At 35.6% G+C, this 144,179-nt stretch overlaps 4 protein-coding genes and 1 long non-coding RNA gene across 5 annotated transcripts; 2 read left to right on the top strand and 3 right to left on the bottom strand.

The window, feature by feature from the left end:
- Positions 1-40,891: 40,891 nt before the first annotated feature.
- Positions 40,892-43,402, bottom strand: LOC128223236 (uncharacterized). Its single transcript, XM_052932527.1, has one exon. The coding sequence runs from the start codon at positions 43,400-43,402 to the stop codon at positions 40,892-40,894; it is 2,511 nt and encodes an 836-aa protein (XP_052788487.1).
- Positions 43,403-53,780: 10,378 nt separating this feature from the next.
- Positions 53,781-131,545, bottom strand: LOC128224266 (uncharacterized). The gene is made up of 14 exons (XM_052934070.1): positions 131,496-131,545; positions 91,817-91,944; positions 81,750-81,859; positions 81,317-81,413; positions 80,350-80,471; positions 79,741-79,800; positions 77,398-77,665; positions 76,450-76,506; positions 72,700-72,820; positions 70,785-70,961; positions 70,313-70,481; positions 69,544-69,620; positions 65,044-65,134; positions 53,781-56,267 (listed from the first exon to the last, which is right to left on the bottom strand). Exons 2-13 carry the CDS (start codon positions 91,936-91,938, stop codon positions 65,066-65,068), a joined length of 1,449 nt encoding a protein of 482 aa, XP_052790030.1. The 5' UTR covers positions 91,939-91,944; positions 131,496-131,545; the 3' UTR covers positions 53,781-56,267; positions 65,044-65,065.
- Positions 105,675-106,862, top strand: LOC128224267 (uncharacterized). The gene is made up of 3 exons (XR_008259461.1): positions 105,675-105,789; positions 105,989-106,064; positions 106,777-106,862. It is a non-coding gene; the product is annotated as an uncharacterized LOC128224267 (long non-coding RNA).
- LOC128223234 (uncharacterized) lies at positions 125,226-127,545 on the top strand. The gene is made up of 2 exons (XM_052932526.1): positions 125,226-125,575; positions 126,022-127,545. The coding sequence occupies exons 1-2, from the start codon at positions 125,374-125,376 to the stop codon at positions 127,254-127,256; spliced, it is 1,437 nt and encodes a 478-aa protein (XP_052788486.1). The 5' UTR covers positions 125,226-125,373; the 3' UTR covers positions 127,257-127,545.
- On the bottom strand, positions 128,372-130,189 carry LOC128224265 (uncharacterized). The gene is made up of 2 exons (XM_052934069.1): positions 130,089-130,189; positions 128,372-129,830 (listed from the first exon to the last, which is right to left on the bottom strand). Exons 1-2 carry the CDS (start codon positions 130,187-130,189, stop codon positions 128,408-128,410), a joined length of 1,524 nt encoding a protein of 507 aa, XP_052790029.1. The 3' UTR covers positions 128,372-128,407.
- Positions 131,546-144,179: the final 12,634 nt, after the last annotated feature.

Below are 144,179 nucleotides of genomic sequence, written 5' to 3'. Positions count from 1 at the left end.
TTATAAAGATATATGGTCATTTGATAAACTACAGTGCTTTAGAACGTGTCCCCCAGCTTTGACTACCAGTATAAAGATATATGGTCATTTGATAAACTACAGTGCTTTAGAACGTGTCCCAAAGCTATTACTACCAGTATAAAAATATATGGTCATTTGATAAACTACAGTGCTTTAGAACGTGTCCCCTATTTATGACTACCAGTATGGAGATATATGGTCATTTGATAAACTACAGTGCTTTAGAACGTGTCCCAAAGCTATTACTACCAGTATAAAGATATATGGTCATCTGATAAACTACAGTGCTTTAGAACGTGTACCCGAGCTTTGACTACCTTTATAAAGATATATGTTCATTTGATAAACTACAGTGCTTTAGAACGTGTCCCCAAGCTATGACTACCTGTATAAAGATATATGGTCATTTGATAAACTACAGTGCTTTAGAACGTGTCCCCCAGCTATGATCACCAGTATAAAGATATATGGTCATTTGATAAACTACAGTGCCTTAGAACGTGTCCCCCAGCTATGATCACCAGAATAAAGATATATGGTCATTTGATAAACTACAGTGGTTTTAGAACGTGTACCCGAGCTATGACTACCTGTATAAAGATACATGGTCATTTGATAAACTACAGTGCTTTAGGGGCGAAAAATCTAGGATACGCACAGTCTAGGGGGGTTCCCCCGGAAAATTTTGAAATCCAACATCGCATTTGGTGCTATCTAGGGGCCTTTTGGCACGTATAAAAGCATACAAATAGATGAATATTTACCTTAATTAACATTGTTAGTCCCGATATTTTTTTATTATTTTTTCCAAAAATCAATACTTGTATTTGATTTAAATAAACAAAAAGATCTGGGGTGATGGGTGGCGTCTCTATTTAACATCCAATCCGCTGAATAATTGATATATTGCGTTGACCAGAAAGGCTTGCGCACCTCACCGGTATATTTAACCACATGCGGAGACTGAAACTGTCTCCATGCTATGCTTAACGTACAGTATCTAGATAAGTTAATAAAATATTTTAACTTAACACAAATAGATCTATACTTAATTATTTTACTTTTAAAATGTAGGGGAAAATATCTGTTCTTTCACGGGACTAAAATGATGATAACAATCAGCCTATCATCGAACTTGTATTCATGCACACCTGACGATTTGTAAACATGATAAATAAACGCACCTCTTAATGTGCTTTGCTGTGGCGTTTACATGCAATTTATCACTCAGGCATACAACTATCGTAATCGGATCAGTTATTTCTTACTCTTCTGATAAGCTCATATTCCAGTAGCTTCTTAAGATTATGTTTTTCTTAATTGTTAAGTATGAGTGTTTTGATTGGACTAAATTGGACTAAATTTAAAAGCAAAAAAAGTTAAAAAAATCTTAAACTGAAGAAGCGAATGCAATATATTACCTAGACTTCAACAACATGTTACATAATAGTTATCGGTAGGATATTAGGAAGAAATACAGTCAAACCAGTTTTAAGCGACCAGTCAAAACCAAAAACTAGGACAGTGTGGTCTTTGACAAAGGTGTTCAATTAATGCAGAACGCTTTTATAAGAGCGTTCTAGAATAGTTTCTTTTGACATTAAGCCACCAGCTGTCATTAATAATCTTCAATACTGTTTGTTAATGACCGTCTAAGAATAAGATACAGTCAACCTGTCTTTAGCGGATCTATTCCCTAAATATGGCACTGTGCATAACGGGTTATTAAATTCTGAATAAAAGAGCCAGGCGACGATCCTTTTTTCTTGCAAATATGTCAACGACATGTTCGGCGTTGATATTGCGTTCGCTGTAAATGTTCATCAAACCCAGGCCTGACATTCGCTCAGTTGTCATGGTACTCCTCAAATACGTTTTGACTCGACGCATTGTCGAAAATGAGCGCTCAGCCGTGGCCGTTGTTACTGGCATACACAACAGAACCATGAGGCAGATCCTTATGTTAGGATACGTTGCCTCAGTAGCTACGTCCAATGCTTTTTCCAGGGTTGAGTAGGGAGCAGGTGAAGTTACAGTCCACTTCGCTGTCCAACGTTGACACTCTCGCTCGAAAGTCGGCTCGTCATCTGGCAGGTCTAACTTGAACTCCTGGAATATTTCTATCGTTACGGCATGGGTGAGACCGTCGACCTGCAAATAAATCTTTATTGTATTTTCGCACTTATGCCATTTAAATATATGCGGCCAATGATCAGGTGCTTATTAGATGAAAGGGTTTCATTTGTTTCATTAGGATTTTCTTATTATTGTGGAAACGATAAATAATTATTTAATTTTAATATCTTTATATAAATGCTACACGATTATTTGGTAAAAACTCTCGTGATGAATCAGCTCACATACAGTATTAATGTATTCAGATATTAACCCGTTCACTGGCAGGCAAGTCGTGTACATGCGCGATATTTTTTCAGCTTCCGATTTTGTTTTCTCACACTCCCTCGACCTTTTGGTAATATCATTGTGAAAATGTCAAACAACTTGAATCCAAATGAGACGCTACTCGGCGTCTCATTCGGATCTAAGTTGTTTGAATATATAACGATACTCGGGGTAAGGCAGTGAACGGGTTAAAACCTACATGGTATTACCAATGTAGTTTTATGATTGGTGCATTGCAGCTTAAACTATTCGTTTTATTCCTTGATTACACTACCTTTGGAGGCAGCAGATGCTGTGCCTTGTACCGTCCATTGCCTTTCAACAGCCGTGCGTCTAGATCAACAAGCAAATGGTCTACGAACGGCAAGTACATGTTTGTCTTCCAGTACTGGGAAGGGGTCTCTGCTGGGGCGTTCGGTCTGTGAACTTGACGTCCAAATCGTTGGACCGACGTCTCTACATCGACGTCGTGTGCAGTTGATACTGACTTGTCGTAAAGCGCATCCCATACGTCGGCATCGTTACGATCAGTCTAAACAGGAATATATACAGGATGTACTACACAAAAACAACCGTAAACGCATATTTCATAGCTGTAGAAAATGGCAGCTCTGAATATCTACTAGATGAACAAAATGACACCTTGTGTCAAAAGCTGTGTAAATGCTTATTAAAACTATTTGAGAAATATACGATCCGTCATGGGTTTTCTTTGGAGATCAACATTTCTTAAATGGGTCTAGAAATTAACAGCTATTAACCGAGACAATTTGCGAGGTTAATAAATGTCTTTCTCGAGACGAACTTAAGAAATCTGGATCTCCAAAGAAAACGAGTGACGGATTATTGTTATTACCTAAACAGTTTTGTGTATGAAATGCGGTGCGTACGAATTCACTTCGTTTTTTGTTATCACACATGTTCCGTGAATTGTTCTCAAATCGAAGATAAGAGTAGTAGATTGAAGGTCTTGCAGGGCACACCACATGCAAAACAAACAGCCACCCAATCAGATCAAGACCAGACGACACAGAAAGGCGGTGCAACGTGAATACCCTGGTCGCACATAGCAAACGGTGGTTCCTGCTGCGCTGCGCATAAAACTATAACTGGTAGGCCTTTAAAAAGTATACAAGAAAGACCATTGATGCAAAGCATCAAAGGGCGCCGTTTAATAGTTTATGCATTTGTTATATGTTGAAAACAAGGAATGTCAAGGCCAACAAGCATATTACAATGCATCGAACCGCATCCATGAAATTCTCAAAATATTTGTAGTATTCTGCTTAACAACATAGGCTAAAGCATTGAAATTGTAGAGTTTCAAGTTGAACATTTCATTATGGGTGTGGTACATTAATGAACACGACAGAATCTGTGCGCTTCAATACCATGAGTATTTTGAAAGTAATGCTCTGGTCAAGAAAAAGAGGCAAAGGGCAATAATTCTGTAATTAGCTGAAATACAGCTATAGTCATTGTGCACTGCACTTCCTCTTGTTGTGCTTTACCATTGAATGATGTTTAATGAAATTCCAAAAAGTAGTTTTCTTGTTATGCTACGGACAGGAAAAGGAACAAAGGGAATAACTCCTGCAATTCGCTGAAATAGAGTTATTGTTATTGTACACTGCAGTTCTAATCATTTAGGGGGAGGGGGCAAAGTCACCATGCTGGAATGACAACTTGAAGGGAAGAATAAGTTTCTTGATTATATGGGGAATTCATCATGAAAAAGTGACATGAAATAACCATGTTTGTAGTACTTAAATAAACATTATCATTTCATATGAAAGTTACAAACATAAATAGAACATAATTATTGAACTGTTATATAAAAAGAGAACATTGTTTACTAGATGAAATGCATTTATAACATAACATGCCTTGTTTTTAGCTGTTTAATAATACTAAAATGTATGAAATTGGACAAATTGCATAAAAACTGGTCAATGGAGTTATTATGTTAACTTCTTCATTTACATGGTAAAGAAGAGTTGAAAATGGATGTTTTTAGTTCATACTGATATTAACACAAAAATAGCATGTGTCTTATAGGACAATGGCAAATTTTTAAAATATGATAAAAATAATGCATACAAACTGAATATGTATCAGACTATGCATGAAAGAAATAATACTGTTTCTATTTTTCACAAAGGTTTTGAAATACAACAATGCACATATAAGCATAAATAGGCCAAATATGCACAAAATAACAGTAAACAATGTGTGAAAGGGATACTGAACACTTAAAATAATTTCTTTGTGTATTAAATGAATATATACAAGAAAGGCAATACTAAATCAAGTCCAAAATGTATAATAACATGAAGAACACCCCTTTATGAATATCTTCATAACAAATCAGAGTACATGTAAACAATAATCATTTATATAATTAGTATCAAATGTGTCTACTTTAAAGTGTGTTTTCATTTGCATTAAATTAATATATACCAAAAAAGCAATTATAAAAATCCTTAAATGTATAAGAAACTGAAGACAACAAAGAATAACATACAATTATGAATATCTCCAAAACAAATCAGAGGTCACCTAAACAATAATCATTCATACAATTAGTATCAAATGTGTCTAGTTTTTGTGTGTCTGTTCATTATCTATAAATGAGCATCTTTAAAGTGAAACTCTTATTTGAAATCAATACATATAACAGGGCTTCCATTAAGAATTTGAAACTGGAAGTATAAACTTCCTGTCCATAAATTTTGGAAGTTTTACACTGAAATGTGGAAGTTAAAATCTCCCGAATACAATATATTTTTCCACTATTTTTCAATTAGAATGTTAAAAATCAAGTAATTTGTAACTTTAACTTGCCAAATTCAAAGACTTATATTATAATAAAATTTTATTTTATCATAAGACTGATTGAAATTGTGACCATAGAAGTAATATTGACACAAGGTTTGAATATTTTGAACTTCCAAGCTTTCTACCTTGGTGGTTTTCTTCAAAATTATGGAAGTTTTTGTACTTTCTAGAAATCAATTTTGAAAGTTTTAACCCATTTCTAAGGAGTAATATACTTCCTTTAATGGAAGCCCTGCATATAATTGTATTTATAACACACATCAAATTGACTGATAAAACAATAACTACTTACTAAATAATGTATTTACTGAAATATTGTTTACTGATTTAAAACAAGCTTGTGACTCTGTTTATAATAGCAGAAAGCATGACAAATATTAAATGATTGGTGATTGCTAAAAGATTTACTGTGGTCTTCTATAGTATCACAAGGCAGAAATACCATGTTTCATGTTCATTCTTATTAGCAAATTGAACTCAAAATCCTTCATTAGAAACATTGTTGTTGACATCTATCAACCCATTTTGAAAAATCAAAGCAATAATATTAATTAATAATAATTAAGTCTTGTTTGGGAGTAAGAGTGCATCTTTAAAAATAGTGTGTGTTTTTTCACTTTATATGAAATATGTACCAATTCAATTTGACAAATGAGACAAAAAATTTAAGTTAGGAAATAGATGTAGTAATTGTACATAATACAAAACAACAACAAAATTGACAAAGCTCAATATAACAGGAAATCTATTTGAAAACAAAAATTATTGAAGGCCATAATTATTTAAACTGAATTAAGGTATTTAAGTTATACACACTTTAATAAAAGCTTTCACCGACAATATAGTTATTATCAAGGTACACTATGGGACTTTTATCCAAATTTTAAAGATATTTTACCGTGAATTAAAGTTATTTAAGTTTCATTACACCCAACCCCAAACTCCAAGGGCTACAAAGAGCGAAATGTAAATATTTTGTCTATATTTGATGTTTGTTTCACATTATCAGAGCTTATGAAATAAACACAACAGTTTCTGGTGAAATAAACTTCAGTTAACAGAAAACATAAGTTCAACCGAACAGCATTATTGATACACATGCAAAAAAATCATTTTGATTGATCTTGTGAGTCTTCTGAACAGAGCAGTATTTCGATGTTTGAAAATATAAAGGAGTTTTATAAATTCATAAAAAATAACTAATAATAAGACAACCTGCTGAAATCATTTTAAATATTTTCTATGATGTCTCATGAACAATTTAAAAGACAATTTATGATAGTTTACCGTTCAATTTTGAAGAAAATATACATACTGTCATGTAACCATACATTTTTATAGCTAAAAAATGCTTAAAAATCAACCCTTTTCTTGTAAAAATTGATAAAGCTTTATTGGACTTATTCATAAAATGTAATCATTCAAATAAATGAATTTTACATATGATACTAACTCAGAATTCAGATTTAAAAACAATAAATGTACTTTCAAATTAAAATATGTAAAGAAACAAGAACACTATGTACATGTAGGCGGTAATGCCCCTCCAAAAATATCAGAGTGAAAGTTCTCAACTAATTTGTCTTTTTAATATTATAACATGTAAACAGTCTCTGTAGGTAATCGATGTCTATTTGTTTTATTTTGTCAATGGTATTCTTACATTTAGAATTTTTCACAATAAGTCTTCACTCTTCAACATTTGAAGTTTGGTCTGTTCCCATGCGTTTGTACTTGTAGTGTGTGCACAGATGATAAACACTCAATGCTGAGTCAATGCTGATTTGGTTTTTATGCCCCTTCAGGTTCTTTACCCATCTAGAATGTTTAGTGGTGTAAAGGAAAAAAAATGTAATTTAAAAGCTTTTCTAACTTATTAGTATAGATAATAATACTGCCATACATATACAAAATAAAATATAAACAGTTTAATATTTCTCGGCATTATTTAAAAAAACAACAACAAGCTGATACATACATGTAGATAATATATAAAGAAAATTACTAAATTTATCAATAAAATTCATCATCATCATCATCATCATCATCATCATCATCATCATCATTGTCATCACCACCACCATCACCACCACCACCACTTGATTATTGAATACAGTGAGTTTATAAAGCAACAAACACCAACTGAAATATGTTTTATATGAAATACTCACATCATCTCTATCAGATGTGACTGCCTTGTGGATGACATGGATGTCAAATCTGTCTCAATGATCTAACATAGTATTTGATGCAGGCTTGAATTCTTCATAACCCCAATTTGTTGACTTAGTAATATTCAGTCATTTTCCTACCTGAAAGAAACTAAACTTCTGATTATCAACCGGCAGAAACTACAACTGTGAAAGACAAATGCACATGTACCAATTATACATTCTGCACTAATATCCGTTTTAGCCAAGAGTAAATTGGTAAGCACAAATATGTAGTTGTGCATATGGTTGATAATGATTCACAACAGTACGGGGTTTTAACGAGACCTACACCAAGCAAATGAATGTCGCTAGTGTCAAAGCTGTCGTGGCTTCCAGCCCGAAACCATGTATGTCTTTTCTTACAGGTTTATTTTGAAAATATGCAGTTTGTAAGCAAATAATGGATATGTTCATGTATCATGGTATTTTAAAAATAGGTCACATACCAAAACACATCATTTTTAAACCAAATTTTAAGTCTAATATTTTTCTAAGATAAAACAATCAAATAAAAGATTACATACTCATATCATATACATAAATAATGTGCATAAGTTTAAAAATATGAAACATGTACATAATGCACCAGTCAATTGTAACCATGGCCCCCCAGGTCCGGGGATAGCCAGGGAAACGGGCTGTGTTTTTACCTTTCAGGTGGCCCTGCAGTGCCGGGTGAATGCGGTGGTTTTGTCTTCGAGCAAAATATAGCGGGGAATATGCCTTACCTAGGCTCCCTGGGGTGCGGGGGCATATGGCAGGGATTTGACCATCAGTTCGTCCTCGCAGGACGAGGATTTTACCTGGGGTTGGCTGGACCGAAAGTCAAAGTAACCATGCCCCACCACCGCATTCACCCGGCACTGTGGGGACACCTCGAAGGTAAAAACACGGTCCTTTTCCCCCGCTATCCCCGGTATACCCCCGACCTGGGGGGGGGCGTGGTTACAATTGACTGGTGCATAAGTAGATGTAACATGTATATTTATAATAATATATAATTATAGTACATGTATGTAAAATATAAACACGCTGTCTTAACATTTAGCAAATAAAAATGATTTAAGAATTCCAAAGATCCAATAAAAAACAAAAACATTTTTGAACACATCAACGTACAAAACTACTCAAAGATACTTACATACATAGCCCTTTGATACGAATATCCCAGTTCCATGCCGATTGTTGACATTCGTTTTTTCGACAGAAAATCTTTTCTTACGCGTATAATTCACTTATAATCCATGTTTTACTGCAATGACTCAAATTGTTAGGTGTATCGTAATCAACTGTCAATGTGCACTTTGAGTGTTTACTTATTTTAAACGTATATTCATGATAAAATCATCACCCGAGTTTCCAACTGCTACGATGTAGAAATTCCATTATTGACCTATGAATAGCGGGAAAATACCTTCTGGTTCTAAAAATAGCAACATCCGGTATGTGTTACAACTCGGGGACAATCGTAATAAAATTTTACTAATGTCACCTTCAACACATTAACAAATAAAGTTAGGTGAACATTTAATTCCAATATCGATTAGATTAAAGAAAAAAAGATTACCTCATGGTTAATCAATGCAGTAAACATAACAAAACAACATAAAACATAATTATTCCCATTCACATAATTACCGGTCCACACATTTTACATTTCCGGCACATGATATTTCAGATATTTCAGGTAACCAATCGGAAAACGTAAACGAATGGGGAACAGTTATAAAAACTTTTTTGTCGTTCTTCCGAAATAATGTTTTGAAGATAAATTGAAGACTATCTATTCAACCATAACAAGCATTTTTAACATCCATGCAATCGCCACGCATTTGCATTTTTTAATCATTATAAAATAACAGTAAAACCCAACTGTCAACCAACTTAAAAACCGCTCCTACCACTAACTAAAATAAATTCCCATTCCATAATAGGCGCGCACTTCAGTGCGGCGCCAATAATCGTTTAAACCCATTCACTAGAAGTTTGACGCCTTTGCCGTTTAGTTTGTTGTCGCCCTTTCTGCTAGATAGTTTTCCTTGTCTACCACAGTTCTGAAAAAAAAAGTTTTACCATAAACATATATTCACGATGTAGCTTGTGTTGAAACACTAATGTGGATATGGTTTCGTTTTTGGTTTCGCAGCTTTCAAAAATATTTCAGTTAATTGGTTGGTTAGTGATACTAGAAAATTTGATCTATAATTAAAAATGAACTATAATTGTATTGACTATTAAACATCTGTAGATGGCATAAACACAATAATGCGTATCCTGTTAAGCACGACTTTAAACGCAATAACAAGCCCTACGCTATGAAGACCGAGATCAGCCTGCTTAACCCTTTCGCCACCGAAGTTGCTGAAATGCGCATTTGGAAAGGTGCAGTCACAGACCAGACACCGCCATAAAAGGTGGCGTCTGATCTGGGACTGCACTAGTTTTCAACCACTTTTATTCCCGCGTTAACCATTTCGGAATGGTCAAGTTAATTTATTCCTCGACGTTTCTGAATAGTCAAAGTTTATTTATACATCCCATCATTTATTTTCGTTAAAATATTGTATCTAAAACTAGTCCCGACCGCAACCTTAAAATATGTCAGCGACAGAATAACCATGTAATTTATTCCTCATTGTTCCTTAATAACAGTTTTAAGAGATGAGCTCATACATTGGTAAGAGATAAGCAGCTATGATGACATATCTATTTTTAATTCAAAAGTATATATGGGTTATGTCATATGAAAAACTAATTTCGGAAATTTGCGAACAGTGAAGAAACAGATCAGTTGGCGGCTCAGCACAGTTTGAAAAATATCTCCCCTGTTCTTCATATAGATTTTAAATCGTAATTTACGAGTATTAAGAATGAGTGTGACCAACACTCAGCAATTACCTCACTAAGTGTGTGTGTTTGTTTAATGCGGCTAATAACAATATTAGCAAAGATTACCTGTAAGAACAGAGGAATGTATGCAAGGCGTCGGATCTGGCGGCCCACCTAGTCTCGCACAAGGACTGCAACTTCGTTCGCCTTTCCATTTCTTCACGGCACACGTTGTCATTGTTGAGGTTTTCTTTGAAATGAAGCAATCTCTTTGCCGACTAATTGAAGGCGAACGCCATCGTCTGTACTACGGACATCAAGTTTCTGGCAAAAACCTCCTCCGACGCATGTATGATGGCCAGGTTAAGGCTGTGTGCCTTGCAGTGAGTATATACTGCACCTGGAATACGGGCACTAATCCTGGCTTGAACCCCTTTGTGAATTCCGGATATGTTTGCCGCTCCATCATACCCTTGACCTCTCATTTTCTCAATCTGTACGTTTGCGCCAAGCAGATTGGCAATAAAGGCATCCGCCAGTGCTTCCCCTTTAATGGACTGACACTCTCCGAAACCAAGAAATTTTTCACAAAGCTCATGTTTTGACGAATCGTAAAACCTTAAAGCACCATCGTGCTGGCATCTGTGGCTTCGTCGGCGATAAACCCGAAACATTGGGACTTGTTGCAGGCAGACACGATTTCATCGGATATTTGTTTACCACAGATGCCTATTAACTCGTTCTGAATCTTTGGTGAAAGGTACACTGATCTTGGGTCCCCATGCTCAAGGTGTTCTCTTAGAACCGAGTCGTGTTTTGCTTGGAATTTGAGTAATGCAGTGAAGTTCCCCTTTTCGTTTTCATGTCCCCTCAGTGGAATGTTCTATTTGCCGCAGAAAATTATAGCCTCGACAATACTAACTAGAATTTGTCGATTTTTCTCAACAACGGAATTATATTGACTGGACAAACAGCGCTCTATATCTTTCTTCTGGCCACTCATGACTGCAATGAAGTTATCAGTCGCCTCACATTGAGAAAGGTGACCCTCTGACTTATCGTGGTTTCCAACTACTTTTACAACATTGCTCCAGTCCATCAGCTGATGTTTTACTAGAGCTTTACTACGTGGATCTGGCCCAGAAAAAACGTGGCATGGTGCACAGTAGAGCCCGTTGTCTTTTACGGGGTATCTCAGCCATTGGTATGTGGAAAAATACTTAGCCTGAAGAGAGCTGTATCTTCCTTGTGCATATCTAAAACACAAAAAGGGAATCCATATAGTTGAGCAAATTCGTTTTAAGTCTTAATTTACAGTAAAAGGTTCCAGTTTACTTAACTTCTTGAGCAGAGAGCTTGCTCAATCTGAACTTCTTAAAGTCAGAACATATAAAATGCACCGGTAGTCAATACTTTGACTAGAACAAACGGTAAATGAAATTCAGGGATTAATTCGATTTTTATTTTAGATTGAGCAAGAATCTTAGCTTGAGATGGGCAAAGTAAAAGTCAGACATGGTCCGACCTTTACAAAGTTACTCGAGTCGTAATCGTGTTGAAATCACCATGATCAGAGAAGTTATGATGAGCCCTGTCATCTTGATTTAGCTTTTTACATTACAATATTATGATTTGGGTTACCAGCAATGTATTTTATCACATGACGTCGCTTATCTCCGGGTTTATAGTATAACGAGTTCGTATTTCTTATACGTTCGTTTTTCTTATACGTAACACGTTTAATATAAGATGACGTTGACGTCATCGCGCATACATATTGACGTAGTTAAAGGTAGCATGCACGACGGCGCGTTTAGCTGTAATGATGACGATAGTTTATGTTGTATGTGTTTGTTTTGTCATGTGATAAAAAGAATTTTACACTCGTTGTCAATTGATATAAGTTTTATTAAAACTCGTTCTGGAAAATGTTATTAAACCCGCCAGATGCTCGTTTATTAACCTTTTCCCGAACTCGTTTCATATAACTTGATATCAATACTGGTTGACGGTACATTTCCGAACAGGGCACAAATCCCGAACACCGGCTAAAACACGCGTTTGATTACCGTGATCGATTATTCGATGATCTAGATCAATACAGAGGCTTGCCTTGGTCACACTTGCGAAGTTTCATCTTGTTTTGTTAAGTATTTTTCTAAAAAATGCCATTCAATGTTTATACGCTTAAAGATCAAAATGTAGCACATGGGGGAATGACGTCAGAGGGCGCACGTGCATCTTTAGGTTTTGCAGTTATGTTGACCTGCATTCAAGATATTTATAAATAGAAATCACGCTTTACATCTGAAGCGAATGTTTTGAAAACATTTCGGAAACAATAAATCACTTTGCAGCTAAATGTTTATTTAATATAGCATACTTTTTAATTATAATTGTATGACCATGTATTTTCGCTTTTCAAGTGTTCGGTATTTGTGCCCTCCATAGCATAATTTGAAGGGTGATTAACTGTCCATAAAATGAACGATTTTCGACATAAAATTGACGAGATCGTGAATCTGTACTTTGACAGCTGTTTTCACATGAACCAAAGATGTTTCATACGAAAGTTTAACTTACTACACCGATGAGTTACGAAGACAGACAATTATAGAATGACGCAAAAAAACAAAACCGAATTTGAGTGATCAACACGTAATTGAATATATGAATTTTAGAAATATATGACTTTTAGAAATAAGGGAGACGAACAATTGCGCATGCAAAAAATTGCTATGACGTGAACAGATCACATTTTCTCATTATATTAGACATATTGTGATCGTATATGAAACAAGGATTTAAACGGTGTCAGACATGACTATTGCATCTTATGCTAGGTTGATGACATTTCTTATTTAAATGTGTTGTATCTATTTTAATGGGGGGGGGGGGGGGGTAGCCTTGCCAATACATTATGCTTGCGTTTTCTTATAGTAAATTGAAAGCATCTCTTAAATACATACCAGTTCTAAAAACCACTCTGTTGATATAAATTGATGTAATATTAATAAACTATTACACTGAAAGCCCAGTTGTTTTTATTTATTATTTACATAATCATTGCATTGTTTCATAAAAATATCATACATATATGTGATCCTTGATTTTACATCAATTTATGTTTCCATGCAAATTATTGATAGAAGGAACCTTCCAATCTCACTGTCGACATTGGACTGCTATTCTATAACAATGAGTGTCGCGTCACTGTGGGCTTTCCCAGCTGTGATGTGAGTTAATGATATCAGTTAAATGACGTCATACTAAAAATGACTCTGCGATGACGAATCTACTCCTCGAGCCGAGATAGTAAATAAACGGTTGTGGATAAGCTAAGAGAAGAATTTCGATAAAGATGTTTTAATAAACCATGTAAAATATATCATAACATTATATAGTACTGACCTGGAAGGGAACTTATACTGGTGAACGTTGTTCCAAGTTGCGGTTAATAGCTCTTTCTTCTCACTGTCGTCTAGTTTTTGCCCGAAAATATCACCGTAAGGCGAATTAAATGTCTGTTCAATCATTTTTAAAAGTCCCGCCTTGTAAACACCAGGAGGTCAACAGGATCCACACCGATTTGGCAGGTTGTGGGAAAATAACGCGTGTATAACTTAAGTTGAGATCTACATCGTGATCACCTTTTTTGCGTAATTTAGGTATTACACTATTGCATTTTTGGAACTTTTATTTTTTCGCTTTTTTCTGACGAAGTGTACGCATTGGCGTACTGGCGTATGCCAGGGTACGCGTCTGCCAGCTATGACTACCAGTATAAAGCCAATCGTCATTTGTTTAATTACACTGCTTTAGAACCGGTCGAGCATCTATGGTCTCAAGTAATTATTCATTCTAAAATGCCGTCCAGGCTTTTTTTTGGGTTGCCTAGTCCAGGCTAACCAACATTAAAAAAAGGCTGGATGGCAATTTAGAACGACTACTCAAGTAATTAGACAATTATATGGTCATTTATTATTATATATCTATATACTGCTTTTGAAATGTTTTTAAAGCAAAAAAACAGTGTTTTAACCTGTCAGTGTACACCTTAATCAGTAAAATGAATGTGCTTTCCTGAAAAAATGATTTGCAAGCATCAATAGTTAAATAATGCATACAATTATTGAAATATTTAATACCGTCTTCCCAAAATTCGTACTAGAGTCAGGCACAAATTATCTTGCATTTCCAGCTCCTGGATTTTCCTTAAAGCCTCTTCCAAGGTTTTACAAACCAGCATTTTTGTTCGCTGTGTTTTACACAGATATCAATGACGTAATTGTGTAAACACGCACCTGCCTAAATCCGCACTGTCGTTTATCAAAATCCATACTGTATTTAATTTTTACGATATACTTAGCGCTGGGATCTGTCATTCTTGGCTAGGAAAACAACAAGTGGGATATGGACGCGTAGAGTCGCCAAATTGAAAAATCGTCAAAGACTCTGAAGTGGCTGTTTGAAGTGGACTACCCTGTGACCTGTCCTAGTTCAAGTAGTTGTGAAAGTCGCACGAAAGTGTAAATTCCACTAATTTTTAATCGTTAAGTATTCCCTATTATTGTATACCAAACCTAGCTTACCATTTAGTCTTAGGAATGAACACGTGAGATCTTTTATTTAGCAGTTTACAAGAACGTCTTTCTTCTTCAACAGCTGGTCGCGAACTCCCCGAGATCTGCGCGCGCACCAGTGGCGTCGCACTTCATGAGTAGACAGGCCAAAGAGTGCTATCGCACTACACTCTACACTATCACAGCAAATATCACCATATCGGGCCGATATGGGCATATTGACTGGAACATTATATGCGTAATGGTTCTATACGGTTTAGAATTGAATGTTTAAAAATAATTGCATAAACAATAGCTTTTATTTTTTATGGACGAAAATGTCTTATAAATATGTCAACATCGGGCCGTTATTGGCCCGATGTAAACGTAGTATTGCTTCAAGGGTGAGCAATGCATTTGTTGCAACTTTCACTAGCAGTTCATTCCCCTTGCGATTAATAAATATTTAAATTCATTATCATTACATAATAAAACCAATTTAAGTTTATAAGGTTATTTTTAATAAATTCTGTAATTAAAAGATTCAGTTCATGTTTATTTGATTATTATCAACGAAATTATTCAGTTTAATATTCACTGCGGTATTTGTGCCATTTCAAAGAGAAGTTGAAAGTCAAATCATATTTTTGGTTTTAATCAATGGTAAATACTGTTTGAATCGTTGTTGAGCGCGTGAATATAAAGCATGTATATAGTTCTATTCTTTTTATATTTAGTTTTATTCTCGAAAGTAATAAATACATTTATTTCGAGTAAATATGTTGAAAAGAAATTCGTGTAATATATTTTCGTGACTAGTTCTCTTTGTTGTTTTATCAGTTTGATTAAAATCAACATTAAGGTAGAATGCTAAGTCATGTGCACACAAAAGCAAAGTATTACATTGATGATTTAGTTGGGTTTGAACAATTAATTTATCTGCTTCCATTGTAGACAAATTTAAAATACAAACATTTTGTAATCAATTATTTTATTTTACAGTATCGTCTAATGTGGAAAGATAGAAGTTGCAGAGAGCCGACAACTGCAAATTGAGATTCTGAAAATGAGTAATAAAGGCGATCATAGGGGAGGTATGTATTTACGTCGCTATGTAACTAACCTTCAGTCTGTCAGGATGGTGTGTCTGCATTTATGTAATTTTTGTGAAGCAAATTAATTTATGATACATCATTCTGTTCATGAATTAAGAGTGGAAAAGTAGGTGATTTAGGCTATTTCACACTTAAGAAAAAGCAAGTTGACTATGCCAACCTTTAAATTTACCTAAAGGGGAGAAATGATTAGGATAACCGATTAATGCATTTGTTACTGTAACAAAATGTGATGCATTTTCAGAGGAAGAGTGTTTTAATCAAATGATGATGAATAAATGTCAGTGACAACATCACCAAGGCCTATTAATGTGGCAGTGGCAATGACAGGACTGTTCTGCAAGCATCACAACAGTAACTACAAGATCCCCCAACAGTTGCACCATATCTACAGGTATATACCGTTCTTAACCTTTGTTTTCAAGCATAGTTCCAGTATATGATTGCCCAGAAATATACGAAGGGATGAAGGCAAATTTTATACAAACAACAGAAAAAAATAATTCACATTTAACAAAAACCCAATTAAAAATGGAGAATATCCAATTCTTTGTAAATACCCATATCCTGAAAAAACTTATCTCTACCTCTGTATTAATAGTACAAGCACTTATTCCAGAGGCTGTCGTGAAATTCCGTCGTTTCTCACGCGAGAGGTACGAGAGACATATGCCGCCTGAATGAGGACAGCATCGGACGGAGATGGTGAAAAGGAAATAAAGAGGGATATGAGGCAGGCGCAGATGTCTGAGTGCATCTTTGGAACACCAGGATGAAAAGAACAATCTTATGTGAAAAACCCTTAATGTTTAATGCAGGAGCTTTACCTTAAGTATTGTTCAATGAAATAACTATTATTTCAAGTCTTATTTTGTTTGTTTATTTATACAGTGACAGTCTATGTTTATTATGGCATGTCTGTGTATCATAACTTGTACATTTCGATAAAACTGTTCAGGGGTTTAACCACATTCTGTGATAACCCAGTTGTTTGAATATTTAAAGCAATGATAATAAAAAATTGTAAGATCAAATAGTTTATTTTCTCATGTTGGAATTTGTGAGTATATAATATGCCTGTAGGTTTATGGTAGGTTTTCATCGCATTAATATGTTTCTTTCTAAAGACAAACCAAGATAAATCTTGTGTTTAACTATCATGTTCTGTTGTAATTGAGCATGACAATCCAGCTGTATGAGAATAGGGACGAAATAGGATCTCGGCATCATGCTGGCTCAATGTCGGCTATTTACAATATGCCGACATCGGCCCGATGTCGAGCCGTGTTGCACATCCGACATCGGCCCGATGTAAATGCCGATGTCGGGCCGATGTAGTGTTCCATATCGGCCCGACATCGGGCTGATATAAAATGTTTGCTGGGATATTTCTTTTGTTGGGACGGCACCGGGGTTGGTTGAAGGCTGATCAAGTCATCAAGATCTGACAAGATCACTGCTAGGACTGGTCCAACCAGGGAGTTGAACGAGCCACTGACGACTACACAAATATCTTCATCAGTAAATATTTACTTCCAGCACTTCTGGTTGAGGCTACTTGATGTAACCAACTGCAACTAGGTGTAATGGGCTCAATTTTGTAAACCCATCTTCTTCACCCCCCCCCCCCCACCTAATAGAAGAGGAAGGCAGCAAATCCTGTACTTCAGGATACTGCATACAGCCTCCTACCATTGGTATCGGCTGTCTTAAACACATCCTGCCATGGTGCCTATCTTGGACTTTTGAAAAGCACTGGTAATACTCCCCAGATGTCCAGGTGTGGCGTGGTTTGCCTTCACATTTCCGAAGTATGGAGAGTCAGTCTCCAGGAGGAAACGTGACTCATCCATGTTTCGCAGAGCTTGTATGACATTTTCCCCGGCGTTCAAGAATGAAGTAGTATACCCAAAGTGGATATCGGGAAAGTGACTAGTCCACTGGTCCACCGCATACTGGCTTCCGGCAAACTTCGCTGAAGGTGGATCCTCTGCTCAGTGGGGATGCAGCCTTTTAGCTGAATAAAAAGATGCAACATGTCATCACCAGCATTGCAATTGTCCCGCCTGTTATGGAGAACCAGGACATGATCTGGGCAAAGATACCCGAGGGCCCGATGGAGAACAGCATGTTGGTTCCCCCATGCGGATGACTGTGAAGTGTAGGCAATGCCTACTTTTCCCTAGGCGGAAACACCCGATAATGCCAATGCTGCCTCGAAAGCGGACCAACCCTCCTCCGTTAATTTTGCAGCATGTTTCGGGTGGATACCAACATCTACCACGACAACTTGCTGACGTAGTCGATCCAGCTCCAACTGAGTAGGGTAACTGTTCATATCACAGAAAACCGCTACTCCGCCGGTTACCTTGACCTTGAGTGAAGGGGTACAGGGTGCCGAGTCGACAAGGGCCTGTAAATCATCTACCCCCATCTGAGCCCTTTCCGCTGTACGGTCAGCATGGAAGTGGCTGTCCCATGCCACGGGGATTTCCAAGCACTCCATACCTGGAAAGGCCCTTCTCAAGTCCTTTGCTTTGGACTGGTTCAGTAGACTGCAGATGACAATCTGAGCTCTCCAGTGGAGCAATAAACCAGGGGTTGAAATAGGGGACAGAGAAAGTACCTCCGGGCAAGGCACTTCAAGGGCATTACAGAGAGCCTGTACCGAGGCCTTGCTCCTGTTGTTGATTTGGACCTCGTCTGCCCTAATTTGGCCCGCTAGGTCAATGAAATTAACCAGCGACTGCAGGTCTTTGGTGTGACTCAACTGCATGGCCTGCAGATTCAGGGCAGTAAGGCGCTGCTTGATCACCTTTTCAGTGAGGATCTGCTCTTCGTGAAGATCCCTGGAACATGAGCCTCAAAAGCATGGGCCCTTGAAGAGATTGCCCCGCATCCTGCCACACAGCACATGTTTCCAACGCACTGCTTCTTACTGACTGGCTGCTGAGCTGGACTCACGCGCCTTAGACTCCTAGTACCGGAATCGATAGGCCGTGATCTGGACTGTTAGGACCTTTGACGACCAGTCTGCCTCCGGCCTTCTGGTGATCTCCGATGCATTTCGGGCGTTCGCTGCCTCTTTGCAGGTTGCTGCCTGGATCGGGAATAGTCCCCAGAGGAACGGTGAGAACTCGAACCCGAGATACGACGCGAGTCCCTAGAAGAACGATGCCTTGTCTCAGGCTCTTTCAGCACTTTGTGCGGAGATTTCTTCTTTGGAGCAACCTTTGGGGCAACATTCGGTAGACTTGTAGCCGGGACATTTCTTACAGGCTTCCTGCGTGGACTTCGGCGCGGGGATGGCGGCAACGGCTCTTGAGCTTCCTCCGACGGCTCAGCCAACAAAGCTTCCTCCTCTGCCTCCGCCATCTCTATTGCTGCACTTTCTGGCTCAAGTGTAGCCTCTGCAAAGTTCACGAATATCCCTTGAGGGGCCAGCCGGCATCTCACTGACAGGCTTCTGTTTGTGGGGGACCTTTCAAATATTCTCATCTACCCACTGGTCTGACTGAAACTGCAGATCACAAGCTTCTACAGCCACGGTCCTCAACCACTGTCTTTGGTTCTGGCTCTTGGCAATGGCGACCTGCTGCTGCAACAGGGCCATTTGAAGCTCTGTTGATAGCCCAGAGAGACCTAGTTCCCTTATTAGGTTCCGACTAGCTACCAAGGTCTTATTTTCCCCTGCTTGCTCCAAACTTTCTCCAAAGTCAGTCATCTGAAAGCAGTGAAGATACCGATTGCCATCTATGTCTAGTGCCTCTGTTGCTGTAATGTTGACACAGGCACCATGAAACCACTCATCACACCCGTCACACTGGATCATGAATCTGCCTTGCAATGGTTGGCGGCAGAAACAATATGGTGAGGTATCTTCTGCTCTGTCATCTACATGAGGACTGGACTGCCATTGACGGACCCAATCTGGTAAGGATCGGTCACTGCATGGCTTTATCCGGTCATGATTAACCAATAAAAGTGATTTCCGCAAATTGACACGGTAAAGGGATGCTGAGATCTTCTTTATGATAACAGCCGGTCCCTTCCACGGTGGAGAGAGCTTTCGACATTTACCCTTGATAGACGCCGTGTCTAAGAGATAAACAACGTCACCAACCTCATATGCTCGCTGCAGAACGCGGACATCATAGTCTCGTTTCATACGTTTCAGTGACGTATTGAAGTTGCCACGAGCTGTCTCATGAGCTACCTCAATTTTCTTCATTAAGGTTGCCACATACTGGTCTGCTGGTACCCTAGCGGATGATGTATGTGGGAACATTAAATATGCAGGAGTGTTTACTTCTCGGCCAAGCATGAGCTTGTTTGCAGTAAACCCTGTACTACGGTTGACAGCACTACGTAGTGCACCTGCAATCTGTGGAGATGAATGTCCCATTGGTCTTTCGAATCCCCAATGTAACACCTTATTGCATCCATCAGGGTACGATTGTATCGCTCTACCTGACCTTTAGCAGAGGGGCGATAAGGTGTCGTTCTTGCCTTATGAATCTCAAGGACCTCGCAAAATGAAGTAAAAAGCTTGGAATCAAAATTACTTCCCTGATCAGAGAAAACCTGTAAAGGATACCCGAACCTAGAAAAGAATTGGTCAACTGCTGCTTTAGCTGTTACTGCCGCTGTTTGTGATGGCAATGGAACACATTCTGACCATTTAGTAAATTGATCTACCATCATAAGCACATACTGGTTTCCCCTGGGCGTCATTGGTAAAGGACCCATGATATCCAAGTGTACTCTTTCCATTGGAGCACTAGCTTGATACTCCCTCATAGGAGTATGACCATACGTTTCTGACTTTTTCTGCTAATTGCAAGCAGCACAAGTGGAAACATAATTGGTTATGTCTGCACCCATCCGGTACCAGAAGAACTTCTCTTTTTATACGGGACTTATATCGTGATACATCTTGATGACCTGCCGAAGGCAAGTCATGGTTCAAACGAATGGCCCCACTTTGAAGCGATTTTGGAACCACTAGTACCTTCTCTTCTCCCCCATCCTGTTGGCGATACAAGACTCCCCCAATCAACAGGAATTGCTCTTTAGTTATCCAGTATGATTTGGTACATGGACTAGACAGGAAAAGAACTCTTTAAGTTGGGCTAGATGAATTCACTAACCATTCAATTATGTAGCCAAGATCATTATCTGCACTCTGAGCCTCATGGAGATCACTCAGAGTAAATCCCCATATGGCTCTATCTTCAATGTCTGCACTCAGACCGCAAACATTAATACTGACAACATCATCCTTTTTCAGGATTTCGATCAAAACATCATGCCCCCCTGGATTGCATGTCCTGCTATCTGCAACACTAGGCACTGGCTTGGAAACCAATGAACTAGACTGCACTGTTGTCGGAGAAGCCTGAGTATCAAGCTCAGCTGAAACGGCTACTTCAGAGACAGCTACTTGCGGTCCACCGGCTTGCCACTGCTGTCACAGACATGGTGTTTTTGCTCTGTAATGTATTGAGCACTCGCTGATCCCCTGTGCACAATCTCACTCTGTATCATTGAGCCATCCGGCCACGAGATACTATGTGCCCGTTGTGTACTATCCAATGCGGCTGTAGCCCCCACTCCCTGACAGACGCTCCCGGATACTGGGTTCTCGAAGGCGGGACCTTCCCGAACCTCAGCCTTCTGCGCTGCCATCGGGACTACATCTACCTCCCGGGAAAATGAACCCCATTGGTTGTCAGCCGTCACACAATACTTACACCCCCCACAAGGCAGATCTTCAACTGCAACTCCTGCTACATATGAATAGCAGTGACCAGGGTGTGGCATACGAGAAAGTGCATCCGCATCCCCGTGTTTTTTTCTCCAAGATCATGTTGAACTGAGCCAATTCCTCAAACCAACGAGCTAGCTGACCTTGTGGTTCCTTGAAATTCAACAACCAAGTCAATCTTGAGTGGGCGGTCCGGACCTTAAAAGGTCTTCCAAGCAAATAATGTCTATACTGCCGAGTAAATCTTACAACTGCTAACAGCTCTTTTCTCGTGGTGCTGTACCTTCGCTGCTCTTTTGTTAGAGCATAACTACCGTAAGCAACAACATGTTCAGCGCCGTTCTGCATTTGCCAATAGCGTTGTTTGATGCGTCACAATCTAGAACAAACTCTCCAGTTTGTTTAGGGAGAGCAAGGACTAGAGGGTTTACAAATGCTTGCTTAAATAGATCAAACTCATTTTGCTGTTCTTCACCCCACTGGAACTTATGTTTTCCCACAACCGCGTAAAGTGGTTCACCTAACTTTGAGAAATTCTTGATAAAGCTCAGGTGATAGTTAGCTAAACCCATGAAGCGCTCAACGTCTTTTGAGCACTCTGAAACGGCCCATCTAGAAACTGCTTCAGTATCAGCAGAACCAGCAGAAGTCATAGCCAAGGTACCACCGCTAACTTTTCCGCCAATAAACTCCACATCCCGTTGGAGGAACTCACATTTCTTTGGTTTAAGTTTCAGACCATGAAGTCTAAAACACTGCAATGTATCACTCGGATTTACTAAGTGATCTTCAAAGGTATTCCCCAACACAAGGATGTCATCTAGGAAGGCGAGAACGGTTTTCCAGGTCAAACCGCGCAAAACCATGTTCATAACCCTAGCATACGTGGCTGGGACATTACAAAGGCCAAAGCCAATTTTAACATGCTCAAACAGGTCCCACTTTGTAAGAAAAGCGGTCTTTTTGCGGTCCACAGGCTTAATGGGCATTTGCCATTAGGCCGAATTAGCGTTTAGCTTTGAAAACCAAATGTTTCCGGCGAGTGTGTCTAGACAATCATCAACAAGAGGGAGGGGAAAGACATCCTTGACAGTCACATTATTAACATAATCAATGCATCACCTAACGCTGCCATCACGCTTGCAACATTTTTTTCAGATGCGCCTCCTCTTCCTCAGCAGATGCAGGGGGGTTCTACGAAGACGCTGCTTTATAGGCTTAGCATTACCAGTGTCAATACCATGTTCAATGTCGCTAAATGAACCAAGGTCGAATTCGTCTTTAGCAAACACGTCTTCATAGGTGGTTAAGAGCTACGCTAATGCAACTTGTTGTTCAGCTGTCAAGTGTCCGATATATTTGAACACTCGTGATATCCGAATGAGTGTCTTTATCTTTTGGGGCGACAGAGCAGATGGTATGCTCCATCAATTTATCGGGATAGGCCCTACCCACCTCTTTTCCTTTTCTAAGGAGTTGGTACCTGTCGCTTGCATTGACAATACACATAACCGGCTTAGTGCCAGCATTGCGCACTATCCTAGGACCAAAAACCTTACCATCTTCACAAAGCTCCACAAAGTAGTCTGGCATCTCAGTAGTTATGACACAATCTACTTTTGCTACTGAGTTAGGAGGGACGACACGGCGCTTTGCAACTGTCACACGAGCAACTATAGGTGCACCATCTATCTTATCAGAGTTAAAGTAATCTCGTAACCCTCATAATTGAGCGTGCCCTTACCCATGTTGAGTATAGCATTACCTTTCTTCATGAGGTCCACCCAAAGAGCATGTCTTGCTATTTTTTGCTTATATGTAAAACCACATGCTGTAGATTTTCTGCATACTCATAATTGTTGTCAGTGGGTCTATATACAGATCCAACAACTAGTGGCTTCTTCAAATTCTTACAAACAAATGTTGCAGCAACTATCTCTGTCTCTGTAGAAAGGTCCATCTCAACAGCATCAATATCTGACTTAGCAATGATCGCTACTCCTCCATGCGGGTGGCTCTTCCTGCCTTTCCGTGCAACAAATCTGTAGCTGTCAGGCAGTATTTCCCGTTCAATTATACCTGGATGGAGCCAAGTCTCGCCAGCAAAATTGAGATCCGGGTCAATATACTCTAACATACTCCAAAATTCTGCTTTCTTACATCGTATGCTCTGGAAGTTTATAAAAACTATGCATAGTTTATCTTGGTAAGAGGCTGGCGTTTTCTGGAAGTAGGAGATGATGACAGTCTTGGTTGTTCGATGCTGGATGTGTTCAGAACAGGACTCTCAGAAGATACTGAAGATCTTGTAGTGCTCATAATATCAGAGGATAGAGAAAGATAATTTTCAAACAAACTTGTGTAGAAATTTGATATGCCACTTCTACAGCAATACCAACTCACATTGCTACTCTCCAAGGGAGAAATAATGCAGTGAATGTTATTCGCTGACTACTAGCTGGTAGGAAGGGCTTATCAGACCATGCAGAGCATATCGTTAGTGTTGAGGATACGTTTTGATAATCGATAATCGTTCAACTCAAGTAACCGATTATCTATGGTACAATCTGTTTTTGACAATAACTTAATTGTTGTTTCATAATTCTTCAATAACTCCTCAAATATGCTTATTAATATATATATTTGAATGTGTCTAGTGATGTTGTTGCTTTCGGTTATATTGTAAACGATAACAACTTAAAACATCCAAATTGATACATGAACACAAAAGAGAAAATTGGCGGAAATTTATCGAACACAAATAACCAGAAGAACGAAAAGAGCACTGTTAAAGCGATGATCGAATATGAAACCAATACAATCGATTATTGCCGTTTTTAGGCCCAACCAATCGATCAACAGAACACCACTACCCATATACGACTATGGAACTCACTCACTTCTGCAGTAGGCCTACTTCTTTCATAGCACGATACCAATAAGGAAATCACTCCCAGACACAGTAGGCCTACTTCTTTCAAAGCACCATACCTCTATGGAACTCACTCTCAGATACAGTAGGCTCACTTCTTTCATAGCACCATGCTTCTATGGAACTCACTCCCAGATACAGTAGGCCTCCTTCTTGCATAGCACCATACCACTATGGAACTTACTCCCAGATACAGTAGACCTCATTCTTTCATAGCACAATGCCACTATGGAACTCACTTCAAGATACAGTAGGCCTCCTTCTTTCATAGAACCATATGACAATGGAACTCAGTCCCAGATATAGTAGGCCTTCTTCTTTAATAGCACCATACCACTATGGTTCTCACTCCAAGAAACAGTAGGCCTCCTTCTTTCATAGCACCATATCACTTTGGAAATCACTCCAAGATACCGTAGACCTTATTCTTTCATAGCACCATACCATTATGGCACTTTCTCCTAGATACAGTAGGCCTCCTTTTTTCATAGCACAATACCACTATGGAATTCAGTCCCAGATACAGTAGGCCTCCTTCTTTCATAGCACAATACCACTATGGAACTCAGATACAGTAGACCTTATTTCATAGCACAATACCACTATGGAACTCACTTCAAGATACCGTAGGCCTACTTTTTTCATAGCACCATACCACTATGGAACTCACTCCCAGATACAGTATGCCTCCTTCTTTCATAGCACATTACCACTATGGAACTCACTCCCGGATAAAGTAGGCCTCCTTCTTTCATAGCACGATACCACTGTGGAACTCACTTCCAGATACTGTAGGCCTTCTTCTATCATAGCACCATACTACTATTGACCTCACTCACAGATACAGTGTGCCTCCTTCTTTCATAGCACCATACCACTATGGAACTTACTCCCAGATACAGTAGGCCTTCTTCTTTCATAGCACCATACCACTATGGAACTCACTCCCAGATACAGTAGGCCTCTTTCTTTCATAGCACTATACTACTATGGTTCTCAATCCCAGATACAGTAGGCCTCCTTCTTTCATAGCACCATACCACTATGGAACTCACTCCCAGATACAGTAGGCCTACTTCTTTCATAGCACAATACCACTATGGAACTCACTCCCAGATACAGTAGGCCTCCTTCTTTCATAGCACAATACCACTGTGGAACTCACTCCCAGATACAGTAGGCCTACTTCTTTTATAGCACAATACCACTATGGAACTCACTCCCAGATACAGTAGGCCTCCATCTTTCATAGCACCATACCACTATGGAACTTACTCCCAGATACAGTAGGCCTCCTTCTTTCATAGCACAATACCACTGTGGATCTCACTCCCAGATACAGTAGGCCTACTTCTTTCAAAGCACCATAACACTATGGAATTCACTCCCTGACACAGTAGGCCTCCTTCTTTCATAGCACAATACCACTATGGAACTCACTCCCAGATACAGTAGGCCTCCTTCTTTCATAGCACCATACCACTATGGAACTTACTCCCAGATACAGTAGGCCTCTTTCTTTCATAGCACCATACCACTGTGGATCTCACTCCCAGATACAGTAGGCCTCCTTCTTTCATAGCACAATACCACTGTGGATCTCACTCCCAGATACAGTAGGCCTCCATCTTTCAAAGCACCATACCACTATGGATCTCACTCCCAGTCAAAGCACCATACCACTATGGAACTTACTCCCAGATACAGTAGGCCTCCTTCTTTCATAGCACCATACCACTATGGAACTTACTCCCAGATACAGTAGGCCTCCTTCTTTCATAGCACAATACCACTGTGGATCTCACTCCCAGATACAGTAGGCCTACTTCTTTTATAGCACAATACCACTATGGAACTCACTCCCAGATACAGCAGGCCTCCATCTTTCAAAGCACCATACCACTATGGAACTCACTCCCAGATACAGGAGGCCTTCTTCTTTCATGGGACCATACCAGTATGGTTCACACTCCCAGATACAGAACTTGGGCCTAAATCTTTCATAGCACCATACCACTATGGAACTCCTTCCCAGATACAGTAGGCCTCCTTTTATCATAGCAACAAACCACTATGGAACTCACTCCCAGATACAGCAGGCTCACTTCTTTCATAGCACAATACCACTATGGAACTCACTCCCAGATACAGTAGGCCTCCTTCCTCCATAGCACAATACCACTATGGAACTCACTCCCAGATACAGTAGGCTCACTTCTTTCATAGCACCATAACACTATGGAACTCACTCCCAGATACAGTAGGCCTCCTTCTTTCATAGCACATTACCACTATGGAACTCACTCCCGGATAAAGTAGGCCTCCTTCTTTCATAGCACAATACCACTGTGGAACTCACTTCCAGATACTGTAGGCCTTCTTCTATCATAGCACCATACTACTATTGACCTCACTCACAGATACAGTATGCCTCCTTCTTTCATAGCACCATACCACTATGGAACTTACTCCCAGATACAGTAGGCCTTCTTCTTTCATAGCACCATACCACTATGGAACTCACTCCCAGATACAGTAGGCCTCCTTCTTTCATAGCACAATACTACTATGGAACTCACTCACAGATACAGTAGGCCTCCTTCTTTCATAGCACCATACCACTATGGAACTCACTCCCAGATACAGTAGGCCTACTTCTTTCATAGCACAATACCACTATGGAACTCACTCCCAGATACAGTAGGCCTCCTTCTTTCATAGCACCATACCACTATGGAACTTACTCCCAGATACAGTAGGCCTCCTTCTTTCATAGCACAATACCACTGTGGATCTCACTCCCAGATACAGTAGGCCTACTTCTTTCATAGCACAATACCACTATGGAACTCACTCCCAGATACAGTAGGCCTCCTTCTTTCATAGCACCATACCACTATGGAACTTACTCCCAGATACAGTAGGCCTCCTTCTTTCATAGCACCATACCACTGTGGATCTCACTCCCAGATACAGTAGGCCTCCTTCTTTCATAGCACAATACCACTGTGGATCTCACTCCCAGATACAGTAGGCCTCCATCTTTCAAAGCACCATACCACTATGGATCTCACTCCCAGTCAAAGCACCATACCACTATGGAACTTACTCCCAGATACAGTAGGCCTCCTTCTTTCATAGCACCATACCACTATGGAACTTTTTCCTAGATACAGTAGGCCTCCTTCTTTCATAGCACAATACCACTGTGGATCTCACTCCCAGATACAGTAGGCCTACTTCTTTCATAGCACAATACCACTATGGAACTCACTCCCAGATACAGTAGGCCTCCATCTTTCAAAGCACCATACCACTATGGAACTCACTCCCAGATACAGGAGGCCTTCTTCTTTCATGGGACCATACCAGTATGGTTCACACTCCCAGATACAGAACTTGGGCCTAAATCTTTCATAGCACCATACCACTATGGAACTCCTTCCCAGATACAGTAGGCCTCCTTTTATCATAGCAACAAACCACTATGGAACTCACTCCCAGATACAGCAGGCTCACTTCTTTCATAGCACAATACCACTATGGAACTTACTCCAAGATGCAGTATGCCTCCTTCCTCCATAGCACAATACCACTATGGAACTTACTCCCAGATACAGTAGGCCTACTTCCTTCATAGCACAATACCACTATGGAACTTACTCCCAGATACAGTAGGCCTACTTCCTCCATAGCACAATACCACTATGGAACTTACTCCCAGATACAGTAGACCTGCTTCTTCCATAGCACAATACCACTATGGAAGTAACTCCAACATACAAAAGGCCTTCCTATTTCACAGTACAATACAACTATGGAACTTACTCCCAGATATAGTAGGCCCACTTCTTTCATAGCACAATACCACTATGGAACTCACTCCCAGATACAGTAGGCCTTCTTCTTTCATAGCACAATACCACTCTGGAACTAATTTCCAGATACAGTAGGCCTCCTTCTTTCATAGTACAATACCACTATGGAACTCATTTCCAGATATAGTAGGCCTTCTTATTTCATATCACTATACCACTATGGAACTTACTCCCAGATACAGAAGGCCTTTGTTCATAGCACAATACCACTATGGAACTCACTTCCAGATACAGTAGGCCTTCTTCTTTCATAGCACAATACCACTATTGAACTTATTCCCAGATACAGCAGGCTTCCTTCTTTCATAGCACAATACCACTGTGGAATTCACTCCCAGATACAGTAGGCCTCCTTCTTTCATAGCACAATACCACTATGGAACTTACTCCCAGATACAGTATGCCTCCTTCTTTCATAGCACAATACCACTATGGAACTTATTCCCAGATACAGTAGGCCTCCTTCTTTCATAGCACCATACCACTATGGAACTTACTCCCAGATACAGTATGCCTCCTTCTTTCATAGCACAATACCACTATGGAACTTACTCCCAGATACAGTAGGCCTCCTTCTTTCATAGCACAATACTACTATGGAACTCAGATACAGTAGGTTTCCTTCTTTCATAACACCATACGACTATGGAACTCACTCCCAGATACAGTGGGCCTTCTTTTTTCATAGCACAATACCACTATAGAACTCACTCCTAGACACAGTAGGCCTACTTCTTTCATAGCACCATATATAGCATTGTATATGGTTATATGCGTTTAGAGCTTGTTTAATTAGCATTTTACAGCATTTTTCAGTGGTAGAGCGTTTGCTTGAGGTGGGGAAGATTTTATGTTCAAACCCCGGCCGTGTCAATCTGATAGACTTTAAATATGGTACCAGTAATTCTTTTGCCGTGTGCTTGGCATTAAAAGAGAATTATTATAATTATTATTTTTTAACATTGTGGATTTAAAGCTTCGATACTCCAGGGGAACTATTATGATTATTATTTTTGCATAATATCTTGTTGCAAAATATTAAATAATAATGTTTAAAGTATAATAAATATTTTAACCTATACTATAACTTGATATTATAAACATTAATTATATAATATATTTTGTATTTTTGTCTTCATATTTGCAACATGCATAACTCCAGTAAATTGTTATTGTAACTCGCTCATGGTTTGTAAAATGCACCTTTTTAATTATGAAATAAGTGTGGCAAGTCATAACGAGTGTTAAAACAAAAATACCAAAAGCTGGAACCCTTCAGCAAATGTTGATATTCGCTAAAATATCGTCTTTAAAGACCACAATTTTTGAAAATTAATTGACATTCTCACGTGATGATATTAATGTATCCTGAATTGGTCAACATATCCATTTTTCTTGTTAAGGTTCCGGTAGCCGTGAGGGCTAACTGGCCAATATCTACTTTTTCTTGACTTTACCGGCGTGAAATCATATCCCACTAAAGCCAAAATACTTTTTTAGGCTATAACTGTATTATTTCTGCAATTTTGATATCATAGAGTAAAATTATGAGAAAATAGGTGTTTTCAGATGCATTACCAGGAAATTTTTGGTCCAAAAACATGAGCGAGTCACTTTAAACCAACGCTCAATTCTTACATTTGACTGTTGTCACTATATTTTAGCACCTATATTATTCTATGGTTTTGCTAATTATAAAAAAGGCTTAACACCTATACAGTAACAGACAAGTTGTGGTAGCTTTAAACTTGATCAAAAGAGACTATTTCATAAGAAACTCAAATTCCAGCCTAAGTAAAACTCTTAGATGACAATGTCAGTTGTTGGCAACTTCGCTGTGCCGAATCGGATCACATACTTTAACAACATAATAAAGGTACTGGGAAAATGATGTACTCAGTACTATTTAAACCCAGGTGAGTAAAGTCGCGGGTTCAAACCCCGGCTGCATCAAACCGAAAGACGTAAAAAAACATTGTACCAGTAGCTCACTTGCCTAGCGCGCCATTAAAAGGGTAGTACTGGGAAAATGATGTTCTTAGTGCTTTTTAAACCCAGGTGTGGAATGTCGCGGGTTTAAACCTGGCTGTGTTTATACGAAAGACGTTAACATATGGTAGTAGTAGCTCCCTTGCCTACCGCTCGGCATTGAAATGGTAGTACTGGGGAAAAGATGTACTCAGTACAGGTTAAACCCAGCAGAGTTTTATCCCACATATCTGTGCTTTAAACCGAACCGATGTTAAAGAACCAAGAGGTCTCTTCGTAAAAAGCTAGGGTATCGCACCCGGATCTCTTGTATCTCACTCTGTTTCTTCAAGTCTTCTAATATCTGAATTTGCCTTGGAATTGTAGTCACTTTTATCTCATGTCACTTATGGCATTTGAGCACTTATTAAGTCGTGATGGAGACACGGCGGGGTCAAGCCATAATGAAGCCAATATGCAGAGGCAGACCTTTATAAACTCAAATAAACAAGCGACTTTCTGTATTATTTTTTTCAAACACTGTGATTAAACATTCCTAAATAACAACTTCCTAATCTGACTAAAGGTCCTTAAATGGCATCGCCATAACAGATCCTGAAATTGGTAGGCAATATTTAAACCACAAACTTAATGTATTCTAAAACAGTATATACATGCTGTCCTTCATCTTTGCCTCAAAGTAGTATATTACCAGCAGAGAAATCCTGGTGCTTAGTGTCCCTTCTGTTTCTGGTTGTCTCTTTCACCTTCCTCATCTCGTGTGCTTTCACGTATACAACTATACATGAATAATTTAATTATTGTTTATGTGTATGGCGTTTTTAAAGGTTACTGGTATACATAATTAAACAAGTATTTGCCTGTTTTAGTGCACCGGTTGTGCCTCCAAGTGCTCAACATCGACTGTTCAGCAGATAAACGTGAACATCACATCCTTGTATGTGATCCCATTGTTCCCATATGATGTTGGGTTCCAGAAAGTAGCTGTTGGTGCCGATTTCAAGGGGAGCACGAATATATATGTTGCCACCGGTAAATTCATCAGGATATTATAATATTTCATATAATATGTAGAGGATATTATGAAGCTTCTCTGACGGCATTATCGTTTGGTGACAACGGATACATTTTTATACATCAAACGAGACGTGATGCAGGTTGTCAGAGATGCATCCTATTCCTTCAAATGTATTTAAATATTCCATACCTTAACACACTCTTCCTAGTTTTAACCAACAAAATAGCAATTTGTTTCAGTGTGAGTGACAACATATCCCGGAATTTCGACTCGCAGAAATAATTAAATGCATTTAATACAAATAAATCAGCAATTGATGGTTTCTTCAGAACTAACAGTATGTTATTGAGAAAAATACTTTATTCAAAACATTGCAAAAAAACCCTGAAAAGATGAAACTATATTATCATTTTCCTCAAGGTTACTTAATCCTTTGATTGTGTACAAATGATTTTGATTTAGCTTCAAATAAATAATCTCAAAATAATTGTAGAATAGGTAAGTGATTTTCCTTGTAGCTTCTTGCCTATGATCGATTTATTTACAATGAATTGCAAACTTTCCAAATCTACTGCTATGTCAATGATCTCTGTGAAATAACAGAAAGTTGCGCTTTCTTGGGTGAAACACAGCGTTGTAATTTAACTGCTTTTGTTAAGTTGCGACTCTTTTTGAATTGAACACTTATCAATTTTGCAAACCCTGTTAGCCGAGCTGTGTAGGAATTTACATGGAGAAAGGTTCACTTACTTTCTGCAAGCGTTCTAGCTCTATGTACGATCTAACTACGTCGATTAGGAAAGCAGAGCTTTCTCTGAAAGATCGTAGAAGTTGCAACTTACTATGCCTCACAGGATAGCTGAACTTTCCAGCAAAAGCATGGAACCGTAGGCTTTAAATCTTATATTTCAACAACAACCCGGTGCACTCGTAGTAGTATAAGGGCCTCTCCGTAGTCAAATTTGCATAATGACATCATCAGTTATAAATAGCCCTGCGTAGTCAATAAAGTAGGGGTCACGCCAGTCCAACTCTTTTGATCGGATGATATTGAATAGCAGCAATGAATGAAGAATCTTTACGGGGACTGATTTAATGTATCAATAAAGTAGGGGTCGCGCAAGTCCAGCTTTTTTATTAATGTTAATCATGTGAGTTGTAACACGACTGTGATCTTGATAACATCCTCATATTTGGCGGGAACCAATGAAAATGCAATGGTCAGTTAGTCTTTTCATTAAATAGTTTGCTATATTATTTTGCTGCTCTTCATCATGAAAGGGTGCATATCAGCTCACGTTACTCAAAAACATTTGGTGAAGAATACCGACGCCTCTGTCTTTTTGAATAAGGACATCATGATGTTTTGTATTCGACAATGTTTCAATGATCCAGATAGAGTAAAACTAACATCAAATAAATTCGTTTTAGAAAAAGACATGAAGTCTAACATTGGTGTTTTAGGGTTTGCCAAAACCCTTACAAACAAAGTCAGGGTGATATGCAATAAGAAAAAAGATTTTGTTGTTTCAGCGTATCCAATAAAGTAGACAAAGCAAGCCTCTCGTAGGCATTTACCCTTTTTAGGGATAAGGTCCCTCTATAGGGATCCATAACTATCAAATATATTTTTACCTGTGACGGTGGTGGAGCACATGTTTGAACAAACTATAAATAGAAGATGACTTAATTTTATATACAGACAACCAATCAGAAATAAAATATTAGACCAATGGGAGTGGGTTGCTGTGTATAAAACACAATGTTTCAACAGTCACAAAAGTGTTGCCTCTTGTACGACAAAATGAAATTTCAATTGGGAAACTGTCGATACATTGAAGTAAAAGAGTGGAAAGGGGAGCTCAGGGTTGATCTTCGAGAGTGGGAGAATGACCAACCGACAAAGAAGGGGATCAGTCTCACCTTGATGCGATGGAAGAATTTGGTCGATGCTATAGAGTATGTGGATCAGGGACTTCGAAACAACGACGGCTATAAAACTCATCTAGGAGGAAATGTGTACATATGTATAGGAGAGGGAAGCGTATGTGTGGACATCAGACAGTTTTGGAAACCCGAGAACGAAGTGGTCCCTACCAAGAAAGGTCTTTGTTTGAGACCTGGAGAGTACCAATGTTTAAAGGAACTGATTCCTGAAGTAGGCCGGACGCTACCAGAACTAGACGGGGTGGTCCCCTGTTACCTACAGAGTGACCACATGAACCAGTTGGGGGCTTTGAAATGTTCCGAGTGTAATCCTTGTGATTTTCACAACCATTAGTCCTGAGTAACAGATACATGGACAGGTTTGAACGTGTCTGTCTAAAAACAGAATTTACTTTCATACTCTATTAATAGACATCACGTGGCTTAAAATTCCTTGTATATAGGAGTGTGTCTCGATTAACAGTCTCATTTTGGAGTCGATCTTCACTTTGAAAACATGAACTCATCAGATTCATCGCTTGCCGGAGTTTTTGGAATGGAATATTACGAGAATAGATTACGAACCTTTGACACCTATCCGCCACAGATGGTTCCTGACAAGTACGAATTGGCTTAAGCCGGGTTTTATTATACCGGACTTTCGGATCGGGTGATTTGTTTTCGATGTGACATTAAATTGAAAGACTGGGATAAAAGCGACAACGCTTTAAACGAACATGAAAAATGGTCTCCAGACTGTCAATATTTGAAGATGGTGGGTGTTCCGAAACGGAGTTTGCTTGGTCAGTGTGGTTTTCGCTTTAAAAGTAAAATAACACCAAATATGTTTGTAAGACAGACAAACACAAGCCCAAGTAATAGTGCGGAAGACGTATGCTGTTGAACAATTGTAACACACTGGATATAAACACTGATTTGGACGATCACACGCTCATTATGTTCGGACTCTTGTGGATGGTATGCCGTTTAGTAGATGAAGTGGGCTGGTGGCTAACATTACATGAAAGACGACGGGAAGCTAGAGAAGCAGCGGAACAATTTGTACTCCTCTTTGATCATTATTTTTGCGATAAAACGAGATCTGAAGGAGGATGATTAACAACGTTGTTGTATGTGCCGACTTACAGTGTAACATCGATTTAAAAGACCTTACATTACGTAATTGTAATATGGTCTACAATCCAAGATTATTTTCCGGAGTTCAGTGGAAACACAAGAAAGTCGGTGGCCATTGTATGTTATTCCCCAACGGAAAAATAATAGTCAATGGAAAAGTCTCAACACTTCAAGAAGCTAAGCGACGTCTTAGACGTTATGCTCGACTTTTACAAAAGGCGGGCTGGTGTGTTAAGTTAACACATATTAAAGTCACCACCATATCTGCCTCGTTCAAACTGGAAGGCTCGTTAAATTTAACACAGATTGTGAACTACTATAGTGGAAGTTACGAATCTGAACGGTTTCCAGCTGTCATGTTTGTCAAAGGCTCTGTACATTTTACATGCTTCCATAGTGGTTCCGTCTTGATGACGGGGATTAAAACTGAGAAACAAATGTACAATGTTTGTATACCTGTTCTTATTGAACTACCATTATTGTAAAGTGCGTTCGGGGGACTACCCTAATCCCTGGCGTACTGTGTTGAGCGGGGTCAATAAAATATAAAACCAATTCTTCTTGTTGTGAAAAAGAAAACAAACCAATAAAAGTTTTACAATTTTATTTTAAAACACATTAGCATATATCATTTACAATTCGTTCATTATAGTTCAAGTTCACAAAGTCAAACGTATTAACAATCCGTCTCATACTCCATCCACGACATCTAAGAATGACATAATACAAACAAAAATGTCCACAGGTCCTTGTTCCGTACTGTTGAAGACGTTTATCATTGTAGATATAATTGTTTAGTAATACGTTTTTAAAACGTTTGTGATAAAAATCAGGAGGGCGTCCCATGGAATCAAAAAACTCAGCAGGTCCTCTCGAGGGAAAGTAGAAGGCGACCCAATGTCGACCTGGTTGATGACTTTTGTCCGTGTTCACAATATACGCTCTTGGTCTCCTCTTGATCTTACTTGGAAGTTTGACAGCCGATCTCACACCGCCAAACTGGTTCACGTGTCTTAAGCGATAATTTATCTCTGACGAGTTCATGATTCCAACGTAACGTTTCGACTGGCATCAATTTTCAAGAGTGCTAGAAACTTGGCGTAGACAATGACTGTACACGTTTCAGGTAGACCTTCGGAAAATTTAAGTTCTAAACGTGTATGAGCTCTCTGAGACGATCGATCATTCAAATCCCCCTCGGGGTTAAACACATATAAGCAGCTTCCTGACTTGAAATCTCTTCTAGTCAAGTGAGTAACACGTTGAATCCTATCGCTATACAGTCTCTTAAAAGCATCTACGTAGGTATCGCTGTTATAATTGGGTTGTAACGGCGAAGAAGGGGTTGACTGTCCATCAACAAAGAACCCCACATAGTTACAGTTAAAGTGTTGAAAGTTAAATGGATTCTTTGTGTACTTTCCGTGTATGGCCGAGGAAGACACTAATCCTACAATCAATTGTCTTGGAACCTCACCCTGAAATAGGTCATCGGTAATAAAGGAGTATTGTCCACTCGGCACCGCAAAGGTCTTGATGACGGATCTGGTATAGGGATATAGAGCCTCTGAGTTCTTAAGTGTTTTGGCTTGCCCGATAATCAATTCAGGGTCAACTTTTACCATTGCCACTTTTAAAGCAGCGTCACGAATTACTAATTTGTAAGCTTCGGTGTCCGAGGCAGCGGCAAAACGAAAGGGGTCCTTACTCTGCCATAATTTGACGTTGACTGGTGCTCCATTTAAGAGAAGACGGTCTTGTTGACACATGTCTACCTGTAGATGACCTATGACATCAACCGTTTTACTTTGTACCGTCCAAAAAGACCTCATATGCAATCCTGTATTTCTTCCCGAAGGATCAGTGTCATCGGGCCAATCATTATCGTCTTTGATGAATCCTATACAATCTAAGTCGTGTTTGGTATGCGTACCCAATAACGTATCCAAGTAAGCCTTGTAAGCATAATTATTACCCACTTCGCTGGTAGGGTGTTGTTGAATATGAAGATCGATTTGGGAAAACATAGAATGTAAAATGTTGTTGGTCACGCCCACTTTCTCGTTTACTTCTAAGACCTCACCATTGGCCTTAACAATGTTAAAGTTTACATGTAGCAAGGTATTAGCCAAATCTATATAGCTCGTGGATGTCCCCGGCACATTGAATTCGATAGCGGCACCTTCAGTCAGTTGATTTATAGGTCTATAGATAAGCCATTCCGTTTTTTGTGACCCCACATGGACCTCAGGGTTTTGAAATAAAGCTAAATTGTCACCGTGAATGTTTTCCATTAGGACAGTTGATCTTTAAAGTGTATCTTGGAACGTTTTTTAGTATTTTTTATCTTCGACATTACAGGACGTTTAGTTCCTGTCTTGATCTTCGTGTCTTGAGTTTTTTCTGACCTGCCCTTATAAACTTCTTTAAGTTCCGACTTGGCTAATTCTACCGCTTGGGCAATGGGTGTGACAAATTGTATTGTAGGTTCTTTTACAGTACCACCAGACTGTTCCTTTCCCACAATGTACTGTCCCTTATAATTAGGTCTAAGCTTTCCTTCAGCCATACTTTTGAAATGCTGTGTCCACTTGTTTACATCCATCGTCGTAAATGAAGAACACAACGCGTGATAGTATTGTTCGTGCCTATTCCTCCCCTTATAAAGATTCGAATTCGATCGACTTGTGTTTTCTTAACCTCTACATAGAAGGGTACAGAATATTCAAACTGTTTCTTTCCTTTTTTAATATTACTTAATCGTCGCAATATGGGAGCCATTGTGTTTTCTACATAAGATTCTTGACAAAGATCGGTACATACGTACAATGTGTCCGCATTGACGCCAGGGTCAATTTCTACCAAGGCACATTCCCAGCGTCCTTCCAAGTTATACACTTTAGGTAATTCTATAGTAAAATCGGTAGCAGTATTAGCCGGGTATTGTTCTTTAGAATCTTGACTAGACAGAAACAGGTAGTGACTTTCCATGGTGATTATCAGCTGTGTCAACCTAGCGCCCCTTATACGATTTCAGCGTTTTCCAATAGGTACGCGCTTCGGATATGGCTTCGTCGATGAGTGGAGTCAACTGTTTTAGTGCGAGCCATTGTTGTAATTCCAATTGAATTCCTATAGGTGTGGCAGTTCCGTTCAAAAAGCGTCGAATGTCCAGAAATATCAGTCCGTTTTGGTTACATAGGGTTCCGTATACATTCTCCTGAAGGTGGTATTGTTTTACATACAGACACGATGTATGGTTGAGATCGATGGGTTTGATTTCATAGTCTAGGGGGTGATGTGAGACAGACACACTTATCATCACAATACCCGGTATGACACATACTAAGGTAATCAGTACAATTCCTATTCCTTTCATGACATTAAAAGTGCCTTTTACCCTTTCCTCGCCTTCTTCCAAACAATCCATAATAAGAGCATTGGTCGTCATGATTATGGTATAAAAAATCAAGACCGTCCTCAACCCTTATAAACTATAATCTGTCACATCCTTTGCTAGAATCCACGAATCGTATTTCTTTGGCCAGTGTAACCAACGCACTAGAACTTCCTTTTGTTTGTAACGCGTTCGCTTTTTCAGCACTTTCTCGATATGATACTCAGTGGTTTCATTGATGTTTACCGCTTGTAACTCTGGTTCATAAAAAGTTCCATTTATACTCTCACCATCCCAAGCCTCGAGTGTATAAACAGGTATTCCCTCTCTGTTATATCGTGACTTGACTTTAAAGAGTTCCCCTGTCCACTTTTGGGAATATTCTCGATCAAACATTCCTCTGACGTGGGAAATACGTACCGTTTGACCTAATTTATACTTATATCCTATTTTTTTTTTTATCTTCTTCTTTACCTCTTTCATTACATTTTTCTTTTGACCTTTTTGTCTTAGTAGGTATTGTTGTAGTCTACTTTCACTTTCGTTGTCTTTACCAAGAGACGCTGGGTTTTTGCCCAGACTTCTATGCACGGTGTGATTGTAACTATAGACAAAGTCCTGTAACTTGTTCATATACTCCTTTTTTTCTTGTTTTTAACATGTATCTAAACAGTTTGTGCTTAATGGTTTTGATGACCCGTTCCGCGTAGTTGGCTTTGGTTTCATTTTGTGTCACAATATGGTTTATATTCAGTCCTTTTAAAAACTTAGATACTTGTGTGTTTTTAAACTCGCTCCCTTTGTCGGTCCGTATGGTATTTGGCTTTCTATCTCCATTTAATATTTTTTCTAAGGCTCGAATCACTTCCGTCCCTGTTTTCACTTTTAATGGTTGACACCAAGTGTACCTAGAAAAGATATCTATAACCACGAGTACGTACTTGAAATTATCGTTTTCTTTGGACAATGAAACCATATCCATTAAATCCATATCCCACATGCTATCTATCCCATTCACAATAACTCTTGATCTTTGAAAATGTCGTCTCGCCCCTCGAGTGAGTGAGTAAGCTTCTTGGTCTTGTAACCATTTTCGGATTTTGTAACGCCCAATTTTATATTTGGACTCTGATTTAACGACCTCATAGATTTTGTCTGGTCCCGAAAAACTGGCAGGATGGTTGGGGTTGAAGTAGATGGTGGCTAAATAGTCTTTCCAATTCATTATACATGTATCCACTTTTTTCTAGGTTGTCTTTCTTTCTTTTCAACTGGGCGTCCTGGGGGTCGCAATGTTATATCACGTTTAACAATGAGAGTGACAGGTATATGTAATTCTTTCAGTCCCTGGTAAAATTGTGTGGCACCGACGGGCGTGTAACTTTTGTGTTGATACTGTGTGTCTTTCAGCAAGTCGACTATATGAGATCCAAGAATTGTGGACCCTTTATAAATTTAAATTCAATAAGTTCTCCCTTTGAATTCCACCCTATTGTGTCATTTGGATCTCGTGACGTAAAGGTCAGTATCGCTTCTACCTTAGACCGATACCGTTTTGGTATCACTTCCAAGATTTCTGAAATGGTCAAGCCAGAGTCCTTTGATGTTTCTACATGTTCCATGGTTTCAATCTCAGCTACTCCTCCTGTCTGTGATGTAGGGGTTGTGATATGACGGTTCAGTAACCTTTGGTATTTGTCGTAACTTAAAAGCACTGATTTTTGTATATATTTCATTTTATAAGGTCCCGTAGTAAGTAGCTCCAATGTTTTTTGACAAGTCGACTCATCTTTAATGGTTAAGTGCTCTATTCCCCTTATAATAGTGTGTAGATTATAGATTTCTCGCGGGGGAACACCTTTGTTCTCATTCTATACTTATCTTGACCCATTGGCGTTAAGTCCAAAACTAAATAACCAAAGACGTCATTTGTTGCGTCTTGATAAGCTTCCAATAACGCATTGGCTTTACCTGGAAACAATTGACGTCCCAAGGTCATTATCCGAGACGTACCCAGTACATTTTTGAACAGCACAGTATACCAACTATTTAAAGCGATTGTTCTGGCTGATTTACCTTGTTGAAAAATATTTTGGGACAAGTAGATAACACTCAGACGGCGATGATGACACCCTTGCGTAAACAGCAACTGTGTCTCTTTACTTTCAACCACCTGATGCATGAGATCGTCTATGATAATCAAACAATGGTCTCCATTCGCAAACTCTTCCACTTCTGTTTGTGTCGGAAGTCCCGGATGAAGTTCGAAATGGGGTATAGTCTTGTCCATCTCATCGTAAAGAGACTGATACACTCCATAACACCACATGATCTTCTGGGGTGGCTCTGTTCCATACATCATATCAAGATGATGTAACAACCGGTTCACCCACCGAGTTTTTCCACTTCCGGTTGGCCCCACTACAGTCATACTAGAACACGGTTTGAACGGAAGTAAGGGTGTTTCACTGGACGCTGAGTGGGGGTGGATATTGTTGTTCTGTGGTGATGATGTTGGTAATGGTTGGAGTGGTGGTGTCGGTACTTCATGTGACAGGTCATGTTTACTGCTCATGGTTTATTCAAACACGTCTTATTTTGTCCACGATGGTCCTTGTACATTGTAACTGACCCTTATAATGTTTAATTTGAGTGACTAAAAAAACTGAGAAAAATCGTATATGTTCTTTTATTTCAAACAACACATGCAACAGTAAAACAATGTCAAATATGATATGTACAATCAGGTAATAAAATGGTTATTCAATAACAGTACAAAAACATGCCAAAATCATATAAAAACAAATAGTCACGTACATATCTTATTTACAATGTTAAACAAAGGTCAATCCAAAACTAATTACTTTCAGTAACCATAAGGTACCGTATCAAAGTTGTCTATTCTTCTACGCTTCGTGTATACCATTTGGTATGTTATTTCTTCTTTTCTATTGTAGAGCTTTCGTTTTCTTTTGTCCCTACATATTTTTCTCGGATTAACTACTGTTACTGCTGATAGCGCTTCTGGGCATGTAACTATCTGTTTCACACTGTCAAAGTTGATCATTTGACTGTTTGTAAAATGTAAAGTGAAATCTCTCACTTTGCAGGTTTCTTTGTTTTTGTTCGTTTTATATGCGTAGTTTTTTGGACCTGCAGACACAAACTCGACAATGTGTTCTCCTTCGCCTAATTCGTTCGTGAGCTTTCCAAGGTAGTCTCCTAGTTGTGGTTCCCATTGTCCGGGAATACTAGTGAAGACACACGAATCAGTATCCCAGTACAATATTCTTCTATCCAATGTCTTTAACACACTGTAGAGTTTAAGTCTGGCCCAACAGGTAGTAAATGTGGCCAGGTATACGTTGGTTTTGTTATCCACAGGTAGACAGTCATTCTTGTACGTCCATTCCATTTGAAGTGTGTCCTCCGAGACTATGTGAAAGTTCTGCGGTTGTTTCATGACATCAGTAAAAATCTTAAAGAATTGGTCAGCTTCCGTTGTGTGGAAAAACTGTGTTTGTCGCATGTTAAGACGTTGTCCGAATTTACCCCAGAAACTATTGAGGCACAACTTGGCCAACGCCCTCAATCCGGGATTTTTAAGGATCATATCACTCTGTAGCGAGACGCATTCCTTTTGAAAGTAGTCATTGATATATTTGAGGACATCCTCCTCAGTTTTGATCCAGTCGGGAGGGCCGCTTGCCTCCTGTTTGAACTTGAGGAAGGTGTTGATGTACTTGGCAAACAGACCCCCCTCTTGTGTAGAGGGATTGTATTTTGTCGTGTCAGACCAATGGTACACTTCGTAGATTTGAATGATTGTGTATCCTTGCTGTACAGCCGTTTGAAGTTCCGGTGTACACCAGGTTCCAATTATCGCCCTTTCTTCTTTCGAACAGATGCAATCATTTTGGTTTTCTGTATCGGCGCATGTTTTACATAGTGGGAACTTGAGTTTTCCATTTGAACGGTAAGGAAGTACTGGGTGATAGAGTCCTCTAGGCGGTAGTATTTTTACTTTGGCAATACCAAAGTAGTCATTGATTGTTTTGAAATTTGATGTTACTATTTCAGGGTGTCCTACAGGGTATTGACAGTATTTATTGACCCACGGATAGAGTGAAGTAAAATTGACGTACTTGATTTGTTCATCACCTGTAGTTTTATAGTAAAGCCGACTGGCATTGGTTCTACCACCAAAGAAACTATCTCGGGGATCCAGTCGGTCAGTAAAGTCCAAAGAGGTCACATATTGTTGAAGTTTCGGATCAGAATGGAGTTGATTTTGAAATTCGTGTTCCCAAATACATTTGTAGGTCATTCCTAGACGCTCAATATACGTCTTTTTCTTCTGGGTCACGACGTAGAGTTCTCGCATTGACCGGCTAGTTAATGGGTGAATTGTGTCCTCTGCGTAACAGACGGGACAACCATGAAAGACACAACCGTGGTACTCGTAAGCCGTATTGGTTTCGGCACAGTAGCCATCCAATTTGAACCGTGTTCCCTGTAATGTCTTTTCTCCGCCATTGAGAGCGTGTTGAATAGTGATACCATCTTGTTTGGACATCAACTCCAGCCACTGTAGAGACATCCGACTGAAACTGTCTTTTCTGACAGACGGAATTTGAGCAATAGGAGATTTTATAAACCGTTTAGTTTTGATAATGTCGTCTTCTAGATGCCCTTCTTTAATCCAAGTATCGTTCTTCAGAATTTCTAAGTTACCGTCAATGTATCGGGCAGGTGTCCACTCTTTGGCGTCATTGATTTTGACCTCCCATTCTTCTTCAAAAAACTTGGTTTTGAAGATACCCATACACATGGAAGCGATGGTTGAATAGTTAAAGGGGTCAACAGAGACGGGACACATCTCTTTAACAATCTTGCCCTTTTTTTTAATTAATAAGGCAGAAGTCTGCGTGGCGGTTTTCAACAAATCTTTTAAGGTTAAACAAGCTTTTCTTAAAATATCAACGTCACTACGACAATACTCAAGCATTTCTTTTCGGAAGTCAAAGGTCTCTTCTTTCTTAGAATTGAGCCAAGCCAACAATTCTTCTCGTTCTCTGGCACTCATGAAATCATATCCGTAATATTTAGCGTCTGGGTACGGTCCAATATAAGTCTGGTTTTCCCTAGTGTTGCATAAGTGAGGAAACCAACCATTTTTCATCTCTGTTAAGCCAAACGTCTTTGGCAGGGCAGCAAGCTTCATGGGGAGAAAATTCAAACTGTCCATAATTGTGATGTTAAGACCTTTTTCTATCGTCATATACATAATTTTTGAACCACTGTAAATGATTTTGTTCGGGCGTATGGACTGGTCAATGAGATACTCAAGTAGGAAATAGCCGTCATATCCTTTCATATTGTGAGCAATGGCTTTATAGTGTTTGTGTTGAGGTGAAAATAACCAGGTCCCAAAGGTTTCCAACGTCTCACAACCTTCAAAAATAAATTCACGCTGTCCGCAACTCGGCAAACAAGGTTCTTTTTCCTCTTTCTGACAGTTTTCGCAACGATCTCCACATTTTTTACACGGTGTGTCTGGCGCCTCGTCTTTAAATTCATCACATGCTGTTTGGGCGACAACAAAATTGGGTCGATGATTCGACTTTCCACACCAAGAAGACTTACAGTTCTGACATTTAAGGCAAGTATTGCAATCTGGTTGACTGTGTTCACACTCAACTGGACGGTATCCTTCTTGACATTCTAATACTTCATCTTGAGTACATTCAAAATCAAAAAAAGATAAATTTAGAATCGTTTTGTTTGTATGGTGTAGCTCTCAAGAAGCAGAGATGATCTTCGAGCACATATGTTTTACAAGAATTACATAAGTATTCTCCACATCTATGATCTTTTATATTACGCTTTGTCCTATTTATGACTTTATAACAGGTACGACATTTCCAGAATGTCTCACACTGCGACACCTCTTTACTTTGGTCGTCATCTCGCTGACGGTTAAGTCCCTCTGGTCCTTGACGGTGTCTATCGAAGCACTCTTGCGATCGGCATTTCATGTTACAGTCTTTACATATCACGGTGTTTTCTGACATGAGACAGTTGTCCTTCTTACATACAAGGCATTTGATCTCACATTCATGTCTTTCTAGATTGTTGTAGTGTTTGAGACATTTTTCACAAAAGTATCTTGCGCTGAAGAATCCGGTGATACTGGTTATGGCGTTAAAATGATTGTCGTCGACCAAATACAGATATATACACGGGTGTTCGCCAGTATTAGAGTTGGTGATAAATTTGTTACCTAATCGGGCGCTGATTATCATTATTTTCACACCAAGAACTTCTTCAAACGCTTCTATGTTACTGAGACTGGCTGGGCAATCCAGAGGTACATTCGCCATTCGACTGAGTATGAATGCAAGTTGTCTCTGCTCATTTCGTTTGTTTTTCAGCAAATTCGAAAAATAACTTTTTGGAACCTTGTTGTGTTTCAGAATCAGTTCCAAATTACTTTTCTTTTCTCTGTTTTTGACAATCTCTTTCCATTCTTCCGGTGAACATCTATTTAATTTTGCCCAGCTGACCCCTATAGCTCTGGCCATACACAGTTGATCTTCATTTTCTATAGTCACGATGGAAGTTTTGAGTTGTAAAGAATTATTTTTTCCTTTAAGTTTAATTATTCTTTGTCTAGTGCCTCCTTTGGGTCAATTGATCGATCCTATAGTTATTTCAAAACTTGAGTCAATAGCCAACTCCTGGTTACTATTAAGTACCTTTTCGATAGTAGACATGACCACATCGGCACAGAGTTCACTCCATTTCTGTAATGGAATAATGATCGGATCGTGGAGTCCCCCGTGATGAATGATGACCCTACCCAAATCATTTCCCGCTAAATTCCCCCGCGCCTGACCTAACAGATCGTCAAACATTTGGTGAAGACCAATTCGTACATCGTGGAGACGTTGACCGTGATACTCTTCATCTATCTTGACTTCACAGGTCGTATCCTTTGCCGCATTTTTGGCAAAGGTTCGCACACCTTTCTTTCTTATAGTATACTTTAGTTTAGGTGTATCCAATTCATGTGATGGGCCTTGTGGGAGATGGTCGGATCTATTGGACGGACACGGTTCGTCTCCTGCTCCGCATTGAACAGCTGTCACCGGACTCCATGGACCGTCTTCAACACAAACATGTGATGCCTCTTTCACTTCATCGTCAAACAAAGTAGCTTGAACAGCTGGCGTCGGACTCCAGGGGCCGTCTTCAACACAAGCATGTGATGCCTCTTCTATTTCATCGTCAAACAAAATAGCTTGAACGGCACCCTCCACTTCATCTTGTTCTTGAACATAATCAAATGTTAAGTCCAAATCGGCATTCATGGCAGAAGACATTTGTTGATCAGTTGATGTAGATGCTCCCCCAAAATGTTGAAGTATGAGGTCAAGTTCTTCATTGACAAAGGTGCCACCGTACTCAGGATTTCGTTTCTGTAAAAGTCGTAACCGTACAGTTGAAGATTCTTGAATACCCCATGTAGCGGCAAAATTCATCAGTTCATCTTCACTAGAAATTGTGTTCAGCATGAATTCGAGGGTTGAGGTCAGTAGATCCATGTTTCTGTAAAATGATTTCCAATGTTTACAGGACGCCCTTATGAAATGTAACACACTATATATAACACTACTATAATTAAACACAACACAATAGAAATGAACATGAGTAAATGTGGGTATATTTACTTACTCGAATAGTTAATTATAGTAACATGAATGAAGTCACTGGTCAATTTATAGACTTACATGTTTAACCATACATATAATTATTTCATAGCAATTGTGAAATACCTGGTAAGCCATTAAGGCAAATTAAATAATCACGTTAAACTAAGCTTAGCTTGGCTTTCAAACAAATGGCTTCTCATTTTTACACCACCAAAAAGTCTAACAATAAATTGTTTTCAACATTTTATTGTAAATAAGATTTAAAAAATTACTATTTCGACTAGATTAAATATGTATGAAGTCTTAGTTGACTTATGTAAATCTAGTTGTGATAAAAGAAGTAAGGTTTGATATTTTATCTTGTGGGGGTATTTCAAATAGTGGACACAAATTGACAGTGTGTACAATTTCGAATTGGAAATAAAGATTGATAAAATATACATAAAAAGATATTATAGACAAAATATTATTTCGAAATAGACAAATTCGAATTAGCGAATTTAGGTTTAAATATTTATTCTGACAGTAAATAAAGAATGAATAAGAGACGTCACAATGCGACAAAACCATGTTTTTAATATGGGCAATCAGGAATTATAGTCAATGAATTACATGTACGGAAATCATTGATCTACTTCTACAAATTTGGTAGCAAGTCCAATCAGCATTCTTTAATTCACACTATGATTCATCACTATTCATTAATTTTAACTAAAAGTTGTTGGGTAAAACAACAACTCTTTCTATTTTTGCTAAAGTGACATTGTTCGCTACCCTAATGCATACCAATTACAATCTAAGAATCCACATCTACACATCAACTATCATCATAATTCATCAAGCGAAGGAAAATGGTAAAAACTGGAAAAATTCAGTGTTCTTTTCAAGGAATATTTCAAGAATAGACCCAATTTAGATAAAAATTCAATTAACAGGTGAATCAGGGAGAATACTTTGTTAACCATGTCATGTTCAAAAACATTAAAGATTATTCCCCTGTACAGTAAGCTACTCAGGTCAAAATGAATGTAGCCAACCAGTATGTCGGTGTTTGATTGTATTGTTATACATAAACAAGTTAAACTGTGTTGAGAGTGCTGCTTTATATCTAAAATTCTTAACAGTCATTGTAGATAACTATTAGATGTTTTCAAAATTTATGTAATGAAGAGAAAAATTCCTTTTAATAACAACAAAAAGTGTATCATAATAAAGATAAAATATCATTCTTAAAATGTTACGAAAAAACTATAATTGAAATAAGATAAGTCTTTTTATCTACAATTCCCGTAACGAACATAGACAGGAACATATTTACATGGGGTTGCCTGTTAAATCATAAAATCGCTTGACCAGTTCTGTGAGATTAATGTGTCCTTAAAGGAACCAGCGGTTGGCAATTACTAAGTCTCTGGTCAATCTGACTGTTCGGGTGCAGTGAAGTTTAACATTGATTTAAACCATAGTAAATAATCAAACCGCTGGTTTTTAAACACAATTTATCATTGTTTTTTCTCTCTTTATTTGTGTGTGCGTGTGTGCGTGTGCGTGTGCGTGTGCGCGTGCGTTCGTGCGTGCGTGTGTGCGTGTGCGTGTGCGTGTGTGTGTGTGTGTGTGCGTGTGCGTGTGCGTGCTTGTTAACAAAACAATTTTAAATAGTGTTCTTTATTTTCAGGTGGCTAAAAAGTTCCAAATACCGGAGCTCTGTGACGTGACGGAGGGAATGTGTTTCCCAAGTGCTTATATGATGCTGCTAATGTTAATACAAACTGGATGTGGCCGTTATATTGTGCAAAAACTGAAAGTTATTAAAGAACTTCCAAATGGGAATGTGCGAACACACACTCGTAATTTACCTAGATTTAGTTTTCAATATCCTGACAATTTGTACGGCATCAGATATGGTTGTGAAGATAATGATGTCTATATTAGGCGGTCATTTACAGTTGACCAAGCCTTTTCCGCTATAGAAGTCGTTTTAAGTTTGTTTACCCATTTGATTGGTCAGCGTTCTACCGAATTCAATACTTAAGGTATCAAACTGATAAAAACACATGGCAATGCTCCCATAGGTATTACTATGAAGAGTGCTGGTTCGACCAAGGTTATGATTATACTCAATTTAAGTGGCATTTCTTGTATTGACCATTTGATAGTTGTTTTCCTACATGAATTGAATCATGTACTCGAAGGATTTCATGGAGAATCTCACCGTTTAGAGTTTTTCTCTCTGTTTATCGCACTGAAAACTCTTTTTTTACACCATATGCCTGAAGAGTACAACACTGATATCATTCAAAAGTCTAAAGTTTCAACGTATGCCCCGTGTCCCGTTGGACCTTCTAATACACAGCCCATCATTGACTTAACGGATGACAACTAAATACTTAATAACGGGACTAGTCACATTTTATGTGATTGTAACATGTATTCTGTTTTACCAGTTTGATACTTTTAAATATGTTTGCATTGAAACAAAACTATGGGGTGTTTCAAACCTCAGACCTTTCAGGATCAGAGTTAATCACTCAAAAGTAAACGCGCGATAGACCACTGACCTTGGGATAATGCATTGTTCATAATTAATCAGAAAGCTAGTTTGTATTTACTAAAAGGGGGTAAACCATACTTGTTTGAATATTTGACCTTTTTTCTTTCTTATGGCGTGTAGTCTCCCAAGATTAACAATTTCAAGTGATTATCTGAAATTTTGTTTGAAATACGTTTTATAAAACCATACAGTAGAAATGTAACAAAGACTTTTGTAAATGGTCGCCTAGATAACGTTTTATTGCTTCAAACATTTAACCAACATTATTACTTATGAATTTACATTACTCTTATCAATGTTTTTTTTAAAAACTATCAAGTACATACTCATATTTATAACATACATCTTAGTGAATTTCCTTGAGAAAATGATTATTGAAAATTGTGTACAAGGTTTTGTTCATTTATTTTCAAATTGGTATGTACAATAAATGTAGTTACCTCTGAAGTTGACTTCTTTGTGTGTGTTAATGACTGATCTCACTACAATGATAGGCGCGAAGGGTCAATACTTTATATAAAGGAGCTCTTAACATAATTGCTGATTTCATGCGAACGTTTTTAAGTGATCATTGACAGTTCAAGTGTTTGATTAATGAAGACGGACCGTCCCCTTAAAGTACAAGCTTTGTGATTCTTCAGCCGTTGCTGCTATTCAATCAAACTCACATGATTAACATGTCATCCGCTGTTTATTAAAAAAGCTGGACTGGCGAGACACCTACTTCACCTTTATTAATGTAAATAGATTAAATCTTAATTATACAAAACGCTAGGTCGAAACCAAATTTATTTGATGTTAGTTTTACTCTATCTGGATCATTGAAACATTGTCGAATACAAAACATCATGATGTCCTTATTCAAAAAGACAGAGGCGTTGGTATTCTTCACCAAATGTTTTTGAGTAACGTGAGCTGATATGCACCCTTTCATGATGAAGAGCAGCAAAATAATATAGCAAACTATTTAATGAAAAGACTAACTGACCATTGCATTTTCATTGGTTCCCGCCAAATATGAGGATGTTATCAAGATCACAGTCGTGTTACAACTCACATGATTAACATTAATAAAAAAGCTGGACTTGCGCGACCCCTACTTTATTGATACATTAAATCAGTCCCCGTAAAGATTCTTCATTCATTGCTGCTATTCAATATCATCCGATCAAAAGAGTTGGACTGGCGTGACCCCTACTTTATTGACTACGCAGGGCTATTTATAACTGATGATGTCATTATGCAAATTTGACTACGGAGAGGCCCTTATACTATTACTCGTAAAATATAAACTAAACAGTACGTCAAAGCTAAGCTTTTCAGTGAAGATAGTTAATGATTTAGGTGAGCAACTACAAAGTTCAAGTCGATGAATACCAAATATTTCTTAATGTTCACTGGTTGGTAACTGCAGCTAGAATGACAATATGTTTTGTTTGTTTATTTGTGTTCTTCAAGATCTGCCCGCGCCCATTGGCTGCGTTATGGCTCGAATTGTGTTTTAAATGAAGTGACATGAGATAGAAATGACAGGATTTCGCAGTCAAATCTAGACATTTGATGACTTGAAGAAACAGAGTGAGATATTAGATCCGGGTGCGATACCCTAGCTCTTTGCGAAGAGTTCTCTTGGTTCTTTTACGTGCTCGATGTAAAGCACCGATACACGGGATTCAACTTTCCTGGGTTAAACCAATATTGAGTACACCACTTTTCCAAGCACTACCTTTTAAATGCCGAGCGCCAGGAAAGGGAGCTACTTGTACCAACATGTAAAGTCTTTCGGTATGACGCGGCCCGGGATCGAGCCCACGACCTCTAGCTCCGTAGGCGGACGCCTTAACCTCTAGGCCACGGAGACGGTAGAGTGACAATATGGTGGTGTGTAAGCTAATTTATACCAGCACTCGGGCCTCGCCCATTCGGCGAGTGCTCCGTTTAGATTGATAGTCAGTTTAGGTTTTTGGAGCATAGTGCACAGACATAATGTATACCTGGTTAGAGCTACCCTGGTTCTTTAACGTTATAGCACTGCCACAAGGGACCCCCATTTAACGTACCCCCGGAAGACGATTAGTATTTTTTTGTATTGCGACGGGGAATTGAGCCTGCGACCCCTGGATTGATAGTTAAGTGTGTTAGCACTAGACCACGGATCAGCCACAATGGCAATATTATGAAAACTCGGCATTATATATTCCGCGAGCAACGCGATGCTTTCAATGGTCATTTAAACTAATCATAGATTGGTTGAAAAACAAGCATTTTGATTGGTCGCTATCAACCGCAATCAGCTTTCTGATTGGTCAAAACTATTCTTATATAAATAACTGCGATATTCTTTATATACATTGTTGTGATAATATTCGTAGCAATTGGATAACATTAAAAAAATCAATATTAATCCTCAGGTTGATTTGGTAGTTTCATATCTCAATCAAATATTATTTAAACATTATACACTGAAATTGCAGCATCTGTTAATTTTCAGATAAAGGACAGATATATGAAATATTCATGATTAAGTTTGACAATCGGAATCCTCTTGTTGTTTGGAACAAAATTTAAAAACCTTTTGACAAGGAAATACCTACCCAGTCCATGAAACCAGGGGTAGACTGCCGCTGTATGCTTAGTGTCGTATGGCTGGTAAGTTTGAGGCCTTCCTAAACCAATAATTACAGCAAAATACCTTGGTTTAGACATTTATTAATCTTCCAGTTTAATTTCACATTGTCAGCTAGATTTATGTATCTCAAAAGAAGAGGTTAAATTGAGAAATTTATTCTTGTTGAAATTATTTTTTATTCTTCCTGCCTTGCAGAAATTTTATTGATTGAAACCTGATCCTAAACAAGGCATCACTTTGGTGTGGCCCATTTTATGGTTAAACATGGGTTATAGATAATTCGTTCATATTTTGATTTTTTTCTTAAGGTTGTTCCATTCATCGGATCCAATATTCAAAATTGGTATTTTTATATCAAAAGAATGGCTTTAGTGAGTCCAAATAGGCCAATCCAATACTCTGATTTTTGTCTTAAACTAAAGTTTAATCTATGTTGGTCAAAATGGTTATTGATCCTATACCTGCTCATTTCATTTAAGAAATAAACCTTTTACGTTTAAAGGGACTGGACACCAGATGATACAATTGCAAGAAAAAAGGAAAATTGTCAAACACTTACATAAAATTAATATCTTGCATTATATCACATCGCTTACGACACATGCTGTTTTACAGTTTTGTTGGTATATTTATCTGTACTCATTACGTGACTTTCAAATGCATAATATACACACTTTATAGCTACCCGGAAAACGGACATTGCAAGGAAGCGGAATGCTGCTGCGAAACAACGTATACACAGAGCACAGCAGATCAACATCGGTGAAGAAATTGATCGATGGAAACATTTGAAAAAGTTTAAATCTGCTGCTGAAAATGACAGCGAGTTGGAAACACGGATATTGACAGAAATGACTTGCAAGGTGTTCGTAAAAACATTAAGTGCTTTTTAAACTGGGAAATATTATGCGCTTTTTCTAGACGGAGAACTCCAGCTGAGACAGCAACATGCTCATTGCTTATTTACTTCCAATCATGTATAATGATGTATTATCGGCCCCTTACTAGCTCGCGTTGAGAATTATAGGCTTGATTTGAGGAAAATGCCTTTTTTGCCGATTTAATGAACATCTGGTGTCTAGTCCCTTTAAAAAGGAAACAGAAGAAAAGGCACTTTTAAATATTGACATTGTTTGACCAAATATACTTTGCCATCACTGGTTTATCCTTAAAAACCTCAGCACTGCAATTCAAAAAGAACATCTGATCTGACTAACAAACGAACTTTTATAAGATCACATTTTAGTAACTGTTTAATTTAAGCTTTCGGTTTTGTTTTCTATCATTTAATCAATATATTGATCAATCGATTGCACTGTCCATACTCTCTTAACCAGCTGCATGTCATCAAAATCAAAAGTTATGTGCTAGTGACACTGAAGCTGTTTTGCCTTTAGATAGAGGGACTTAAATCGCTGCATGTCATAAAATGAACCCTCTTCTGCAAGGCCTTAGAGGTTCAGTTGACATCAATTCGCGAATATTCAAACATGCCTAACATGTGAAAATTAATGACCTTTTTATTTGATTTTGATTGTGTTTGAATATGAAAAAAAATATATTGAGAAAAATATTGTTTTGTTTAATGCCACGTAGCCACATCTTCCCCAGTTTAAAAAAGCCAATTTATCGCCAAATGTTCAAATGACATTTGTAGAGTAGCTTAAAAAGTGTGTCGCGCGTAAAATGTTAGCTCATTTCTCAAAGGTCAATGTCAACATTATACAATATGACAATCATAGCAATTGTTTGTGTGTCACGCATACAATTGTGCTTTTATCTCAAAGGTTAATGTCAAAATTTGTTGTCAGTGTAGTGCTGTAGAGATTTTAGTAATAACTGTGTCGCAGCTGTAACCATATCATTTTTGGGTTTCGATAAAACATTACAAAATGGTTTGTATGTTACGCATGAGAAAGGATGTTTTGCACTTGAGCTTTAATGTCGAATCCAATGTGCTTTTCAGACTATCACTCAATTTATAACCAGGGTAAATTGTATGTTTTGCAAACACGAGCTCTAACTGAGATGACTAATTAGCCAAGGGACTTAACCTGATATAAATTATAAGGTTCATTAGGCTATAGGACTTTTCACATATGGCCACTAAAAATGAGAACTTTAAACCGGGGGTGAGTTCAGTAGCATACACTAGGTTTTGCAAAGGTTGATTGTTCAGTGGTCAATGTTTTGTCCGCATCATAATTAAATACCATTTTTACCTCGGACCATGCCATATCTGTGATAGGTTACCCAGACAACCGCTTTTGTTTTGATGTCAGAAAGTCAAGTTCAACTGTCTGATTTTGTCATACAATAACTTTTCAACAGTTTGACCTATGACCATAACACTTCAGGTCACAGTCTTATCAAAATGCCCGCAGTTCAAAAGTGTATCTTCACTGACATCTTACAGCAACAATTTATGATCATTCCATTTAATAATATTGATAAATAAAAACTAGACCAGTAGTCAAAAGTTTACACATAAGCCCCGTTCAATGGCACAATATCAACGCCAATGACATAGAAAAAAAACAAAGAATCGCAAAACAAAAATATGGAAAAACTTCACAAAACTCTAATATTAAAATAGGGGTGTTTACTAAGGATTGTTATGTACTATTATTCTTAGATATCCTGCAAAAAGTAAATGGCAAGTCTTATCGAAGTATTGTAAGCACCCTAGGTCGGTCTTAAACAATGTAAGGATTGCCGTTCGTTGTTCGAGTGTTTGACAATTTAATATACAGGCCTACATGCCATAGGTCTAGTCTTCGTTTCTATAGTGTTGATGTGTTTTTTTTATTTTGATGGTGATGGGCGTTAGTGATTAGGAACGGGATTAAAACTCGTTACCTTATTAGTTAAAACTTTATTGATTCGATATATATGTAGCATATTGACACATAAGAAATTGCGTAAGAGGAACTGTATTGTTTATTTACTCGTTTATATCGAGTTCAACATCTATAAATACGCTGCATAAATGGCATGCGCGCGCACCAGCTACGACAAGTTGCTTACATTTAAGGTTAATATTAAATCATGTTTATTATTTAATATTTAGAAGACTAATAATTTACTTGGAATATACACTTCGTATTAATAGCTTTTGCTTATTAAATACGTTCGATGACCTTTCGGAACTTTGTTTAAAGGAATAAAGTTCATGAATGTATATTTTTAGATTCAAAATGTCGCAGTTGTTGAACTTGGCAACTGGTACAGAGACTGATTCGCTCTCACTTATATACTGATGCGCTCTCACTTATATACTGATTGATCGCTGGCAATTATGATAGCTTGCTTGCAACCAATCAATAGCCTACTTTCAGGAAAAACTGAATGCGTAATGGTCAGCGCCAGCATTCCTGACATGACAACAGACTCGCGAAAGCGTTAAAACAAAATGCTTATTGCATATAATACAAGACGCATTTACAACAATTACTCAAAAGCTATAAAAACATTAAACGTTACACGCACCAGTATTAACAATATCAAAAATATTCTGCGTAAACACTTCAAATGAAGTATGTATTTTTATCAGTGACATAAACAAGCAATTCATGACATTTAAAACAATTCATTCAACTTTGGTCAGAAAAAAACATCCATATTCATACACTGAAATAAGTCCGCTGTGCATAACCAGCTGTAAAAATTGCGGGCGCTATCAAAATAATATACTTTCGTCAGCAATGTTTTCTTTTGAAAATCTGGCTTAGTGATAAAATAGAAGTCCCGGATTAATATACCAATTTAATAACGAGCATTGTGTACCGTGTTATATAAAAGAAAGTGCAGTGAAAAGTAATATACAATGAACGGTAAGCCACTGATTATATGTGAATAGTTTCGGACAACATTAGTATGCATTGATTTGAGGATATTAAAGGATAAAACAAATAATAATAAAACAAATAGGTTATAGTTTGTAATTATAAAAAAGCCCACAAAGTCTGCCTTAGCAAATAAAAGTTTTGAGCCTGTGTTATCATAAATTTTCATTATGAAAAGCATCACTGAACTTACTCTCGGAATAAACAAGGAAAAAGTTATTAAAAACACTCTATTTTACACTACACATGTACCTTAAATAGCGGCACTCACGGGGCATAATCTTTGACAAATATGATCCCATGATATCTGGAATAGCTTTTGAATTATTAGATTTAGTGTTTGGAATGAATCTAATAAGAGTTGCAAATAAATCAAAACATACCTGTTCTACAACTTCAATTGATGTTCAATATTCAATCAATAACTTTAATAAACAAAAAGACAATAACATATGATTATAAATACAACTCAGTTTGTCTTTGTAACCACATAATTATATAAACACAAACATGGTAGATAAATAGGTAATACAAAGTTTTAAATATGACATATGAATATAAGTAATATGAACGAGTAGTGCGAGTATGAACAGAAATAACTTTTAACGTCCAAACACAAAAGTGATCACCTAAACCACAAAGCTTCTTTAACAAACAAAGATAATTTTATAATTTCTTGTCTATTTGTTTCGTTCAAGTACAAAATATATAGTGAAACACCCGCTCAAGAATCCAAATTGAGCGTTTTATATATTACAGTAGGTTTCGATGCTCAGATTTAGTACAGTAGTACAAAAGTTTGACACACAACTAAGAATAACCATTTTTTGTCATTCCATACTGTCAATCGTTTAGCATTTAGTGGTCGACATAATATTTTGTTAACTACCATTAACTTGGTTAGTCTCTGCTGATAAATACCGCTTTACCTGATTACAATTAATAACAGCTGACTGCTGATTTTTTTAAAATTAATATATTGGGGAGAAATCACGTTGACAACTAAAAGAGTTATACTATGTAATGGAAAACATCTGTATGAACAATTTAAGATGACACCTTTTCTGTTATGTCGACCCGACATGTCATGGATCTAAAAAAAATGACCCTGATTGTTTGCCGTCAATCGGAAAACGCTGACAGAGATTATCATCGTTTAAAAAAATGAAATAAGATTGGTTTCATCAGTAAATGGTTAAAAAATAAATACATATTTACTACATGTAACACATTATATTTATTTGAATCCTATTGATCAGACTGTGAAATAAAGTGGGTACTTAAAAATGATCGACTGATAAATCTTACACAAAAAGGTAAATAGTTTGAGCTCCAATCTATTCATTATGTCATAAAAGTTTATACAAGCTATTTAAATTGTCCGACAGTGTGTGATTGTGAATTAGTCTGTTCAGGTGACATCGGTAGGATGTCTTTCACTTCAATAGTCGCACCCACTTCTCTGTGTGTGTCAGTTTCCGGCCATGAGTAGGCAGACGCGTCTGGAAATACAAGAAAACAAATTGTAATTTGCTAAAACACTTACGGCATTGTGCACAATTGACCCTCAACTGATTTAGATTCAAATAGTTATGCACACGGTCTAGAGTCATGCAATAGGATTAGTAATTGACAGACAATATTAATATGTGTTCCTGTTCCTCCACAGGAGGTTTAAAGGATATATGTTTCCCCATCTCACCCAAAAGACAATCAGTTTAAAACCCACCCATGGGTTAACAAAATTAGAGACCAATACTGAATTCTACTAGGCTTAATACTAGAAAATGAGCCGATGATGTGTCCTTGTTACTTGATGTTTCAACTTAATGTGCGAATACAACATCTGAGATAGCTATTACTTTTTATTCAGAATTAAATCCTCTTTTTATGTTGCAAGTTCTGGCCTTCTAAGGGAACAGGCCACAATAATTTATTATTTTTGCTTGGGTTTATACTTTCAAAAAACAATGAAGTTACTTTGGGAAACAAAAAGAGTAGTGTCGATGAGATATTGAGCGGAGCCGAAATCTCTGACTGAAACTTTTGACCTTAACCTGTGATCATTAGCCTTAGCGTCAAAGTCTTCACTTTGACCAATGCTTCATGTGACTCCTTCCAGGGGTTTAGGGGATACGGAGCAGACTTCTTTTTTTTTAAATTTTGCAACTGAGCTTGTTTCCGTAGTTCTTGCACACATATTCAAATATGACATTGACCTTTGACGTGGCACGTCTGCAATGTGGGTTCTTCACGATGGGGTTAAAATTAGACCAAGTGTCATGAATATATTTCAAAGGGTTAAGAAGAAACAAATAAGACAAAGAATCTTTGGCGCCAACCTTTTTGATCCGAGTTTTATAACAATCTTCCATGGGTGTAATGTTGTGAGCATAGAAGCTCCGCCAATATATAAAAAAACAGCCACCGCCCTGCTAAGGCACCAAGCTAAAATGCCTCTGCTGTGTAAGTAATTAGTTTGACTGATAATACACCAAACAATGCCAGAGGGACTAATAATATTTTCACCATTCAATGTCACTGAATGCTTAGGTCGACTGGAAATCAAACTAGTCGGCATGTCAATGACGCTAAACGTAAATGAGCGTTATTTTTGCACTACGCTGACGAATATGTTTATGACCTTTAGACAACACTTTGCATCCAAGAAAAGTACTGAATTCGAAGTATACAAGTTTCGACAGGCAAAGCAAGAACATTTCATAAATCTCCCAGACTCAGAAAGCTTGGTGAACACTGCGACTTTGCAAATGCAGACAAATAAATTAAGCCACAAATTATACAAGGCTGTATGTAAACAAGACTAAAGTGCAAGACGCTTAGATCAGAAAAGTCTTTAGACGAAATAATTAAACAAAGGCGGTCTCTTAAACTGTCTGACAAAAACGCTTCCGAGACAATCAGCCAACAACAATGACAACCTATGCAACCAGGCAAAAGCAAACACCAAAGCATGGTCAATATCGACGGTCCGCCAACACTTACCGTCAGTCGCAACAGATAAAAAACAAGTCGCTGCAGAAACCGTGGTAAGGATCATTCGCACAAAGAAGGCCAATGCTATGCTGCCCGTAAACTATGTAACTTTTTCAATTAAAAAAACATGTTGCCATTTAAAACGAAAACAATCAATGCTCAAGGTACCGATACATGTTCAGACAGTGTAATATCAAACAATGAAAAGAGCAGTAACGGTTTTGCATTTGGACATGCAATTATTCAAACAAGCCAGACATATCCTGCAAGCGACCTACAATCAAAATGAACGTCGAAGGTCATGCCCTTAAATGCTCGTAAACACAGGTAATCGATGGATCTCATTGATGAGTAAGCATAAAAGCCATGAAACCAAGGCCAAAATTAAACGAAAAGGATACGAAAGTATACGCATATGTCCATCTGAAGCTGTCAAAATTATGGGCTAGTTTTAAGCAATGATAGAAGCCCAAATCAAGTCCACGACTGCATATGTTATCAAACGCTACATAAGAATCACTGCAAGTCGTTCCAGAAATAAGTTCAATGGCAAGCAAAAGTGAAGTTTATGACATATTGCCGAAGGTATTCACAGGTATTGGGAAATGAAAGACACAAATTAAACTATTTGTAGACAAAACAGTTCAACCTCTCGTTCAACCGCATAGCAGAATACCATTCACCTTCAAAAACAGGAGAAAATTGAACTTTGGGGACAGGTGCCTTCCTAACGAAGCCGTTACAAGAATTTGACATAATATACCAACAGTTGATGATCTAATTGAGGGCTTAAACGGTTCAAAAATATTCTCAAAATTACATTTGAATCAAGGATACCATCAACATGAAATTTCGTATATATCACGCAACACTACTCAGAAGTCTTCCAAAACGAACCTATTGAGGGTGTACAAAACGTCAGCGATGACATAATCGTGTATGACGATTCGCAGGAGTTGACTGGCAGCCGACGTCTACAGGACAAATGCCTCACACTCAACAAAAAAAGATGTAAATTTAACAATAAAGCGCTTGAATTATTCAGCTAAATGTTAAGTAAAAAACGGATTTTCTGACGACAAGAAAAAGTGTGAAAGAATTAAAACCACACCTGCTACACAGAACGCATCAGTAGAACGAAGCTTCCTCACAAAGACGAACTATGTATCCATACTCATACCAGACAACTTAACACCTGCATAACCTTTGCTTATGCTGGTGAAGATAGATGTCAAATTCCTTTGAAAAGAAAGAAGCAAAAGGCTTTTGACATGCTCAAATCGGATCTTAGCAATGAAACTGAACTGACATATTCCGATCCAAATCTGAAAACACAAATTGTTGCAGATGCAAGCCCCGTAGGCATTGCAGCTATCATGCTGAAAGGAATTAACGTTGTAAGCAATGCAATCAAATCAGTGACCGATACCGAAGGTGAACTCTCATACCAAAAATGAAAACTTATCTATCATATAGGCTATTGAACACCGGCAGATGTACCTCTTTGGACACAAGTTCACCGTCGTGACAGACACAAAAGAGATTGAACTCATATACAAAAACACGAAATTAAAACCGAAAGACTCGAACAGTTGCGGATGAAAATGCAAGCCTATGAATTTTATGTCATATACAAGCCGGTTGAATCAAACATGTCATACTCCCTTAGTAGGCACCTTTGATGTCACAAAGACTAAAGCTCGCAGAAGAATACCTGTCATTTATTGCGTACCATGATATTCCAAAAGCAATGACGTTGCACGACATCATCAATGAGACAAGCCGTGATAACTACCAACAGGTGATACAATACGTCTGTCCTCGTGGAAATCAAATTACAAGACCAATACGATACCAGATATACTTGCACGTGCGAAGAATGAACTGACAGTTATAACGTTCGAAATGTTCTCTTGTTTGGAATTAGAATGGTGCTACCTAAACACTTTCAACAATAAGCTATTTCAATAGCACACGAAAGACACCCAGGACCTGTTCGGACAAAACAGGTACTAGTATTGCATGAAAAGGTGTACTTTACAAAATTGGACAAAATAGTTGAATATTATGTTAACAGTTTTATTCCCTCGCAGCAACTGAAAACAACAGGGAACCACTTCAATAGTCTTGGGATGCAGTCAGCATGGATTTCTGTTGACTTTTTCCTGTTGTTGTTTTTTTTTCTTGTTTTATTGATTAATTTTCGAGATTCCCAATTGATAAAAAAAGAACATCTCTAAATGTTAAATCAGTTATTGTGAAGCTTACCTAAATATACTCAGAATATGGAACACCTGAAAAATTGAGAACTTACAATCGACCGACAGAATAGTGCGAGTTTCAAAAACTTTTAAAACAATTTCGTTTCAAACACAGAAAAAAATCATTTCGAACGTTAAGCAAACAAAAAATGCAAGCGCTTTATGAATACTATAGGAATAGAAAAGATTGAAAATGCAGTTTGGCGCACAGACATGTATGCATATATCGAATTACAGTGATATCAACTACAAAATGCAGTCCAGCAGAACTGCTATGGAAGACATATTAGAATAAAACAAGACGAATGTTGATGCTAGGCATCAAAGACGCGGCTGAATGCGTTTTATTGAATATTAATATATATCTATTGATGTTCATGAAACATTCTGATTAAGTTTCATGAATATTAGACCAAACATAATGCCTCTAAGTGTGTTCCAGATTGGACCTACATATAGTCACCTAGTTTTTGACCCCATGTGAGCAACTTTTACAAGCGGTCGATCATAAAGTCATGTGACAATATATATAATTGTTAACATTCCGAATACACACCGACATAGCCGAACTATGACGGTTTTATCAACTTTCTAGATCGTAGTTACTCGCTCGTCTCCGGCATGCGTAAATTATTTAGACTGGTACCTTGCATTATCACCGATAAAATTATTGGTGCCGTTGATTCAGCCGAGATATCATTTCGGCCTGATCCTTTTCGACCTACATTTATTCATTAATGCTTGTTTTAAATCGTGTGAATTACGCTTTGAACTTTCATTTTATATCAGTTCAATTTAAATTGTGTTAATTTCGTTATTGCGACTTATATTTGTTAGTAAAATCGTGTGAATTAAGCTTTGTATTTCCATTTTATATCACTAAAAGCTGCACTCTCAAAGATTTACCATTTCTACAACTGTTTTATTTTTGTCTTGAAGCGAGCCAATTTTGGCGTAAATATCTGCAAACCAATGATATAAGACTGCTGACAAAAGATCAGATTGCAGATTTTCATATTTGCGTTCGAAATTTCATGTTTTATGGCTTAAACTGTTACTAACGGTTTAAGAAAAATGCATAAAACATCAATTTTGAACTTAAATATAAAAATCTGCGATCTAATCTTTCTTTTATTTTGCTTTAAACACTTTTTTTAAAAACATTTTGTCATCAATAAAAGGGCAATAAAATGAGTTGAACTTAAAATAAAATTCTTCATAATATATCAAAATATCTAGATTTAGCAGACGAAGTTTAAGAATTACAAAAGTATACATTGAGTTCAAAGTTGTAAGAAATGTATTATAGATTGAGTTTCAAATGCTTTCAAATTACAAAGAGAATAACATGGAATTACAATTTAATATGTCAACCCAAGATGAAACATTTTAACACAGAGAATAAACAACATTATGCCAATTATCAAAAGTCTTGGAAAGAGAATAAACGTTTTTTATCACTAAGTGCTTTTTAAAAGGTGTTGATAAAATGTTATATAAGTGTGACATAAGATTTTTTTTTATGTTTTTTATTTGTAAGATTAAAAAAAAATCAGGACATTCTATTATAAAGTGGTATACATGTAAAAAAAAAGCTATAAGCATTGTATTTTCTTTTAATAAATGCAATTAAAAAATGGAATGAAGGTCGCACATCCATTATGGGCATCATGTGTTACATGGTCTTAAATTCCTAAGGGATTAAGGGGCTTCATAACACCTTTAATTGAGATTATAGTAACTTGAAAGTGACAGTGAATTAAGGTTGTAATACCCTGATGGCCATCATTCCAAACCGATGAGCAGCTTGATAAATTTTGTGTATGATTTCCGGATATAAAACCAAACAAAAATATGTTTAATTTATTTATGCCCCCGAATCTCAGAATTTTTAGATAATACATTATCAAGAACTAAAATCATACTGTACTGAAATAGCAATATGGTACATATAACTAGAGGCTGAAAAGTCTTTGATTTAGGGGTTGAAAAGTCCAAACAGGTAGGGGTGGACAAGTCTTTCAAATATGGGTTTAAAAGTCTTTGATATAAGGGCTGAAAAGTCTTCAAGATGGCTATTAAAATATTTCAACTAGGGGTTGGAAAGTCTTTGATTAAGGGGTTGAAAAGTCCAAACAGGGAGGGGTTGAAAAGTCTTCAAAATAGGGGTTGAAAAGTCTAAGGGTTGAACAATCTTCAAAATGTGCAAGTCAAAGCTTACGAAAAGGACGCAAATTTGAAGACAAAAATAGATTTGACAGTCAATCATATAAAATCACAAAGATAAAGGGTTGACGATAAAAGCGAAAAGAGGATAAAAGTCAATTTCCCGCAATTCGTCCCTTTTCAACGTCCCTTTTCAAGCTGAAAAGGCTGCATGATCCGACCTGTTACTGTTCGTACGGACTAAAAAGTGCCATCACAATCGAGACTCTCAGTGTGCACTCGAAACGCTCAGAACGTTTCCAAGACTATGTGCAAAAGTAAATAATAGGGAAAAGGCATAAAAAAATCCTTTGTTGATTTGGAATAATTAACAATATGTATGCCCAGTTTTTCTGTTTAAGAACTGGAATTTTCGTTTTCTATGTTGATATTTGTGTATACACCTTTTAATTTATGACATTATGATGATGCTATTGTAAGTCTCTTAATATGTTACAATATAACTCTTCTTTCAAAAAAGAATCGAAAATCAAGACCAGATAAACTATACTTAAGTTCTAGACACCATCTACAAAATTTACTAAACAGACTCAACCTCCTATAAAAAAATTATTTTTCTGGAATTATTTGGTTTTAATATTCCTCCCAAGGACACGCTAAACATTACCTCTAGCTGCTACTGGTCATAATACCAAATTCCAACAACTGCCATAACATTAACTACTCTGCTAATGAATTAACTATCATGTGGTTAAAGTTAAATGATTAATAACGTTTTAAATGTTTAACAAATCTTTGATTTTGATAGTTTAATTTTAAGAAAAGATGGGATGTAATGTAATGAGCATAGAAGCTCCGCTTCTATATGCAAAGCAGTAGCCCTGCAAATGCATCATGGTAGATCCCCTAGAAGTATTAGACAGGCAGTATGATTCAGACTCACATGTAATATATACTCACCGAAATAAGAAACGATACCATATCAATATTTTAATAATTTCTATAAAAATAAGTAAATATTCTTAAAAGATAATAAAAATTAAGGGTTATAGTTCGTACTAGTATATCGTAGGGATTAGCTTAATTCATTGAAGCATTTAAGTAAACGACCAAGCTTAAGATTTTCACGTGCTGCACGGGTTACGAGGTATATGATACATGTTGAGTTTACGTGAATATTAATTTGTGTAAGGCTTGAAGTACAGTAGAAGAAAAACACACTTATTATCCGGTTCCTTTCATAACAAGTATGCCACGTTCGTCTACTGATGAACATAATCGGGCTATTGGAATGCTGCAGGCAGGTGCACGTCATGGTGACGTCGCTGCACGTTTTGGTGTGTCGCGTGTGACAATATCTCGTCTGGCAGGTCGTTATCGGCACAGTTAATGATCGCCATATATCTTGCAGGCCGCGAGTAACGACCAGGGCGCAAGATCGCTATATGAGGACGTCACATCTACGTAACAGATTTTTGCCGGCAACGACCACCACAGCTATAACACCTGGACGTACCAATGCCAGGATATGTGCTCAAACGGTCAGAGATAGGCTTGCCGAACATGTACTTAGGGCTAGACGACCACATAACGGCCCCTGCCTTACAGCCGAACGTCGATCTAAACGTCGGGATGGGGTACACCAACAGCACCGTTGGACTCAACAGCACTGGAACACCGTGTTATTTAGCATCGAATCACGGTTTGGCTTGGATCACGATGAATGACGCATACGTTGCTATAGGCGACGCAACGAACGACGATCTGTACGTGAGAGAGATATCGATTTGTGGGACCTAACGTTATGGTGTTGGGTGGAATATCCTTTCATACTTGAACCAATTTAGTGGAAGTGCAAGGTATGCAGGATAGAGAAATCGATGAGATATTGGAGCCAGTTGTTGCACCATTCATCAACGCCAATTCGAACGTCACTATGTTCCAACAGGACAACGCTAGGTGCCACACCGCTCGAGTTTCAACCACCTACCTTCAGGAGAGAAATATCCAAGTGGCCTACATTCTCAACTGACCTGTCTCAAATCAAGCATTTATGGGACGTCTTGAAACGCCGTGTTCGACGGGGTAATCCTCAAAACGCTGATTAGCTTACACGTTTTGTGCACGAAGAATGGGCAGCGATACCACAGGAGACGATTAAGACCCTGATTCGCTAAATGCGATATCGCTGTATTGCAGTTAGAGACGCACATGGTGGACATACCAGATACTGATTACTTGTGAAATGAATTTTCGCATGATCGTTGTAACAGCAGCAAATAATCTGCCAGTATTGATAGTTTTCTATTAAACTATGAAAATTTTATTTAAAACAAATATCAGAAAAGTGTCGTAGAGAGAAGAACTAAAGTGTTTTAGTTTCTAGGTATCGTTTCTTTTCAGTGTATATACCTACAACGAAACACAACGGGTTTATCCCAACATTTATCGGTAAAGCTATTTTAATGCGTGTATGGTTTGTATTTGGTGTTTGTATTTATATGTGGTGTTAATACGTTTGTGCCTCTGTAGAAGATTGTTCGACTACTGAGCTTGTCCATGTAGGTTGCATTGTATATTTAGAGACATAGAGCAGACAGACATATTGAGGGACATCCGCGCTAAAACAATGATCTACTGCATAGCATATGGTAGACGTATTAGTTCAAATAAATCATGATACACTTTGTTTTGGTGTATAAAATAATGACTAAGCAGATATTTTTACTTACAAAACACGTAACTTAAATCTGTAAATGGTTATACTTTTGGTAATTGAAACTATGTTTACTTCGATTTCTGGTGGAAAGAGTTTGTAAAACTAAGCTAATAAATTAATGTAGTGCTAACATACCTGTTTACTGATGCGCATTTGGTTAAGAATCCTGGGGACCGGATGGTTGGTTTATGAACTGGCCCCGCTTCCGATTCCGAACAGTGTTAAACTTCGTTGGTAAAAAAGAAAAAAATAGCTCAGATCAAGTATTGTAATTATCGTTGGTAACATGTCATTGACTCGTTTAATGTTGTAATATGGACTACTTTAAGCTATGACTGGGTTAAAGTTTTTTGCACGAGAATACTGGCAATGCTAATAACAAAAAAGCAAGGCTACTACAATAACTCTCTTTTTTTAAAGAAACAAAGTGAAAGAACAATACTTTAGTATTTAAGGCAAAATTTATTAGGAATATCAATATTGTGCAATGTAAGCAATTATCAACAATAAACGTTTATCGCTATTTCTTCTTATGGGGCCCTGCCGTTTGTTGGTATATTTCAAGATTCGCGTGAACAAAGGATTTATTCTCCCATGAAAAGGCATGTCACAAAAGAAAACAACGTGATCTTCTAAATAGTCATCATGCAGCACAATTAAGTAAAACCTTAATAAGAAAAGTTGCAGGAATATGATAAACGCCATCGACAGTGTGGACATACTCGTGTTTTTGACGTAACATTTGGTTATTACATGAAGCAAAAGACAGCTTGATTCGGAAAAGATTATCGCTGTAAGTATGTTATTTTCATATTAACTTTATAAAGCATAGCGGAGGCTAAGTAGGGAAATGTACACTTTACTCGGTTACTGAGCGACATGTTGAGCATTTTTTTTTTTTTTAAATCGTGAGCAAATGCAAATAACGTTTCTGGTCCAAAAAGTTACTTATATATATATATATATATATATATATATATATATATATATATATATATATATTCACCATATTTGCCTTAAAACGGAAGTCTCGAAATGCATATTATATCCCCAGGGTATATTCATACATACTAATGAGTCAAATACTATATAGAACAACTGAATGTTAGTATTTTGTTACCACAAAAAGCAAAAACTATTTAGTTATAACGAATAACAGTTTTTGGAGGAACAATTGCCAACCTCTTTCCTTCTTTCCATGGGCCCAAATAAAACCTGTTTTGCAATACTTTTTTCCAAAGACAGTAGATAAGAGCATCAGTTATATTTTAAAGCAATTATAAAACATATATAAATGGATAAAAGTCACAATCATACTGCTTAGTATGTCACTCTATTTATTGTGAATGACTTTATTGTGTAGATACTGATATATCTTTTTGAGAGGCAATCAGAATATTGATTCTAAATGGTGCGTCAGTCAACATAAGGTTATAATAAATGTATTAATAGCATTTGCTGGAAGTTTATTTCACTCAATCTGATGAGCTACTTCGATTCAGATGTATCCTTAATTGTCAAATAATACAGCCGTTCTCGAAAAATTAAATCAACATGTTTATGATATGTAAAAATTATTGTTGTCATTTGTGTTTAACCTTCGGTTGAAAGTGATTCGAAGTGATTGATTTTATCCCGCGTTGTTGTGACGTCAATTGATAAACTGTTTCCGGTTACGGAATAGGTCGGAAATAATTAATGTAACTTTTTTTCAACGAAATGGAATAATGAACTTTTGGGCAATGGCGTATAATAAAAAGTAATGCCTTTCGTGATTGATGTCATTATATGGGATGTGATCGCACTCCGCCAGCCAAACTGCGTCCATACTCCGATAATGACATCAATCCCGCAATACATTTCTGAACTGAAGTGACAAGACACAAACCCTTCAATTGAAATTGTAAGACCCTGTCTAGACGCACAATGCTAGGATAAAGATGCACTCTTATTCCTATATAAGCAGTACTACTTTTAATACAAGCGTTTTAATTTACAGTAAAGGAATAGATAGATATCTTCGTTTCCTCCTTTAAAATACAATTTGAAACAAAGGTGGTCTTAATAATATATCAGTACACCACAAACATAAGAATGTGCATGAAATATGTACATACATCTTCGGATATGTTTGGTTGCGAATCATGGCATATTAATATGCAAGAACGTTGTTTAACTTGTTATTGCTTGTATTTTGTCAGCAGTTTCCAAAAATGATACCACAAATATAACACAAAAGCAATTTCGATGCACTGTCAAATAACAAGTGACAATTCACAAAAGTTACACCGTCAATTGTAATTGGCATGACGCCGAATGTGGACATTACCGCCTTACACAGGGGAGTTAGTTGTGGGCTTCTTATTAGGAATGCCGCATTTAATTTGACAGAATGGTGCAGAAAACACCGAAAATGCTTCTAATTTGCATAATGTATGTCGGAAATCACAAATCGAAACTACAACACACACGATAAGTACAACACAAAAAGAAAGACATGGATCATGAGTTTAAACATGATGTTTGTAAAAAAAACGTCTTTATGTAGTTTGTATAAATAAGTAAAAAAAGTCATTGTTGTTTTTAAAAATTACGTTGAGTCCAAGTGATTTGAATTCAAACGTGCCCGAAAATGACACGATGTCATGTCTCACTGTCTTGTTGTGTGTCAGTAAGCAACTTGTTAACATGCTGAACTTGACATAGCTCCTTATCTAGTTGCATCCGTTTTGATTTTACCGCTATATCATTAATAAGCAAGATGGGGTCAATGGCAAAAACGCTATCTCCTAAAACGTACTGAGATGATCGTTGATCACCATAAATTGTTCAGGATCCACTGGTCATTTAAAGATGCACTCTTACTCCCAGATAAGATATACTTCAAATAATAATATTGTTTTAATATTCCAAAAATGATCTATAAATGTCGAAAACAATGGTTCTTATGAAAGATACCGAGTTTAATTTGAAAGATGTACTATAGTCTTATAAGGTAGAAATACCATGTTTAATGCTCATATCTTTCAAATTAAACTCGGTATCTTTCATACGAACCATTGTTTTCGATATTTATATATCATTTTGTGCCTTTTTGGACCAAGCACCCTGCCCTTTTCAAATCCTGGCTGGAGTACTGGTACACCACAGTAAATCTTTTAGCATTCACCAATCATTTAATATTTTTGTGCTTTCTGCTATTAAATACACGGGTACAATCTTGTTATCAGTAATTTATATTATCAATAAATGCATTATTTAGTTAGCAGTTAATGGTTTATCAGTCAAAATTGATGTTTTTGATGCATGTGTATGCATTGATTTTGAATAAGAGTGTCACTTTAATATTTAACTGTTCAAAGTAATTAAATACACGGTTACAATCTTGTTGCCAGTGATAAAAAAATGATATCATTCAAACTTTATTTTGCTTATATTGATTATCACTTTAAGTATTTTTTACAACGTTTATAGTGAAAATTCCATTCCATTTTTGTCACAGACAGACGAGCATTAAGAACATGCAACGTGTTATTTGAATAATTTTCCTGAAAAATTGAGTGACATACTAAGCAGTATGATTGTGACATCTGTATGCCATATATATATGGTCGTAACAGGTATTAATTGGGCTTATAGCAAAAAGCAAAGAGATCGGCAACCAAGAACTGCTTTTCGATATGAACAAATAGTGTTTGCTTTTCGTTATGTACTAACATTCAATATTTACTAAATAGTATGTGCCTCATTTGTAGGTATGACTATAACTTGAGGAAATGATATGAATTCATAGACATCCGTTTAAAGGCAAATATAGTGAATATATATAAATAGTATATTTATATATATATATATATATATATAATTATATAATATATAATATTTGTAATATATATAAATTACATTTCTTATATATATATATAAGAATGTAATTTGCGTTTTGTAACAACCAAAATTTTGTACATTCTCAGCTTTTACCCACTATTTTCAAAAAATAAAAAAGTTGCTCAACATATCGCTCAGTAACCGAGTAAAGTATACATTTTTCCGCTTAGACTCCGCTATGTTTTTTTTTTTTAAAATATAAGAAAATCACAAACTAACAATAATCCTTTCCAAATCGAGCTGTCTTTTGATTCATGGTATAACCAAATGTGGTTTGTCCAAACTGATCGAAATGGCTTTCGGAGAGACATCATTATTTGGGCCTATATAGACTTATATATCAAAGTCACTGCAAGATGGAGTGGATGTCAAGATTAACGTATTTATGAGATTGTTGTGCGTTATTGAACATGTATACACTTTAAATAATGTGATACTTTTTTTCAGGAATCTTTTTTGTATCTTTTTTATAAATGTATTGATATACAAACTTTGATGTTCGAGAAGGAAGAGAAAGAATGACAAGCACATGTTGTTTTTTAAACAAAATTTTGTAGGTAAATGACTTTCATTTTTTATTTGTCATATTTGTCGTATCGAAATCTTGGTATAAATTATATATATGGGTCATCCGCTGGCATGGCTTCAAGTTTGAGGCTCCTTGGCCCAAGTTTTAAAATACCTCAACTTTTGGCCAACTGACTTGATAAACGTAAGAGTTCATTGGCTTGTCATGACAAGTATTCCTACCACATAATGTTGCTGGGCTTCAGCGTTTTCCAGATTTTGGTGCAGGTTACCACAATGTTGTCCTTTGGTACCCTCACCTGAATAACAAGAGATTTCATTTTATAAGCATCCTGCTTACCATGGATGAGGTGTCTAAGACCAAGGATTCTTCAGTATTTGATCGTAAACGGATATCATCCCGGGGTTATAACGTATTTCACATTTACCCACTGATCTGAAGATCATACTTTTTTTCTGCTTGGCATGACAAATCTGCATACCAAGTTTGAGGGCCCTGGAACTAAGCATTTACAATTTATTGACCGGAAACTGTTTGATTGGATAGACCGACAGACGGATGAACAGAATGTGCTTTGATTAATGCTATGGTTTAAATGCACATCAATTACTTAAAATGCGACTTTTTAATTTGAAAAAAAAAGAAAATCAAAAAATAGGATGAAAATAAGATTATGAAATTTCTAGTCGAAAGTTTTAAACATAAAGTGTCAAATATCTGTAGAAGATATCCTGAGAAACAAATGAATCTGCCTCATTGATTATTCATGAATCATGATTACGAAATTATAGTGGCAAAATCGCCCACCGTACACAACGAAACATAGCGCTGTAGTGTATCGGGGGTATCGGGGGTAACCGACGATAAATAAGTATACTAAGTATGTCTTAGTATATAAAACATATTGTTGTTCTACTCGCGCAGTTTGGCCAAACGAGAAACCCTCATCTTAAGTATTTTGATAAAATTTAAATTTGCACCTATACATACATTTCTGAACAATATCCATCATCCACAAGTGTAAAACTTCTTGGTTCAAGTTGTTTTGTTTCTGCTCTTCCTTTGAGAAGTGCAGCTCCGTCCGCAATGTTTCTACAAGATTTGCAAGATTGTTGATCGTAGATTCTAGCTGCTTGGTTGATTTATCGTTTAAATTCACCTGTAAATAAAAAATACATTTTACACAAGATAATTTTTGCTCGAGTGTGAACACAGCAACAAGCCAAAACGTTTAAGCTTGTTCTTATGTTAAAAATAATGAATGTTTATGCAATTATTGGAGTGAAACTATTTTAGCGGAGTTTGATCTCTTCGGGTCAATGCCTCTTTATGTCCATGTCTTGTTACTGCTCACATTCATACCAGTAAAGAGTGAAACCCTTTCTGCAGTGTTCCACCAAGTGTGCCTGGGCTTCGCTATATCTCTTTCTTTCTACAGTGTAGTTCATGTTCAAGTTCTTACCTGTGAGGAAAGCAGCTCTTCTTTAAGGATGTCCATTCGTTGTGTCTGGGCTTGGTCATGCTTCAAATGGTCTTTTTCCAGCTCTTTCTGTGAGGAGTGCAGCTCCGTCCGCAATGTTTCTTCAAGATTTTTGATCGTAGATTCTAGCTCCTTGGTTGATTTATCCTTGGAAATCACCTGTAAATAATGAAATTACAATTTACACATGTTAATGTTGGCTTGAGTGTGAACACAGCTACAAGCCAAAACTTTTAAGCTTGTTCTTATGTTAAAAATAATGAATGCATATGCATTTATTGGAGTGAAACTATTTTAGCGGAGTTTGATTCCTTCGGGTCAATGCCTCTTTATGTCCATGTCTTGTTTCTGATCACAATCATACTCGTAAAAAGGGAAACCCTTTCTGCAGTGTTCCACCAAGTGTGCCTGGGCTTCGCTATATCTCTTTCTTTCTACAATATAGTACATGTTCACGTTCTTACCTGTGAGAAAGGCAGCTCTTTCTGAAGAATGTCCACCAGTTGTGCCTGTACCTCGTAATGCATCAGTCTGTCATGCACCTGTTCACATTCTTACCTATGAGGAGGGTAGTTCATTATGCAGTGATTCCAGCAATTGTGCCAGGCCATTGCAATGCCTCAGTCTGTCTTCTCACATTTTTTAATGTGAGGAGTGAAGCTCTTTCTTCAGAGTTTCCCCTAGTTGTACCTGGGTCTCGCTATGCTTTAGCTTCCCTTGAACCTGTTCACATTCTTACCGGTGAGGAGTGCAGCTTTTTCTGCAGTGTTTCTACAAGTTATGTGCGGGCCTTGTAATGTCTAAGTATGAATTGTACTTGTTCTGAATCTTACCGGTGAGGAATGCAGTGTTATTACTTGTTGTGTCTGGGCTACTTCATTGCTCAGGTTATCGTGTTTCTGTTCTTCCTGTGAGGAGTGCAGCTCCTTCCGCAATGCTTTTACAAGTTTCGCAATAGTCTCAATCTTAATTATTGTGAGTTAAAAAGGGCCAGGTACCCATTTCTCGAGACGTCTTAAGCTTAACAGGCTAAAATAGCTATTTCATTAGGAAAAATATACAGGTTTCAGTTTGGTTTTGATATCGGGAATACATGTTTTGGAGTACGATATATATTTTACTGAGTGATCAACAACGTCTTTGTTTTACAACTATTTACTTTTTGTGTTTACGTGGTGAAATATATTGCGATCATACATTTGTATATGCCTTATTAGTTTTAAAAGCCAACTAAATGTAGTTTTTTTTCAGAAACACGCTCAAATTGAATTCTTTCAGAAATGAAGCCTTTGAAACTGACTCCAAGTCCTGTGCGCGCTGTGGTTTGATTTGAAAGCGAATGCAGGCTAAATGTTCAAAACAGTAAAACACATAAATCTGATGAATCTCTCTAAATCAGTGGAGAGCATACAACAAAAAATGAGGAATGGTTGTTGTGGTGATCATAAAGATCATTCCTATTTAAGGTCAAAGTATTATTTCAGAAAAGAATAATGCGCAATTTATAGAAAACAAGAATAGTGAAAATGCGATAAACTAGGACCAGTTGCTAAATTAAACTCCTTATATATATTAATTACAAACACAATTGAGTCTGGTCTTACCACTTTGCATTTTAGATATTGATATATTTCATAAGACTTATACATGATGTATCCCCCATTATATCCCTTTGTTTGCAGGTCTACTTGTATGAACAGAATACCACGTGGCTCTAGTTGTCAAATATACGCTGTTTTTGTAACTGCATATCCCATAAGAATAAGAGTTCATCAATATATGTACAGCACAAAATTCACATGTATTTAAACTAGTGTTCAGCTCAATTCCCCAGGTGCATATTCCACATGATGATAACCATTCCTTTAGCTGTCATGGCTTTATTTACAATCATTACCATTTCATCGAATGTCGTCTTTAGGGCAGTTATTTCTTTCTGGAGACCATTCGTTTTCTCAATTTCCGACAGTAATAGTTCTTGTTCCTCCTTATTCTTTTCTTCCCTCTTATCTGGCAACCTAGGGAATGCAATAACTGGATTACTTAAGATTGAAATTTGGTTATTTTTGGGCTGTTCTCATTTCCAAATTGTATAATTTATACATGAAAAATGAGATATTTCACTTAGTGACTTTCTATGATTACATCATGATAAAAGAACGGACAAGACCTGAATTAGAAGAAATAGCATGTTCGCTGTGACTCGAAGTAAATTGATAAAGGGCTACCCTAGGACGTTTTTTGAGAGAATTTTCATATAATGATATGGTTCGAAGCAATTTCATAATTGGCCACTTGTGGTACTTTTAAAACAAATATTTTGAAATCTGGACAACGGAGGCGAAGGTTTTCCTTTTAAACCTTGTCATGGCAAACAGAGTTCTAATTCGAACCTAATTATTTTAAGAAATCTGGAAGAGGACTATCTAAAAATATCCTGTAAAATTCGGTTGTAATTGGGGTAGTGTTTTGGAGGAAAAGTTGTTTGAAAGGAAATGTTGACGACAGACAGTCATAACAGCTAAGCATTACGTGCCCATGTGTAATTAAAAGGAATGTGAGTTTCGTTTTCGATTATTGTTAGTAATCGGTAATTGATGAATTTTGTTTATGCTTCGTATATATGTTGACTTAATTGTTAACTTCCAGAATGTATATGAATGTTTAGTTCCTGGAATCAATTACTTAATTGTAATGAAAAGATTCCTGACCATTTTTTTTATAATAACCAGCATGTTATTTTTATTTTAGTATGATTATGAAGTCACAGTTTTTGACCTGATCGACTCATGGAAATCAGATTATATATTTCATTATTTCAACAACGTTTTTTTTGTGTTCCTCGTTTGTATTCTATCTTGGTATATTAAATAGTAACTAATTATTTAACGTCTAGCATTAATATTATGATAAATATAAATGTTAGCCGTAATAGTATGGCCTATAACACATGTTTGTGACGTAATCCTTTATTCTTTTTGTACTCTATATGGGTTATTCGACTGTGTTGTGAACTTTTTTTTACTTACTGTCCAATATTTTAAAAATGGACCGTCCAATATTTTAATAATGGACAGTCATTGTTGAAACAACGGACGGTAACAGTAGAAATAGTAGTATGGTAGAATCAAGGCGTGTGTTGACAAACTTGTTTTTCTTTTATTGTGTAAAACTATGCACGTATTTGAAGAAAACACAAAAACGTTAAAAGGCTTGCGCAGCCGTTAGGGAAAAAGAAAAATGTTAATATGTCCCTTAAATATCAGAATAAAATCTCAATCTTAAAAGGTTTCCGTATCAAGTAAATAATGCACAATGAAATCACTATTTGCACTAGATATATCTGTAGAAGTTGAACTTTAAGTTATAGTAAGATGACATTAATTATAACCTTCGCTACTCTCATTCCGCCTATTCTTAATCATACGATTCTAATTCAGGCAATCTAACTGACTTAGAATACTACCCCATTGGCTGACACATTATCAACGCAAAATCTGACACAGAGAATGTGTATTGGATGAGTGGCAGTAGGCGGATCTTTAAACACCCTCGAAAGTTGAGATTCTTAATGATTAAGCCGAGTACTTAAAAGTTGCCTATTCATTGAATGTAAATAAACTAGTATTATATAAGTGATTATATTCAAAATTAATATGTACATGTAAATCAACGCAAAAGTATTTTAATCAAATGAAATGAACATGGTTTGTATCTTTTTAGATGGTGTTGCAGATGGTGTTGATATATATATAATAGTCATAATATAATAATATAATAATATATATATATATATTTCCAAACATAACTTGTTCACTTATTATATTATTGGCTAATAGTTATTTTACGATATATATTTGCCCAAACCATTGAATATGCTACTGTAAATTAAACTTGACTTGAATGCTCACAAACACCATCGCCAAGCTTAGTTACAATTGGATAAAATCTACTTAAGTTATTGTTTGCACAAGATAACAAAACATCTGCGAAAACTAAGAGGGTCTATTAGTAGCCACTTGAACAAGTGCTTTGGGAAGAAATACACATTTGGGCATTATATATAAAATAAGCTATGCTCAGAAGAAAAAGTTTAGTCAGTATTTTCATTTAGGTACTTAGTAAACAACTTTGAAAATAGTTTTAGTAAAAACGTCTAAACAACATGTGGTTGACCTATTTATCATCTATACATCGGTTAATGCCTGATTTACCGCTGCATACATAGGTTTTGCTATTTCTTCGAAATTCATGTGGTGCACGTGCACACGGAAATCGGCATTTTGTTGCCAATTGTATCAAATGAATAGTGTAGTGGCCATATTAAAATAATCTGGACACAAGATATCGACAACAATCATGGGACGTCGCCCAAGCTTATCATTAGATAATAGAAATATCGCTTTAGGATTGCTGGAAGCCGCTATACGCGCAGCCGACGTCGCACGTCGTTTTGGTGTTCACGAACGGACTACTTTTCGTCTCCAAGAACAATTAATTAACACGGGCAGCGTTAAGGACATGTCGCGGTCAGGCAAACCTCGTACAACGACGCCACGCGAAGATCGGTACATAGTGACGTCATCTCGACGTCATCGTTTCAGGGTTGCCCGGAAAATCGCAAATCAATTAAGAACTGTCACAGGAACCAGAATTTAAGTTTTCACTGCACGTAATCGTCTGACCGACGCACGACTTCATGCTCGTCGCCCTAAAGTTGGCATTCCGTTGAGTGCGCGTCACGTGCAGCACGTCTAAATTTGGCTCGCCAACGTCTTGGCTGGTAAGACGGCAATGGAACAAGATCGTTTTCACAGACGAATCGAAGTTTCATCTACAAGAGGCAGATGACAGGGGCGTGTATGGGGACGCATAGGTTAACGGCTGGATCCTGCTAACGTCATCCAACGTTATCGAAACGGTGGTGGAAGTGTTATGACATAGAGTGGGATTTCATACAGTGGGCAAACATAACTTAAAACAATACGTGGAAATCTCAATGCTGTTCGCTATTGTGATGAAACCTCTGTTCCCGTCGTTGCACCGTACACAGCCAACCGTCATGCTGACGTTCTACAGCATGATAACGCTCGCTGTCACACTGCACGTGAAACACAAACGTTCCGGCGGGACACAACATTGACACCCTTGATAAGCCTGCGAAATCACCTGATCTCTCACCGATCGAGCATATGTGGGATTATCTTGGACGTAAATTACGTAGCAGAAATGACGTCAATAACGTTGCGGACCTTGAGCGGGCTTTCCATGGAGAATGGTCGAGAATTCCACTTCACGTTATAAGAACACTAATTAACAGCATGAGACGTCGGTGTGTTGCTGATATTGAAGCGAGGGGTGGTCACACTAGATATTGACATCGACATAATTATTCATTTGGACCCCTGTGATAAATATGAAGTATAAAATACTGGAATCAGTTCATACTGTCTGTTTAAATTGTTTACAAATGTTGGATATTAAATAAACTATGTGGTAAGTCAAAAGGTTTTAAGTTATAGATTTATTTACGAATATTAATTCACAAAGTAGAAGTTCTGACTAAACTTTTTCTTCTGAGTATATAATTAACGTTGTACTGATGCATATCACATATTATTTAATTTACTAGTACTAGATAACTTACTTGCAGTGCGACAAACACCAAAGCGATATTCCCGATCTATTATATTTCCTATCACATCTGAAAAACAGAACGACGACTTCTTTGAAAAATATAGACAAGAGCCTATAAAGCAAGGTGTATAACCAAATAATTATCAAAGAGCGTTGAAATAGATGAGCGTTTTGTCTCTGACATCATGAGTTTCAAGTTTTATTCGAATATCATGAACGTATTTTAAGCTATTAACATGGTTTGTGTTAGCACAGCAGCGCAACCACCCACAGCGATAATGCCATCTGTAATTAATTAACTGTATATAAAGGCCAGCGGACCCCTTAAGGGTCGAGCATGCTTTTCTCTGAAGGGATCTGTTGGCGTCTATTAGGTTACACGTGACAAATGGTGGCAGCTGTGGGATATTGACAACTGCCGGAACGGAGTTGCCTTACCCTTGAGTTTCCTAGACTTCTCGGAGGGGAAAGTAATGTAACGGATGTGCGTTTATATGATAACATTCCGTTATAGACGGAAGTACGTTCATAGCACATATGTTAACTTGGTTGGTAATATGCAAATTAGCAAAGCCTGGGTTCTGTATGGATTGAGAAATAATTGTATATAAAGACAAGCGGACCCCTTCAGGGTCGAGCATGCTTTTGTCTGAGGGGATCTTTTGGTGTTTATTATGTTACAAAGGGAAGGTATGATATTTGTTTTGACACATCTGCTTATCAAAAGAGTTCAAACTTATTTTATGGTGTGTTGAAATACCTTAGTTTAGATCTCATTCTGATGCAAGAAAGAACAAGCTGTAATTTTTTTCAAATACTTTTCAATAAGCAAGAAAGTATTTTTTCATACACATGGCAGTGTGCCATCTTTGTCTTAATAAAAATCCAAACCAACTAAAAAGTCTTCAAACTGGAATAAGATTATCTCAAAATCATAAAATTGTGTGTGTCGACTTACAATATAAATCCGGCTAAACTAAAAAAAGTCCCTATCAGTGCACTGATAACACCAAGGGTAACGAAGAGACCATTATAAAAATGTTCAAAAGTGGTCTGGTAGGCCGGCGTTGTGGTCTGATATGCTGATGTTGTTGTCGGATATGAAGATGTTGTAGTCGAGAATGCATCCGTTGTAGTCTGGTATGCAGGAGTTTTGGTAGGGTTTGAAGAAGATGAAGTTTCAGGCTTGTAGCTGTCCACGGCGGACGATGTAGTAATCCCACTTACTGCAATGAACAATACAATAAACATATTGATTAAAGCTTTTTTAATGATGTTAGCCCTTTGTATTTTTTCATGTGAAATATCCTTGATGTTTTCTCTGCTTTGTTCTTTCATTGCAATAAAAGATGCAACTGAAACGTAACCTTACTTTGAGTCAAGATTTTTTTATATAATACAGAGAAAATATTAGTTTTCTTGGATGTATTGACCTACATATTAATTATTTATTAATCTCGTTGGTGAAATCTGCTATTATGGTGATTTGTTTTTTCTGCAGCACGTTGTTCGTTATATCTTGCTTTTAAAATTGGAACGTAACAATTAAAAAACAATTAATTTCAGGATTCCCGCTGACGATCGTCATTGACGCCAAAAACAACAAATCACAAACAGGGTCACAGTTGTTCTAGCGAATTTTATTGCGACAAACTAATTTCTAAAATGCCGTAAGAGCTCTTGTGAGTCTAACCGACTAATACAAGAACATAAGAATCGTTTGTATTGGTTTGAAGGCTTCCCTACTGGCCTAGTTTGAGCCTTCTATATTTGACCCCCTCCCTTCCCCTCAAAAAATATGTTTGTCATGTTAATGCCCTGTTGTGTTTTCCTCGTTTATGGATAAAGTGTCAAAGTAGGGGTCTATATCCTGATTGGTTCAGGGCCATTTAGAGTTGACAATTTAAGAGTAGATAACCTCACTGTCTCACTAATACATAACCGATTCTTGTATAGATAATGAAAATTGCATTTTTAACCGATTTGAAAGAATAATGAACGAATAAGACTGTTAAACTATACGATAAAAATCACGTCAATGGACGATTTATATAGAATTTCACTTATTTACTTTCTAAAGCATTAGTTAAATAGTATTTCAGAAGGTAAACATAATAAAGATATTAGTCTTAAGAAACGATGTTTTGTTCATTTCGTAAATAAAACCTTTGCAAAGCAGGACATTCCGATCTGATAAAGGGCAAAGAAAATCAATAAACAAAAGCTGTTTACTTTGCACTAAATATTATTTTCGGGGACAGGGGTCACTTGTAAAAGGTTAAACCAAGCCTTTAATGACCAATAACGGCTATATACTATCTTATATGTGGCATTTTTGTCAGCGACCGTATAGCGAGATCAAAAAGCTTCCTTTCAGCGATAATTACTAAAAAGCGGATAAGTGTACATGTGTTAAAGGTTTCGTTGTAGTTCAATGTAAATAATGACCATAGTAGAAATAAATAGTATCCTGCTACGCTTTATAAAGCATACATTCACTGGTCAAAATGCTTGTGCGTTAGTCAGTAAGCCAAGTCAAAAAGAAACCTGTGTTTTAGACTTACATGATATTGAAGCTCCTTCGAAATTGATTCAAGTTCAAAACTGTCCAGTACAAAGACATTTTAGAGACCGCTGTTAATCAGACTTCTCATTCATAAATTCTGACCCAAAAGCAAAGTCTATGCTTTATGATTTTTGGGTGCCTGGTTGCGTTTTTCTTAAGGAATCGATCGCTAAACATACTATTGATTTACTAGAAAATGAGAATAAGTAACACTAACATGTAAGAACATTTCTGAGTATCTTTGTAGGTTAGGTATGCTTGTTGCAGGGAACGTCTTGATTTATTTCTGACCTACATGCACTTTCTTGTAAAAAGTGGTTGCGAAGAAGTAAAAGAAATTTAGAGTCGTAGCGATCTGGTCATGTAGAAGACCACCTTTTAATTAACCCAACTAGTATATGAATTCAGAGATTAATTTGGCCTCAAAAGTACTAGTAAAGATATGTTTAAATGAAAACTTTGGCTGTTAAAATGCTTCAAACCCTTGACCTTCAGGTGGCTTCAACGTCCCATCCAAAAAACTCCAACCCACCACTACTCAGAGAGTGGCGACAACTGTAAAATACATTGAAGAAATCCTGCATTTGGAATAGCTTAAGTCAAAGATTAGCATTAAACCTGACTTTTTTTATAACTATAACAAGCGATTCTACGGGCACGCCTGGTTTATTTTTTTTGGTATTTTACAAACAAAGAAATTCTACCTTAAAGTTTATCATTTTATTTAATACTCACTCTTAGCTGGACTCGACGGTTTGAGATCATCTGTAACCATGGACAGTGTACTCTTGTTGTCTACAAATGAAATGGATATATATATATATATATATATATATATATATATATATATATATATATATATATATATATATATATATATATATATATCAATAAACAAACTCCTTTCTCAATATGTAGACCTTTTTCATAAAGTTAATAAATTCAATACATATTTAAACATATGCATAAGAATTTGTTACAGATTACAGACATGTTCTTTTCATAGTTTTGAAAGATAATACCATTTAACAAGAGTGGCAAACTGATGTGACACGGTTTGTGTAACTCAAGCAATTCAATGACATTTTTCCGAAGTAACTAGAGTAACATGGTTGGTCCAAGTTTAATGATGATTGGACAAAAGCTTCAAAACAATACAAACAATGTCACCAATGCATTTGAATGAATGGCAAGTCCTATTTTAAGCACGGGAGTATCAATATGTGTAATCAATGAATTGCCACAGCCAAAAATGTATTTCATGTACTTTAAATTGAAGGACTATTTCCCAACATCGGTAGAATATTTAAGAAACTTTTTGAAAATTAGATGATATTTCTTTACATTTATGAGCCAGATCCTTGCATTCCGATGATTTAAGCTGGTCATAGTTAAGCTTTGGAAAGCATTGTTGTTTAAACACCTCCTTCAGTACATCCTTTGAACACATCATCTCCGAGCATGGGCTAGAAAATATAAGGGCTTTTATACATCAAGCTATATCATATAGTAAAAATGTTCAATTAAGAGTAACTTGTGATACATAGTTCGAATGCATATTCGTGTTTTGCTGTACAGTTGTTACGATAATTCCAATAATTAATGTTAAAGTGACACTCTTATTCAAAATCAATTCATACACATGTATAACAAACATAATTACTTCTTACTAAATAATGCATTTATTGAAAAAAATAAGTACTGATAAGAAGATTGTAACGGTTATTTAATAGCTGAAAAAGCAATATTATATATTGGAGAATGCTGAAACATTTACTTTGATTCACTATAGTCTCATTAGGTAGATATACCACGTGTTCTGCACTGTTCTTACAAATTAAACTCTGTATAATTCATCAAAACCATTGTTTTCGACATATATTCATTATTTTTGGTATATGAAAAATTTGTATTAGTTGTGGTATATTTCATTTGGTAGTAAGACTGCATCTTCAAAATTTTGATGTCTGTTGAACACACAATGTTGGCATCATATGACAGGTATGTGCTGGTCGGTTATTAATATGTAAAATAAATGACCAAAACTACATTACACATACAGTAATAACAGTTGATACATCTGCTCTGTATTTCAACTGAAATTGGACAGTTACAATACCTATTTGGAAATTTTGTGGGTGACGTTCTTTGGTTTAACAAAATGTTTCCTCATGTTCATTGTTTTATACATGTTGAAGAAAGCACCATCTGTACTGACAAAGTGTACGTAACAAGAATTCGTCTTTTCTACATAAAACAAAGAAAGAATTATAACAGAACATTACAAAAAACACTCAATATGAAAACTTACCGACAACTTTTACATTTAAATATAATTTGGTCAGCGGGGCATAATAGGGCACGTTCTTTCTTGTCAGCGTCATACCGAATTAAAGTTGTAGAACCGGCTATAAAGCAAAGCATCAAAATAATTTATAACTGATGTGATTAAGATATGATTACTTACAGTCGAAGCTCTGTATCTAATAGCACGGTGCATACATACATGTCATCGTTAGACACAAAAGAGTTTGGGACATTTGTACATTGTGTCCAGACAGGCAACAAGGGCAGCTATATTTCACCCAATTTTGTAGGAGCGTTTAAAGTTTCTATTTTCATTATTTAAACATACCACTGTGAATGAAGTAAGGAAGAAGTTATAAACTTCTACGATTGCTGTTTTTAATGTTCTTGGTGTTGGTTGGTATTTTTAAAATTGTATAACCTTAAAAATAACTTACAGTTCTCACAAAGTCCATTGCATAAATGCCGAGCGGCGTCCGAATCGCAACACATCAATTTAAACAAATCCCTGTTCTTCTCGGTCATACACATCAGTGCAACACATGGTCTGTGAACAAAAAATACTAAGTCTAATCACTTTTCTATATGAGTAATTTGCAAAGTTACGTCACTGCCTTCTGCAATGTGTACCATATGATACACTTTATCTTAAGAGGCTGTTGAAAGTTATTATTTTAATATAATTTTATCACATGTTATACTTTATTTCCGGTTTAATTGGTCAGAAAAAAATCACTCAATCTGAAAGAATGTCGAAGCGATGAAGGACCAATGACAGATAGATTACTTAAGTTAGAACGGCCCCATATCTGCCTGACACGATATCGGTCCGACTTTGAGTTGAAGTGCAAAGCGATATTAGATAGATATCATTTACAAAGTATTTTTGATATATAGAATATATCGGTCTGATATATATATCCAATATAAATTTTATGGCTTGGTTATAGACAGAAAAAAAAACGATTGGATGCATCTGTGTCTTTATATTATGCAAAATATCTGCAAACCATGTAGCGCGAGATATTTTATTTCTTTGTGATATTCGGATCGTCACTAGGGCAGACAAAACAGTTAGGTCGTTTTTGCTATTTTTACTGAAAAAAGGCATGTGTTAAAGTGATACTCGTATTTAAAATCAATACATGAAATGTATAACAAACATGAATATGATATATCTTAAACTACTATTAACTAATGCATTTATGGAAACTATGAGTTACGGATAATAAGATTTTTACTGTGTTTTTGATAGCTGAAACGCATACATATTTAATAACTGGTTGGTTCTAAAATACTTAGTGTGATCAACTATCGTCTCATAAGGTACCTGTGAATACCATGATTTTTGCACCTTTCTTTCATATTAAACATGGTATTATTCGTAAGAACCATTGTTATCGATATTTATTCATCCTTTTCGGAAATAAACCTTGAAATTTCAATAGTGTACTCATGAGCTTGACGTCAAATTTAGTTTTAAAAAGCAATTTTCGGTAAACAGGTATCGCCATGATTTTTTCCATATTACTTCTTCATTTGAAAAAAGTTATTAAAATCCAAAACCTCTCACTTTATCGGTGTGGCTAATATATGAATAAGTGCAATACTTGCAATGAACAGTTAAGTTTGAACCACGTGTTTTATAGAAATTTATAGTTCAATTTAATCAGAGTAGATAGGTCAATGAAAGCTTTATAAACTTAACAAAATACCGATTTGTCCCTCTTATCATTTTCCTTAACTTCATGAAGACATTCATGCAAGAATAATATGCATAATAATAACACAGGTTTAACCAAATATGCAAACATCAAGAGTTATCCATCTGTCCGTCCATCCATGCAGCCATCCAGAAAGACAGACATTCAGAAAATATTTTTTTTTCTTTCGGTTGACATGGAAATCAAAGTTCTGCATGATACCAGTTGTTTAAAGGAATTTTAATGTTGACAACAGACTGACGACGACATAGGACGGAAAATCACCCTTTCACAATATCTCAATGTGCTCAGATAAGCTAAAAACAGATTGTCAGAAATCCAGAAAAGACAGACAGGAGACACTTGGGGTCTATGCTCTACTGTCATGGCTCTTGTGGTCATTTTCAATCCAGAGCACGTTTATAATGGTAATATGCAACAAATTTATAGTTCACTTGGAACATTTTGTGTTTGGGTTTGTTGATTTATTTTGCATGTTTAGCAAGTGAGGACAGCATATTAGTTGTATGAGCTATTCTAAAATGTGTCAGTGTAAGTGACAGTTGTTCATATTCAAACCATGCGCATGCTAGAAACAGGCACATGACTAAACGTGAATAATATGTTTCTTAGGGCAAAGGGATGTAAACACTACAATTATACACATATATCTATAAAACTAGTCCCCTAAGAGTAAACTGTGAAAAGGTTTCAAAATTCAAACGGCATTAAACCACTCATATATAAGCGTATCTGGCTGTTTTTTTAAAGGAACCGAGCTCTCATGGATATCGAACTGCTTGATGTTTGATTGATATACAATACGAATAGGTCCAAAATGGCCATAAATCATTCACCTGAGTGAAAGTTTTAAACCCTTGTTACCAATAGACAATGTTACAAACTAAATATCTTAGCTCAGGGCCTTTCGGCTTATACAAGGAAATATGAAGTTCTTCTCTCCTTTGTATCTCTATTTAACATTGGTGACACTCGGAGAGGGGCCAATTTCGAACTCATTGGCATAATTTGCAAAATCTTGGTAAAAAACTATTAGACAATGCTACAAACCCAATATCTTAGCTTGATATTTATTCTCAAAACTGAAAAACACATGGTCCAAATATGCATGCTGAAGCTTCAACAATAAAAAAGAAGGTCACCCAAGCACAATATTGAAATTATTGGGTCCAAATTTCATTCTTGTAGCTTCAAAAATAAGAAACTAGGTCAAAATGATACAGTCAATGTCATCAAAGGACAACAGTAATATGTGTTTTCAAAACTCTAAACATGGTCCACATTGTATTGCTGTAGCTCAAAAAGTCACAGTCAATGTCAACCAAGCACAACATTAATATTTGCTTTAAAATGAGTACAAATGATCAAAATTGCTGTGCTGTAGCTTCAACAATAAGAAAGTAGGTCAGTAGGAATTAGGTAAATAAATCGCATTTAATATCATCCAATGTCAACATTGTTTTTTATAAATTCAAACCAATACATATGGTTGGGGCCAGCTTTTACCACTTAGGCATAATTTGAAAAAACTTGGTTATGCATATTGCTGTACCTTCAGAAATAAGAACGAATGTCAAAATCGGGTCGGGCCAGTTTAAACCTCGTGGATACGATTTAAACAGACTTGGTAGAGGGCCACTAGATGATGTTGGTAACAAAATATCAAGGGTCTGGGCCTAGCGGTTTCAGACAAAAGGATTTTCAAACATTTTATTATATAAGTATATAAAAACTTGTGACCCCTAGGAAAGGTCAACCTTTGACCTCAAGGGCGTAAACAAATCAATCTTGGTAGAGGAAATGTATAAGATGATACATACAAAATATCAAGGGTCTTGGCCTAGAGCTTTTAAAAGGGGTTTTACTATATATGTAAATAGAAAACTTGTGACCTTTTGAGCGGGGCCACTTCTGACCAAAGGACAGAATTTTAACAATCTTGGTAAAGAACAACGACCATATATTAAAGGCCTTGTTTAAGCCTTCTATGAGTGACCCCCCTCCAAAAAAAAATCAAAAAAAAATCGGGGTATATTTTACAAGCTCTGTGTGTATTGATCTTAATCTACTTGCCTTGATCTCTCTTATCATATCTTCAATCTGAGTATCCTGCTGTGCAGGTTTGGAGATTTCATCATCATATTGGACCGTAAATGGCCCTAAGCCAATAAGCCATTATACAGGAAATTGGCCCCTATTGTGACACGTGTGCAATTAGCAGAATATGGACAGCAGGGGAGTATCATGCCAAACATTCCTTAAACTAGGTCCTTAAACTCTTCTGGCTTTTGGGGGCTAAAACATATTGAACCATATGTTTCATAGTGAGCAAAAACTATATAATAATCATACACAAATCACTTTACAAAGTAGTTATCTCCCTTAGAAAATGCTTTTGAAAGGCAAGATTTTTGCAAAGGAAACGAACAACTATAGTAACACACAACTCTCTATGCAAATGTGTCTTCCTTTAGATATTTGTCTGTATTTCAGGTGCCATAATTTAGCCATGCATTTGCGGAGCTGGCTGGTTTCAGACAGGAATTGAGCTCTTATGAATATCTAGCTCCTGTTTACAGACGAACGGGTGCATGCGTGATCGCAAAAGCTCTTCTGACCTTCGAAAAACCAAAAGAACAGGCAAACTGTTATCCAGAATATAAGACAGAAATCTGGAAAAGCAGACACACATAAGCATATCCAGAACTACAGACAAACATCAACAATTACAGACAGACATCCACAATGACTAAAGGACATACATCAAAAATATCAGTCACAGAAAACCAGAATACATACAGACATCCAGAATAACAGACAGCGGACATACAGTATGCACACAGAAAGACATCCAGAATAACTGACCAGACAGCGGGCACCCAGAATGCAGACAAACAGACAGACATCTAGAATAACAGACAGCTGACATCCAGAATTCATACACAGACATACATCAAGAATAAAAGTAGCAGGAATCCAGAATGCATACAGACATCAAGAATAAAAGTAACAGGAATCCAGAATGCATACAGATATCAAATATAACAGACCGACATACATTTAGAATAAAAGACATACAATAGACGGTAGATATCAAGGAAAAATAGATAGACATACAAACAGATAACAGTCAGACATCCAGATTCACAGAAACAGAGAATAAAAGGCATACAGGGATGATATCTCTAGATAACCAGGCGGCCTTAAAACAGACAGAAATCATCAATTACAGACAGAAATCAAGATGTGCCATCAAAAAGGTATCTCGAATAACAGACACATAAAAATTCAGAAAATAGAAAGACAGACACCAGATAAAACAGGCCGATGTACATCCAAAATAAAAGACGGACATACATCCAGAATGACAGACAAACATCTTGATATCAACAGACGTACAAATACAAAATAACACATGAATATACATCTAGAATAACAGACAGACAGAGAGACAGACAGACACACACACAGACACACATACACTCACACAGACGGGCAGACAAAAGGACACACAGACAGATACACAGACAGCTCAGACAGACAGACAGACGAAAAACACAGACAGACACACAGACAGACAGATAGAATGACACACAGACAGACAGACAGAATGATACACAGACAGACAGACAGGCAGACAGACAGAATGACACACAGACATAGATCAAGTATAAAACATCTAATAGAAATCCAGAATAACAAACAGACATTCAGAATAACAGACATACATCCAGAATAATAGACATGTTGATATCCTGAATAACAGACATACATACATCAAGAATAACTAACAGACACCAGACCGACAGTCGGACAGACATACACACATCAAGAATAACATACATACAAACAGAATTATGAAAGAAAACCAGTCAATTTAACGAATATTACATGAAAAATTGACAATAGATGAAACAACATTACATTTGATTTATATAAACACAAAAACTCACAACATAATAGAAGCATAACAAATGCAATTCAAAGCATTATTTAAGGGAAGGGCCGGAGGGAAGTTTGCAATCACTTTAACCAAGAATTATGATATATTTAAATATAGAATAAAGCAAATATTTTTCTATTCATAAAAAAGGAGAATGTGACCATTTGACAATTACTCTTAACCGAATTAGATATAAAGTAAAACAAGCCATTAAATAAATTACACGCACACCTGTTCATTAATAAAACTATTGCATTGATAATCGAATATAGTCGATCTGCATAATTCACAGAACAATAAAGACAAATATATTTCATAATGTATATCAAACACAAGAAAACCGCCAACCCAAGCCAGAAAAAGCAAACCAATAGCACACAAAATACAAAAAAATGATACACATAAAATAGTATAACTAACGCATACACATTTGTAACTTTTCAACTTACACAATTACATGCGCAACAAAAACAAAAACTGTTAAAACTCATTAGCAATAAAAACAACTATTTACATACATATTGTTATATGTTACTTAAAGGCTGCTTTGTCGAATCGTGGAAATAGAACAAACTTGAATTATAAAGCAATTGAAGTCAAACTTAAACTTTACTTTATTCTGCTTTCTCTAATTTCTGTACAATATATCTAGACATTCCTAGCTATTCCTCTTCTAAAGCAATATGTAGAAAAATATTAGCTTTTAAGCCTATTTCACTTATTCCCTTCTTTAAGACAGATAAAGAGTAAAGGACTTATAGTAAACTGGTTGACCTGACCGTGGTAAAAGTAAAGGCTGATTTTGACCGCTTTTAACATTTTTAACATATTTTTTTAAAAGCCTTCACTGGGCATAAACATAAATGCTTTAAAGCAGTTTAAGGTAACACTAGAGTTCTTTCTCCTGCTTTAATAGCATATGACCATTTAAAATAAACTGATAAACCATTTGCTGAGAAAACTACATCTTTAGTACAAAATTCATTTCCTAGCAAGAAGAACAAAGCAAAAAAAGACACAACACCACGTCATCAACCTTAGTCATGCCAAAAGCTTCAAATAACTTTTTAAGAATGTTTAGGTTCCACTAAATGCACTTCTTTTCCTTATCTTACCTTAAAAGATAGATTTGAAAAGAAATTATTAATTTGATATGCCTTATAACCCAGAAATAAATATAAAGAATCTACGCCACTAACATAATTTCTTACTAACCCAATTGATTTAAAACTTCAACCTAAAACCAGAAAGTATAATAGCAAATTTCAGTTAACACCTAAAGAAAACTAAATTCATTATATACACAAAATGATAAAATGGAATTAATGCGAATTCCTAAATGTATTCTCAAGCCTTCAGAATATGCTCTTCTATGAGTATTCTTTACAACACCCTTTAATTCCTTCAACTGCTTTTCTGAAAGAAGATTAAAATCCAGACTCATCGCATTCAAAACTACCAGGTTATACATCTGTATATCAAACAAGATACTTCAAAATCCTCTTTTGACACTGCACTATACTGCAATGAATAATCCTAGTCACCTTGGGAAAAAACCTCATCTCTCTGATCCAACCCCCATCGTGATAGATAATCATTAATTATATAATCACCTGATGACAAATGCTCAGCCTCGATTTCAAACTCTTTTTAACGGGCTTTAAAACAAATTTCTCTAAAATAAAATAACTCTAAATCTCGGTTTTCCTGAAATATATACCATTCATACTGCCATATTATCGCATAATACTTTTATTCTGAAAATCTTAAAGCTCTAAACCCGCAGCTGTAATCCTTCTACTAATGCTAGCATATTTAAACTTGCTATGTGCAATTTCTTATCCACAACTACTTTTGAAAACACTGTCTGGAAGTATGTTTCATTACATTATCCGCCACCACTTGACAAACAACTATCTTCACCAAATATTTTATCACAGGCATCATGGAAATTCCATTTTACAAAGAAAGACATCTTGTCCACCATATAAAATCCTTTGTAGCCTGTACTGGAATTATATTCAACTTACCTTTCACAACTTCTTTGTACAATCCTCTCAACCAATTTAAGAACCTAGCAAGTAAAACTCAACTTTGTGTAACCAACGAAATTAAGTTTTCTTCGCTTCCTCGCCTTATTCTTCAAGATCCAACACTTCACTAACAATCCCATCTCTACTAGCCTTACTGAAGTAATCTATATTGCCATGTTTCTACCAAAGAACGGAACACCCAAAAAGATCATTATTAATGCGAAAAGCTAACTTCTGTCTTAGGCGTATTTTCTTGGGAGATCCTTCAATCCCACATTTCTTCAATATGGTACTTAAAGTATTGTAAGGCTAATGAAGTCTTCTCTAATTCTAACAGGTCATCTCAATAATTCAGCTTTGCTATTCTTAACATCAACATATACACGTTGACATATTTGCGCCGACGATCTACACCCTATCGTCAAAACAGTATCGCAAAATATATGTTTCCTCCAAACATATGCAACTATTTGTATTTTGACTGATATATGCTTATTTGTCCATAAGCCCGGGACAAATCTTTTTAAACATTAAGGACCCTTGACCTTTTGCTTACACCTTACAAAATCATCAATTCTAAGAAATTTCAAAGAAAGGCATTCTCTTAGATACTAATCTTTTGGCTAATACTCGTTAAACGGACTGCTAGTAAACCTACTTTAATCCAAAAATGATTCTCCTATCTTCAACTGTCTGTTTTGAAACTGTATTTGATGGAGAAATAAGTTAAGTTGGAACAGAAAGTTTTACTTTTGAAAGGACCCATTAGCGCATTACATTATAATTATTTTCGCCAATAATCTTTAACTTGAACTGGAATTAGTTCAGCCCCTTCATAATTGTAATACTTCAAAGTATCCTTCATCCTTGTCATAGTATTCATAATATCTGTAAATCCTATTTGGAAACCAAACTCTAACAGATCAGATAGAACCAAATCTTTGAACCCAAAATTTGACAGCAACAACCTTCGTAAATTCTTGCTATTTAAAGAAATGCGACACACATAAAATCATTTTTTTGAAAAAAAGTAATGAATTCGAACTAATGTATTAACATTCCCTGAAAACTTTAAAATATCCAACACTTTCAAACTTTGCATCAGTTTGTATGATTTAAAATCAAAGTATTTGTTAATTTATCTATAACATTCAAACTCTGATATTTTGTCTGTTCAAATTTAGACCCCTCTAATTTTCTTATAGTGTTTGATCTAAATTTATGGTAACAGAATTGAGGTACAAAATATCTGACAATTCTTCCTCAAAATAAAGTCCTAGTAATAGACTCGAACGTCAGGCAGATCCTGAGTAAGGGCCATTCTTAATTTCCCTTTGTTTTATAAACAAAGTAATGATTACTTTCATGTGCACATTTATCATTTTGATTAAAGCTGAAAAAATGCCCTGTTGTCAACTGCTTCTTTTTTGACGCCGCTCCCGACATGCTTGAAACCCTGCAGGGTTAGCATTCGATTAAGATGCATGTCTGAAGATAATGCAAATCAGCCCCCAAATATTTTCTCTCCATTTAGTCTAAAATGAAAACTGATGTATTTTCACCTTCAGCAGTATCTAATGATGATGAAAAGCAGAATCAGACTCTGACAACGGTCGACTAAGTTTCTGCAGTGGTTTGGTAACAACTTTCTCTAAATCCGTTTTTTCCTGTCAGATATTATGTCAAATTATTTGATTCAGGAACAAACGAGGATGAAATTATGGGATGAAAACGTTTGGTACCCTTCTGAATCTTCTCCTCTTTCTTCTATTTTTCCTTGTGCTTACGAAGCCGCTTACACCCCGTCCGAACCCTCATCGTCCTAGTCGAAACAATTATCATGCGACACCTCTTTTCGAAATCGAAGAGTTGTACAGGGGATACCGCTCTCGCTGGAGGCCCCGCCTTTTTCATCCTAAAAGCTCACTAACGTCGTTCCAACAGAGTACAGTTCTATTATAGTTTAGTGGTGGCATCTTCCTCGAAGCCATAATTAATAGCATAATGTATAAAAACAATAAAACAACCCTCACAAGTCTACACAGCAAAACCTAAGCAGTAGCAAACATCCTGAACCGGCCTGGTTATGCTGATTAATTCATCACCCTCTGTCCACCCTCTGTTTTCATCTTTAGTTTTTACAATATATAAGTTGAAAAACAATGCCCAAATATCGAACAAACTGAACAAAATTTCAATCACAAACTTGCAACTTGAAACAGATTTCGAAACAAACGCTAGCAAAAAAGATTTTATATTTATATCCTCCCCCAACCCCCATAAAAAGGAACAGCCAATAAGATAAAGTTCAAAGGCAATGACTCTTCACACTTGCAAGCAGCAAATATGGAAAGAAAGTGAAAGTTATCATTTCGCAATAATATTTATATTTTTTAATATGAAAAGGCCAATAAAGAAAAACAGACAGATATCCAAAAGAAAGACATCAAGAAAATTAGAATAATATTTAGACAGACTTCAACAAAATAGGCATAGAGAACGGCAGAAAAAAAGACAACCAGAACAGTAATCAGACAGACATCAAGACATCCACAATAATAGACATCCAAATAAACAGCAAAATGACAAGCAATCAGAATAACAAGCAACAAGCAAAACAGACAGACATACATCCAGTGAAACAGTTGGACATCCAGAATAATAGGCAGACATATAGTGACAGACAAATTGACAAGCACACAGACGGATATCAAGAAAATAACAGTGAGAAATCAAGGACAAAAAGGCCAATATGATGTTGATGTTGATCACCTGAGTACCTTATTAATATTTATGAAACATACCTGCACTGTTTAGCTTTAGCACAGTATCTTGGTCCATTACGATCTGCGCAGGGGAACTGGGAATATCCCTGCGTGACACGCACAACACTCAGCAAACATAGTAGCACTAGATAAATGTGCATGGTTCTCTGAAATGTAGGGTGCAACTGTGTTAAATGAGAAGAAAATGAAACTGATAGATGTTTTATGTACTAAAGTTCGATATAAAAGGTACACGTTGACCAACAATTTAAAAATAGAACAATGTTAAAAACGAACTTTAGTTTTAGCCTCTTTTAAGCAAACAACTATTACTTATCATGGGTTAAAAATTGCACCTTTAATTCTGAAATCATACATATATTTAAACATAGTCGTGGTATACAACTTGTAAGTACCTAAAGCATTGTTTATTTTACTATTAATATGTTTTATATTAAATGTTATTTAAACTCAAAGATAATAAATTAATTTCAATTTTAAGAACTTACATTTAAGTTTTTGTATGAAATTGGCGGTACATTAAATCAAGTTGATTAACAAACTCCGGTTTGTTCCCACTTTCCCAACCGCTAATTTACACACTAACAATTTAGCACCAATTATCTCTTCGCACCTCAAACTTACCTGTATTCTCTATACTGTTCAATAAAAAATGAACTACACAAAAAATAATTGTAATTGCAGTTAAATTTTTCACTTCTTTACGGATATCTTGTTTCTATATGTTTGAAATGCATACTTATTGTAGAATATAACTATAAGTTTGTCCTTTTTTTTCAATGCATATCTATAAAAAAAGAATATTTCTTAAATTGTAAATAGATAAAAATAATGTTGACAAAAAATTAGAACTGATTACAAACTATTCTGAAAACAATACTGATGAGTCCTAACTGATGCAAATAAAACATAACTTAAGTCAACAGTTTTAAATTAAGAACTGATAGCTGACAGAGACAATATCTCTGGAATGGGACGATTTCACCCAAGCGGTTGTGGCCAAAACGCAAAAATTCTACGATGCCAAATCGAGTCTGTACAGACAGCGGTCGAATGCTAGAGCAGATGTCAACTTTGAAGGAAAGTAGACAGAGACGCTAGCCGGGGAACCATTCCTCATCGATAACGACGGTGATGTTGAGTGAAAGCTGATATCCGCCACCGCTGAGAACCTGACCCAACTGTCTACAGCCATTATCGACGGGTGTATGTGCCCATTAGGGTATGGACTACTTCCAATAACCAACAGACAATGTTCACCAGGTTCTGCACCCTCATCCTGAATTTCGCCTGTGAACACAGCATTCCTCTATCCCAAGAAGCGATAATGATGGACTATAACATAGCAGCGTGGCGTGCTGTCAGTGGTGGTGTGTTTGATGGTGTACAATTCCATGGATGTTTCTTTCAATCACACAGTGTATTTGGAGGAAAGTGAAGTCCTATGGTCTTGTTACTGACTTCAAAGACATCGAAGCAGTGACAAAGTTCGTGCTACGTGCTTCGGCACCACCACTTGTTCCCTTAGAGTCTGTTGAGGATGTGTGGTTCCAGGCTCTGTAAGAATGTGACAATGAGTTTGTGCCAGTGTCTCGGTTTAAGGACTTTGTAACTGAGAAGTGGGTAGAGGAAGACCGCCGAGCGTGATACCATTACGACAATGATGGTCCACGCGCTATAAGTCATGTTGAGGGTTGGCACCATAAAATAAAAGCCAACTGCGCCAGTGCCACCCTAATGTATACACTCTTGTAAACATTGATCAAAAAGAGTAGGCTGCAAACGAGGCTATTCCAACTATTCCAGCACGCCAATGGTGGAAAGCAGCGGCTGATGAAGCGAGTTAACCGTGAGCTTGAGCAAAAACTCATCAGGCTTAAGCACCAGCTGGAAACAGGCGGAATGGGTATAATGACATATATTGATGCTGCTTTCAATTTAGTAAAACTGAAGTAAATGAGTGTGAACAGGTAGCATAAAAGTGTTGTATTTTGAATTAATATATGTTTTGTTTACATATCAATCAATACATGAAATATGATATTTCAATATGTGCTTTTTATTTAAACTGTTAAAATGTGTCATATATATATATATATATATATATATATATATATATATATATATATATATATATGTGTGTGTTTTTGAAGGCTAACTCGCAGGTAAACCCAGAAACATTCTGTGGAAATGTTTAAAATGAACTGTTATGGAAAACAACAAGAACTAGCATTTGTGCAAATATGGGCACTATAAATTATTTTGTAAAGTTAACAAATTCGTATTGAAATATAAGTTTTGTAAAATATTATGCCATCGGATTTTATTAAACATCACGTCACGGCTCTCGTCAAGTCGATTTGTACATTTTGGGTTGTAACGATTAGGCTTTTCTGTGTTATTGACGTTGACCCTGTGCGATCTTGTCCTGTCAATATGACTATGGGTTAAGGCTAAAAATATATAGTTATATATAGTTCGATACGCTAGACCTGTATCGCGATATATAGCGATAATTATTGTTTTCCTTTTTGCATTCTTCAAGTACTGGCAGATATCCTGAAAAGACTCCTGTGTTAATTTAAAACTTTTCACAAAGATGCTTTTAACTATTAACTTATTTATCTATTATCATATCTTAAAAAAAGAATGAATTACAGTTGTATGTAAACATATCAAAATACGCACTGTTCTATATAAAACTATAAAAGCCAGTAGATATATTCGACTATCCAAAACACTTGTTTCTGAGTATCTGCCATAAGAACACGAGCTCACCATGACAGACATTCCATCACCAGTCTTTATGTCCAAAACGGACACATTTGAACAACTGAACCCATGTATTTGCATCAATATGTTCGTGTACGTAGACAAATAAATATTCCGAATGAGAATCACTAACAAAAATGGTGCATACATCACCACATGAATCTGTACATTTGAAGCATGATGACAGTTCCAATTATTGCCCGTTAAAATAGACATTAATATTTTCTGTATCTTAAACGAATCACACAAACGACCCTGCATCACTACTTAAACAAACATGCATCAGACCAACCGCTCAGCTCACAGAAAATGCATGTGGAGGATAGAAATTTCACTCCCTAGTTCAAAGTACATTGGAAAATGTTACAGTGAGCAGAAAGTAGAAACAATGACTACCGAAAACGAACCAAAGTGGAGAAATGCGTATAGATTTTGTATGACAAGGACACATCTATTTTATATAATCGATTACTACAGGAAAATAAAACAAGTGTACCGAGTTCTGAAATTCCAGCAGCAACCGTACTTAAAGCCGTTCATCGACTTCGACAGAATGCAAAAAGAGAAACAACGCCTAACCATAATAAAGGCGCTTTTTTAGCTTTATATATTTGTTGGTATGTTTATATATTATATACTGTTATTACATTATGTTATTTAATCAAGTGAATAAGACTGTTCAAATATTATTGTACAAAATGTAACCGGCCTTCAAATGCATAATAATAAAAATTATGTAAACATCGCTACGTTAAATATGATTAAAGAATTCGTACTTGTCATTAAATATTACAATTCTATGGTAGTTTCGATATCATTTTGCAATCTAAAAACTGTTTGTTTAACTAAGAGTCATACAATCATGTTTTACTAATATAAATACCAATCTACATCACCAGAAGGACAACTGTTGTTATCCTATGGAGAGTTTCTGTAAACCTTTTGTAAACGATTACTCTCCCCTTAATCAATGGATGTTATCACCATTCCCTGGGTTGACCATGGCCTCGAGTTTGACAAGTTTAAAGTGAGCCAAAACAGGAGAACTACCCAACCTTAGATATGTTCTTAGAACTTGCTAGAATAAAGTGCATTGTAAAAATCATGTTTTCTAAAAAATTACCATGAAACCCCTTTTGCAACTGACAACACTTACATTAAAATATAATTGGTTTGATAAACAGTGAAATAAATATTTGGAATTAAACGTGTGTTTACTAGTATGATTCTACTTCACTATGCACAATGTTTTGTAACACGACATTTCATAAATGCTTAGTAAAGACAACCTTTTGTGTGTGATTGATTGTTATATTATACCTAAGCATAGTTTAGGGTTTTTCGCGATATACAAAATTTGAATGATTATGATTTAAGAAACATTCATGAGATTCTGATAAAATGTTCTTTAAGATTATTTTTTTTGAAATTCACTCTTGCCTCTTGCCAGCCACTAAAATACCGTTATGATAAATACTTTTTCATCTAGCGTACGATCTCCTTAAACATATCATTACAGAACATAGATTGGTAAACTATTTGACTGAACATATCTAGTCAATGTTTTTATCAAGCTAGCTTGTCATCTCTTTAAATCCATCCATACAGAGCTCTGATATATAATCTAAAACGCCGAATCTACCTGACTTATTTATGTTTATAAGCGTGCCGGTTTATTTCTCAACTCAATGTATAACTATATAATATACGTTTAGTGTTAACATTATAGAAATAATACAAACACCGGTTGTAACCAGATTTACAACACATTTTAATAAGCGCTTACCACCTCAGATTCGGGAATCCAAAAAATGCCTATTTTTTTACGCGCGTGCTATGTGACAGTATCATGTCAACCGGTCAAAACGGTACTGTCAGTGTGTGACAGTACGAAATTGCCCATGATGGGTATATGAGAATTTAACATTGGCAGGTCATGTGAGGTATAATACTATTATATATCAGGTTATCAAACCATATATTTAACATCCATTTGTTTTTGAAATAAGTATTGTTCTATAACCATCTGTTGCTGCCTCTATAAACTTCACGTTGAGAGTATCAAAACTCCGCACAGAAGGAATGACCGTTTACTTTCATGTCGAAAACAATTTACTCGATCATTTTAAAGCTGCACTCTCACAGATTGAATGTTTTGGCAACTTTTTTTGATTTTTTGTCTTTGAACAAGCCATTTTTTGCGAAAATCCAGGGAAACACGTTGTTATATTAGACTGCTGACAATAAATCAGATCGCAGATTTTTATTTTTAAGATCAAAAATTGATGTTTCATGCATTTCTCTTCAACCGTTAGTAACGGTTTAAGCCATAAAGTATTAATTTTCGAATTCGCAATCTTATATCATTGGTTTGCAGATATTTACGCAAAATTTTCTCTTTCCTCGACATAGAATAAAAAAGTGTTAAAATGGTCAATCTGTGAGAGTGCAGCTTTAAACCGTGCTTGTCTGGGCTATTTTTAAACCCATAAATACAATGAATACATACAATTGAGTAATATATCACAAAAATATCACCGACATAGACGTAAACATTTAAACATCAGTTGTTTCAAGTATCGTCACGAGACAATCATGAATTAAGGTCTTAGGTTATTCAAACCCATGTAAAGTATATGCGTTTTTGAAGCACTTGACAATAAAGCTGAGCAAATATGAACACCATTTTAGTACATCTTAAGTGCCGTTATAATTTAACAGGCACTTACGCATGCACGCTATATTAAATTTACTGTTCCGTTTTCAAATATTTGTTCACCCCTGAAGTAGATAGCACGATTATTGTATCAAACAACTCATAAACAATAGCAAAGTACACTTTTTTTAACTGTGACGTATACATTTTGACTGATTACATATAATTTACATCCAAATAGCGTTCATTTTGCAATAATTTTCCATGAAAAAACGTGTATTGAGAATTTGATGTCAACTTTTGTTTCCACTCGTGACTTTTGTTAGTATGATGATGAGGATAATGTTCGTTGGTAGTTACCCTGGTATTGCTCGTTAACAAATAAATTACGACATCATATAGGGTGTTACTCGTTTACGACCTTGGTATAACTTAAATTTGATTAACGAACATAACGGAGATAATTAGAAAGAGGATTTTATAAGGACTTCAATCTGATGTTTCAGCCAAACATTAGTTGTGTCAGAACTAATGCGAAACATGTGTATACTTTAATGAAACTTGGTAAAATACTTGATTCCCTTTGCTTGTATATCTCGAAGGATGTTTGAAAGTATATAGTTTTTTGTTTGTATTATGCCATTTTCATTGCGTTTTTCCTCCTTGCAAAATGATACTTTCATTATAAGACTATATGAGAACAAAGTGTTACAACTTGCTAGGGCGAGCAATGTCAGATGACTGTGTTTGAATGGTGTTATCGATTATTTTGACAGATTACACTGTTGCGCTGGTTTGATACATTCTTTTGCAGCTGATTTACTTGTTTATTCTTCATGGATTTCAGGTTGCTTCTGGCTGTGATGAAGCCTTATATTTAGAATTTGCTAGTCATTCATAATAGTTGGGACAAGTGTGCGTTTATAGCAATATAAATGAGTTCAAGCCCCAAGTAGTCTAGTGTTCTATGGAACGTGTATTTAAATAACCGTTCTCAGGCAACAACAATATCGTTCATCAGTTTAGATATTTCGATACGTGTATGGCCTGCATGTAGATTTTGTGTTTGTGTATATGGTGTTTAAACTATTGTGACGCTAGCGCATTAGCATTTTGGCCAATGCCTTGTGCATCGAATCAGTTCTATTCGTAAAGTAATGATTTTTGTAGGCCCTTTCCTGTAGTTTTATTGTACTATTGGTATGTAAAGAATTCCATGCAAATAAGTTAATTGAGAAACGCATTTGGGTTTATTGCAGCTATTTGTTTTTCGGCTACATGTACTATTTGGGCTCTATAAATTAAATAAGAAATAATGCATAATAACAACACTTCTTCGATAGCAAAAACAGACTGAGGAGACATTTTTATGGATTGCACTGGGGGTCACTGATATCAAGATCGATATGTTTAAGAATACAGAGAACGGCATCACAACTTAGTATTTGTTTTTACTTTCCAATACCTACAGTAATGTCAAATGAACCGATCGGTCAAGTTCAAGAGTAAGTCGCACATGCCATTTCGAAGTATAAAATGTAAGATTAAATTACATTTATCTATGTATATATGTATATTCAATTATATAAGGTCACTTATATTCGAAATATTAACTATTGATATTCATACATATCACGATTCATACCATATCAATGTATTTGCAAAAGTTCATTTAGATACGCTCTTTTTTTGAATATGTGAGGTACACCATAACAAACGAAGCGAGGTTGTCCAATTAGTGCAATGGCTAGTGCACTGACTTCATACCAATGTGGCCGGTGTTTGATTCCTGGCCTGTGCACATGTGAGTATGATTAGTGATCACAAATTTAGAAGAGTTGGAAAAGTTGGTATTTTCCGGGTTTATTGATTCAAAACATGATTACACTTTCGCGCAACATAGAATGACTTAGCTGAAAATATCAACTTTTGTCACAACCGTTGTAAAATAAATAAACTTTAAATGACCTGTTTTTGCGGGTGTAAAACACTTATGTTTAGCTTTTTTAATTTTTATAGTTACTATTTGCTATTTTTGTAAAGAAATTTGACTATTGAGTAAAAATGTACTTGCTTTGTCCGCTTTGCCAAAATGTCCTTGCTTTGTCCGTTTTGTCAATAGGTACTTGCTTTGTCAACTTTGCCAAAATGTACTTTCTTTGTCTGCTTTGCCAAAATGTACTTATTGTTTCCGCTTTGTCAAAATGTACTTGCTGTGTCCGATTAGTCAAAATGTACTTGCTTTGTCCTCTTTTCCAAAATGCACTTGCTTTTTTCGCTTTGCCAAATTGTCTGCAATGTCCAATCTCACCAGACATATTCATTACTTACGAGAAAATAAATCAACCCGTCGCTGCAGATTTCATGTTTTTTGGCGAACAGTCATGTACATAAATCGAAAATTCTTGAATACCTTTGATAATTGTTATTTATCGCTGAAGTGAATATCGTCGTTGCAAGTGTTTTATGCAAGAAAAGCTTAATGCAATTTAATTTAACGGCCACCTTCATACAAACTTCTCATTTGGTTTTCAGATGTTAATAGCTCGTCGTTGTATGCAAGCGTGTCCAATCGATTTTATATTTCACCCCGTAGTTGTCCTTGGTTTTCGTTAATACACCCCTGTTAAAACTGCCCCGTAAATACGTCTCAGGTAGAACACTCGCAAGCTGTAGTACATACACAAATACACTTGAACTAATGTCGTGGTGGAAATTCCCGCACTCCATATCGCACCAAGCCGTATGTTATATGTCCGTTGTCGTATGTTTTTGTAATTAATCACCAACATCTTTTGGCCATGAAAACAGGCGATACCATGTAGCAATACACAGATATGTGTATAGCAGTTGAACGATAAGCACGAGTGAATTGCGAGATTTGTACAACTTCTTTGTCGTTAAGAACGTTTAAGAATGAATATGTTTTTGTGTCTTTTCAAACATACAATACGGCAATATTAGTTTACTTTCGTTTGACATAAACCTTTAATATTAACCTTTGGCTCCCCAGTAATAAAATCGCTTCAACTCAGAGAGTGACACAGGAGTCTCGTTAAACTAATCATTAAAACACTAAAGAGCTTCATCAGATTAGCCGCATGATGACCAGATATTTCCTCAGACTGCTTTAGATCTTTGTACGAATATCTTCATACAGTTGAATAACAATCTACCTGTCCTACCGTCATTTGATATCTGTTTGAATGCAACTCGTATCGATTACAGTATTCCAGTCGCACGGCCCTTTATGGATTGATCTGTTTCAACTATAGTTTCGCGTACATCAATGTGTTCTTCAAATACATATTACAATAGGGTAAATGCAGTTTTATTATGTACATTTATTCATAAAAAAAACTCTCACTAAACTTGAATTCGTATATAAATTGAACGCGTAATGGCTGCAGTTTCACATATGATACTGCATGCTAGTTATTGCCAACATACTACAAAATAGTGTAAACAACTGTTTCGTGACCCATCGGCTTACACTCGATCGTATTAATTTTAATTACTGGGTTATTGTTGCAGTTACAGTTACTATAACATATATATTGCATAAAAAGAGGATAGGGTGAAAATTATTAATTTTTAGCATGGTAACGTGATGTCCAATCTCTACAAAACCAGAACATCCAACAACAAGAACAACAACAGCCAAAACAACAACCTCATTGGCGGTAATAGATCGGTTAAAATCGCAATAACAAACATTTACTACATTATCAATATATTTAGTGAGCGTTGTTATCAATTATAAATGCCAACGAGAGAAATAAGATTTATTTTGTTTATTAATTTCTTGTCAATAAATTCCAGATGAATCACACACATAACGACTCAATAGCTATTAATATGTTGCTTTAAGTCATTGTCGCTATGCAAGCATGGGTATAAGTGAAACCTACAGAGACCAGAATAGGCCAAGACAAATGCTGTAACTCTTTGTTTTTTCTAGGTCCGAGCTTTGATTTTTTTTATTTCTTTATTACTAATAAAATAGGTTCTGTTCAAACCTGAGTTTATGAGATCAGCAGGCTACACAATATTCGACCGTATAGTACAGGCAGTTGTATTTTTTCTGTCAGAAAACACGTCGATATAATAAATGAAAACGTTTACCCACACAAAACATACTTCTGGATTTAATCGGAATACAAGTTCATTTTGGAAGCAAGAAACCTTTAAAGCGGGTAATATAACCCAGAGAAACCAAATATTTATTTAACTGGCCTTTGATTTGGCCGAATTCAAGGGCCAAATAAAATTCATGAATGACACATTTGCAAACATATGTTTTACATAAAACGAAGGCCTTTAATAGTTTCAAGCAGCTGTGCTGATCTTGTTATAAACTTGGAATAGTGTATGAACTACTGGGTATAACAAGTAATTAGAGAGTGCGAATGTTACCATACTTATAAATATAAAGACAGCAACAAGCCGAGCTTTGTAAGTATCATTTTGAAGGCGTGAAATGGTCACAATAATTATAAACAAAATTAATACTATAAGCAATGTTTCATTTTTTTCAGTGTCGCCAGTAGAACGTTTTATGGGTATTCCACGTCTCAGGATTGTGATAAATAGCCTTTTCTATTCTTTTACAAGCAGTTGCATGACTTTTGGAACCAGAGTTGGATGGCGGATTTCTATTTATCATGTGTATCGTTTCTACAAGTTCCCCAAATATGGTAGCAATAATGTAATAATTGGTAGAATAAATGTAGGTAATGAGCTAGAAAGATAGTGAAAAAACATTTATCTAGTTTTGGGACATGAACAAACAAGCAAAGGGTATCACATGACCGTAACGTGACTTGTCTTCGATAGGAATTTAAAAAAAACAACATGGAAGACAGAAATGCATACGATGTAAATTGTATTGAACAAATGAATACAAGAATTTAATTGAAGAATTTACTACATAAATAATTGAGCGAATTACATTTATTGCGGAAATGAAAGTGAACAAAAATTAAGGTTGAATGTAAATTAACATGTGATAATAGCAATTGTAGAATTTTTACAGATCAGTTAAAATTGTGACATCTTATTTGTAAGTGTTGTTATATAATTGCTTAATTGTATAAACAGGTGAAGTGAATAATGTATAAGAATGTATTAAATTGTGCACCTGTGTGTGCGTAAGTCAGTAATGTATACATAGGATCATCATTCTGTTATATGGTTAAAATATACCTACATAGCAGTCAATCACAACACCTGTGCAAAACCAATGCCTTACATTCATAAGCGCTTTACATTTTGTAAACCTATATTGACAAAATTATGTATACTTGTTAGGTCTAACTGCATTTTAACTGGTCAATTAAAACAATTGTTTTGATAAACCAAGAATAATTTATAAATGTCGAAAACAATTGTTCTTATGGTGGATAACGAGTTGAATTTGAAATCAAGTGCAGAAAACACTAAATGTCTACCTTATGAGCCGATAGTAGATCACAGTTTATCTTTTAGCGCTCACCAATCAATTAATACACCTTGCGTTTTTAGCTATTGAATAAACGACTACACTCATGTTAACAGTAATAAAAAAATCAGAAATGTATAATCAAATAAGTAGTTAAAGGTTTGTCACTCAAACTGTATGTCTGTTATACATGTGTATGTATTGATTTTGAATAAGAGTGTCACTTTAAGTTATAGTCGAGAATTTATTTCTTGATCTTAAATGGGGCTGAAATTGGGCCCAATTTACATTTGCAAAATAAATATTGATAATTATCAGCAAAGTTAAAAATAAATGGCATAATTAGTTGAGAAAATTCAGCTATGTTTTTTCAAAAATAAGCATCCTGGAATGGGTAGAAGTACTTGTCGCTTTCTTGTTTCCAGATTGGCAAAGAGCACAACAGAACTGACAATTATTTCTAGTACCATGTGTACTTTAATACTCATAAAAGAGTAAGACACGATAACGTTTGTGGACATTGATGCAATATGAAAGCTATCACAGGATGGAAGAATGGATGAGCTGAAAATCGATGTGTAATTACAACTGACCTGTCCCTACAATATTTATCTATGACAAACTATTGGCTTAATGTTAACAACACAAAACCATCATAAATACTACAAAATATGTAGCAAAAAACAGTCAGTCGCTTGTAAAGAAATTGAGGCAATTCCTGAATGAAAGATGTAGCTGACAATTATCACAAAACATGATAGACTGGAAGCGCAAATATACACGTCATCACAAAATGTTGAGCACAATTTATGGTGTTGATCAAGAAAAATATACATGAAATAAAATCAGTACTAAACCATAGATGGACTATTTATGTGCGAGCATTGAAACTCACATGATAACATTGTAGCAGAAAGCACATGCAATAAGTGAAAATGCTTACAAAATGCCAATGCTCTATGTAATACACGAAAAAGGCATACAAATGGTGGACTTAGAATTTATTCATGGGTCGGGAGAGACAAAATTCATCAAAAACTGAATGTTAAATATTTTCAGTTTGTAAGAATAAAGTTATTGAAGTAAAGTATCATACATTTATCAGTTAAGAAGTGCACATGACTTTGGAAATCCTATATTTTTCATAACATCTAGTGCGGTTTACTACAAAAATGTTTGCCTGAAAGCAATTTCATATTCGTTGAATAATTTTCTAAATAGGTTCACAATCTCTTGTGAGTTATTGCTATTTATATTGATAAACGACACAGTGGTAGATGTGTATATATATATTACACAATGGCAACTAGATTATTTGTTTCCCATTGGACACTAGCATGGAAGCGAAAATGAAAGTGATTTGAAAAAAAGGTGGTGTCAGAACGGTTTAGTTTATTATTAAAGTAAACACTTTATTTACCTGTCAATTGAACAACTTCCGCCTATTTAGAAAAAGTATATTTAGTTTTATGGAGACCTTCAGCATTGTGTCAGCAGCCAACAGAAACTCCACCATGCCATTCTCCTAGCCGACCTCAATATCATAAAAGCTCTCAAGGAGAGCTAAAACTTTCCGCAAGTGTTCACACAAACTAAAACTAAATTTAAACATTGAATAAATCAAAAGGCCTAGTAAGTTATAATGTTAACAATTGAAAGGAAATACATTTTGAATGAAAGACAATGTAATGAATCGTTTTTTATCTGGCAAGTTGTGTTTAAAATTTTAAGTAAAAATGTATTTTGATTTGTTTACCAGTTAATACATTATCATCTAGACCTGCACGGATATGCTGTTAAAGTTTAATTAGTTTTTTTGAAACAGCAAGGATGCTTGGTGTTAATATTATGACCTGGTAGGGATAAACTGATGGATATAGTGGATTAAATTGTGTAACTCTAAAACTGTTGAGAGGAAAAGGCGTTAAGATCTATTTTGAGATGGCTGGGCTTATATTTTTATATCCTTTCGAATACCGCTACGGTACATCGACGCGCTACCGTAACCGCCTGTTGCAGACCAATTTGTCAAGGGTGCTGGTTACCGCAACTGTTTTACTGTAGGAATACTGTAGACGACTAAAACGTACCGAAATAATAGGTACATCCAGTTCCACAGCCGCAGAGTGCACATTTTCCACAAATTAATGGTACGTTTTTCATTTAAATAAGAATGATTGTGAATTTAAAAAACAGTACGCTGTGGTACTTTGAAACAGTTACTACGGAATTTCTGTCCAATATAATAACCATGCAAAAATAAGCAACGGTATTTCTTTAAAAATCGTCATTGAACATTTTTCGGCTCTGGCTTTTGTTTACTTGCTTTAATAAAACAGCATGCTTATAATTTTAATCTTGTATCAAGAGTACGCTGTGGTATCACTGTTAAATTTACGAAATCAGCAAAACTGCGTAGTGGTATTACTGTGAGATTTGTTTTACGGATCAGTGTGTTAACTTACACCACGCCGATTACGATAAGGCTACGTCTACAGTGTCACGTGACCCTTCAGTAAGGGCTTCACATGAACCCAAATGCAGCCGATAATTGACCTTACGACAGGATTTGATTGACAGGTCCTATCAGCCAATCAGAATGTAGGGCTGATAAGCCGTGTTGCTATCCGCCATTTTGTCCGTCAAACTGACCAGAGTCCGTCATATACATGCGCTGGCAATTCCTCGCCTTTTTAAGTATTATGGTAAAAAGGTGTTGTCATGGCACTTGTAATTCGGATACAAGGTAGCCAGGCCGACTAACGATGGCTTCCAATTCGTTCCGTATTCGAAACCAGCGAGTTATTTAGAAAAATGCAAGTGCTGTATCAGACTCTGTGGAAGACCTCATCAACAGCTGAACTTGGAAATTTTGAAACATCGTTCAAAGGCGAAACATCTATACGTCTGTACAAAAGTATTTTTTTGAACAAAACTACTTATTTCAATCCACTCAAAATTTATTTAATACTGAAATTGTCCGTGCATGACCTTAATAAGTGTTACTATTTTTAAACTATAAACATCGTACATTTATGCTTTGGCTTGTGTTGTCAAATCGGCATTAATGGCCATTTAATATCCGGTTCAACATGGACACGATTGATTTCATTCAAGATAGAGGTATTTTTGTTGATACCGTTATGTAGTTTTTATAAACTGCTTTGCTTTCAAAGTAAATCAGGAAATATCGTACAACTAAATTTTTGTCCGAACCATCGCATGCTTCCGAATCTCATCTACTCGTATGGTTCCTATGTAAACAATGGCTTTTGGAGCTGTCATTCCGACACATTTCATAGATTTCTTATTTTCATATCAGCACTTTGTCGACGGGAAATCCAATCAAGAAAACCCTGACCCTCAAGCAGCTACTGTATTTGACCAGCTCACACCAGGTAGGCCTCCTCCAAAACTCAGATAAATATTTGAGCCACCAAAACAAAACGAGAACAGATCGGTCTGAATCGTTAAGGTATTATTTTCTGTATACCAGTAAAACAATTTATTTCACTGTACATTTAAATCAATTATTATGTTCATTAGAACTTGATTCTGCCAAACATGTGCTGTAAAGACTTAGACTTATTATGAATAAAGAACAAGTCAAACATGTACATATTTTCATTGTTATTCTTATATTTTGGGCCATTTACGTAAATCTACAATATTTAATGATAGTTCATCCAATGTTCAGAGTCCGGATCACATGCACACTCGATTAACAGTATTCTTTAAGTTGCACTCTCACAGAATTCTAGTTTGACACTTTTTGTCTCAGAATCGGCTTATTTTGGCATTCATTAAATTAAGACCCAATATATAAATCACAAAGCAAACTTCTCCGAGCCAAAATATGATAAATGCAATCGAATCCTGTGTAAGTTGTCAAAGTGATCAATCTGTGAAAGTGCAGCTTTAACAGTGAAAAATAACTTCTGCTAATGCTATATATTTTAAAATATATTTGCCATTGCAATAAAGAGATATTCACCTACAATATCATACATAAACACCAAAGAAATATCAAAGTTTAAGTAATGTTTGCAAAACAACAATGTATTTAATAAATCTGATATTAAATATGCAACAACTGGTGTTATACTCCAGAACTGAAGCTAACATCATTGAGGTACATCCTTCCAAGAATCCATCAAAACAACATGCTGAACAACTTCAAGAACTCTCTTCAAAAGACCACACTTTTCTGAAATAAATAAAACATGCCAATATTAAAATAAATCAGTTACATGTATTGTTAAATATTTTAATACTAGCTGTAAATGCTACTGCCTTTGATGTTTGCTTTCTACATGTATATCATAATGAAATATTGACAAGATAATAGCTAATGTTTTGTGGTTGTTGTTTTTCTCTGAACAAATAGTCCATTACTTTTGTACAGCAAAGTAAAACTAAATATTATAAAAAGCTTTAAAATAGGTCCTACCGATTATTTGTAAAACTTGTCATCACTGGTTTTCTCTTGCGGTTGACATTGCCTGGACTGGCAAATATCATGTGTGTGTGGGGGCGGGGCGGTTTCCGGTCTTATGCTAGGTCCCCTGTGGCGGTAGGCTTGTTGAAGACAATAATAAGGGGACTTCCTTATCTCCATCAATCAGAATACTTTAATGGTGTCAACGGTAAATAGCAGGAGACCCTCCACCAGCCTAAACCGGTAAATGGGGGGAGGGTAGTGTGTGTGGGTTAGAACCAGCTGCCCTGTCAGCTTAGTTGGTTAGAGTGCCGGGCGGTTCTGGTGGTTGTGAGTTCGAGCCCCACACCGGGGGCACTTTTCCTCCCAGGTCTACTTTTACAGCCAGAGTGTGTGAACATGTTCCACAATTTCTGTAAGAACAAAAATCAAAGCATGTGAATGTTTGAGCAATGCAAAAGTTACAGATTGGTATCACCCACGATTGTCACTTGTCAACTTTTACATTATTATTCATAAAGAAGAGTTTTCAATCGCTTAGAACTGAAACTGTTTATGCATAACCCCAATAAACCATTTCTGCTCATACTATAGAATACAAGATTATACTGTATAGCTGGCATGTAACTGTTATTTAATGTCACTTCCGGGTTCCCCATTCGGGCCATTTATGATTTACTCATATTGTGCGATGATTTAATCTGTGTTTCAACAATACTGTAAGAAGGACCGGTGTTATTAAAAGTTAAACTTACCCTTGTTTGCATTTACAGTATGCGTCACACACACGCTTTTCCTTTGTATCGATGTCAATATTGACAACATGGCGGCTATCCGATTTTCTCTGACTTGGATAGATTTCACCCCGTAAATGTTAGATATCGTCATTTTCTAAAGATATATCGAGCCTTCCGATGTAGCAGCCAGTTACAAATTCCTTTGACTTCTATTTTTTTCGCATTGTAATTTCACATTTATGATAATTTGTCAGGAATATCGGAAAGCGAAACGACACGAGACGCCATTACTTCCTCGTTTGTTTGACGGACATAGACAGAGTTCGCTCCCTTGATATCAGGGGGCGTGGCTTAGAAGCCGCTGTCGTAAGGTCAATTATACAGAATAATCGTAGAATTTATGTACATTCAGATAAAAAATGAATGGAACATTGTAAAACATAGCAATAAAAGCAAGTATTCAGTTAATTATTATAATTAATTAAATTCAATGTAGAAATAATTTAATGTCTAAACTTAAAATAATTAATTTCTAAAAAACATCTGAATTTGTTTCAGTAGTAATTTAAATATAAAATTTAGGGAAACAAAACATGTATAAATTTCCTTTCGAAAGTCAACAAAAACAAATGAATATTGTCTAGATCAAATTAATTTTGCTGTTTTTCTTCCTTTCTCCATTAAAAAATCACCTTTTATACAAGTTTAGTGATTTATTATTATTGATATAACTACCGTAATATTTCTCTCAATGAACTAATATCCGTATTAAATGAAATGCGAAACTGTTCTTACAAGGAACATACATGTAGGAGTTAGAAGTGATCAAAGTCATTATAAATGTACAGGTTTAAACATTAATTCGCGTCATTTACGAAGACGATTTTGTTTTATCTAAACGTATATACGTTTTGTGACCTTAAGGTATATGAACAGTTTGTACAAACAAATTAAAAAGCAAATTTATATATATGTTTCGGATTTAAAACTTAACGAACAAGGGGAAAAAATTTCAAAAAAATAAATAAATCGCGAGCTGTCGTCAATATTATACACTAATACTCATAAGAATATTTCGTGTTTTATGACTAACGAAGAAGATACGTATATTATCATATGTACGTTCACATTAAAAATGCATAATTTGCATAATTTGAGCAGCAATAAGGGAAAATGTCAGTATTATAAATTTCCTTGTCTTTACAATCTCTCAGTTATTAAACAAAAACTTGTTTGTGTTTAATATATTGAAAACAGGGTAATTACACTACTGTTGGTAAGTGCAAATTGTCGGAGGTCATGGCGGATAGCAACTGGCAACTGATAAGCCCCGCCTTATATGGACGCTGATTGGTCAATCGGGTATAGTCCGGGGAGTTTAACTGACAGGCCGCGTCATGTTAACTGCGATAAGGTAAACATTTCATGATTGAATTAAACTATAATCAGTCACTTAAATGTACTTTGGTAGCGTTCTCGAATCTAGAAGTATGCACAACTACGCAGCGGTATTTCCGGTATAAACATAATACGTAATCAACATAACACAACCCATTTTAAAGGCGAATGAATTTGCATTTGAAGGTCATTGAACCCTAGTTATGCTCCTTTTAACTGCTGAAATGTAAGCTATAACATTCTATTAAACACAACCGGCAATCTATTACCTGATCGCTATAAAGTTATCATGGAAACCATAGTGACTGCAAATATATCAACAGAACATCCATTACCAAATTGCTCTACAGTTGTTATGGAAATCACTGCAATAGATAGAAACCAACCGGACAAATATCACAAGCACGCTATCAAGGTTACATTTGATTCACAGTGACCCCTCTTATGGAAGCTGTACGGGAAAGTAGCATGACTTAATACAACATGCATCGATACATATCTGTTGATGAAGCAATGATCAAATGTCACGGTCACCATTCAAGCTCCTAACAAGCCCGCAAAAAGAGGAATTAAATTTTTCGAGTATCATGGGGTATCTCAGGAATTACCAGGCGTACTTAAGTCGAAAGATAGAAGTACGGTTGACTCAAACAGTTGTAGAGAACTGAAGAGAAAATATCACAGGACGAAATCATGTTGTATTTGCCAACAAGTTTAAAACATCAGTTCCCCTAGCGCTTGAAAAAAATCTACACATTCGTGTCGCGCATTTAACACCGGAAGGAAATATTGGTCAATCGCAGAATCAGTCCACGAAAAGAGATTGCAAACTGGGGATGCTCAGCAGAGGGGAACACATGGCATGAAATACCTCGGAAGGGAAGCTTAAATACACTGCATGAAAATCATCTAAACATGTGTGCAACCAGATTACATGTTTTAATGCTATAATAAATAACCAACAGAACATGGTTTTGAGGGAACAAAAAAAGGAAAGTGGGAAAGTAAAGGAAAGTGGGAAAAAGCATGCATCAAATTCCGCATGTTATTTATTGATAAAAAGGTGCATGGGTGTTGTAGACAGTCATGTCCATCTCAAAATCAATTACAGTGTACAAACACAAAGCGTTGTTTTGTGTACCTATTTTGTGTGGTTTGCCGTGGACATATCGCTTGTTATTCACCACGTTGCCCTTCAGACACTTCTGAAGCATTTTACTTTTGAATAATTTTGGAAAACCTTTTTCTACTACTGTAATACAAAGTTGCTGTTTTAGAAATATCAAATACTAGCCTAAGCGTATTTTATGACGAAAACAAAATACATTAATATCGAGTTACTATAAAAGTTAAAAATGCCAAAGTGTATCTATGCACCCACACGTGGTATAATTTCAAGATTGATAATAACATTAAACGTGTATGGCAATTTTGAAATACATATAGATGAAATGTCTGTACTAGAACTACCAGAGTGTATTAATGAATATAATTATCCTCTATGTATGTAACAAATTGTTAAAAGAAGCAATTCCTATCTACACAACTCGGCTATAGGAATTTTAAATTTTTAAAAAGTAGCCAATACCGAAGATGAAAAATACCACAATCTACATATCACAGGATTACCATTGCGCGTTTTTGCATGTGCGTTTACCTACTGATGATGGTCTTCAATTAATTTAGTACAACACACATCTACGGTTATTTCTTCATTTGTTCAATATTCATCATATCCGTAGTGTATTAATGAGAGTTATGCATTTTTCCAAAGCCGACCACAACGTAGTTATGCCGATATATCATGTTTATTTATAGGTAAATATTTTAACTGATACAATGCATTTTATTGTATAAATATGTCTATAAAAGGGTTTAAGTAAAAGGAAAAATGTACATTTTTACTAGAACATAACCTAATTAAGGATAATATATATGTCACTAATTCGTGAAATGCAAACTTGATTTAATAAGGGTGTTATATGATATAATTTCATATACTATATAATGTTTGCAATATTTCATTAATTGTGTTAGAAATGTGTACTGTTTTGAAATTTATAAACGTTTTACCTAATTGCTAACGCATTTTAATCGTGAGATTTAAGTCTCTGCTTTAAGCAAAACATATACAATATTATAAAAATAAGCGGTATTCTCACGCTGTACGAAAGCGGTAATCAAAAGCCGAACATTTACACTGCTGCGGTAGTTCGCCGGTGTACGATAGAGGTAATGGAGACACCCGAATTAAGGGTCTGCATAAGGCGGCTATTGTAGCAGAAAGGATATTTTAGTTCTTGTAGTTGAGAATGATTTATAGTTGTTGGCAACGACATCATTATTGTACATTATCAGCAAAAGTATCCCGGCCTCACATCATTCTGCTTTGCATGAAGCCTTAGTGTGTTTTTTGCTTGTTCAACTCCATCTGAACGTTACATCCGCATTGCATACATAGACAAAATGAGCTGAGCTTATTCCTACATTTAAAGAACGGAATGAAACGTTAAATAACCCTGGTTAATTTACTGTTCAGAAATACAATAATATATGCAAGCACTAAATTGATGTAAAGTGATACTATATGACTGAGTAATCTGATATGGACAAGTACGTATTTAGATGTAATTTCATTTATTTGAATCAAATAAAGAGGTATGTTTGAAGGTAAATGCGTTTTGAAATGCATTTAATACGAAAAAAAATTCATACCTGGATGATTTTGCCAGTAACTAACACCATTGTTTTCTGTTATGACTGGAGATCCAACTTGAGGGGAGGGGGGGGGGGGGGGGCAGGGCAGATTCAAAGGGTGAACAATGGCCTGTCAAAGGTGCATGTGCCGTAGAGGCCGTCAAACAGCCAGCTGTCACAAGGTTTTTAATAAGATATTTGGTATTAAGTTTGCCATAATGAGGTCGAATGAGCTCTGGCTTGACTTTTCTAGAACCCGTCTGGGGCTTTTTTGATAATGAGTCGGCTTGACTGTGACCACAATTAGGCTACAGAGCGCTGCTGGAGACCTATTGTGTCTACTAAAGACGATTTGAAAGCCTTTATTGGGTTAAAGGAATTCAGTGGTTTTATAGAAACACGTGTTTTTGATTTCTAAACACTATTTCGAACTGGAGGGAAATGCTTATTAGGCTGTTTGTTAGTACTATTTGAACACATTAGGTTGGTAAAAATACTAGTTAGAGTTTAAACGTGATACTATCGGCTGAATGAGGCTACTTGATACACACATGAATATGCTAATGGAGCTTGTTTACTACTGGTTGCGCTGAGATCTTGACAAGGTATGGTTGACTTGACTTTTAGAATTGGAAAAGAGATTGTTTTTCAAGTTAAACAAAGATTTACACTATAGCGCTGTCGATATTGGTCATATTTGCAATTTGACTTTTTATATGATTTTTTAACTTGATTTTGATATGCATAGATGTATACATGTATGTCAGTATGAAGTACATTTTGAAACAGTTATATCATCTATTCATTACGAAATGATGATTTAATTACAACGTGTACACATTTGTATCTCGGGTTATATTTAGATGTGTTTATATGTCATTTGATAACACTGATTGTTTTTGATAAAATGCCATTAGTTTGTGTTGGAGCGAATATAGACATAATGATGATGATAATATTATTCACGGAAGATATCTATGTCAGCACGCAATACATCTCTTATTCACTAGTCGGTATAATATTGCAGTATCTTAAGCAATTTTGTCAGCATTCATTTAAACTGCACTTATTCACGGTTTTCTTTCATTCTTCAAAAACATAAGACTCTAGAATGTGATAAGATGACAACTTCAAAGGTATCAGCTGATATAGGAGTGTCGTAGCTTTTATAATTGATGTATTTGAAATTTTAGCATTCCATTTTAATAGCATAAGAATCTCAAAGATAGCCCAAATACATAATGTAACCTATGTTTTTAAACAAGGCCTAATATACACTTGACGGTAGACGACCACAATTTATCACAAGGCCTTATAGAAAATCTGCGGAAAAAAGAATAGAAACATAACCAGACCTAAACACCATTAAGTGGAAGACGGAGAAGTCACATTTCAAAGCATGACAAACACGCATAGGAAAAAAGAGACAAATCATCTTAGAGACTGCCATTTACTATCTTTCGTTGAATGTCTGTTAGGTGTATGATACATGTGTCGATCGTCTGCTGAGTGTCTGTTATGCTTGTTTGTGTCCACTGTCTGTAAGACCACAGAGCAGTACACTTTAGTTTCTCTGTCATCTTTTAAAAAATGGGTAGAAAGCGAAGTTTTTTACCTGCCTAGTTATTTGTTTTATCTTTTTTTGAATTAAACTAGATGATATAGAAACAGGGCATCTACACAATTTATTTATTTATCATGTTCATTCAATATTTATGTAGTATCTACCGTGCATTTAAATTTGTGAATGAGTGTTAACATTTGATTTCGCTTCATATACAGCTTTATTAGTTGTTTTACTTCTTTTGACCTTTATGCTACACAACAGTTTGTTAATCCATTATGGTGTATTTACAAATTGACATATTTCACTAAGCTTTAATGAAATGTGTGTTCTGTTCTGTACATGTGTACAATAAAAAATGGAATGCAAAATATTACTTTATTTCTTGATTACTGGTTTGATCGTCCATGGATTACGATTTACCTATGAACCTTCCAAAAATGCAACAGCTTTGTGAACTTTAACATCAAGTTTGACATTATCAAAGGCTTCTATTTTAGACTAACTTATGTTTGCCTCTGTTAATCTTAAATCATCAGTAACGCAATGTTTAAATCTAGGCAATAATGCACGAAAATCAAAATACGTCGATTAATTACTCCGAATTGTCCGTGGCATTATCACTTTGGCTTCACACTGTATTTAGACGCTTAAAAGTTGACATTTCTTTCTGTTTTTCAACTCACGATGTTTTCTCTTTGGTTTTCAACGTGGTGACGCTTATAAATACAGTAAAATAATGCGTTTTAATAATTAGGACTGTTTTTGACGTAACACTAAAATTCGGTTGATATAGAGTGAACAATTAAACGAATTGTAAACAAAAATGTAATCTGAAAAACTGAAGCCGGTGAAAAAAACAACAAATATAGCGTTGCCTGAGAAACTAGAGTGCATTTTTTGGCCTAAAGCTTTGTTATGGTATGTCTCGGTTTTCTCTACATGTTTTATTTTCATTTGATGCTTTGTTGTGCGCATGGCTAGGGAACATTGAAATTGTATAATGCATTGATTTTGAATCTACTTGATTATACTATTCATGAACATGTTTTATTTATTATTATCTGTCAAATGTAAACTCAATTTACACTCGCTCTATACGCTCGCTCTGCATTAATACAAACACTCTGGTTAAAGAGTAGTTACTTTAACTTAAGTCTGAATTATAACAGCTATTAACAACTTGGACGGGTACAAGGTATTATACAAAATAGTAGCTGATGTCTTCCTTGAAAATTTAAATAGCCAAACCAGACATAAATAAAAGTATTCCAAATATCTAGATTTAACTCAGTATTTATCCCTAGATTACTTTCAAACTAAGGAATTTTCTAAGCAGTATGTAAATGAAATGTTTGGAACATCATTGAAAACAGAAAGCGCTGGAGTATATTTTAATTTGAAATAAAAGTATAATCTAAGGCTTCGGGTAACATTTCACGCATAAGATAAACTTGTAAACAAAAGTTCAAACAAACATGTATCTACATTTCTTTTACGTAAGGTTATGCTTTACTTAGTGCGAATAAATAAATGCAAAATGAAACTTTGATAGTGTAGACAAGATATAATTCAACAAAGATTTTGCTACCCGTAAATTATCCATGCTGACACATGGCTGATAAATAGTTATTATTCAGGAAGAAATGACGTGTTGATAAGAAGATTTATTATGTTAGTTTCATATGCGTTAGCATAAACATTCCCGAATAAATAACTAAGTTGACAGTCAATCGTTTCTTTCTCACGCCTTTCAATGTTTGTCTTTATTTTTAATAACGTTTGTCTCTCTACTTTAAATCAATTTTAATACCTTTAGCAAACCAGTGTTTACACCTTGCATTCACATCAATTTTATTCATAATGTTTTAGGCGTTTAGTGCAATATTTGAATTTAAAGTCGTGATCAATATATTGCACGTTTTTAATTTCAAAACTTATCGCGAAACAAGCTCTTCAATTTACTATTTTTCTAAGATAGTCCCTGTCCAAGGACGATAAAGAATAAGATTGTATTCAAATTAATGCGTATTGAATAAGAATGCGCTATATGGTGTATTTGTTCAATACGTTTAGCGTATTGATCGGATTGTTACATCTTATTATTTATCATTTCTACTGACTGAAAAAACAGCAGTCAAGCCCTTCAACATTTTGAATCAGGGTCAATATTCGAAGCATCATTGGAGTTTATTATTTACTTCTATCGCTTCTCTGACAGATATTTAAAAAAAAACCATAAAGAATATTTAATTAATACAATACAAATAGCGTTATCCAGTACAGTATTCTTCACTGACACCTCGAAACTGAGATTCGAAATTAGCCAATAGTTATATCAAACAATAAAAGGCAATGCACGGTATCGCCTGATCATGGTTTGTTCACATTTATGCTCTGTTATCTATTTCACCAGATACTCAGGTATTATGTTGCGTTTTGACGGGAATACTTTGTAATTGATAACCATATTCATACAAAGTCTGTCAGTGTGAATTATAACTTCATATCTGTTTGCTTTTGCTTTTTGAAAGATCATGAATTTAAATGCACTTAAATGTTTATGAAATCATTTTAAGTTGGCGTGTTGATGCGCGTAACTCATCTTACCAAGGACCAATTGCCTCGTTTTCTTCCACTACTGTTATCGATGAATTTCAATGATTCATTTTGATAGCATAATTGCTTATTCATGTTCAGTTGGCACCACTTTCATAAATATGATATTTTCAAAAAACAAATATGGAACGTAAGTTACATTATATTCCGTGTTTGCTTACTCCTCTAACTAAGCTCCATTATACCAAAACATGCAATAAAATGCATGCATACACTTGCACATTTTCGTTCCCTCTTAGTATGTTGGTAACACTTTTTGTATTTCACCCGGATACCTGCCTTTTTGTTAAGTATATATATGAGATGTCATTACTCATCCATATATTGTCTCTTAATTATTAGCTTCGTCTACCAATTCATCTTCTTCTGAAATAATTGATATTGTTGTTTTTAATGATCAATAAAAGCAAAGTTAATGGTGTTGATGTAAGCAAATGATATTTTTTGCAAAATGTTTGTTGATGTAAGCAGATGATGTTTTGCAAAATGTTTGTTGATGTAAGCAGATGATGTTTTGCAAAATGTTTGTTGTAAACGAACTTAAGTTGATATAAACTAAGCAGAGGCTCGACAGAGCTACCCGGCAATGTTAAATATGAAATAAACAAAATACAATATACTTACAATTTACTAAATTGATTTGTTAGTATGCCTTATGATATTCCTTTTCCTGATTTTCTCACTTTGTTTGTTTCTCGAATGAATGTTGTTGTTTGAATGTGTATGTTTTGTTGTGTTTGACTGTGTGTATATGCGGTTATATAAGTATGAATATTCCTACTAGCATATACATAAAGTGTTATATTATTTAAAACAGTAGTTTCATTTGAAGTTCTTATAAACATTTTTCAGACATGCAATAATTTACCCCAACACAATAATAAAGATGTCTTATTCTAAAACATCGTGTTGTGTATAATTGGTTGTTTATATGATTAAATACATGTAGGAGTGTGTTATAAACGCTTCTTATTATATATCCTTATATGAGCAGCCATACCGATTGATCAAGTTCACTAATTTACCACAAGGTCAACGATTTACTTGGTTATAATGCTCATTTATTACATTAGGTAGCACTCAACTTTCCCAATTTCAAATGTGAAGCCCGGATTACTGAAATTATCTATGAAACTCGAAAACACTGAGTAAATCAACGTTTTAAAACTTACCGGAGTACACACATTTAGAAAATGTAGATGTTTTTAATGTGCAATTTTTATGATTTTACATTTTTTAAATAATTGCATTACCAAGCGTATTGGCCTGATAATCAGGTTAAAAGTTCGCGCATGCTCATTCATTTTTCTGCATAGGCATAGTTTACACACAATAATAGGTACAGGCTTAGAATTTGGCAACAGATATAGTCTGTCAATTACAAATGATTGAAATCCTTCCCAGTCACATCAATTATGGTACTGCAGGGAATACATATTCTTATTTCAGCTGCAACTTGTAATATGAAGTTTGTTTTAAAATTTTAATTCCAAATAATCGCATTGTTTCGTAAATAAGTTATTGACATTACATTTGATACAGTACTAGCTTTTCGAGGGATGTTTTTTATAATTACAAAAAAGGGCGGCCTTTAAGAAATTGCAATCGCGTCTGTAGTTGATCTTTTGAAGTCCTTCTATAAAACATCCACCAGTGTCAAAGATATTTGAGAAAACTGTACTATTCAATGGCTTCATCGTACGCATACTTGTATAATGGTAAATGCTGGCAAACCAAAGCCACCTGAACTAGTTCGGTTATCAAAATGACAAACTGCTACAGTGTTCGTAAGTATCAGAACTATTATATGTCACCTGACACTAGAATGGGCTGTATTAATGATGTTCTCAGATATCAAGCACATATTGCAACATTTTTAACCGGCGCGTTACCACACGGAAATTGGATCACATTATCCGCACTACGTATTGTGGATTTTAGCATCCAATTCCGTGGACAAAGGTATCAAGTGTAACATGGGTCTGAAATAAATTTCCCCTGAAATGGTAGAAAATAACGTAGAGAATGCGTTTTACCGTCCCACTATGTGTGACTACCACAGGTCATGTAGCATTTCCTTAGTTTGTTCATTTCTTTAGAAAGGGGTCTTAGTACCAAATATTTTTTTCACTAGTAACACTTTCGATTACTCGTTTCTGAATACTGTGGATACTGCGTTCTTATTTCACAATAATTTAATTCATTAAAACGCCATATCTTCCTTTAAGACAATACATACGTACATACGGGACTAAGCGCATTATCTGAAAGACACGGGCGTCACGAAGATAGTGAATTTATTTGTTATTGTAATTTCAAACGTCCTCAATCAACTAGTTCACAATTACAACATTTTTATCAGTCCCTTTGCGTCAGGCCACTGTTTATCTTATGTGTTAATGTCTACAAGCTAAAATATTAATATAAAAATAGAATATCCATTTATATCCAGATACAAATCAAGTAAGAATTCTGAGAATAGGCTTTAAAAGAAACAAATATATCATTATCATCATCATCATCATCATCATCATCATCATCATCATCATCATCATCATCATCATAATCATCATCATCATCATCAGCAGCAGCAGCAGCAGCAGCAGCAGCAGCAGCAGCAGCAGCAGCAGCAGCAGCATCATCATCATCATCATCATCATCATCATCATCATCATCATCATCATCATCATCATCATCATTATCCTCATCATCATCATCATCATCATATCATCATCATCATCATCATCATCATCATCATCATCATCATCATCATCATCATCATCATCATCATCATCATCATCAGCAGCAGCAGCAGCAGCAGCAGCAGCAGCAGCAGCAGCATCATCATCATCATCATCATCATCATCATCATCATCATCATCATCATCATCATCATCATCATCATCATCATCATCATCATCATCCTCATCAGTGACGTTCATAAATCAAAGTCCGTTCTTGGTATCTAAATGACATATAGCACGAAAGGTTTCTATATATTCAATTCTTAAATGGAAAGCAAGCTTTAAAGTTATGTCTTAAATATTTATAATAAGCCTATAAAATTACTTTTCCATATCCAGCAATGAAAATACAGCACGCCGTATTGAGCAATCCGTATCATAATCTCTCGTTTTCTGATTCCGTATCATGCGAGTACCGTGTGTAATCTCGGAACTACTCTCGCGTTGATAAAAATAGCGTGACCCAAAAACCTGGTAAAACCTGTCAATTTTAAATACATTAACTCATCTAACTTTAATCACGCTCCCGAAGCATATAAATATACAGGCACATGGATTTCATTTTCTTCAAAGAACCATGAGGATAAGTTTGAAGCAGAGAAGACAGATATCTCACTGTCCTCATTGTAGTTGTTTGCCATTTCGAAGTCCATTTATTGTTGCACTATCCATGTTTATAAACATAAATGTGAGCAGTTCGCCAATACAAAGAAGAATACGAATGATTTCGCGTCATCGATAGAAATAGCGATTGACTCACGAACTTCACTCAATTCTGCATATAATGATCGTCAGAAAATTACTGTATACTCGTAAAGTAATCACTTTTTTGTTGTTGTTTTTTTGTGCTGTGACATTAATTAATTGTTCTCGTATTAGAAATTTGTTACTTGCAAAAATCTGGTGAATATGTCCATGGATTATAACGAAACGCTGCAACGGGAGTTTTCGCGTAAAAAAAGTACACACATATGTATGTTCTTTTTTTTAATGAGGTTCTACTTATAGATGAACATTATATTTAATGACATGAAATGCATTGGTAATATTATACACAACTCTTTTGTAAGGTCTTAGATTGTAGTATATTTGCTGTTTGTTAAATAAGTGTTTGTAATTCAGTAATATAATTGAATAATGTGTATTATCGTATCTTGATCATTATATTAGATTAGGACCATTGAAATAACTAATTAATTCAAAACAAAATAGTTTAAATACCACAAAAGTTCATGTGTTAATTTGGAGCACAATAAATTGTTACAATTAACTCAAATGAATGAAACATGAGTTAAACAAACCATATTATGTTCTTTTATAATCACATGTAATGAGGTTTAACAAAACAACAACAACACAAAGGCATGTATTTATATTTCAAGATGAAACATGTCGTACACTTTATAACTACAATACATGTATGCGTGCATATTTGTGTGTTTGGATAGCATTTCTAATTTATGTTCAAGCATTAAATGGAAACAAAAATCATCACAACCCAAGTATTAAAGATGCGCAATCATGTGCTTATGTCTACTTTAAGTATGATCAACATTTGCATCTGAAAACGTTTATTAACAGTTTAAGTCAAACGTCGAGTTTATTAGTATACCCCCCAAATCTATCATAACTATCATGAGATCACGTTAACGCCAAGTAAACCAATCGGAATGCGCTTTTTCATTGCTCATTTTTTAATAAACATATTGCATATATCACACCTAAAACATGATTCCCTGGGGGTAAAATGGATCCTTTCATAGGAACAGCCAATATGAAATGGTTTAAAAAGGCCTAGAAATAAAGATGTAAAGATGATTGGTCTGTGAATTTTGCAAACAATAAGTGATATACACTTACAATATGTCATGCGATGTTGTAAGTAGTAAGAAAACAATACTTCAGTATGGGTGAAGTTCTTGCAACATGTATTGACTTGTAAATCATCTATACATCATCTACTGAGACTCGTTCGAACTTGCAACTATGCTATCGTCATACAGTCCTCTATCTGCATAGCACAGATTGTAAGTGCATGTCACATGCATCTCACAATCAACCTCTTCAAAGATGATCTAATCAGTCCCATTAACCACTTTACTATTCCCCAAGTCTATTCCTCAAGCTACTTCAATGCTCTGTTTAATGGACATCAAACGCGAAAACGTAGACAGCAATGAGTCGGCACTAAAGACATCAATTACGAAACAAAATATCGCTTACTTACACCTTATTGCATCGCAATATATTGAAGTGCCTCTTCATATTTAAAGCATATTTATTCATATTTAATGTTTTGTACTGTTTACTCAAAATAAAACACAACTCTTTAGGGCATTATGTCTAGTTACTAAAAAAACACATTCCAAGATTTTGTATTTGTCTCCCTTTGTATAATAATACATAATGCACTGTAACGTATTGCACTTCAATAATAGGTGAGGTAATATATATTGACTCTTTGAAGAAGAATAAAAGAACGTTGTTGATATTAATCATAATTATACCTTGGCTCACTATATTTTATATGGCATCAAAACTGTATTTTTTTAATTAAAAACAACAATAGCAAAATAACTTTTATGGCTGATATTAACTTATCATTGTTGAACTTAAATTTACTTTGATACGTTAAAATTAATCATATGTAGAGAGGAAAACACAGTGGCAGATATAAAGTCAACTTTATTGCCATACACACCATGTTATATACACACATGACCACATATAGTTGGTTAAGGTATGGAACTTATTGCAAGACTTGTTGCAACATCAGTGTTAACTTTGATTTAAAATTAAAACTTGTCACGTGAGACAATCATATTATTTGTAAAGTAGCAAATTAATACAAGTCTTAAAGACATTAGGGAAGAAAACAAGACATACATAGTGAAAAAAAATTCAGTAACGTCCCTTAACTTGCATGCATTATGCAAGTGCCTCAAATGCCGGAGTTCCAAAGAGGAAGTTATGTGTATTCAAATAAAAACAGGCACTAGTACTCATAATTTACAAATGTGTTAAAACAAGGAGGAAACCTGTATCAAATAGCTGTTACTTTATACGAGTTAATACATTATTGCGGGAAACATTATAACTATTTTGAACTGACAAACACATCAGGGGGATAAAATCAGATTGATTTGGTTAGAATTTCATTGCATTTGTTTCTTACACAAAGGCGTATTAAATTGCAGTCCCAAGGCTCGATAGTTTAATGACACGACGTACGTTTAACATCTACTAAAACAGTTTTGCCTTGTTATTGAAACCGGATATGTGTTACCTTTCAATGAGTTTTACATTTAAAGTAAATGAGACACTTATCCTGACATAGTTTAAATAAAGCAATCTAAAGACTTTTACTGATTGATTATTGTTTGTAATTGATGAAAATGACTGTGCGAAACTACATCAATGTGTTTCCACTGATAACTTAGCCTGATTTATTGAGCTTTGGGAAATGCCATATTAATGTATTTTCAATTTCTTCTGTATGCCCCTGGTCTAAAAGTGTCAACAACCACAACAATGCACAAAGTAGCTGCAAAAACCCACTGCGCGAGTACCCATCGTTGTCGTATACTTCCCTTAAATGTTACTGACGTATTGATGTTATATTACTAATGCATTCTCACATAATGTAGCTTATCCGCTACTTTGCTATTGTTTAACATTTATGAATAGAATCGAAACAGTCTATATTTAATTGTTTTAAAACATATGAATTACTTGGTGGCAAAAACACATTTAAACTATTACACAGTTTAACCCACAGCAAACCAGTTTGTTTTTGAATAGTGTTTAGCTTATTTCTTATTTTAGCTATAGTTTCATCCGCTGTATCGAACATTTTGTACTTATAAATTAAGTACGGAATAAATGTTCATGGTACAAATTCCTAATGTCTATAATAATCTTGTGTTTTTTTGAAAGTCATGTCCCTGTTAAAATCAGTATGAAGTCATCACATGCTGAGGCCAAAACGTACGTGTCAAAACACATTTTACCAAGTCCAAATATATTTACTGACATAATTTGAATATGACCCCATACCCCTACCCCTAAATGTGTAATCGCCGGTGTTTTTCATATCGGCTGATATCCCCCGGCGTGCGCGAACGTCTTTCAAAGGAACCGGTCTGTTGTAGTCCTCACCATTTGAAGTTCTTTCCGTTTTACTTTCCTTTCGTCTTTTTTCTTAACCTTGCATAATGTTTTCCTTGCCTCCCTGATTTGTTTAGGTGGTTGTATGCCCGCTCTGTGTCCGATATCCTTGATATCGTCCTTTTCTGCATATTTTTGTATAATTCCTCAATATTTATATCTGTATAATAATAGAACTTAACCATAATCGGTCGTGGTTTTCGAGCTGAATATTTTAATCACAAAAATGTTCCTTAGGTGACCCTGTATCATAAGCATTTAACCAACACTTTGAAAATCTTTTTCTCAGAATCCGCTATCCCGATTTTAAAATATTACACAGAAATGTTCCTTCAATCAAATTCCTTCACCCCATGGTGATTCATATAAACATGGCGGGCTACTTTTCACTTTATGTCAAAAACGAAAACTTTGAAAATCTTCTCATCAGAAACTCTTGGCCCGATTTCAAAATAATTTCACAAAAATATTCCAAAGGTGACCCTCTGTCAAATTCCTTCATCCCATGTTAATTAAAAAACACAACAAAGTTGCCATGGGCGGGGCTAGCCACCACTATACGTCTTTATAGAAATCTTCAAAAATCTTCTTTAAATTTCGGAAATCATTAGCCGGATTTTTGGGCAGAGACATTGGCGGCGTCCACTTTGTTGTCCAATCATTAGATTTAGAACCCTTTGTCCAATCAGACGAGCGATAAAGGGCCAATTTGCCCTTTTGTGTCATGTTAGCAGGTTATACTTTAAAGGCCTAGTTTAAGGAATATTTGGCATGATAATCCCCTGCTGTGCATCTCCTGCTAATTACACTGGTGTCACAGTAGGTGCCAATTTCCTGTGTATGTGTTTATTTGCTCAGGGCCATTAAAGGCCTAGTTTAATCATTCTATAAGTGACCCCCCCCCCCCAATCTGTGTACAGTTCACAACCTCTGTTTATTGATCTATATCTAATTGCCTTGATCCCTTCTATCTGAGTATCCTGCTGTGCAGTTCATGCATGTAAGATTGTCGTATTTTTCAAAGCATGAACTGGTCTTATGTCTTTAGCACAGATATTTATCTCCACTTGTAACACGCAATATTTTGCAGTTGTATACAAAATTCTAACATTAGCAGGTTTGTCCACTTTAACTTTATCTAAACTATTAAAGATATATACCGAGTAGCTAGTTTATATTTATAAACTACAATACTCATGATTTTTTGTTTCATTAGGCCTTTTTTAAATAAATTGGTTAATGCCCAGTGTTTTCATCTACAATCCGTTGGAATTGTATTGTGGCGACGATGACGATAGTTTGCCGCACTAAATGTAACGAGATATTGATTGGTCGACGATGATATCAGAAAAATGATATTTATGAGTTTAACTTCGACTTTACTGCGTTTGAAGCTAAGGTAAGTGTTATCAATGTAATTTCACTGATTAATTAGAAATACATGCGACTTACTTTTTCATTGACAAGAACATTCTTTAGAATGACGACCCCGCTACTCAAAAAGGCTTTTGGTTAATATGTTGATACTTAAAAAACATGTATAGGCACTTCCTTGTATAAAGTATAAAAAACATCTCAGAGATAGCAGAAAGACGGGATTGTTTGAGTAAGCATATTTATTAACCAATTCTGACATTAATGTGAAGAGATGCATTAACGCTAGCTGATAAGAGTTCAATTTAAAATATGCAATAGATTTGCAAGGTGAATGAAATCTAGTATCACTCAGACCATTAATAGCAAAGTCTTTAAATGAAAAAACATAAACATTAAATTTTTGTCACATTTACTGTGCACATGATCGGTAAAATTCCTGTTCATGACTAACATTTCATTGTTCACGCTAGAAAAAATAGGTATTACTTCAGTATATGCAGTCTCGAGTCTTAAGTCGGAAATCAGTTTTATTTATGTTCGTAATCATGGGCCCAGTTGGCAAACAAAAGTAATATTTGGTTATAATGTCTAAATGATAAATCAATATCGGTAACAGTTGACGTAATTATGTTGTACAATGTTGTCAAGGAAGATGTCCAATAAGAAGCCTGCGGTTGGTATGAATGACGGTGCATTTATCTGAATGTTGGCTAAGTTCAAGAATGTTTAGAAGCACAATGGAAAGGTACTAAATGCATTCACTTAAGCCACAACCCGTTATATCAAAACACAAATACAATATCAGACAATTAGCGACTTTAGCGGGTTATCTGCCCCAAATCCCACTATAGGTGGCGCTGCTGTCGAGTAGGTCCTTTATCCGGGTATCCTCGGATCTTATCAATTCATCCACGCCATTGTTGTTTACCCAAGCGTTTGACAGTTATACATTGAAAGTGATTAATCATGCCTGAAACAACTTGTGTTGTACCATTTTGTTCACGAAAAGGACGTCATAAGTTTCCGAAGGACAAAGCCCGACGAGATGCATGGGTGCACGCAATTAAAAGGGGAAAATCGAAGTTCGAAATGTGGTCACCTACGAAGTACTCGTATATCTGTGAGAATCATTTCACGGGAGATGATTACCACTCTGAGACGTATTCTGGTGAGAATAATGCGTTTGTATATGTTTTAATTCATTATAAATATAAAAGATTTCAATGCAAATAAAAAATAGCAGCCCTAATTTGCGCACTGACCATATATACAATATACATGTCAAGGAACTAAATCAGTAAATGTACAGTGCAGTCCGTATGTGTATCTTTCGAATCTGTTCTTAATGGCTCTCAGTTATTTTCCGCATACCAGAATTTTGTCAGATTATGTAGTGACTCTGCAACCCCCTCTCCCTGTTTTCTCATTTCCCCTTTTATCCTCCTGTAATGTGGGTGGGGGGGGGGGGGGGGGGGGTAAAACAATAAACTTGTGCAAAACCCCCACCCAAACCCCACCTGTGCAAGACTTACTTAGAAACCATACCTATTTTTTATCATAAATGGTGGTTATGATTTTGATATTTAATATTTCTATTTCTTTTTTACATTTCAGGGGTCGAACGACAGAAAAAGGCTCTCCGAAAAACCGCCGTTCCAAGTGTGTTTTCTTGGACATGCCAAGACACATTGCAGAAGAAGAGGGCACGCAAGGACAGATGTCTCTCTCGAGATGCTAGAAAGAGGAAGCTATTCCACGACATTTCGAATATCAGTGAAGAGCCACAGCCAGAGTTTATTGCTCAGAAGTTAGAAATTGTTTCAGATTATTTGGATGTTGGGGCAGTTGAGGAAGTAATTCCAATGGACACTGAAACTGTATCTGAAGTTGAAACTGATGTGCAAGGGATACCTTCATATGTAGATGCTGTGGTTCAGACACCAAAACAACCAGCATTTTCTATTTATAACTTTGAACATGATTCAGCAGCAGTTCATTTTTATACTGGACTTGAAAATTATTTGAAATTTATGTTTGTTTTGAGTACACTTGGACCAGCAGCATATCATCTGAACTATATATATCACTCTGTTATTAGTGTGACTGTGCCTGACCAATTTTTAATTGTGTTAATGAAACTTAGGCGACACACAACAAGCTTTGAACTGTCTAGAATGTTCAGTGTTGCTGAAAGTGTAATTTCAAACATATTCATTACATGGGTTCTCTTCATGGAGAAACAGTGGAGGGAACTCAACATCTGGCCGAGCCAAGAACTTGTTAAGCACTTTGCTCCAAGCAGTTTCAAAAGAAACTACCCAAACACACGTGTTATAGTAGATGGAACAGAATGTCCAATTAAAAAACCTAAAAACCCAACCGCCCAGCAAGCCACTTTTTCAACATATAAAAACAGGAACACTGTCAAAGTACTGATAGGAACTTCACCAGGGGGTTTGGTTTCATATGTGTCACCTTCATACGGAGGCTCAACAAGTGACAGGCAGATTGTGGAGCGTAGCTCATTAGCTAAGATGTGCGATAAAAAAGACAGTATTATGGCCGACAAAGGTTTTAATGTACAGGACATTTTTGCGCCGCATGATGTATTTATTAACATTCCAACATTCTTTAAGAAAAAAAATAGAATGTCCAATGAAACTGTGATAAGAGATCGGAAAATTGCAAGTAAACGGGTGCATGTAGAGAGGATTATTGGACTGGCGAAAACATACAAGATACTGACAGAGCCAATGATAGCAACAGAAACCAAACTCTCATCTGAAATAATTTTTGTGTGTTTTATGCTGTGTAATTTTAGAAATGGCATTGTGCCCTCATATGCCTGAACTTACAAGAATATTTTCACCTTTATATTAAAGCAACACTCTCATTCAAAATCAGAACTTACACATGTATAACAAAAAATGAGTGATAAAGCTTTAACTTCTTATTATATAATGCATTTATAAAAAGTATTAATAAGTGATACCAAGATCAAAAGATCCTTCAAAAGAACCATAGTTTTCAACATTTATTCAACCTTTTTGGTCTATTAATCTTATTTGGGAGTAAGAGTGCTGCTTTAACATTTACTGTTTATGTTGTGTTTTTTTGTAAATAAATATTTAAATATGCTGATGTTTTCTTTAATGTGTTACTTATGCCAACAAGGTTTTATAAAATAGACACAGTCACATGTCCCTGGTATTAGGTGTACTAAAATTAAATTTAAAATGACAGCATATTGGCCGTCAGGTGAGAATATCGACTCCGCTGATAATAGTACTGGTTTTCACACGATAAATGGTTCTTAATCACGTGTGTCTTGTGCATGGTATTCATTAAAGCAAACATGAATCCGTTTGTCGCTCAAAAGCTCATCAAAGCTTATGCTTCTTATGTATTCTTATGTTGAAGCCGAAGTTTTTTTAAAAATCATTGGATATGACATGAGGTCAAAGTATTTAAACAATCTGTGGCAGGTGTGCACTACAGTGATAATAAAATTTGGGATTTATATGTAACATTGATTTTCATTTATTTACATCAAACACCAGTCGAAGCATAATACTCTTATCATCTTTATACTCGACCCATCTGCTACCTTTCACGTGTTACTGTATAAAGACACCAGTCCTTTCTATTTGATAAACCAGATGAAAAATAATACAAATAAAACATTAAACCATTTTTATTTTACATTCAACTAAGACCTTATACATATATACAGCTAATAAATGGAAACAAGTGTTTCACAATGATACATTGTTCACAAATAGTTTTCAATCAACAAAGTCAGAGTTAAAGCTGCACTCTCAAACTAAAACTTTAAAAAACTGAAATTTATTCTAACAGATTCCAAATAAATGAGATAGAGATACATTCTATTGTGAACTATCTTATAAGACTTATTCTAAGATAAAAGAAATAAATATATTTCAAAACAGTCAATCTGTGAGGGTGCAGCTTTAAGTTGTTATAAAACAGTTCAAAACACTTAAGTTTTATAAAAGTACTTTTCAAGAATTGCGGCTCTGAAATGTGAAGTATTGAACTGGTCAAGCTTGCATATCATGTGTGCAATAAAGTTCTCATTCCGATGAATTCTAGTGAACAAAATATCACTCAAGGTGTATATTACCAAGTCACAAAATTGTCTTTCTGCACAGAACAGCTGACCCTGAATTTGAAAATAATATGGATGCTTAGTACTCAAAGTCATATTTCCATTTGTCTCCTTCAAGTATGGCACAGTGACTGGTGATATCTTTTTGTGTTTAGCACTGAAGGGGCACTTAACTTCAATAAGTAGGTTTTCATCTACAATGCCATCGGGTGATGCACCTAAAAACGGAAGGTTTTTTGATACAAATATCCCACATGGTTTTACTTTGACATTATTTTTGCTTTCATATTGATGGATGGCGTCCTTTTCATACTGAATTCCATGGCGCATTGCTTCTGTAGGTTTTAATCCTTTTCCCCGAACAAAGGACTTTGCCAAGTCATGTAAGTCGGTTCTTTCTGTTGCGGTACACACACGGTGAAAATTAGATGACTGAATTCTTTTCTCTCGTTCTTCAAACCATCGGTCGTTCTTGTTTTGTCCCCTAGTATACATTTCAATATCATCCCTGTCCTTGTCACTTAGTTTGGTTATTTTACATTGTTCCAGGAAATTGTCTTCATGAGATACTTCAAAATAATCATGGTCATTGGAAATTGCACGAATATTGGCTGGGCTGAATGTCTGAAAAATTGGTGTCTTTGATATACCCCTAAAATTCATACAAATATTGTGAAAATAGTCTTGATATCCATCAACTTTACGGAATTTTTGTGGCCGAGGGTCAAAATCTTTAATGTCACAAATATCTGCACCGCCCAAGTTTAAATCTCGAGCCTTAAGGGGGGAACCAGTATGCTTTTTTGCTTTGTGAAATGACTGCAATTTTTCTGTGCATGTTGTCTCAACTTTAAATTCTCCATCTTTAACAAATTTACAACATGCATATATCATAGTTCTAATATGTTTGCAATGTCCAAATGGACCTTCTCCTGCACCACATTCACACTGTGCTTCATGAATATATCCATTCTTGTGTAAAGAAATGTCTACAACATAATTAACCTTCTTCCTCATTTCTGCTTTACATGCCCCACGAACAAAGTCCAGAGATGGTGCCGAAAACAGTCGCATGTATAGAAGAAACTTGTCGTCGTACAGGTCTTTTACCTTCGCATCAAACTCCACCCGGTACTGGTTCATGTATTCGATGGCCTTCTCCATTGTTATTGGTGCCATTTTAGCATCTGAATTTACATCTCTGTATCCACTAGTCTTGGGCAGGCTCATGTTGAATTCTGGTAGAAGATCTTCTTCCCTGTTGAAATTCTGGTTTCTGTCATATGCCTCCAGTCTGGAAAGATACGAAATTAACTTGTGATACCATATATTGTGTTAAAAATTTCCCCACCCACTGTATTCTGTCGTAAAATACATGTAAACACGAGCATATAATCCGCTAAAAGTCATTGCAATAAAAACACAAAAGTGTTCACATTTCAAAGCTTTATTAACATTACTAAAATGATAAAATCATTTGTTAAACAACTTAAATTATCAAGATATCGATTTAACAACTAGTTGTCCTCGGGCTACATTTTGACAAGTTTACCTTTCGATTAATTCCTTCTTCCGTCCAGTCAACTTTGCATTGCGTCGCCTTAGCTCCGTTTTAAGCTGGCCTAATGATAAGGTGCAAAAATTTGAAGCCATGTTGCGATATCAATTGAATATTTACAATTTTTATCGGAATTTTATCACCACTGTTATCGATCTGTAATACGGAAGTAAACTAGGGACCTATTCGACAACAGCGCCACCAAACGAGCACCTGTTTGACAAGGGCAGATAACCGACTAAAGTCCCCCATTCTACAGAGACATATTTATAGATGTTTGGGTATGATAAATGAGACTGTGAAACACAAGGTGGGAACAACAAAAAGTTCACAATGGCCTTTATTAAAAACGAACTTATGGAACATTTTCCCTTATAGCCTTTGTTGTATTTGCTGCAGCACACAATTGTAACATAAAACTTTATATTTTTCAACAAATTTAAGAAATGTGTGTCTAAGATAGTCGTTTTCGTGATGACTGAATTATCTCCAAAATAACATAAAAAGACTGTATGATGACGAGTGTCAGTTGACATTTTTTTTTCAAAAACAACAACAAACAAATGTGCTGATGAAGAGCCGAATTCCACAAACTGACAAAGAAATGTCATTTCCCACATTACATGCATTGCAGAAATAAAATTGAGTAAGAATGGTCACTTGAACACTGTACCTTTAAATAAAGTATGACAAATAAGCTGTAATTTACAGTATAAATACAAATGGTGGCACTAATACAACGCAACATCTTCGGATATTTCTAGACCGCGAATGATCGCGTATTAATAAACTTGAAAATTGAAATGTGTTCATATTTTTATTGTTTACATTGTGTCAACAAGCCACAAAAAATAGATCAACATGTTGAACTGCTTAAATTAGCGGTTTTGTAAATATATTGTTGTTATTATCGTTTCAATTATATGTTTAAAATCAACTAAGAAGCGGTCATTTTGTCCCGCGTTGTTTTTAAAATTGATCAACTGTTTCCGATTACGGTTGGGTCATTCTATTTACAGAATGGGTGCGAAATTATTCTTTTTAATAATTTCTTAAATCAAATTAGGTATGTTTCCACAAATCTAAAATAAATAGATATAAGGAATTCATTGCATGATTAATCTTTTTATCAGGGATGTAAACGCAGTTCGGCTGAATAATGTACGCGTTTAGTCTTTCGAAATTTGTAATTCTTACCGTTAAACCAATGTGCTATCAAATAATAATTATAGACTGATTAACGTATTCATTTCAGGAAGGATAATCACTGAAAAGGTACATTTGCGTATATAAACAGAACAGCCATAGTTCTAAAGCAACTTAATTAAATAATGCAAAATACTTACTGGACACGTGTTTTAACGCTTTCATTGTTTAAGGACAAACTAATAAACTCCATACCTGTTTTTATCACTTGTTCTTGTGTCCACATCAATCGCGGTTTCTGACTGATAACATCCACCTTTTGTTTTACAACACTTCTGGTTTAACTGTGGGCTTGCAAATGTATTTATGAATCATTTTTACAAGATAAGATTTAAACATGTATTGATTGTAACCGCCAGATAGACAGAAAAACATGTGTACCGACTGTGGGTGATTTCAATGTTATCTTTATCAATCGACCAACCGAATACAATAATTATACAGCCATGCAAAGAAATCATGAGACACTTTTTGTACAAAAATAATGTTTTTATGGTAAATATACTTTTTATGGTAAAGCGATACAATTGTTTTTAGAGTTTAACTTGCCGTGGTTCTTATATAAGTTGAAAAAGTACTAATGTTCTTTATTAAATTTCATATAATGGTATGCAGTATGATTAAGGTCATTTATCATATATAAATGTTTTTGTTGACGTGATTCGGTTTAACCATACTTACGGCCAAACAGACACACATATCTCAGGCTATTGTCTTCAAGGCTCCTAAAAGGTTGATGCAAAATATAGCATTTTTAATTGAATTGCAGTTTCATGTTTTACGAATTTGTATTTATATACCAAACCAACAAGCAAGTAATTCATGATAAATTTTTACTGGCGATTTTTAGCCAGAAATATTCAGCTTAGTTCATGATTGGACGTATCTTATAATAAATTCGAAGCAATTATTGTTTTTTTCAAATTGAAAGAAACTGTGAGTAAGCTAAGTTACCATTCATATGCATTCTGCTGCTGTTTTGGAATTTTTTTATTGTAATTTCACTCAAAGGTGAATCGATTTTGTACTGACTTACAAACATTTTGTGCATAAAGAATAACATTGTAATTGGCATAATATTATCTCGTTTACATTTATTCTTTACAAACCCCTGTTACATAACAGGTAGTACAGCCTTCCTTATTTTTTTGGCTATTGAAGATAACTTTTTATACATGTTTTGCTTGACGTTTTTTTTTAAATGATGCTTCCCCAGTAGTCTCGAGGTCAAAATAACTTTACTAACTGTTCCACGGCGGTAATCCCATCATATCACGGAAAAGCAAGAGCGTATGGTTTGTTTTTGGTATGTGTATATGTGTATATGATCTTAATAAGATCGTAAATCAGATACTCAATTAATGAAATTGCTGCGACCTCCGAATTACTGTTTCCATTACATCAGCACTAATGGCACAATCCAACGTATGGCAAGTAGTGTAATCAAACGAGCTAAAAACAACAACAACTTTTTGTATTTCTGTATGAAAGCTGGTCGTAAAACTTCCACTACATTTTAGACGGAATACGTATGTGTATTTTTCTGACTGTTAGACTAACTGCTTCATTTAACAATTATGGCTTGATTTTCTTTTATTTGAGTCATACGTATCAAGTTCAAAACAATATACGTTACCCGCATCTAGACGCTGAAAATGCGCCTGTGATGCAAATGATTCGTATATTCAATCAACGCGCTCTTAAGAAATTGTGTCATATATTAAATAATTTATCTATTTGATAACCAGTAACTATATAAGCGATTTGTTTTTAAATTATATTGTTGTTGTTTTTTTACTTTGAGTGTCTTGCATGCACGGCTTAGTATGTTTATTCTAAATGAATAAAACAACCGCTGATACTGTTTATAATATCCGATCCGTAAATAGGTTATATATGTTATTTTGGTCAAACGTTTAATTGTGATGCCTGGTGACTTGATATAATTTTGGTTTAATTTGAACGGGTTTTTTACTGCATGATTACTACTGCACAAATGTATGACTTAGCAAACATGATACCAAAACCTATTGCAGTTGTGAATCGGTTTTTAAAGAGAACCATTTTAATGTATACATGGAAATCATCGTCGGCAGCCACACCATTAAAATTCGTTATACTCCATTTATAACGTGGGACATTGGAATGTCACAATAAAAATAGGGGAGACAACTCTTGTTCCAATGAATTCGCATGTTGCCATTACATATGATTCCATAACCCGATAGTGCCAGTAGACTCCATGACCTAGTGGATAATGTTTGTACGGAAAAAAGGCGGAACCGGTTCAGTTCTGACTTAACATAGCGTATTAGTATCGGGGGTATCTGACGATGCACGAAAAATGCGATCAATTGGTATTCAAAAATTACATACCTCATAAACATGTTATAATCATGGTCAAGTATGTTAAACATTATCTGTTTCTTTATTTAAGAATCACTGAAAACTGCGTGTTATTTAGTGTTATAAATATCGGCTCATCCGATATATTCCTCCGCCTTGCCATATATATAAACTTATTTATCTACTAGATTTCTCTATATATGACCAGTGTATTCCACTTCTGTTGCTCAAAACTTGATTTTTAACATTACTTATTTAGTGTTTTTGACGAAGCATGTTCAGAGAAAAAAATGCAGAGGCATCATTGAATGTGCCATAGTCGACGGACAGCGAAAAGTCAGGAAACCTCGTAATTAGTTTGGAATATAAGTGTAAGTTGTGAGAACTTTTTGTCGGCACATACACATATCAGATACATATTGTTCTCTTATATTAAGAAAGAACTGTATTGTCATAGGATACATATTCGCTGCATAATGTACTTTCTTTTAAGAAAATACTGTATTGTCAGAGGACATATATTTGATACGTACTCTACTTATATATTTAAGAAAGCAGTGTATTGTCACAGGACACATATCAGTTACAGACTGTTCTTTATATTAAGAAAGTACTGCATTATCACAGGACACATATTTGAAACAAAATGTACTCGTATATCAAGAAAGTACTGTTCGTGCCACAGGACACATATGAGATACATATTGTATTCTACTATGAAGAGAGTAATGTATTATCGCAGGACACATATAAGATACATACTATACTCCTAAATTAAGACAGTACTGAATTGCCACAGGACTCATATTAGCTGCATACTGTACTCTTATATTTAAAAATAACTGTAATGTCTAAGGACACATATTGGATACGTATTGCACCCTTATAATAAGAAAGTACTGTATTGTCATAGGATACGTTTTAGATTCATACTGTACTCTTATGCTAAGAAAGCACTGAATTGTCACAGGACACGTGTAGGATTCATATTATGCTCTTATGTTAAGAAAGCACTAAATTGTCAAGGGGACACGTATTAGATACATATTATGCTCTTATGTTAATAAAGCACTGCATTGTCAACAAAATGTTTTAATCAGTTAGAAGGCCTTTACTACATAGGAATGCAAATCCTGTAATATCTCAAATTGCTTGCATGACGCAGCTTATAGAGAGCAAACTTAATACTTAAGGCCACTGCTTATTTTGATAAATGAATGGGGATATCGATTAGATCGTTGAAGATGAATACACTTCATCGTTTTCGGCGTTTATTTATTGTAGATATTAACATATGAGTCAGAGAGATATGATTTAATGTTTGATAAATTGTCTTAAGTATAATAGAGTAAAGGATATCGATATGACTGAACGTTACTTTCAGCTGCATTTTAGACATCCACCTTCTAAAACCAGTTACAGGGATGAACAGAAATATAGGACTTAAGAGTCCATTACAAAGAAATTATATTTCTTTCAAATTAGTTGTTGTGCAAAGTCTGTATGATTATAACTTGAGCTTTAAGTTTATTACATACACTAATAAGCGGTGCGGGGTGATACAGGAATCCAGTAGATTTCACGTGAAATCCACTCAAAACGTCAAATCCACGCAGAACTCATTCATTTGAATTAAAATATTTATATTTTGTATACATATTGAAATGTGCCTCTTGAATGGTTTTTATTTCGAATTTTATTGAATTTGGTAAAAAAATTAAGTAGTAAGAGCAATTTTCGAAATCTGATCGGAAATCGAGGTGAAATCCAGTTTTCGAGAAGTGAAATCCACTCATAACTCATTCATTTCGATCAAAAGATAAAATGTATTGTTTATAAATAAATCTGTAGATAAGCGGTTGACATAAATGGATTTAACTGTTCTGACCCTTTTAACCTTATCCTGGTTTTATATTTCTTCAGCTAATACATGTTTTGCCATTAAAGTCATGTTCGGTGAATAATATGCTAGTTTAATTAATCCCTATACTCTGTTATCGCTGGGAAAGTTTCATAATACATGTATTGAATTTTTAAATGATTTTGTTTGGGTTTTATCTAAAATTTGTTTCATGCTGTGGGCCCCTCTTGCATACTAGTGGAATTGTTTTGTATCACCATTTGTTTACATTTCCTAAAGTGATATTCATGGTCGTTGTTTGATGATGTTGGAGTCGGTGAAAAAGTAGCCCACGGTCGATGTCGACTATCTTTTGTTATAATGATTATAAGTATTGCATAACATAATCATATTATACATATTCCTCGCCCGTGGAAAAGTAATACTTATTTCTAACTTTAAGTTTTCTATTTTACCTTTTACCAAACCTAAATACGATTTGATCGGCAAAAGCTTTTGATCAGGTCTGACAATTCACCACAAGGCACTTTTCACTCCAGAGAATGGTCCTCGAATATTTCGTCTATTGACTAACTTCTCATTGTTCGCTCTCTAAATTGATTAGAATATATGACTATTCTACCACACTTGATGATGATGTTCATGTGGATGTCATTTTAACCGATAATTAAAAAACACTATTAATTGCAATTGACAATAATGCATGTTGACACAATGTTTGTGCTTTTTATCATTCAACAGTCGACATATTTATTCTTGATTTAGTTGATTTAACATTTTGTGCCAGTGTAAATACGCAAAGACAGTAATATAGGTTTCTGTGTACACTTGTGGTAAATAGCAATAATGTTATGAGCAATACAATTAAGAAACATATATGTTACTTCATACATTTTCTCGAGCTAAATGACCTGTTCCTCCTTAACACATAAGGCTGTCCCGGAGACTGTTAAAATATACACAAATGAGAAGGAACACGTCTTGAAATAAACATAGAAAAATGGCAGTGATGTATCACTCAACAAAACAGTTTCAATATATTTTTTATGTAACGATTACTTTTTAAAGTATCAGTATAAAGTATCTAAACTAAGCAGTTTTTAGTTCGACTCCCCAAGAATAACACTCTTTATGCTTGTTATACTGATAAAAGTGCATTGAAACTTAACCAAAATTATCCACATTAAATATGTCGCCTCTGTAGAACGCTTATTTTAATAAAAACAGCTATAACACTGTACCAATAAGAATGATTGTCAACTGAGTTAAATGGTTTTGATTAAACATTGTCAAAATGAAATGCAAATTAACATCATCATTAAGTTGTGTACATATTTCATAAAAGGCATTCAAGCGAGCGAGAGCGACCAACGTGATAATGGTCATCACTCGTAAAAATCAAATGTTCAATCTAGAATGAATTGTGTGTCCTGTTTTTTAGTGTTGCTGTTTTTACTTTGCTCGAGAATGCATGTCATTTAAAAATATACTTAGGTTTTTGGGCATGCGTCCAACAGCCTAAAATGAATGAACGAGCAGAATGAAGTTTGAACAAGCATATCTATTTACCAAAGGGTTCACACATGCCTTTGGTTATACTAGCATACATGGATAGAGGTGCACTTTCGATAGCTGATAAATATGTCAACTGAAAAATACACACTTCATGTTAAACTTCTATGTATACACTTATTTCAAATGGGATGGTAAAGTACACACTTCATGAACAACTATACCTGCGGTATTTAAAAGTAATATAATCCCGAATGTATACCCTTTGAGGGCATTAAAATACGTTGGCCAAGCGTCTGCCTCTTATTAGCTGTTACTGGCTCACTCTTATCCAACCGATTGGCATTTGCTATTTCATTCTCCATTCTCTACAATAATACACATGCTATATACCACTGCCTAAACCAGACATCCTCGAGATGAAATGTATTCTTATTTATGAACAGCCAAACATGAAAACGTTCTAAAAGGCCCTGAAAATGTTTTTATGTAGTTGCTTACGCATATCCTTTTGTTTTAAACAGAGGAGGAATTGCGAAGTTTAGTTAATGACCAGATAACTATAGTTTAGGTTTGACCTTCTACATAATACGCAAAAAGGTGCGATTTATTATATTATCATGATTATTAAATTTCAGATCCTTAATCAGTTCTATTGATTTTTTAATGCTAATACAAAAGTCTAATTTCAGAAAATGCATCAGGTTTTATTGTTTATTCGCCCATTAGTTATTAGCTTCATTGTATCAATGAAACCGTTTTTAATGGTAAAATATATTCTGTAATCAACATTATTATAGAATCAAGTTAAAAAAGGGACCCAATGCCAAGCACAACATGATTTAAGCATGTTTAGAACTACGACACTTATGTAGTTATCAAAATACCTTATTGGACTCGTACACGATGTAATTCATTAATCAACGCTTTGCTAAACCCGTAGGGAAGTAAATGTTTTGCTAGCACCCATTAGCTATTTAGAAACTTTGATTGCAAATGTTATAAATACATCGTTGGGGACAGGAATTAACTAAGCATAAAACTTCAAGGCATAAACTTACAGATGTCTCATCTGGTCTGCAATAAGCCCGGCTGTTGCGAATCATCCAGTATTTAAATGAAAAATATGACGTGAAAGACAACAGGTATCACAAAACCATTGCAATATCGGCATTGGATTATGTTGGGGTTACCTCTTGGTATTCAAGAATCATTTAAGATATTCTTCTCCTTCCCCATCAACTATAGGCTTGCTACATATCAGAACATAAGGAAAGACGAGCTTGAAAAATTAACAATATTTTTTAAAATGTTTCACGGCGTATGTCGTTATAACTTCTGATTTTGTTCAGAATTAGATTAATAAAGTATACCTTATTATAACTGCAAATGAATTAAACGCTTTTAGATTTTGATGAAGATGTAACAAAGTCCTGACCTGCTTTTTAATTATATGTTTTCTGTTCACATAAATCGTCGAGGTACTGACAGATAATCAGATCGAACAAATATCGCTACTGAAGATACCTGTTTTTTATTATATGAATTTCATTTCCATATCCAGCAGTGAAAATACAGCACGCCGTATTGATAAATCTGTATCACCATACCATCGTTTTCTGATTCCGTATCATGAGAGTACCGTGTGTAGTCTCGGAACTACTTTCGCTTTGCTAAAAATAGCGTGACGAAAAATCTGGAAAAACCTGTCCACTTTTATATAAAATACATAATACATAAAATTATTTAACTTTACTCACGCTCCAGAAGGATGTAATTAAATATTCAGGAACATGGTTCTTCAAAGAAACATGAGTATAAGCACGACGGTCGAAGCTGATAACACTTCCAATCTATCAGTATCTAGACAACTAGATGTTTGCCATTTCGAAGTTCATAACTTGTAGCATAAACATGAGCAGCTCGCCAATACAAAGAAGAAAGCGAATTCGCGTCTTCGATAGAAATAGGGATTGACTCACGAACTTCCCTCAATTCTGCGTATAATGATGGTAAAAAATACCACGAATGTTCACTTTGTTGAAAATGGCCGCGTTATGTCAAAAAGAAATGACCATTAGTGTATACTCGTAAAATAAGTACCGTTGTTTTTGTTGTTGTTTCCTTGTTTTGTGTCATTTAATGATTGTTTATTATTATTATTATATCGTTTCGCTGTAGTAGCCTCCCTTGACTTTCAATACACAAAAGTACGTTACTTATTTATACTCGCAAGCCATTCCATATTTTGACATTTAACAGATGGCGGTAAATTTAAATCAAATTGAAACCGAAAAATAAAAAAGAATACTTAGAAAGGCAGGTATATAATAATAAATATTACGATAAAACGCTTTTCTGGTGATCGCGGTCTCGACGGATACGTGTTTACACACCGAACTCGACGTAATACAGGTCACCAGAAAAGCGTCCTATCATAAGATCTCCTATATCTAATCGAATCAAAATTGTCTATTCTACTTACACTTCACGTGAACAGACGATTTTGAAATCAGTGTAATATGAGGTCACCAGTCATGCCGAAGTGATACTATTGTAAAGCTGATGTCTTATCGAATTATCCTGTGTCTAGTCGTCATTATGCAATCCCCCTCACCCTCATCAACAAAGTGAAACAGGACGTTCTTATGCAAACATGATTTATATTCAGGGGTTAATCATCTTTTTTTAATGTATCTAATAATGACCTGTATTTTTTCTATGTACGTTTTCCATTTTTCATTATTATTATTATTAATATTATTATTATTATTATTATTATTATTATTATTATTATTATTATTATTATTATTATTATTATTATTATTATAAGTATTATTATTACTACTTTTATTATTACTATTATTATTATTATTTTTGTTAGTAGTAGTAATATTATTATTGTTATTATCATTGTTATTATTATTAATATGATTATTATTCTTATTATCATCATCATAATTATTAATATTATTACTATTATTATTTTCTTTAAGTTTTATTATTTTAAGTTATTAGTATTATTATTATTCTTATGCTGTTTAATAATATATTTTATAATTGTAATTATTATTAATATTATTATTATTATTATTATTATTATTATTATTTTTTTTTTTTTTTTTTTTATTATTAATTTTTTTATTATTATTATTATTATTCTTATCATTACCTACGGTCTCGACAGATACGTGTTTACACACCGAACTCGACGTGATACAGGTCACCAGAAAAACGTCCTATCATAATATCACCTATGTATCGCATGTACGGTCCAAACAGTGATATTCTGTGTATCGCATGTACAGTGCAAGCAATTATATTAAATTTATCGCATGTACGGTGCAAACCATAACATTACATGTATCGCATGCACAGTGCAAACAAAAACATTATATGTATCGCAAATACGGTGCAAACAGGAACATTATATGTATCGCATGAACTGTGTTAGCAAAAACATTATATGTATCGCATGTACGGTCCAAACAGTTATTTTCTGTGTATTGCACGTACTGTGCAAACAATTATATTATATGTATCGCATGTACGGTGAAAACAAAAACATTGTATGTATCGCATGCACAGTGCAAATAAAAACATTATATGTTTCGCATATACGGTGCCAACAGGAACATTATATGTACCGCATGCACAGTGCAAACAAAAACATTACATGTATCGCATACACGGTTCAAACAGGAACATTATATGTATCGCATGCACGTTGCAAACAAAAACATTTTATGTATCCAATTTACGGTGCAAACAGGAACATTATATGTATCGCATGCACGTTGCAAACAAAAACATTTTATGTATCCAATTTACGGTGCAAACAAAAACATAATATGTATCGCATATACGGCGTAAACAGGAACATTATATGTATCGAATATACGTTGCAAACAGGAACATTATATGTATTGCATGCACGGTGCAAACAATGATATTCTATGTATCGCATGTACGTTCCAAACAGTGATATTATATGTATTGCACGTACTGTGCAAACAGTTATATTCTATGTATCGCATGTACGGTGCAAACAAAAACATTGCATGTATCGCATGCTTAGTGCAAACAAAAACATTATATTTATCGCAAATACCGTGCAAACAGGAACATTATAGGTATTGCATGCACGGTGCAAACAATGATATTCTATGTATCGCTTGACGGTCCAAACAGTGATATTCTATGTATCGCATGTACGCTGCAAACAGAAAAAATATATGTATCGCATGTACTGTGCAAACTGAAACATTATATGTATTGCATGCACTGTACAAACAATGATATTCTATGTATCGCATGTACGGTCCAAACAGTGATATTCTATGTATCGCATGTACGGTGCAAACAGAAAAAATATATGTATCACATGTACTGTGCAATCATGAACAATCTATTTATCGCATGTTTGGTGCAAACAGGAATATTATATGTATCACAAGTAAGGTCCAAACAGGAACATTATATGTATCGCATATACGGTGCAAACAGAAACATTGTATGAATCGCATGTACGATGCAAACATGAACAATCTATTTATCGCATGTACGGTTCAAACAGGAACATTATATGTATCGCAAATATTGTCCAAACAGGAACATTATATGTATCGCATGTACGGTGAACACAGGCCAATTATATGTATCGCATGTACGGTGCAAACAGGACAATTATATGTATCGCATATACGGTGCAAACAGGAATATTATATGTATCGCATGAACCGTGCAAACAGGAACATTATATGTATCGCTGTACGTTGCACACAGGAACATGATATGTATTGCATGTACGTTGCAAACAGGAACATGATATTTATCGCATGCATTGTGCAAAAATAAACATGATATGTATCTCGTGTACGGTGCAAACAGGAATTATTTATGTATCGCATGCACGGTGCAAACAGGAGCAATATATATATCGCATGCACGGTGCAAACAGGATTATTATATATATCGCATGTATGGTGCAAACAGGAACAGTATATGTATCGCATGTACATCGCAAGCATGAACATTATATGTATCGCATAATCAAATAATTTCCCGATTTACCCCGTATATATATATGCATAATAATTATACATAATATATATTTGTATCGCATGCACGGTGCATACAGGGATATTCTATGTATCGCATGTACTGTGCAATCAAGAAAGTTATATGTATCGCATGTACTGTGAAAACAGGGAAATTCTATTTATCGCTTGTACGGTGTAGACATGGAAAATCTATATTTCGCATATACGGTGTAGACCGGGAAATTATTTGTATCGCATGTACGCTGCAAACATGGACATTTTATGTATCGCATGTATTGTGCAAACAGGGCAATTTTATGTATCGCATGTATTGTGTTATCAGGGAAATTATATGTATCGCATTTACGGTGCAATCAAGGAAATTGTGTGTATTGCATGCATTAAGCAGACCGGGAAATTATATGTATCGAATGTACGGTGCAGAGACTGAAATTGTTTGAATCTCGATAAAAGGTAAATATAAACATTTCGATAGAAGGATATTAAATTAATGCTGCAATGTTGACAAAAATTTATTTTGTAACAATCTTGTAGAGGATGTAACCATTTTGTTATCAAATGCCCATTGTATAAGGTCATACGAGAAGTTTATATACCACCGAAATGTTATGCTAGTCCTAGTCTTCATAAGTTCTTTTTGCTAATTGCATCTGAAAATGAAACAATTATTAAGAAATTGTCCATGTACTTGTTTTATGCTGATAAAGTAAGACAAACCTTTGTGAATCGCAACTACCAAGTATTGAAGTATATCGTGGTACTACTTCGATGTTTATTTGGTCATTTTGTCTGATACATCTCATATTTGCCTTATGTGTCAACACTCTCGTTGTTTATAAGTGATTGTATGCATATGTGTATATGGGCTGGAGGCCTTCATGCAATAAATGTTTGAACTTGAACTTGACTGCACATAAGACTTTGGCAATGAACAAAAACACAAACAATGAGATTTACTTAAATTGTAAAAGTGACAAATACCAAATACTTTTGACAAGTACATACCAAAAACAACTGTTTGTGAACTATTTATACGAATACGAAGCAACTGCATCAATACTGACTAAACGTCTTTACATATCATTGTAGGTGTATTTAGACAAATACTTTATAGTATTGTTATTTTTGATTACATTATATACATACATATATTCATACATAAAAAGCGCAACTGCTAAACTGGTAATTAAAGAATAAAATTATGAAGTGTTGTGGGAAAATTATTCACAAATATGATTTACAGTCGGATTTCCATATGAGCATAACATTATCATGTACATGTTGAGGAACATGCTTATTTCTGGACAAACACTAATAATGTTGATAATAACTAAATGGGATAGGCCATGCAATAAATCAAACTTAACAACTAATTTGTGCCTTTATTAATTTTTCGAAAGCGTTGGAATACATAATTCGACTTACTTTGGTCCAAACTATGCCGATAAGGTCTAAGAGATCGTATCTGTGACCCCTGAGTACATTGCTAGCATATTAAAGAAGACATTAACTGATTTTGTTGTAAAAGAATGGACAGCAAATGTGAATTCAAGAAATGCATTGTTACTTTTAAAAGATTGCAAAGCGATTTTTATAATGAGAATTATTTAAATTTTAATCCGGAATGCAATGGGACAATTATTATCAGATTGAAGATATCTGCACATTCTCTACAAATACATACAGATAGATATGCTCGGAATAGAATTGCCTAGGAGAACGACATTGTCAATGCTGGGATACAAAATATTAAAAAGATGAATTCAACTTTACTTTTACATGCGAAAATGAATTAAGAGGTAATTGTATTAATACGTATTAAACGGTAAGACCTAGTATCCGAAAGTATGCGAACATTAATATGCTTTTGTTTAGGGCCAAAGTCTTTTCTAAAGTCGAATTGCCAATAATGAAGATTTAAAATAAAACCTTGCTTAGAAACCTAAGCCTAAACAGTAGACGAGCCTTGTAATGTAGAAATCATATTTTTAACATTATTTATTATTATTATTATTGTTTATATTTGAGTATTAAATGTTAATACTTATTTAGTTATGAAAAAGAAAAATACTACCTATTGTACATGTTTGTACCACA

This window comes from Mya arenaria, chromosome 17, assembly GCF_026914265.1.
Source record: "Mya arenaria isolate MELC-2E11 chromosome 17, ASM2691426v1".
Taxonomy (NCBI): domain Eukaryota; kingdom Metazoa; phylum Mollusca; class Bivalvia; order Myida; family Myidae; genus Mya; species Mya arenaria.
This window is presented reverse-complemented; position numbering and strand designations above follow the sequence as displayed.

Excerpts from the sequence above, each read along its gene's own strand:
- LOC128223234 (XM_052932526.1), top strand. The coding sequence starts at position 125,374 with ATGCCTGAAACAACTTGTGTTGTACCATTTTGTTCACGAAAAGGACGT. Across the intron at positions 125,576-126,021 it reads CCACTCTGAGACGTATTCTG|GGGTCGAACGACAGAAAAAG; the intron begins GTGAGAATAATG and ends TTTACATTTCAG.
- LOC128223236 (XM_052932527.1), bottom strand. The coding sequence starts at position 43,402 with ATGAAAGGATATGACGGCTATTTCCTACTTGAGTATCTCATTGACCAG.
- LOC128224266 (XM_052934070.1), bottom strand. The coding sequence starts at position 91,938 with ATGCACATTTATCTAGTGCTACTATGTTTGCTGAGTGTTGTGCGTGTC. Across the intron at positions 81,860-91,816 it reads GCTAAAGCTAAACAGTGCAG|ACCATGTGTTGCACTGATGT; the intron begins GTATGTTTCATA and ends TTTTGTTCACAG. Across the intron at positions 72,821-76,449 it reads TGGTGTTTGTCGCACTGCAA|GTTGCCAGATAAGAGGGAAG; the intron begins GTAAGTTATCTA and ends TGCATTCCCTAG.
- LOC128224265 (XM_052934069.1), bottom strand. The coding sequence starts at position 130,189 with ATGGCTTCAAATTTTTGCACCTTATCATTAGGCCAGCTTAAAACGGAG. Across the intron at positions 129,831-130,088 it reads AAGAAGGAATTAATCGAAAG|ACTGGAGGCATATGACAGAA; the intron begins GTAAACTTGTCA and ends GTATCTTTCCAG.